A 137,852-nucleotide genomic window follows, 5' to 3' on the forward strand; every position below is an offset into this window, starting at 1 on the left:
CTCTCCCCTCCTCTCCTCTTCTCTCTCCTCTCCCTCCTCTTATTCTCCTCCCCTCCTCTCCTCTATTGTCCTTTCCTTTCCTCTCCTCTCCCCTCCCCTTCCCTCTACTCTCCTTTCCTCTTCTCTCCTCATCACTCTTGTTTAGATCTTTCAGCTCCTCAGTTTTCCCATCTGTGAAGTGGAGGCAGCACTGGTCATAGACTCCATTCTACCTCCCAGGGATGATTTGGGAGAGGGTGAGGTCATGTCTGGGCAGGCTGGGAGAGCTGCAGAGGCGTCCTAAGATAAACAGCAGACAGCCTAACTGCCTGGAAGAGCAAAGGCTGCCACAACCGCAGTTCCATTCCTCCATTATCATGGGGGAAGGGGAAAACACTCGTCTGTTGTGGAGGGCCTAATTGCTTCGTCATAAGCCACACTGAAGCAATAGAACACCGAAAGCCCCTTGTAAACACAGAAGGCATTTGAAAGAGGGTACAGTCCTTCCCAGAGTGCCTGGGGAGGCAACAAGAAAGGTTGGCTTTCTCCAGGCCCTGGGGAAAAGAGCAGTGGTCAGAGACAGGTGAGGGAGTCCTGGATAGAAAGGGGATGGTGAGACAGGGAAGGAAACCTAGACAGACCCGCTCTGAGTATGTCTTCTATCCTCTGGGGGGAAAACACTCCTGGAGCGGGCGGCCGTGGACAAGCCTAGTACGGCTCTCCCAGCACCCATGGGAGCAGGCTGTCTTAGGGTGCATGCATGCGCATGTGTAAATGACCTCGTGAGCAGAGAGATCTGAGGTAGGCAGAGTCAGGTCCCCTGGGACAGGGCTGGGCAGGCAGGATGAGGCAAGGGTGTCTGGGGATGCTAGAGTACTTTACAAGGTGGCAAATCCTGTCTCTTGACAAAGAAGGGATCCAAGAGAAGGGCAGCAGGAGGAGGGCCCTTGGGCTCTACTGCTAGCTCCTTGAAAGACTTTGGAGTCACAGATCAGACAAAGGTATTTCTAAACCCTGGGACACAAAAGGGGTATTAGTGAAAACACTGGGAAATTCCTGTGAAGCCGAGGCTTCCCGGATAGGATTATAGTAATGTTATGGCCTTGGTAATGATAAAAGCACCAAGCTTGTATAAGATATTCCCACTAGGGGACATGAGGTAAAGGAAATGAAAGCTTTTGTTTGGCTTTTCAAGGCAGGGTTTCTCCCTGTAACAGCTCTGCTATCCTGGAAGTTGCTTTGTAGACTAGGTTGGCCTCGAACTCACTGAGATCCATCTGTCTCTGCCGCTCAAGTGCTGGGATTAAAGGCATGCACCACCACCACCCAGCCGGTAACTAAAAGCTTTATGTGCTATATCTGTTTTGGTTTTTGAAAGTTTTATTTTTTTAGAGGCAGGGTCTCACTATTTGACCCTGGTTGGCCTTGAACTCACAGCGCTACCGCTCAAGTGCTGAGATTAAAGGGATGTGCTACCACACCATGCTATGTGCTATATTTGCAACTTGACTGTAAAATTGTAATTATTTCAAGATAAAATGTAGGGAAATTTTATAAGAAAAAGGGACAAACGGCCAATGGATGGAGATACACCCCTGAGCTCACTCCAACTTTTTAGCTGGTGTCACGGTGGGTCTCAGACAAGCACGGGAGCTGAAGGCTGACCAGGAGCCACGGACCCCGACATAAGCAGAGGCCCCAGGACCTCTGTTGGGAGCAGTGCTAACCAAGGGCCCCACCTATGTCTCAGGGTCAGATACTGCTTGGGCTAGCTCTATTCTTGGTTCAATCCTAGACTAAATGAGCGCTGGTCCAGCTGCTGTTTGTGAGGGCAAATCCGTCCTCCAGGGAGCTGTGATGGTGGGGGAAGGGTGCCTCTGCCATTTCACCCCAATTCACAAAGCTCAGGGCTACACCTTTCCCAGGAAATCCTGTAGTTGGGGCTTAGGGTGACATCAGGACAAGGCTAGAGAAGGTAAAGCGTTAAGTAAGAACATGTCACTCGGTGCCACTTGGAACGCGATCAGCACTGGAGTCATGAGGATGGAGGAGCAGAAAAGCCTGTCTTTAAACTCCGTGGAGCACTAAAACTAGAACGTAAGCGAGGTGTCTTGAGTCAGCAAACTTGGTTCAAATCCCATTCTGGCACTAAAATGGCTGGGTAACCTTGGGTGACTTATTTAGCCCCAAACTGCCTGTTTCTTCTGTAAGATGGAAATAGACTGTCTGTACCTCAAAATAGCATCAGGGATTAAATGAGATGGTCTAAATGAAATAAAAAGGGCACAGTAAAATATGGCTGTTCTCTAGACTTCCCCACTCCTTTGAATCAAAAAAAAAAAAAAAAAAAAAAAAAGAAAAGAAAAGAAAAGAAAATGGAAAAAGCCTAACTTTTTTTTTTTCTTAGATGGGATCTCATGAAATCTCAAGTTGGTCTCAGAATCACAATGTAGCCAAGGCTGGCCTTGAACTTCTGATCCTCTTGCATCTCCATCTCCCCTAGTACTGGATTTACAGGTGTGTTCCATCACACCCAGCTCTAACACAGCTTAAAAGAAAAAGGCAAGATTCCCTGAAGAAAATGCTAGAAGGAAATACAGCAAAATCTAGCATCGCTTGCGTCAGGCAAGAGAGGATTGTGGGTGACTTGTTGTTTTCTAAATTCTCCGAACAGATGTTATATTTATAATAAAAATGTTTATTTAATTAAAAAAAATCCCCAAACCACAGCAGGAACAGTTAAGTATAACAAGAGCTGGCGCATTTGTGCGGTTGAGATACACAGGGGAAAGAGGTAGAGAGCAAAGCGTTACCAAAAGGGCCATGGGGTTGGGGGTCAGCTGTCTGAGGCAGTGAAGCTCTGTCTCGGGGGGGGGGGGGCCCTGGATACCAAAAGTAGTTGGGCTGAGCAAGGGCTCTTCTGTCTCTCCAGGTCAGAGCACACAGGATAGATGGGACAGAGGCAGGGGGATATGAATTCTCCACAGGCTGATGCCACCCAGGGAGGCCTTCTCAGTGCTGCACCCTAGAACTCTGATTTTCCCGGTGTCGGTCAGGAACATCTTCGGTCCCCAGAGAGCTCCAGGGGTCCAGACCTCCCAAAGATCTGGCAGTGGTAATTGAGGTCTCTATCACTAGGTCCCCTGTCCCTATTCACTCTGCCCACTGGCCTCTGCTCCAGAGCAGATTTCTGGGTTTGCCTTCTCTCCCCAGCCCTTGTGACTGGCAGAGTCAGGTCAGTCTACGCTGGCAGCAGTCACCAAAGGATGGATTTTAATACAGACTGGGAAGCCGAGAGGTAGAAGCAGGGCCACAGTGGCCCTGCTCATGTCATGGCCTCCAGCCAGCCTGGGCCGTTAAAGGAGGCCATCTCCTTACCAGCTCCACAGCTCTTCCGTAAGGGGAAGAAGAGTTCTTTGGCCCCCCCCATCTAGCAGACCTACGGTCGGAAGGGCTGTCCAGGAGCTTCATGTGGATGAAGGGGAGCTCTAGCGTAGCTGGGGGCCCAGGGACAACACAGGACGAGGCAACAGAAGGAAGTGTTGATTAAGCCGAAACAATTCCGGAGATTCCCCAAGGAAGGGTGTTCATCCCCAGGGGTGGAGTCAGGGGTTGGAAGGAGTCATTTGCCCCCAGTATGAACTTAATACCAAGGAGAGGGAGGCCATGCTGGAGCAGGTGCACACTTCAATGGCACTCCAGCTGATCCCTTTAGGGCCAGGGCCAAGGTGAGGAACAAGGTTCCCTGTTTCTGACTAAAGTGATATCGGTGGAATGGACCACACCCTCTAAGTTCCCCCATACCATTCCTTGTTGAAATTATGCATAGCCTGAGCACTCAGTTACGTGCCCACCACCCTTCCAGGTACCAGGATCCCCTATTTAGCTTCCTGTAATGTCCCCACAGCCACCTTCACTGCTTGGAACACAGCCCGATCCATCTAGAAAAGAAGAAAAAATGGCACAGAATTTTCAATCATGTTCCAGCTCCCACTCTCCTGTTCCACTCCCTGCCCTTCCCAAGGACACCTTTATCCCACACTGACAGGCTAGCAGCCCCCTCAGTTCAGATAGATCTGTCCTGCTTACTGAGGCCATGCCTCAAGGAGACTAGGACAGCGGCACACTCACCTGAGCATAAAGCATACGGTGATCAGGGGGCAGGCTGGTCCCCTGGTGGCAGAGCTGAGCAGAGAGGGCAGAGGTCTCAGGAGACAGAAAATGCTGGGTGACGCTAATTGTGCTCACCAGGCCTTGCACCTGTACCATGGGGGACAAGGGCAAGAGGGTAAACCAAGGCTCAAGCCATACTTCCCCTATTCCTCTAATCACAGAAGTCTACTTCACCCTTCACCACCCAACTTTCAGGAAGCAGTAGCCATGGTTACAGGACAAGGCATCCCCAACAGCTTGGCCAGAATAAGACCTGAGGGATGCTGGAGTACCGTGTGAGTTGGCTTAGATCAGATCTTTAGAAAGAGTTCCACATAGCTTTCAAGATCCTCAGCTTTGCCATCTCCGTGGCTTCCTGTCCTGCCTAGCTTTCTGTCAGGTAGAGAATTCTGTGTGATCATGTCTCTGATATGGTGCTCTCTCTACTTCTGGTCTTCTGCTAAGTCCAGCCCACCAGGGTGTAGTAGCACCAGGGAAGCACCTGATGGGGTGCCCCAGCAGGCACAAGCACCGCTTCTCCAGGGGCTTGCAGCAGAGTCCAGCAGCTCACACCCCACTCCTCTCTTAGGCGACGACGCAACCCTGCATCCAAGTAGCAGCTGCCTGGGGCCCCGGGTTCCAAGGTCCCTGCTCCAGCTGGGCACACCTTAAAGAAGAGGAACGACATGAATACCCATGAGAATGAAGGCAGGGATTCAAGAGAGGAAGGGGTGTGGTTTCTCTGGGGGAACCAAGTGCAATAGGATGCTGAAGCTGTCTTAAAGGGCAAGCAGGAGAGGAAAGAGGAGGGAGGGAGTGAGGTTGGTAGTAAAGGATGGGGTAGGTCCAGGTTAGGCTGGAAGGAGCTTAAGACAAAAGACACTCAAGCTGGGGAGGAGGGATCCAAATCCCTGCTCTTCCTAGGGTGTGTCTTTCATAGACTTTGTGACCCTGGCCTGACCACTCGTCCTCTCAGTGGTCCCCTTTCTCCAAAACCCAGGAAGATGACCTATACAAGCCTCATTCATAACTGTACCTACAAGGAATTCTTAAGTTTTTGTAAACAGCCTGCATTAGAAACCGAATTGTGAAGAAAATGTAGCTTCCCCGGGAAGACGGTCCAGGATCCAGGAAAGGCAGGGCCACACTGAAGTCCTGACTCGCAGTGGGTGGACAGGCTGAGGCCCCTGCAGCAGGCACAGCTATGGGAACCATCATCAGCCCAGGCAGAGTCAGAGCTCCATGGGCAGGCAGGGACAAGCGGAGGCCAGAAGAGCTGCCCAGAGAACACTTGCAGAGGTGAGCACTGACATCAAGCTCCAACTGGCCACCGGCTAAACCCACCCTCTCCAGCTAGGACCTCAGCCATTGTCCCTGGATTGAGAGGGTGCTGGCAGGGGTGGGATGGGGTTGCGAGGCTTGTGAACCACATCCCCTAGAGGAGTCCCCGGAGGATGCCAAGGTTCCTTGGTTCCAAAGACTCAAGTCCATCCTGGGGTTATGGTAGTAACAGGCTACCCAGTGAGAAAGTGCCCCTCAGACCTCCCCATGAGTCACCCCACTGGGACATACGGGACTGCCAACTGCCAGCCACACCCAGAGCAGACAAAGTCATCTGTTCATGATGGTGCTTTTGTCAGCTCCCCTCTGTGTGTCACAATATCTGGGTGTGCATCTGCAGATGTGTGTGTGTGTGCCTGTGGACAGACAGCGCATGGTGGACAACACCAAATCGACCCCTGCATGTTTGTGGGTATCTTAGCAGGGTGGCACTTGGCCTTTTCGCTAGGACAGTTGGGACTCAGCTAGACTTCAAAACCACCAGGTTCGCCTTAATCATTTACTTATTTTACTAAATATTATTATTTTTGGTGGTGGTTAGTCAGGGGAAGTTTCAGTCAAGGGTCTCACGCAGCCCAGGCTGGCTTCAGACTAACCTTGTGGACTGAGGGTAACTCTGAACTTCTAATCCTCCTGTTTCTACCTCTCAAGTATTGGGATTATAAACATACACCACCATGCTTGGCTCATTTATTTTTAAGATAGGGTCTCATTATATAGATTAGGTCGTACTCAAACTTATGATCCTCTCTCTCAAAACTACCATATCCTACCTGCTGTACCTTTATTAACCCTGGCCTCCCACCTCCCCTGTTCTTCTGGAGTTTTCTGCCCTTTTCTCTCCCTACCTCTACCACTAGGTACCTATCCTGGTAGGCATGTGTGCCCACCTTCCTCCCTCAGCCCTCTTCATGGCTAGTGCTTCCCCTAGAGGTCTCAGTATGAACTATAGGAAAGGGAGAAGCTGCTTGCCAGTCTCTTAGCCCTGGAGCCCAGGTAGGGGAGAGGGACTTCCCGTTCCCAGGAGGAAAACAGGGTAGTAACCTAGAGTTGGAATAAATGCAAATTCAGACCCCAGGGTTACCACCAAGTCTCAGTTTTCCCATTCATAAAAATAGGAAAGTAGCTGTTCCTGCCAAGCTCAGGAGTGTGGAAAAGAAGGGTACCCATTAATCAAGACAATGTCCCAAAGCCCTTAACGTAATGACCATCCTACAGTTACTGTCTCATCTCCCCCATGAGATTCTGACTCCCCTGCTAGATCCTCTCCTTTCTCTGAGCCCCACCAGAAAATCAGACTTCTGACCTGCTCTCTCTGTGCCTGGCTACCTAACTCACTTTCAGGACTAGGGTAAGTTGCGAGATCACAGGAGATGAGAGTAAACCTATCAGTTATGCAGGGACAAGGGGGAGGCCCTGGGGTCCCCTCCCTCCTCACCATCTGGAGAAAGCGACGGATGCGCTGGGCATCCTGGGCCCGGAACACGTGCCACACAGTGCTGGTCTGGCTACCTGGAGACCAGACTCCCTCCCCTTCCAGGCCTGAGAGGAAATCTGTAGGAGAAAGAAGGCTCGGGTGAGCCCAGGGCCGGCAGAGGCACACATTACAGCTGACAGTTTGACTCGCTGGTGTCTCCAGCCCAAACACTTACCTTTCTGTGCTCGGTGCCAGGCAGGCAGCTGTGCTTCGGCATGTACCAGGATACTGATTAGGTCAGACACCTCTACACATAGGTTCTTGGTTCCCAGGTGTCCACGGTGTGGGCTCACACCTGCGTGAAGGCAGAGTGAGGACAGCAGGGAATTAAATAAGAGACATTTTTCAGCCCCCAAACCTAGGCACAGGTTTCCACGTGCCCTAAGATGTTGTTAGGTAAGGCAGAGGTAAGGAGTGGAAGGGCACTCACCATAGGCTGCCCAGAGCTGGGGCTCCAGGGGATGCAGGGTGAGGCCCAAGGGGAGGTAGGAAGCTAGGTTGAGTTTCCCTTGGTGTGCACAGTACTCTGGGAGAGGAAGGCTGGATGCAAGGTTCTCCACCCTGGGGATAGGAGTTGGGAGGGGCAATCATGCATAGTAAGTCCAATTTAGATACCTGAGACCCATAATACCTTTCCACAGCTGGGGTAACATCCAGAGAGCAAAATCCATCTTTCCAGGAATGTTTATCACTCCCCCAAAGAGAGTCCCTCCATCCCCTGCTCTCTCTAGACTTCCATTCAGAGGGCCTAGACATGAAGGGTGGGGTTAGGTAGGGAGACAGGGCTAATCTTTGGTACTGTACATACCTGCTAGCGTCCTTGTCTCCCAGGGTTCGGTGTAACAGGAGGACAGAGCCCTCGTCTAACTTTGGACGTGCTAAGAGAAGAGATGTGTGTCAGGCACCCAAGGTGGAAACTTTTGGCCCAGAGTCTTTTAACTGTCCCCAATGGCAGCCATACCTAGGTTCAATTTCCACCTCTAACCCAGCTTCCAGCTGCCTCCAGAGCCACTCTAGGGCTCTCTTGGTACCTGACCCCTCCACCCGAAGGACATGCTCCCAGATCCCTCCATCCCATGTCAGGATTACTTACTTTCAGGGTGAGAAAATCCCTCCCAGAATGCTGTGCTGTCCAGGCTTGTGGGCTGTGGAGGCCCTAGGGCAGTCAGTGTCTGCACCTGGCCACCGAGTGTCCCAAGAGCTTCCATTCCCCACAGGCTACCTCTCAGTGTCTTCTGGATGCCTGACACTAACACAGGCTGCAGGGAAGAAAAAAGAAAAACACAAGATTGGTGGGGAAGCCCATGGCAACCGGGCCGGGGTGCGTTGTGACAACACCAGAACCGTGGGGGAAGGGCTGGGGAGAGACCAACCTTGCTGCTCCCTCTGAACACCAGGACACCCTGAGCCTGAGAACCAGAACCCTGCGAAGCAGGTGAGGCCATAGCACTGGGAAGGGAGAGGCAGGCCAGCTTACCTGGCCCTGCCGCCAGTGTTCCTGGAAGAGGTGAAAGCCATGCCGAGGCCTGGGCTCCTGTAGCCACAGCAAAGCCCCAGGAGGGGACAGCCGGGTTCGGACCGGTGACAGGGGCAGGCTCAGGCCCTTGCGTAAGCCTGGTCCCGCTCGAAGGCCCGGCCCTAGGGCTTTCTCTTGGATCTTCCGTTCTACTACCTGTGCAATAATGCTGTCCAGGATGTTGGTGATGCGGTCATCCTGTGGGGAGGCGGGGATGGAGGGGTAGGAAGGCTCAGGACCTATTCCGTCACATAGGGACGGCCACCCAGCCTCTGGTCCTCGGGCCCTTAGACCTCCCTCTGAGCCCTTGCTCACACTGGGCAGAGCTGGGGTGACGGGGGCAAAGGCCATGTGAATCCGCTCATGCCCCAGACACAGTTTGACAGCTGTAGATGCCAGCAGTTCACAGAGAGAGGGACAAGGAAGGGGTGATCGGCTAGCACGATCCTCTGCTGGGGTCTCAGTGGAGTCTGGGGTCTCTGTGGAAGAAGAAAATGGTGAGTGACTTTCTGCTTGGCCTTTAGTCTTTGCCTCAAAAAGATTCCTCTCACCCCCGGGCCAAGCCTGCTCTCTCCTCAGTAGCACCCTAACTTTGCTCTGTTTGGGTATCATCCCACCTCTGCCTTCCTAAAAGAAGTTACAGAGCGGCCGGGCGGTGGTGGCACACGCCTTTAATCCCAGCACTCGGGAGGCAGAGGCAGGCAGATCTCTGTGAGTTCGAGACCAGCCTGGTCTACAAGAGCTAGCTCCAGGACAGGCTCTAAAGCTGCAGAGAAACCCTGTCTCGAAAAACCAAAAAAAAAAAAAAGAAGTTACAGAGCCTCTAAGAGAGTGCTATAGAATGGAAGACTTGTCTTGGGAGACAGCTCAGCAGGTAAGCACACAGCATTTGTGTGTAAGCACAAGAATCTCAGTTCAAGGGCTGGAGAAATGGCTCAGAGGTTAAGAGCAGTGGCTGTTCTTCCAGAGGTCCTGGAAGTTCCCAGAAAACATGTGGCGGTTCACACCCATCTGTAATGGGATCTGATTCCTCCTTCTAGTGTGCCTGAAGACAGGTCACTTATAAACATAAAATAAATAAATATTTGAAAAAAAAAAGAATCTAAGTTCAACTCCCCAACACCCATGGCAAAACAAACAAAAAACCAAAAATGGGTGTGGTCATGCCTGCCTCCGCAGTTCTTGGGTTGGAGAGGGGTTGGCTCAGAGACAGGGGAGCACGGCTGAGGTTTGTTGGCCACCAACCTAGCTTCAGGTTCAGAGAGAGACCCTGTCTCAAGGGAGTAAGAGAGAAAGTGACAGAGCAGGACACCTGACATCGTCACACACATACAATAAATGAATCAGTGTGTAAATAAATAATAGGAGGTCTTGCGGAAGGAGTCGGGGCACCCGTCTTGAGGTGAGAGATGGAGATTCTTGATCACGAGGAGAGGAGCTTACTGTCAAAGTATTGCCAAGTTTCTTCTTTCCCAGACTACCCTCTTGCATTCCCCACCCAAAGGGTATGTGTACCCAGCCACTCACCCTCTTTGATGTCCTTGGTCCTATTGGAATCTCCATTGCAGGAAGGTTGTGGAGCTGGGGGAGTTTTCTCTGTTGGTTCTTTCTGTTGAACCCATCAACCACCACCCCAAACCCAAAAAGAGATTTTAAAACTGGCAGAGACAACTGAATTCAATGTCCAAGAATTAACAATGCGTTCTGACAAGTCCTAAAGTTGTTTGCAACTACATGTTACAGTATGTAGCACTAATAGAAATGTTACAGTATGTAGCGCTAATAGAAATGTTACAGTATGTAGCACCAGTAGAGAAAAGAAAACTGCCATGTACTTCTCCATGGGGTATGGTCAAAACAGTGTGATAAAACAGGCACAAATAAATACAAAGAAATAACTGGGAAAAGTCAAAATAGTAATGGCAACTTAAGAAGTCAGCATTATTTTCTTACTTACACTGGTTTATATTTTCTGACTTTTATATAGTAGATATATGGCAGTGTCTGGCATATAAAATGTACTTCTCAGCCAGATGTAGTGGCATACATTTGTAATCTTTGTACTCTGGAGGTCAAGGCAAAGCTCAGCTAACCTGGGATGAAAGACCTTACCTTTGAAAAAATAAACTCTACACAACAATAAAATGTACCTTTTGCTTTCCCATGCTCAGGATGCAATCCAGGGCTTTAAGCGTGCCAGGGAAGCCCTCTGGCACCTGGCTACATCCAACTTTTGGTTTTTATGAGACAGTCTCCCTGTGTTAACTAGGCTAGTCTCACGCTCCTGTTTCTTCTGCTTCTACCTTCTAAGACACGCACAACCGTGCCCAGTTCATAAAATACTCTTATAGGGTCAGCAAGATGGCTCAGCAGGGCACCTGCCAAGCCTGAGTTCAATCACCAAAACCCACACAGGAGAAAGAAAAGAACCAGCTCTCACAACTTGTCCTCTGACCTCCATATGTGCGCCTTGGCATACACTGTGCCCCCCCCCAATAAATAAATACGTTAAAAGCGTAAATGCCCGTAATTAACTCTTTCTCAAGTGAATAACTTTTATCACAGAATCACAAAGTTCAAAAAAATTCTTTTTCTCAGTGCACATAATGTGGCTGCCCCGAGTGGGGTGCCAGGGCTACTCAGAAGGTGAGCTGACACTGAACCTGAAAGCACCCATGGCTAGGGTGGTGATGATAAGGTAAAGTAACAAGGGTTGACCGAGAAGGCAGGACTCTAGGAAGCAGGGAGAGAAGACTTGCGGTAGGGGATGGAGGGAAAAGGTGCAGGCTAAAGTCAACATCAGGATCCTGCTTCCTTGAAAGGCAGGAAATAGCTTATTCCACCAGCTTCTATGTCCTTCTTCATCCCCACCAACAGAGGAAAGTCAACCCCCCACCCCAAGGTCAGGCATGTACACGTACACTGCTCAGTACTGCTTGGCAGATGGCACTTGGACCATGCCCTGCTTCTTACCTGCTGACCCCCATCCCCTGGGGCCCATACACGGGCATCAACTTGGCAGAAGCAGTGCCCCCGGATGTCAAACTTGGCCCAGACTTGGTGCATCACAGTGCTCAGTTCTGCCAGCGCTGAGTGTGTAGAAGAAGGATAGAGATGGAGCGGCCTGGTCTCACCAACCAGGAGGCCATGTCACCAGGGTCAGGAACAAGGAGACAGTATGACTGTCTCCCTCGGGACCCACCCACTGCATGCCCCACCCCTCCACAATGGCTCACCCTGGCTGGAGACGAACTGGGTCAGAATCAGGGAACAGGCAGCATGCCCAGCCTCCTGGGCACACTCCTGTATGTGCTGCTCCTGAGAGCCTGTGGGGTAGGAAGAGAGGAGCTGCAGGTCCAGAAAGCAAGGTAACCACAGGTTAAGGTCAAGGAAGAAGGCCAAGAACATGATATTTAAATCAGGAGTTCAGCAAGCCAAACAAGTGCTTGCTGGGAAGCTTGGGCATATGGAACAACATAGGATTCTTTGCTTTTGGAATGCACAGGTTTTGGAATGCCTATGCTGGGCTGCTTTGCAGGATCCTAAGGTGGGGGCCTGCAAGATGGCTCAGCAGGTAGAGGTATGTGCAGCCAAGTCTAAGGACCTGAATTTGAGTCCCAAACTCACATGGTGGAAGGACAGAACAGATTCCCAAAAGATGTCCTCTGATTGTCACACACATGCTGTGCATACACGTGCCACAGCATGTGTGTGTGCATCACCCATACACAAATAAATAAATAGGTCAATAAATAAATATTTTAAAATGAAAATCCCAGGATAGTCATATAAGAATGTATCCAATTCTAGAACTCTCTTCGCCATGTCTACTGGAGCACTGGGAAACTCCAAGACCAGAGGTGGTCAAGTTGAGCCAACGGAGTGAAAACTGAAAGTCTGGAACAGAATCAAAAGACCCGAGTCTAAAATCCTGGCTATAACACTGACTTGCTCTGGGACCTCAGACAGGTCATTGATCCTCTCTGAGTCAGCTTTGGGACCTCAGACGGGTCATTGATCCTTTCTGAGTCATTCTTATGTGGAAAATGAAGAAAATCACACCCATGTCACTGTGTTAACATGGCGGCTGGTCCAAGAGAAACGCATCGAGTAGGTGCCTGACTTCTGTTTGTATGTGCATGTGTGTGCATGCATGCACACGCATGCACGTATGCGTCCACTTTATCCTTTGAGGCCAGATCTCTTACTGAACCTGGAGTTCATTAATTCAGCCAGGCTGGCTGGCCAATGAGCTCCAGGAATCTGCCTTCCTCCGATCCCCCAGTGCTAGGCCACCATGCTCAGACTTAATGCAGGATCTGAACTTAGGTCTTCGTGTTTGCTTGGTCAGAACTGACTGAATTCACCCCCTAGGTGCCCAGGTACTCGACTTCTTTAAAGAGTGGGTAAGAAAGGGGCTGGAGGCCAGGCAGTGGTGGCGCATGCCTTTAATCCCAGCACTTGGGAGGCAGAGGCAGGTGAATGTCTGTGAGTTCGAGGCCAGCCTGGTCTACAAAGCAAGATCCAAGACAGCCAGGGCTGTTACAGAGAAATACTGTCTCAAAAAATAAAAATATAAAAGGGGGAGGCATTCAGTGGTTAGGAGCACTGAACTGACCCAGGTCCATATCCTATCATGTCATGTACGTGGCTCTTCACAACTGTCTTATGACTCTGGTTTCAGGGGCTCTGACCGTCTGACCGCCCCCTTTTCTGACCTCCACAGGCAGCAGACACACACGTGGTACATACCCAAACATGCAGAAAAAACACTCATACGTATACGTATAAAATAAATCTAAAAGAGCCAACCTGTTTTTTCTCACCTGCTTTCTCCTTGGTTTTCCCAGCTCCGGCTATGCGACCACAGGCTACACACAGCCGGTGGCTGCAGCGGGGACATCTCCAGTGGGTGTTGAAGAGCCCATGGTTGCAACGGCTGCAGCAGTGTGGAATGCCAGGGCTGTCCTCTGTCATGGCTGGCCCCTGGCCTGTTGACCACAGAACAGGGTCAGAGGGCTCAAGTACACTGTCCTCTTGGGACGACCACATACATCAGCGTGTGTCAACCTGCGTGTCTGTCACCCCTCTGGGGGCCAAACGACCCTTTCACGGGGGGGGGTCACCTGAGACCATCCACATATCAGATATTTACATTATTATTCATAACAATAGCAAAATCACAGTTATGATGTAGCTACCAAAATAAGTGTATGGTTGGGGGGGGGGGGTCTCCACAACGTGAAGAACTGCATCACAGGGTCTCAGCATTAGGAAGGTTGAGCTGTGGCCCTGGCATACAGGAAGTAACACAGGGGAGGCACTGAGCAATTCCTACCGGAGCCAGTAGAAGAAGAAAGCTGGGCTGTGGCCATTCCTCATACTTTACTCGACATACTTGTCTGGCAGTAGCCATTTTCTCCAGCACACTCCCAGGACAGTCGTGGCCTTAGCTTCCCAGGCCAGCCCCACCTCCAGTCTTGCCCCAGGGATTTCCCCCAGTGTGCCTGTATTACTAATCCACACCACTTCCAGCGCATTTTCCATCCACCTCCCCCCCCCCCAAGCCCCACTGCTATCAGAAATGAAAAGCCGTAACTGCTACTCGGGTGGTCTTTCCTCCAGGCAATTTAGTGGATTAAAAGAAGAAACCTTGAGAAGCCATGCCTACCCTCACCCAAAGGAATGGATATATTTTTTTTAAGAGCCGAGGCTCAGACTTGGTAGGTAGAAAAGGCCCCAGAGAGCACACATTCAAGGTGTCCCAAGTGGGCCCAGGAGACTCAGACTTTCTCAGGAATAGGTCAGAGTTTCTCAGGAATAGGTCTTGCCCTCCCAGAGTGCACATCCCACTCAGGGAGACAACCCACAGGCACCGATGACTACGAGGCTCCAGGCTGAAAAGACCATGGAAAGATGGGGGTGACGTGGCAGGGGAACTTCACAAGTGGCCCCAAAGGGTGAGTAAGTCCTTATCCACCACGTTGGAAGGGATGATCAGGACATTCCAGATTGAGGGAACAGCTAGTGCCAAGGCCCCAGGGGACAGACAAGCTTGGTGATGCGGGAAGGGAAGGATGGGTGGCATGAATGCCAGGAATCCAGGTTGGGAGTGGCAGGATCCTAGAGGAGCTAGCCTATGACTGAACAAACTAGGGGCTGCCCTCTCTGGAGTAAGACGGGGACACTGGAGAACTCCAAGCAAGGAGTAACTTGTGGGTCCAGGGCTGTGGTTTACAAAGATCATACTATTGCTAGAAAGAGCTACAGAGGGGTGCCCTGGATCTGAGGACCCAGCTGAATGCTGAGTCTCTACCCTCAGCCTGAATCCCATCAGCTCTCTAGGCCCATGAGCCTCACCCCTCTGGAGGCTTTCCCTGCCATGCACCTCTCTGGAGTGCCATCACTTTCCAGGCTCTTTAAGACACTTGTACTGGCTGTTTCCCTCCAAGCCCATTGTTCTCAGAGAACTGGACTGAACCAAGTTTCCAGACTTCCCAGGAGGCTCCCCACCCAGGCCCAGAAACCTCAGAGTTGACTAAGAGTCCAAGTTAGGAATAAGGAGAAAGAAGGACGGAGCTCTCCTGAGTAGGCCTGGGAACCCCGAAGCCCTGGTAAACACGGGTTGGGAGGGACATGCAGGAGCAGACCCACAAGGGAGGTCAGCTCACCTTCACGCTGTGCCCAGGCAAGGGCCTCCCGCTCCCTCCGCAGCAGGCGGCAGAGTCGGTCACCCAAACCACTCAGCAGATGCTTGGCCAGGCCCTTGTTGAGGGGAGCTTCTGGGTCCGACCCTCCTCCATCCTCGGAGCTGGCAGAGGAGCCCTCCTCCTTCAACTGCTTCTCTTCCAGAGGCAGCCTGGAGAGGAGATGAGGGAAAAGGGCTTGAGGGGGGAGCCCATGGGGCGGGAGTAAGAGGAGAGTGTAGCTGGATGTGACAGTCAGGAGCACCACTCACCTCTGTGATTTCTGGGAGTGACTGGTCAGAACTCCTGCCTCTCCTGTTGCCTGGGCACAGCTTCGGCACTGAGTGATACCTGGTAAGTGAGCCTGGCAAGATGTATCGCGAAGCCTGGATTCCTGGAGGCTAATCCTGCCATCTTGGGGTCCTGAGGGGACAATACAGCTGTTTTAGGGAGTCTGGTTTCTGAGGCTTGTGTTAGCCAAAGCCCTGAATTAGCACCCACCCTGCCCACATGCAGCCAGTTCAGCCCCTGCTCTCCAGATTTGTGAGGACTAATTCAGAGTCCGAAAGAGAACACAGGGCTGAACAGTAGCTGGAGAGAGCGCTGGCAGGAACGGAGGCCGAGAGGTTGCTGGGCATGTTCAACTCAAAGCTCTGGGCAGCCTGAGCAATGGTCCTGGTACATGTGCAGAATCCAGTCAGTAGAGACTCTGGATAGGTTGCCTAAAGGCTCAGTGGCCATGAGACACCCTGAGAAGATGATTCCAACGCAGACGAATGGGCAGATGGAGGGCACCGGAAAATGAGAAGGCCAGAGTTTCAACACAGAACACAGGTGCTGTAACCCAAGACGGCAAAGGGGCCAACAACATTCCAGCCCAGACTGAAGCCTGCGAGGGTACAGACAGACCCACACCAGGTACAGGGGCCTTAGGCTCAGGCCACAGAGACAGTTCTCTGGGTCCAGCAGTCCAGGAGGCCAAGAATGAGGAGAGCCTGCAGAAACCAATCTGGCTCAAGGATTGCTGGAACCCTCTGTGAAGGGCACAGTGCAGCAGGAGTCCATGATGCACCCAGATGGTTGTCATGCTGGAAAGTCCAAACTGAGTCTCCAAGAGCAACTGGCCAAGAGAGGCTGACAGTGGTCCTTCAGGAGAGGTAATGCCCAAACTAGGATTGTGGCAAGAATAACCATGGTATTGACGAGGTATTGTTTACGAGATGCCATGAGATCTTCAGTGTCCTGATGAGAGCCGTTTAATCCTTTCTGTAGACCTGACAAGGTGGGGGGGCCGTCTTTACTCCAACTATGGATGAGGGAACTAAGGCTTTCAGGTGAAGTAACTTTCTTCAGGTCACAGGTACTGATCGGCATATCAGGAAGTAGATCTTGTTTTGAAATCTTTGCTCCCGACCATGCCATTGAATTGCCAACAACAACGACTCACCAAGAGGCAGGGATGGAAACCACCGGCTAGAAAGCTGTGGTGGCCCACACTAGGAAGTAGGAGGCTCAGGAAGGCACCTTGACATCTTAATATGACCCATCACAAAGACTTATGGACTCCAGTCCCTTGCAGGACCCCTGCAGCCGGTCACCCTCTTACCTCTCTGCGCCTCTTGTTGTTCTGCCTCCGCCTTGCTTCCTGAGGATGTGTCTGGTAACTCCTGCCAAGCCCTGGCCCCCTGCCCCCGAGTGCCTGGGAAAGGGTAGGATGGGCGTTTGGGAGCTGGGCCCCTTGCTGCTCCCTGAACTTCTGGACTGCCTGCCCTCTTGAGTGCCCGGATCCTAGTAGCTGGACTCTCTTCCTTCCCCGGACAGCCACCTGGGCACTCAAACTGCTCTGAGTGACGTGTGAGCCAGGTCTTCTTTAGCTTGGTGTGATGGCTTGGGGGACAGGCCCTGGAGTCAGCCTTGTCCCTTTCTTCACTAGATTCACCTGGCCCACTGGTACCTCCCTCTGGGCTATCCTGGCATTTCCTACATGGGCCAAGATCCCCTTCTCTGGCAGGTAGGTGGGATGAGCAACAGTCCCCCAGAGGAGTGGGAGCTCCAGGAGATGGGCATCTTGGTGTGACTGGTGGTTCCAGCTGATACCCAAGGCTATTGCTCCCTGGACCAGACCAGATGTTGCCGAGAGTGTGAACTAGGCCCGGGGGACAAGAGGGCCAGGGGGTTCGAGGAACACTATCTGGGTACCCCAAGAAAAGTGGGCAAAGGTTCTGCTGCCTGCCAATGCTCGTCTCCCCATCCCTCTGGTGAAGCGAGGGACCTTCTGCCTCACAGGCTCGCTGGAGATGCCCACCAGGGGCCAAGCCCAACAACCCAGGCTCTGAGGCTGCCAAGGGCTCCTTTGCTGGCCTGAGGATGTTCGGATCCTTGTGGTAAAAGCCCTGAAAAAGGCGAAAGGGTTAAGTTAATGCTACCGTGGGTCCTCAGCACTGAATAGGGCAAGCAGGACTGGCAGCAGCCATTATTAAAGAGAAACTACAGCTACGGGGAGTTAATGGAGAACTTAGGGGCTGGCGGGTAAGTGGCACCTCCCCACGTTGCTCCCCTACTACCCTGGGATCTCCCTTGATCTTCCCCCAAGCTTTCTTAGATTCCTCCAGTAGCCAGAGGCTGAAGGGTAAACACTTGGCATGGCAAAAGGACATCAGGATCTACTAGAGAATTCTGTTTTGGTCCTTATGGGCTTTTGTTTGTTCTGGTTTTGGAGACAGGATCTTTCTCTGTAGTCCAGACTAGCCTGGAACTCACAATCTTTCTGCCTCATAAGTGTGCACTATGATGCCCATCTTTGACCTCCAAACATTTAAAAATCTCATTCTAGGCATGCGGGGTAGCCTGTCAGGAAGAAACCCCAGAAACAGGCCACGAGGACTGCACATCTCACCCACTCTTTGCCCTCAGGATAAGGGCACGCATTCCATGGGCAGTTTCTGCAGCCTGATCCTGGGTGAACTATAGGTGAGTCAATGGCTACGGAGGCCCAAGGGCAGGGCAGGGAAGGGCCGAGGAGCTGGAGCTGCCTAGTGTTTGGGTTTGTCTTCACAGCTAGGGACAACTGAACTCCATGCACCCACTCAAGTCTGTCACTCACCTTGCTGCCTAAGCTGAAGGCAGAGGGTACTTTTGGCTGGCCCCCAGAGTACACCCAGGGGTGAGAGGCCAAAGGCCAGTCATACGGACGCTCTGGGGGCAGGCTGGACATTAGGTAGGGCGGCAAGCAGGTGGGAACCCAGAAAGGAGCTCTCTCTAGAATCTTGGTCTCCAGTAAGAAAGGGCAGTGCAAGGGCCGGAAGGCCACAGGGTCACTCTTGGGATGGCCACCACTATGCTCAGGTACCAGGGGGCCATAGCGAGGTGGGCACGCTGGTCCACAGAACGCCAGTGGATGGGCCAGCATCGCTTCCTTCCAGAGCAGTCCTTCCTTGCTGCCCAGCCAGCTGGCCTTCCTTTCCCCATTCCGAGGACCCTCGCCCTCCACCAGTGAGAGCGTGTCCTTGGGGCCTCGGGGGAAGCCGGGAGGGAGCCAGGAGTCCGAAGTGCTCAGGACACCCCTCCAGAAGGGAGCAGGTTCTCCTAGACACAGTGCCCCATGGCGCAAGCCATCCTGTGGTGGGGTACCGGGCTCCTGTCCCACAATGCCGTTCTCAGGGGCTGTCTTCTCCCAGGCTGGGGAGTCCTTCAGGAAGCTGGGCATACTCTCCATCACTCTCCTGCCCTCATGGGGCTTTCCCAGGGGGGATCCTGGAGTACAAGGACAAAACATGAACTCTTTAGGCACATGCCCCACGTACCTTACCATGGGCACCACCCTGGGAATACCAAAGTGGCTCAAACCAGTAAAGCAAGTGCCAGGCCACAGCAGGCCACAGTGCAGTCTTCCACATGTGGCCAAAAGGATTCTGCTTCATGGCAGGCAATTGAGACCTTTTCCTAAGTTCTGACTCCTATCTGAATTTGGGGGTACAAATTCAACAGAAGGTTGTCACTTCTGGGGTGAAAGGTTCTACTCTATGGAGCTATGAATCTGGTTGCTTTATGAATCCGTAGATTCCTATGGAGCTAGGAATCTGGTTACAAGTCTTGGAAATGGACAGGAAGTCTGACTGCAAAAGGTTAGCTTAGTAGGACTCAAGTGGAGGCCAGTAAGGCTGAATCCTGGCTCTGACCCTGCGTCACCTGCTATGTGGACGTTCAGTGGACCATTTTCTCCTCCGGACTTCAGTGTACCCGTGTGTAAAAGTGGGACTTGGGGCACAGAAGACTCTTTCTAAACTTCAGTCTGTGGTTTTGGGGGTGCTGCTTTCCCACCCCCATATCCAGCTCCACCAGGCTTGCAAGACGAGGATGTTCAAGCCTGGCAGGCTGGAGTCACTTGGCAGGGCAGCTAGCCAGGGCTGCTGGCTGGTGTCTCTCCCTACACCTGGGCTGCCTGACTCTGCCCCTTCGTGGGCTCTAGTTTCTTGGCATCTCCAACAGAGGACCAGGACAACTGCTGGGGGCTAGGATTTCGGCTCCCAAGAGGAGAAATAAACTAGCATGTGAGAAGGTTTCAGACTAGGGTGGGTCGAGCTGCCCAATCCCAATGATAGTGCAGGGCACTGCTGCTAACTGCAGTCCGGAGGGGGGAGGGAAGGAGGCGGGGAAAGCAGGCTGGGCCCCAGAGATACGCAAGCGAGGGAAAATTGAACACGCATGCGAGGGACCGGGATGACAGGTGGCACCAGATCGGCTGCACTCTCCAGGAGCGGTTCCCTTGGCCGGCCCGAGAAAGCCCCAAGAAGGATGGATATACGGGAGCCGTGGCGGAAGCTCCAGAAAATTTTGGAACTGTAGCCCGTGTACAGTCCAGCCCCCTTAGTTGGGCATCATAACTTTTTGATGTTAAGAAGTGAGGTCCAGCCCAGAGTGGCACCGGCACTTCACCCCCGCCTGCATCTTGGGATGGGCTCATAAATCCCCCATTTAAGTACCCTAGAAGGCGCCTCCTCTCGGCGCTTACCTGGGCTTCACAGGCCGGGCGCGGTGTGGGCGGCGGTCGTGCTGGCCGGCGCTGGGCACTCGCTCCCCATGGGCCAGCTTCGGGGCGTTCTCCCTCTTTCTGCTCAGCGCGCTCGCGCTCTCTTTTCCCCCGGGCGTCGGGGGCGCTCTAGGGCCGCAGGTTGGAGGGGTCGGACTCCGGGATTTGCAGGATGCGGCACACGGCACGGATGGGCCGCACCAGCTTCTGGGCCAAGGCTGTGGGTTGCGCCATGGGACGCCGAGACTCCGTGCTGCGCTTTGGGGAGGGTCGAACCGGGGCTAGAGAGCGGGTGTCCCCGGAGGGAGAGAAGGAACCGGGCCGGGGGGAACGCGCGCCCCGGGTCGGAGATGGCTGAGTGGGGGGAAAGGCCGAGGGGCCGGGGAAGGGGGTCGTGCCTGGAAGTGGGGGGCCGATCCCGTGAGCCAGGAGCGAGGCACCAGCGAGGGCGCAGCACCGCACAGAGCGGCTAATGGAGGGAGAGCGCAGCGGAGAGCGCAGCAGGACCTCTGATCGCCATCGCCAGACGCGCAACTGAGAGTGGGGAAGCTGCTCCGCCGGTTTCCTCCTCCAGCACCCTGCGGGAAACAGGAGCCCGTGATTCGGCGGCCCCGCCTGGGCCTGCCCCCTTCTAGCCCCGGGGGCTTCCGCCAACGCCCCGGCGATGCCACCGGCTGCGCACGGGGAGAATGAGCCCTTTGTTCCCCCCTCCCCCCCGCGGCACCCGGGCGCCTGCCGAGAGAGGCTCCCCTGGGGCAGTGTGCCAGCTTCCCAGCCGCCCCACCCTCCCGTGGGCCCGGCCCGGAGCCTGGCAGGCGGGCAGCACCCCCACTATAGGTGCCAAGCCCGGGAACTGGAGCAAAGGGCGGGAGGGGCCGGACCAGGCCACTGTGAGGCGGGGTGCCCCCCGGGGTGCTAGGGCGGGGCGGCAGGGAGGGGTCAGTGCCAGAGCTGGCAGGGGCAGTCGGGTTCTCACGGGTCAGTGATGGGTGCTGCGACCCACGCCAGCAGGCCCGTGCCTGCTGGACCACTCTCTCCCTGTCCTTTTCAGCTCTGGGCACACCCCAGTGGCTGGTGTCTTCCTTACCTCATTCTTCATCTTCACCTGCCCAAGCCCCTCTTCCTAGCATCCCTCTCCGGGCACAAGGTTACACCAAGCTTTGGAATCTGGGAGGGCCTGTCGTCTGTCTGGTCTGTTCCTTGGTCTAAGGGCCTTGATTTCTACCAAGTGTCTAGAGAGATGATGGGGCCAGAAGCGCACAACCACTGAAGCTCCAGTCGGGGTTGCCTGCTGGGCTGCCCCATCCTCAATGTTCCTGGTGCTCCCAGGCCCAGCCTGGAGAGGAGCCCATGGGAGTGGCTGTTGGGAGGGAACAGCGAGTAGGAGAGGAAATGGGCAAGCAGGGCACCCTCCACCCGAGGAAGCATCCCTGCTCTTCTGCGGGGGTGGTTCCAGAGCACACACACAAACAGACAGATTCAGACAGACATACACAGAAACCCACACGCCCAACGGGTGCTTCCCTTCCCTAAAGGCACCCACCTCCTGCCCCTCTACTCCCCTGCCTCTCCGAGCCCAGTCGCAGTCCAAAACAGAAGCAATACTGCCTACTTCCCCATCTTTGCAGAAGGGATAAATTTTGGTGGCCACAACCAGGCCCCAAGTTACACCACCATCTCTGAAAGGAGGGGGTGGTACCATGAAGAGCCCAAGGTCTTTCTCTCAACAGACAAGAGTGAAGGCAAGGAGCTTTTCATCAACTGTTGAGGACAGGAGGGTACTTGGGGGAGAGGAGGCCTGAACAGCCGAAACCGAACAAGACTTGGTCCTTGTTGACATAGGTCTTTCTAACTCCTCACCTTCACAGAAGCCAAGTCTGGTCGGGCAGGCTGGCAGGGATTGTTTACTTGACTGAGTTTTTCATACCCCTTTTCTTATTCACTTTCTTGGGGGGGGGGTTCCCTGACCTAAGTGTGCTATGGGAGATGAATGAGGAGGGTCTAAAAGGGACTGGAGCCCAAGGCTCCAGCCTGGCCTCTAGCTCCCAGCCAGGCTCCTGGGCAAGGTGGTGGGCTGGGACATGCCTGTGGTCCCAGTCTAAGCCCTCTGGCCTACCTTAACGGAGGCCTGTGGGAGAGTCGTTGTTTTGGGGAAAAGTCCTGTGGCTTGAGGCCTGGAAGAGGCCAGAGTAGAAGCTTGGGTTGTCCTGAGTCCCAAGGGCCTGTGGCTGTCTTCCCCTAAGGTAGTCGGGACTGTCTCAGGGCAACTGAATAGATACCCACCCCTACACCTCCAGCTGCCATATCTGCCTGTCAGATTATATTGCCTGGACTAGACCAGAGCTCTCAGGGCTGTCTTTTGGAATGTTTAGGGGTAACTGGAGATAGAGGTGGGGAGAAGTATCACCCGTACCCCACCACATTCCCCGTCTTTGCATTAGAGCCTATGCCACAGGCCAGAGTCCTTGTAGCTGACTATGCTGTGCCTGAGGATGGAGCAGAGCTGAGGACACACATAAAAGACACAAACACGGGGGGTGGGGGAAGCCACCCACTCAGTGGTCACAAAACCAGACCATGGACCTAGCAAGCTGACTAGCACCCCCAGACTCACGTGGGTCCAGCCCTAGCCCGCCACGACCCCTCAAGCACTGACACACACGCTGACACACACACTCGTGCTGACAGGCATGGCCTCTCTCATAGCCAGCTGCCCTTTCTCCACCCCAGAGCCCCTTACCTGGGCAAGCACAGTGCCCCTCAGGCAGAGTAGCCCCCTGCCCAGGGGTGGGCAGCAGGCAGGGCGGGGGAAGGAGCCCCGGAGAGTCAGGCCAAGCTGCCACTAATCCGGGCGGGGAGAGGGGGGGCACACACGTCAGAGCGGGGACTGCCGGGTGGAGGGCATCTGAGGACATCCCCTCCCACACACGCGGCCGTCTGGGCACCTAGCCCTGCTTCCCCAGCCCCTCCATCCTTCAGACAGCTGAGGCTGGCCTCCCCCCATCCCACCCCCACCCCTGTGGCCATGCCTGAGGTGGGGGACACAGGGGGGGGTTTGATACCGGGCGAAATCTCCCAGGACCAAGGGGAGGGGACAGGGAAGGGAAGTGTGGAGATGCTGCTGGAGCCAGGAGGAAGCTCGGTGGTAGTTGCTATCCTCTCCTCTGGCCCACCCACCCACATCATTGACCTAATTCCTCTTCTGGAGCCCTCCTCTCTAGCCCTCCCCCACTGCCATCTAGCTTCCATTGTGTTCCAGGCTGAGCTCAGGACTTGTGTACCCAGCAATGTCAGCTCTGCCCCCAGGATCACCCAGCCCTAGGCACTAGCCTTCTGCGATGAAGATCACCTGTCAGTGCGGCCCAATCCCAGATGCTGGGTGAAAAATGGGAGCGAGGACCTGAGTCCCCTCCAGTGGAGGACCGTGTCTGCCAGGATCCCTAACTCAGCCTGGGCTAGGGGTTATGTGGGCTCTAGAGGCTTAGTGTCCTGAGAGTGGCGGCTAAAAATACAGCCGTGGGTTCCTGCATGTCGTGACCTAGAAGCCAGAGAAGGGGAAAGTGACTAGGACAATGAGAGGTCACAGGTCAGAGGGACAGTGATGGAGCCAGAGGCAGAGGGCTAAAAGGATGGTAGGAGGTGAGGCAGAGGGAGAAAGGAAGATGAGAGAGAAGCAGGTAACAGGCCAGGAAGGGGGAGGGAGACTGAGGAAAGGAAGGGGACCAGGGACCACAGAAAGTATGCTCTAGGGACTGGCCTTCACGGGGTCAGGTCCTTTCCAGCCTTGACCCTACCTGAGACCAGGCACCCTGGTATCAACTTGGTGGCCCTTGGACGGCAAGAACATGGCTTAACCCCCACACAGTGGCCCGGCCAGAGGATCAGTGGTGGGCCAGGGACCCTGCTGAGGTGGATAGTGCTGGGTGGGGGGTATGCCTGGGTGGTTCTCAGAGAGGCGGAGCTGCTCTGAGGGATGTCCAGGTGATACCCAGTGCCCCGAGTCGTGGGCTCACATTTACGCTTGCTCAGAAATGCCTACACTTAGACATCTATTCATTTCTTCCTGTGTGGCCTCAGGATGCCTTGGTAGCCGTAGATTTTAGCCAGCCATTCATCACCAGAGACGCTGGTGGTTTGAGAGCTGTGTGATGGAACTGAGGTGACACAGGTCAGAGACACCAAAGCACAAGTTCCCTCCCACCCTGGAGAGGGTTAAGACATTGATGTATGTGTTGCTTTAGAAGCGACCTTCCTTCAGGCCTCTTAGGTGTCAGGCCTTGGGCTGAGGCTAGGAGCCAGTCTTGGAGATATGAACATGATGACAAACAACTCCATGATTTCTAATTCTGTGCTGGGAAGTTCGAGAGGCTTCCCAGAGGAAGGGGTGACGCGTGAGCTCAGAAGTCAGACAACTACTACCAGATCCCACAGTTATAAAAATACCTCAGCCACTTGTTCTGGGCTGAGATACAACAGTAAAATAAGGCTGGTTCTGAAGTCACGACTGAGGAGGGACAAAAACATGTGACGTACTCAAGATGAAGACAGAATCCCTCCACGAACAACGATCCAATCGTAGGAACAGCAGATGAGAAGGCAAGGCAGAGGCACGCCTGCAGACGGTTCAGGTATCTGAGTTGGGGTGGGAATATAAAGGTGAACAGGACAAGGCAGGGTGGGGAAGAAAGGGCAGAAATGATGGCATGCTGGCATGGGCTTTGCAGAGCCTGCAGACACTGGCTTCAGTTCTGTCAAGGGGGGACCAACCGCTTTTGCCCACCTCCCAGGCAGTACCGTTGGAGAGGAGAAAGCTCTTTCGCCTGTAAAATAGGCATGGGCCTGTTTGAGAGAATCCAAAGAAACCATCTCTGTGAAATGCCCAGCACAAGGTCAGGCATGTAACAAATATTCCATACATGCCAGGCTCCTTCTCCCTGCCTCCCAGGCAAGGAACAGCTCATTGACTGAACGGTGATTAAGTACATCAGCTCTGGAGCCAGACTGCCTGGTCCAAAGCCCAATCCTGCCACTTACTAGCTAGGCCACCTTGGGCAAATCATTTGCCCTTTATGTGCCTATTTGGGAAATGGGGATTATAATAATAGTGCCTACTTCCTTGTTTCCTCACCCCTCTAGTATCTAGCGATACATCTTTTGAGTAAATTAATGAGGTGGTAAATCAGCATCACAATGAGAGGGAATGCCATAGAGGAAGCCACTGAATCCCCAATCCCAGAGAGGCTAAATCAGCCACGCAGATTAGGTGCCTTCCCTCCAATAAGACCCAGATAATCCCCACACCAAGAGTTAATCCTCACAGGCTACTCCAGTTTAGCAGCTCATGTCTGCCCTCCGTCCAGCACTCTCTGCCACCTCTTTAGCCTCAATAGGGAACAAAGGGCAGATGGGAACAAAGTGTGGGGAGGGAGCACCCGGGGGCACTATGCCACCCCAACATCAGGGGCAGATGACCCAGGAATCAGAGGAAATGGATTAGAGTTAGTCCAGGGCAAAAGCCTGGGTCTCCGTGGATGGAGCAGGCCACAGATCAGCAACTAGCAGCATTGAAGGGCTATCATTGGCCCCGTTGAGCTCCGCATCATTCCTTTGGCCTGCCCCATCTTCAGCCAGGCCCCAGCAGGGCGAGGCTTTGGCTAGTCTCCGAGCTCCGCCCACCTTGACCTGGAAGGTGGGGGCAGCTTGGCCCCGGGCAGCTGCTGCCCCCTCGTGGCTTCGAGTGCAAATTCACCCTGATTATACCTGAATGTTCACAGGAAGGTTTACAGAACTGAGACCCTCCAGTTCCCAGTAGACCTAGCCTGCCTCCCCAGGTTTACTCTGTGCGGTTTCCATACCCTCTCCATCCCTTTGCCTCTTCCTGTAAGGGCAAATACTGACTCCTTACTCTGTCTGAGTCCTCTTCAAGAGTCTGATTCTTTTTTTGGATTCTTGAGACACCAGGCTGGCCTCGAACTCACAGAGATCCTGCCTCTGCCTCCTGAGTGCTGGGATTAAAAGCATATGCCACTACCCCCCTGTGAGAGTCTGACTTTTGGTTTTGGGTTTTTTTGTTTGTTTGTTTGTTTTTGAGACATGATCCCCCAGTCCTGGAACTTGTTATGTTGACCATGCTGAACCTGAACTCACAGAAATCCTCCTGCCTCCCCTAGAACTATGCTGGGATCAAAGGCTTGTGCCCGAGGAGCTCAACCAGGACACTTGCCATTGTGACTGTTGGTGGCCTCCCCTTTTAGGCACAGATCTTCCGGCAGTCTTCCCACCCTTTTGCAGGAGCCTGCAGAGGGCTGCCAGTTACAGTAGGAATTGTGAGGAGCCAAGAGACAACCAGGGAAGGCAGACACCATAGGTGTTTATTTATAAAAACATTCACAAGCCTGACTTCACTCACCAACATGAGCCACACAGCTAGGACACACGCACACCAGGCCTTGGGAAAGGCTGTCAAGTACTTTGAAGGACAAGAAGGAATGAACACAACTGGTCGGACTTGTGATTTCATAGGGACTAGTGGGGCTCTGGTCCCATGTCTGGAAAGGGAAAAGGTTGAGGAAGGCAATAAATAGGCCCCTGGGTCTGGCCTGCTTTGGTATACTGTAGGTGCATCCCCATGCCAGGGAACCACACCATGTGCCCCTTAGGCAGCGGCAGAAGTCAGAAGGGGCGGAGCCCAGGCAGCTGGTGTAGCAGCAAAAGGTCCCCTGCTGGCTGGAGAGGTAAGATGGCCTGACTCTGCAGAATCTAGCTGTCCATGTCCGAGGGCATCGTCTTTTTCCGGGTTCTGACCTTCATGGAGCGCGAGGTTCCCTTGGGGGAGAGAAAGCCAACATACCATGAGTGGTGTGGGCATGGTAGCTCAACTGCCATCCGTCACACTGTCCTTCCAGCGCACTGACCTCTCGCACCAACGGCTTCCTCCTGACCACCCGGAGGCTCTGGCTGCGGCTCAGAGGTTTCTCTCGGGGCCGGACAGGTGGCTGGGGGGCTACCTCATTGTCCGACCAACACTCTTCCTCTGTGTCACTATCTTGCAGGCCGCCCGCCCGGTACCCTGTGGAAAAGAGGCCAGGGAGGGCAAAGCTGAACATTTCTGCAAGTCTGGAGCCCCTCCCTGCTTCCCTCTAGCCCTCAGAGAGGCAGACTTCCCAGGTCAGCCCTGGGTTCCTTCTCCGCTTACCAATCGGGGGTCTGCGTCGGGGTACCTGGTCTTCCAGGTAGAGGGGATCTTGGTAGGTGGGGGCAGCGGTGTCAGGGATAGAGCGGAGGTCTTGCATGGAGAAGCTCCGCAACCTTCCAGCTAGAGCACCCTGACCCTGGGAGGTGAGGGACGGGAGGCACTGTATTAATGGCAGAGGAGGGCTACTGGGGGAAAGGCTTTAGCGGGGAAGCTGGCCTTCGGCTCATCACTGGGGCTCCAGATTCAGAACTGAACTGGCTCAAAGCTACGGGGAGTGGGGCTGACACTGCGAGCACTGGGGCCCAGAGCACCTTGGTAGCAGCCTGCACAGCAGCTGAGGCAGCGATGTTGAGGCCCCGCTTCCCGAAACTCAGCATGGTCTCGTAGCTGCGCTCCCTTGCCTGCACAATGCACGCATCAATCTCCTGCAGACCCAGAGTGGAGAGCTCAGATCAACAAAGGAGCCATTTCTCTGCGGACCCCGAGAAGTCACTGGTTGTCATTGTCCCTAGCCCACTCCTACCTAGAACCCAGGAGTCAGAACAAAAACTAAGAGCGGGGTTCCCCGTTCACACACCCACTCCACACCTCAATGAGTGTCCCTTCCATTTTTCCATGCCCACATCAACTTCCTGCTGGCATGTCACACCCCTAAAGTCCATTCATGTGTATCACCCAGGTAGAGGAGGAGAGCCAACCCCTTTCACAGTCCCACAGCAAATCTGAAGTGGGCAGGAAATTAGACCCAGGCATCTCCAGTTCTCTGAACCTGAGATACAGGGCTCTCTCTGACACACCCTCTCCCTGAAACAACCTTCTGTGTTCTTCCTCTACTCCCCCTGGGGTACCTTCTCATGGCGGGATAGGGATGGGTGAACAAACTTTCGGTAAAGCAGGCTGGCCCCCTTGGTGTAAGGCGAGAGCAGCCACAGCACGAAGGCCATCTTGATCTCATAGTAAAAAGGGAACCTGTGGGAGCAAGGGGAGGAGTGTGTGAGCCAGGTGCCAGGTGGTGGGTAGGCCTTCCTAACCCATGGCCTGCCAATTCTTGTGCCAGACCAGGAAATGAAGACGTCCGTGAAGGTCTCTGCTGCCATGAAGATTGCAAAGACGATCCAGTACATCATCCACCGGACCTGTGGGTCAGAGTGCACAGAGCTCAGCTTGGGAGCCTGAGGTGCCAACGCCCGCCCCCAGCTGCCCAACCCAGAGATTCCTGAGAGCCAGTCCCACTGCATTGCTGCATTTCCCCACATCTGCTTAGACGGAAGCCCCTGAGAAACCGCCTTTCTCAGTGTGCACCCCAGCATGCTTCACCCACAAGATCTTCCATGGGCCTGCTAATGGCTGGCCCTCCTTCCACGCTCGCTTGACCGCTCTACCCAAGATCTGCCACACCATCAAGCCCCTGGAGTTTGAGAGGCCAGCTCAGGCCTTCCATATCACCAAGTCCTACCACCCCCTCCCTGACTACTCCTCAAAAGTAACCACATTAGTTAAGCTTTCCCGCCAACCCTTTGCACTCACGTATTCTCGAATGTTCTTGCTCTTCACAGCCTTGTAGGAAGCATATGCAGGATACAACATCCCAAATATGAGCCTGGAACAGCAGCCATAGGAAGTGTGAGGGGCACCATGCCCCACCCTCTCCCAGCCAGGTGGCTGATTCCCCCAACTTGGATTCGAGGTGGCAGTGCCTGCCCTGTTTTTCCCGCTTGGCTTGCACAACCCAAGGTGCCTGAGTCAGTGCCCTGGAGGCTGCCTCCCCACCCGGCTGTTTACAAACATCCCAAGCCTGCTCAGGCCTGCACTGGTGGCCCATGGGTACAGGATAGCCTGAGAACACACAACAAGGTGGGTGAGGGCACCAGGCTGTCCCCTCCCACCACACGCAATCAGGCTCAGGGCCACCAGGATGCAGAGAGAGACATCTGGGCCAGGTGTTGGAATATCCAAAAGTGAGGGGTAGACTTGGGAGGCCCAAACTAGGGTGGTGGGTCATGTGGCTGCTCAGAGGGGAAGGAGGCACCTGGGTACTCCGCCCACTGCCGAGCCTATTGCCGTCTCACGGGGCTGTGGGTGGCAAAGCCTGACCCTGCCTGCACCTGCCTGCAGTGTGTGCGCGCGTGTAAGAAGAGTCCCAATCGGTGTACAAGGATGAGGGTTGGGAACAAGGCACTCAGTGACCAAGGTCCCACTTCAGACCTCGAGGACCGTTAAGCGTGCGTTCGGGAAAGGCTGACGGAGTTCAGAAAACTCTCTTCTTTACCAAACGTTCCCAGTTTCCACCCCAAAGGCAGGCTGACACTGGGGATCAGAGGGGGGTCTCACAGGGGTCATACTCACACCACCAGGCGACAGATCATCCAGGACACCATCCTGACAGTCTTGGGGAGGGCCCCCAAGAGACAACCGGAGGGACGCTCACTCAGGAACTGGGGGAAGGAGCCGAGTGGTGCTGCAGTACACCTGTCCCTCGGTGTAGGCAGAGACCACCAACCCTGACCCCGACCCCGCAGTGCGAGGAATCTGTAGAACCCGGAACCAGTGGACTTAGGGCCTTAAAGAGGAAGCCGACTTGGGAGCTGGGAGGGCGGACGCGTTCCTCCGCCCCGCGCCGCGGAATCCTGGCGGCTCAGTCCAACGATTTCTGCCGCGGAGAACCGCGAGTTCGCCCGTTGAGGGCGCCGCTGCTAGTCCCGGGTCGGGATGGCAGGTCCCGATCTCCGCTCTCCCGGGCCGCCGGGGTCCCGGGGTGGCCGACCACCTGCACCAGTGTCCGGGGCGGAGTTTGTAACTCACTTGAAAGTTGCACGGAACCTGGTTCTGCCCAACCCCAGTGCTCAAGCTCGAGGCGCAGGCGCAACGGAGCCTTCAGAGAGAGAGGCGGGGCGAGGTCATGGAAACAAAAGGCCGGTCTCTTAAAGCGGCGACGCCACGCGCATCTCCGAGATGGGGCCACAGGTCGAATAGTGTTCCAGATCTGAAAGGTCAGCAGGTGGAAAGTCACAACGGAAAGACGGAGAGGAACAAAACAACCCGGACCCCTAGTGGCGCACACATGAACCCCTGAGGCCGAGGCAGGAGAATTACCAGTTCAGGCTGGGATACAGATATCTCAAGACACTGCCGCAGATAAACAAAAGGAAAAAAGTTCAGAATGAAAGAAAAAAGTAATTGCATTGGCGTCTCCCAGTGTCCTTTTCTTGGCATTTCTCCCTCTCTGTAAAATGAGATAGAGCACGAAATGAGTGCGTCCAGCTGGGGATTTAGGCACTAGTTGGAAGCAGGTTTGGCTGATTCCACCGTCCTAGTGGTCAAGAGTGGGTCCGGGGTCATCCTTCCAACAGTGGGCTTCAGGGGTCCACTTCTCTCTAAAGCGGTTTTTCAAGATCCATACATCTGGGCAGTCTGACCCCAGTGTCCTGAGAGGCTGATCTGGGTTCATCCAGGTCTTTTCCAGAGGTATGAAATTCTGTTTCCGAATCAAGTAAAAAGATATCCTAAAAATCCCCAAACCCTACAAGGCTCCAAAGCCACAGAGAAACCCGGTCTCTAAAAATAAAATAAAATAAAAATTCCCAAACCAACCCTTGCCGTTTTGTGCAGTGCTTTTGTGCTCATGTATTTACTGCTGTGTGTATGATGGGGTTATTAAAGATTCTTCTTATGAGGTCGGCCACACTGGAGAGGTATAACATTTGATGAAACTTGGGTAATTTATCATTAGTGTCATTATTAGTTTGGTTTTCAAGATAGTTTTTTTTTTTTCCTAGACAGGTTTTCTCTGGGTAACAGAACAGCTCTGGCTGTCCTGGAACTCACTCTGTAGACCAGGCTGGCCTCAAACTCAGAGATCCGCCTGCCTCTGTCTCCCGAGTGCTGGGATTAAAGGCGTGCACCACCACCGCCCAGCTTTAAAATGTTTTTATTTATTCTTTGAGAATATATTTTGATCTTTTTTTTTTTTTTTTGGTTTTTTTAAGACAGGGTTTTTCTGTAGCTTTGGAGTCTGTCCTGGAACTAGCTCTTGTAGACCAGGCTGCCCTTGAACTCACAGAGATCAACCTGTTTCTGCCTCCCAAATGCTGGGGTTAAAGGCATGTGCCACCGCTGCCAGCTTTTTTATTTATTGTTTGAGAATTTCATATAATATATTTTTGATTATATTCTTTGCTATTCCCCACCCAGATGTCATCTGTATGCTTCTTGTTCCTTTTCTCTCTCTGAAAACACACACACATGACTCCGGGGAGAAGCTTCCTCCTGCAGCAGATGGGAACAAATACAGAGACCCACAGTCAGACATATGCAGAGAATGTGAGACTTTGGAACTCTCAGCCCTAAAGGAAAGGTCTCCACCAAATCTCTCCCCTCGGGTCAGGGAGCCCCAAGGAAGAGGAGGCAGAAAGAGCATAAGAGTTCGAGGGGATAGATGATACCAAGAAAAGCAAGGCCCTCTAAATCAACATGGTCGATGCTCATATATGAGCCTACGGAGACGGCCGCAGCTTGCACGGGGCCTGCAGGCACCATGAATCTGCACCAGGTCCTCTGCATACATATCGTGGCTTCCAATTTAGTGTTTTTATGGAATTCCTGAGTGTGTGCACCAGTGGGTCTCTGTTTCTTGTGCCCTCTCTTTTCCTGTTTCCCTTCTGTTTGTTTTGTCCAATTCCAGTGGTAAGTTTTTGCTTTATCTTATTGCATTACATTTTTATTAGCAATTTGAAGCAAAATTATCTGTTTTCAGATGGGAGATGGATCTGGATGGGAGTGGAGGTGAAGAGAGACTGAGAGAAGTAGAGGGATCTATTATGTAATCAGGATATATTATGTGAGAAAAAAGATCCCCTCCCCCGCTGCCGCCACCGGGGTTTCTCTGTGTAACAACAGCCCTGGCTGTCCTGGAACTCACTTTGTAGATCAGTCTAGCCTTGAAGTCACAGAGATCCACCTGCCTCTGCCTCCTGAATACTGGAATTAAAGGTGTGCATCACCACCGCCTGGCCAAACATAAACAACAAAAAAAAATATTGAAAGTAAATTTTCTATTTTCAATAGAATCTACACACACACACACACACACACACACACCCATGGCATCTGGTTTGTGTTGGCCAACTGCTCCGAGCACAGAACCTGCCCTGGAGTGGTTGATTTACCCAGCTGCACTCCATTGGAGAAAATGGTTTCCCTCTCCCAGCAGGCATCAATTTCCAATAGCTTTCTTGGCTAGGGGAAGGACTTGGTACCCGTGTCTCCTTCTCTGTGCTGATATTTTGTCTGGCTCAAGCTTGTGTAGGTCTTATGCATGCTGCCACAGTCTTTGTGAGTTCGTACATGCATCTGCCCCATCGTGTCTGAAGAACACTGTTTCCTTGAAGGCTTCCACCACCTCCTGACCTTACACCCTTCCTGTGTCTGCTTTTGCAGAGATCCCGGAGCCTTGACGGGAGGGCTGTGACATTGACATCCTATTTAGGACTGATTACTTCGGAGTTCCTCACCTTCTGCATGTTGTCCAACTGTGGGTCTCTGTCAACTGTTTACTGCAAGAAGAAGCTTTTCTCATTTTGCTCATGGTCTTAATCTTTGCAAAGATTTTTTTTTTCTACATTTCACTTCTCAGTGAAGTAAATGGCCCAATGTTACCCAGTGGTATTTAGTGCTGGCTAAATGTGTGGTACAGCCAATTTTCTTAGGACTCGGCAGCAGCCGGTGACGAGGGGCTCTGGGAGGGGACATGGGCCAGAAGAAGTTACCCTGATGGGGTGAGTACTCCTGCAAGAAGGGACAAAGCTACGCAGAAGAGAGACTGTGGGTTTTTTACACGGGGGTTTTCTTCCTTTGTGACACCTGCCTCCTGTGCCAGCTGTTCTACAAACAGGGAGATCAGTGTCGCTGACCCTCCCCCCCCACCTCTGCTGCCTTGAGGTAAGGGTGCAAGCCAAGCTACCACAGGGCGTGGGGGTGGAGACACAAGCAGTTACTGCTTTTTATTAGAGCACAGTTAACACCCACCAACTATGAGGATGGAATTGGTAATGACGGGAGTCAGGGAAAGGAGGCTTCTTGGGAATAAACAAACACATGGTGATTATACAGTCTTAATTATTATCATCAATTTTATTGGTATTGCTGGATGTGGGAGCCAGTAATGAAACCTGCCCACAGGAGAAACTCCTCCATGCCTTCAATCTCCCTTGTTCTGTTATGGAGAAACAAAAACACCAAGGCCAGAGACTATTCCAGACACCATCCATCTTGTGAGCCTTTTTTTTTTTTCCAGACAGGGTCCTGTGTAGTGTAGGTATGGCCTTGAACTTCTGATCTTCCTACTTCTTCTTCCCAAGTGCTGATATTGCAGGCGTGTGTCACCATGTGTGTTCATACAGTGCTGGGGCTCAAACCCAGGGCTTCATGTATGCTAGGAAAGCATGAGCTGTATGCCAAATCAGATATATATTTTAATGTGTATGATTGTTTGCTTGCATGTATTTTTGTAAACATGTATGCAGTGCCTGCGGATGTCAGAAGAGGGTGTTGGATCCCCCTGGAACTGGAGTTGCAGGCGACTGTGAGCCTCCATGTGGGTGCTGGAAGGGCAACCAGCGCCCTTAACTGCCGAGCCATTTCTCTGGCCCTTTAGAGCTGATTATTTAGGCAGAAGGTATCCTGTAAGGTCAGCTGTGGTGGCACACTTCTTTAATCCCAGCACTCAGGAGGCAGAGACAGTGAGATCTTTGTGAGTTTGAAGCCAGCCTGGTCTACATATCAGTCAGGGCTACCTAATGAGACCCCGTCTCAAAAACATCAAACAAACAAACACAAAAAGTATTGCCTATCTCCTTGAAGGCAGAAAGATACAGCTGACAGAACTGACTTAGGAAGTGTACAGAGCTATAAAAGAAGGAAGAGACACCCACCCATCACGTGAGAAACCCATGTGAATCCAAATCCTTTGGTACATTCATCCACTGGGTGACTCTAGAACATCCTCCCTGACTCTGGCATCACAGCCTCTTTGTGTGGTATAGACATAGGTGGGCATGTGTGTGTGTGCATGCAGAGGCATGGGTGGGCATGTGTGTGCAGAAGGATAGGAGTGGGTGTGTGTGTGGAGGCAGTGGTAGGCATGTGTGTGTGTGTGTGCGTGTGTGTGTGTGTGCAGAAGCATGGTTGGGTATGTGTGTGTGTACAGAAGGATAGGTGTGGGTGTGGGTGTGGAAGTAGTGGTGGGCATGTGTGTGTGCAGAGGCATGGGTGGGCGTGTGTGTGTGTGTATGTGTGTGTGCGCGCGCGCGCGCGCACAGAGGTATGGTTAGTCATGTGTGTGTGCAAACAGGGGCCTTGCAGAGGGCAGCAGGACGTCTTTCCCAATTATTTCTCTCCAAATTTTTTGTTTACGATAGGGCCTTAATATGTAGGCCTGTCTGGCCTAAAACTTAGAGAGATCCCCTTAACTCTGCCTCATGAATGCGGGATTAACCCAGCTTCCACTCTTTTTTGTTTGTTTTTTTAAGACAGGGTTTCTCTATGTAGTCTTGGCTGTCCTGGAGCTTGTTCTGTAGACCAGGATGGCCTGGAACTCAGACATCTGCCCGTTTCTGCCTCCAGAGTGTGCCTCAACACTACCTGCCATATTTTTTGAGGTAAGGCCTCTCGTTGTTCCTGGAGCCCACTATTTCAGCCAGACTGGTTGGCCCATAAGTCCCGGAGAACATGGACACCCCAGGACCTGTCTCCACTCCTCCAGTGCTGGGATTGCCCTGATGTGCCTCCATGCCTGGCTTTTTGCATAGGTTTTAGGGACCTGGACTCAGATCTCCGCGTCTGTGTGACAGGCACTTTACCCACTCACTAAGCCGTCTCCCCAGGCCAACCGAAGCCGTGTTTTGTGCTAGGCATGGTGGCATCCGCCTGTAAATCCATGCACTTAGGGGACTGAGACTAATTTCAAGGGTTCTCTGGACTACCTAGTAAAAGCCTATCTTAGAAGAAAGAAAAGAAAACCAGCTTCCCCCGCTTGCATTGGCTGGAAAGAGCTGGCCTGGGCCCACTCTGAGCGCTCCCAGCTGGGACGGCCTCTCTCCCACGGAGACTCCTGGCCATGATGCCCGTGCTTGGGAGAGCTAAAGGGCAAGGAGTCAGAGGTCTGATGCTGGGACTGGAGCTTCTCACAGAGGAGGGCGAGGCTGGCAGCCAACTGTCACCCTCCTTGGCTTTGACACAGTTAAGTGGCCTCTAGCTCTTATAGCCTTTGGTCCTGAGTTGTTGACACAGCCACCTAGTTACCCTGAGTTGCTAAGCAGCTCCATGGACCCATGGCTGACCCCCCAGGCAGGTGACCAGACAGCCACGCCACAGAAAGCTGGGCATTCAAGGTTTGCTGGAGAGAATGTCTCTCTCCACTGGAGGGAGTGGCTTGTTAGGAACGGTGTTTATCTTGCAGCTGGGCAACAGAAGGCCAAGGTGTCTGGGAGACTAAAACCATTTCCCTTGGCAACCTCAGTGGGCATGGGTAAGGGTGCATTTGTTTCCCGTTTGAAAAAGGAGGACAGCGGCTGGGGAGGTAGCTGAGTTGGTATAGTGCTTGCCTGGGTATACATAGAGTCCTGGGTTCAATATCCAGCACTATATAAAAATGCCAGGATCATATACAGCTGTAATCCCAGCATTTGGGAAGTGAAGGCAAGAGTCAGAATTCAGTTATCCTTGGCTACACAGTGAGTTTAGGGCCAGCCTTGGCTGCATGAGACCATCTAAGGAAGTAAGGGAGGGAGGGAGGGAGGGAGGCAATCCCAGGATTGGGTAGAGAGGATTCAAGGGTCCCCACTCTGCTAAGAGCACAGGAATGTGAACTTAATTCACATTAAGATGGAAACTTAAACCTGTCCCGTCAAGCTGTGGCCAAGGATAGTGGGGAGGGCTTGGTGCCTGAAGCCACAGATGGGGGTAGTGGGCAGGGGTTCTGAGGGTGCAGCTAGTGGAGGAACCCCCACTCTTTTTTTGTTTTTGTTTTTGTTTTTGTTTTTGTTTTTGTTTTGAGACAGAGTTTCCCTGTAGTTTTTAGAGGCTGTCCTGGAACTAGCTCTTGTAGACCAGGCTGGCCTCTAACTCAGAGATCCGCCTGCCTTTGCCTCCCGAGTGCTGGGATTAAAGGCGTGTGCCACCACTGCCCGGCTGGAACCCCCACTCTTAGAGAGCACCTGTCACCAAGGATTGCCTTTCTTTCACTCCCATGAACCCCATTTCCTGGAGCCACCCCATCACAAATACAATCCTACGGATCAAATAGCTCATAATTATGTTCCAGGCACATTCTTCAAAGGGACCGACAAGCATCCATCTGTGTTTAATACATGTAAATCTCACGAGAGGTAAGCTGGGCTTCGCAGGCACTCGTCTATCCCATGGTAGTTGACCCTGTTGGCTAGGCATCATCAGACCCACTCTGAAGATGAGGAAACTGAGGCACACAGAGGCAAAGTAAAGTGACCAAACGCCATTTGCCCCATTTGCCACTTTTCCTCAGGAAGTGAATGGAAACAGGGCTCTACAAAGTAGGCTTGCCAGATTTGAGGTTCAGGGAAATAGCTGACACCAAGCAAAATAATAGAGCCCATGTCTGTGCATGTGTGATCCAGACTGTGGCGTTCAGAGCATGCTGATGATGCGTGCTCTAGAGCTCTCAGACCTAGGCCCTTGGAACAGATCAGTGATATGTGGTACTCATGGGCATTGTGCGGTTTGAACAGGAATGGCCCCCAGGGGCTCATACATTTGAAGGTTTAATCATCAGGGAATGGCACTGCTTGAGAAGGACTGGGGGTGTGGCCTTGTCAGAGGAAATGTGTCATTAGGAGTGGGCTTTGAGGTTTCAGGAGCCGAAGCCAGACTCAGTGTCTCTTCCTCCCCCACTGCCTGCAGATCTAGATGTAGAACTCTCAGCTCCTTCTCCAGCATCACGTCTGCCTGCATGGTGCCACACTTCCCTGATGGGGAACTTCAGCCAATCAAATGCTGTTTAAGGTGTGTCCCCCTGGGGCCACACAAAACAAATAAAAAGATCCAGGTGTGCATGCTGGTAATGTACTAAACCTCTGAACTGCAGGCCAGCGCCAGTTAAGTGGGTTTTTTGTTTGTTTGTTTTGTCTTTTTTTTAATACTGTTTTTTAAATATTTATTTATTTATTATGTATACAACATTCTGTCTGTGTGTATGCCTGCAGGCCAGAAGAGGGCACCAGACCCCATTACAGATAGTTGTGAGCCACCATGTGGTTGCTGGGAATTGAACTCAGGACCTTTGGAAGAGCAGGCAATGCTCTTAACCTCTGAGCCATCTCTCCAGCCCCTTGTCTTGTTTTTTTAATTAGATTTGCCATGGTGTCCTGGCTCACACCTTTAATCCCAGCACTCAGGAGGCAGAGCATGAGGATCTCTGAGTTTGAGGCTAGCCTGGTCTACAGAGTGAGTTCCAGGAAAGACTCCAAAGCTACACAAAGAAACTCTCTGTGTCTCAAAAAACAAAACAAAAAAACAACACCCCAAACAAACAAACAAACAAACAAACAAAAGGATTTGCCATGGTGCCTCTTCACAGAAACAGACACCCTAAGAGAGACATATATGTGACATGTGAGAGCTGAAAGGGGCCATGGAAAAACAGGTGAGAAGCAGGAGAAGGGAAGGGGTATGTGTGTGTGTGTGTGTGTGTGTGTGTGTGTGTGTGTTTGTGTTTGGGGAGGGGTCACACACTCCAGCACTCCACTGCTGGAGTTATTGTCATATCTACCCTTTCTGTCTCTTTCCCTGTTTCTTTTCACATAAGATCCAAGGCTGGGTGGTGAGGAATGACAAAGAGGGAAGTCCCGCAATGGAGCACAGCAGTTTTGCAGCACAGAGCTATGTGCCTGCCCCAAGATGCTCCACATTCCCCAGTGAGCCTGGTCATCGCTTTCGCCCTGGTCCCTGCCTAATGCTCTCTTCCCCCTCTCCCTTCGCGAGAGGTTCTTACTGTAGTCTCAGGAATAGACAGATTGGCAGCAGGCAGGAAAGGGACGGATGCCGCTGCATCTGCTGGCACCAAGGCCGGAGGAGCTCGATGTCAGGCGCAAAGCCACGGGTTTGTTTTCAGAAGAGCAGGGAGCCAAAGGAGGCTCCTGGGTAGCAGATGACATAATGGAGAGATGTTTCAGGAAGGCCAGACTAGAAGGATCTAAGAAACAGGCTGGCAGGAGGGACCTGGAGACTCTAGTAATGAGGACAGAGCTGGATAAAGGTTGTAGCGGGGTAAGGGGAAAACAAAGAATGCTCATTTGGAAACCCTCAGAGATGGAGAATTGATAGCTGGTTAAAAGTGGGAAGAAGGACCAAGATGTTACCTAGGACTCCAGGGTGCCTCGGCTTGGTGGGGGGCCATGACAATGGCAGATATTTGCCCAGTGGGGAGTTCAGGGAGGAGATGGTAGAAGACAGGGTTGCTGAGGGCTGACCACGTCTTTGCCTTGTTGCTTAACGTCATCCTGACAAAGGGATGACATTATGTCTTAGCAGGTGGCAGGCCTGTACTACACTGGGCTGTGAGTCAGACCCAGGTGGAGGAGACTCATCACACAGCCCAACACCTGAATGGCATCACCGTGAACTCCTGACCCTAGTGCCAGCTGACCTTGTCAATGCCCATTGCTCTGAGGGAAAGGAGCCAAGAGGAAGAGGATCTGGAAGTTGGTGTGGTCCCTGCGTGTAGCAGGAACAGGTACACAACCCTGGCTCTGCTCCTAATAACACACCCTGAGGACACCTGAGAGCTAGCGGTAGGGTGGAACTTTTTATTTGAAGCGAGCGAATAGCATTGCACCCCTCCCCCTGCCTTAAGGCATCAGGCCCCAAGAAAATCCTCTCAATCCGGCCATTTCCTGCTTCTGGGCCGCTGTTTCCAGTGGACAGCAGAGGGCAGCAGAAGCCTGATTCCCAGGTGCCCTTCTTGCCACCCTCATCCTGCCTCCACCGAGTCACACTTCCAGGGGCACCTCTATGGGATGGAGAGGTGCCAGGGGCCCTAACATGTGCCTGGCACTCACCCAAGTGGCTCAGGCATTCTCAGGTGTTGCCTTGGCCAGGCATTCTATCCACCCAAGGTGCAGTCTCCACATCTCCAAGGTGGGGCCCTAGAGGAGATGGCCCGATCTTGAAAAAGCAATCGCTACCCAGGGAAAGCCTTCCCACCTCTGTCCAGGCGAGCTGGGATTGAGTCAGGGAAGAAAGCTCTAGTGAGAAGCAAGGTATCCTGCACCACGAAGAACCCAGTTGCTGTTGCCTCTGTTGCTGTTATTGCTTCAGGATGAAGGCGCTTTGTCCCCAGGAGGCCACAGCCACGCTTACTGTTATTATCCTCATTAGCCACATGGGGGGCACACTGGAGTGAGCGGAGGAGGTGTCAGTGCTGTAAGGCACCCTCCAAGAAGAGCAGCTAGGTGACAGCAGGGAAGCCTGTTTGCTTAGCACCCAGTCTGCACGTGTGCACACTCCCAGACATGTGCATATATGGAAAGAGGGGTGTGGCCGGGTATGCACAGGTACGTAACCGAGGATGTCCAACAGTGTCCACGGGTGCATGCGGAAGGAGCATGGCGTGGGCACACCTGGAGAGAGGCTGCAACTGCGGATGCCAAACAGGCACACCGACACCTCGAGCATCCACAGGAAAGGCCAGGGGGCAGAAGGCTAAGCCGAGAAGAAAAGGCGGTGGCTCACCCTCTCCTGCACCCGTTGCGTCGCTCAGACACACTTAGCGAGGGAGCAGAGCATGGGGGCGCTGTAGATAAGGGTGTACACATAGAGGAGAACCTGAACTCTGGGTGCCTGGTGCATACATAGGTGCTGATTACAGTAATAGGGATGGCTTCCCGGGTCTGAGCCCAGGCCCACTTCTGTGTGTATGTGGGGGGGGGGGCACAGATATAGGTCAGCCACATGTGACTTCGCTTGGAGCCACAAGTTGCTCACAGAGGTTTCCACCCATCTTACAGCACCACCCTGAGGAACCCAAAGGACTTAACTTCCTTCTAGGCACTGAGATCCACCACAACATGTCGGTACACCAGGGTTTGTCCCTTGAAGCTGGGGGCTAGGAGCAGCTGGGCATCTCCAGCAGGCATATAGCAGAAGGCCCGAGGGGCCTGTACAGCCAGCTCCTGGAACCGTACAAACTTCTGTCGCCCCTCGTCCCACTGGTAAATCTGCGTGAAGGAGAAGTCACTGCCCAGTGCCAAGTAGCGGTGGCCACCCACCAGGAAGGGCTGGAGGGCCAGCGAACCCCGGGAGGGGAGGGCCTGCACCTCAGAGAAACGGGTACCCTCCCAGCGCAGGATCTTGGAGTCACCGATGTAGCGACTAAGACACAGGTAGCTGTCGCGGCCAGCACGGAAGTGTTTCACGGCCTGGGCGTCAGGCACCTGAGTCACCTCTCCCTGGGCCACAAACTGCTTCTGAGAACGACTCCACTGATAGATGACGGGGGCCTGAGAGCTGCTAGACACAATCAGCCGCGGCTTGCCCTCACCGTCAACAAACTCCAGGTCAGTGTCGCGGTGCCAGGCGTGCAGGGCCTGGTGGGAATAGAAGCCATTCTGGTGCCAGCGGTAGAGGCTAGTGGCGCCTGCCTTGGAGCTATCGGCCACGGCAAAGTACCAGTCACCATCAATGCGGAAGGCTTCCAGGTCATTGGGCTTACGCACGCGCTGGGGGTCGATGTCCTGCAGCTTGGTGAAACGTGTGGTGTTGGGGTCCCAGTGGTAAATGTACGAGCCACCAAACAGCTGGGCCACGATGACATAGAGCTGGCCATCCACCACCATCGGCTTGCAGTGCACAGCTGAGGGGGCTGCCGGGACAGAGGCAGGTGGAATCAGGCAGCTTCACGTAGCGCCCCCCTTTCTCACCCAAATGAAAGATCAACATGCAAACGTGCCCCACAACTGAGATCTGCTACAGAATCCCATTCCCAGCACAGTGCCACCCAGAACTCAGGGTCCATAATTGGTTTTGTTTATTCATGGAGACAGGGAAGCCCTGGCTGACCCGGACCTTATGATATAGACCAGGCTGGTCTTGAACTTGCAGTGATTTTCTTTCTCTACCTCCCAAGTGCTGGGATTACAAGTGTGAGCCACCATACCCAGCAAGCTTTGCTTTGTTTTGTTTTGTATTTTCCCTCTGAGACAGGGTCTCGCTATATAGTCAAGTCTGGTTTTGAATTCTTCATATTTCCCCTTCACCTCTCAAATGCTGGGATTATAGGTGTGAACATTCATTAATCCAGGATTTTGTATGTGTTAGGTAAGCACTTTACCCAGTGAGCTTCATCCTTAGTTCTCAGTATTGAATTTACCTATTTTTTTGACATGGAGTCTTTCTACTATGTTGCCCTGGCTGACCTTGAACTCACAGAGACACATCTTCTTTGCTTCCCAAGTACTGGAATTAAAGGCATGCATTCTATAATACTATTCTGTAGCTACTGGCCTTTCTCAAACCCAGTAAAATATTTAGGGGCAGAAAAAATTTTCACCCATCCTTATTCCTTTGAGAATTGACTGGAGCTGGACAATAGAGCCTTCTGCCACCTTCCCCTGGATAGGCCCAGCACAGGCAGGTCACAGGCAGCTACCTGGAATTCTGTCATAGTCTCGAAGCTGGCGTTCCACGTAGTCCCACTTTAGGATGGTGCAGGCACTGGCACCCGGCTGGGCCAGTGCCAGATAGAGGTCGCTGGAGTAAAGGAAGGGTTCCGCTGACACTGCGGGGAAGGACAGAGTCTGGTAGAGGACGAAATCTGCAGGGACAAGAGGCACAGGTGGGTGGGATCCACACAAAGGAAAAAGGCACTAGCCCGCTGGGCGGCAGCTGGGACCTGGCTACAGAAGCTGGGCACGCCCAGCTGGGTGGCCTTCAGTCAGAGGCCAGGTCCATCCTACCGGTGGTGATGCAGTCGAACTCCCGAAGGGGCAAGTCTTGCACCTTGTGCTCCTGGAAGCGGGGCGGGCTGGCACAGTAGATGGGGGCCACCGTGGTGTTGGTGTGTGCCAGCCACTCCACCAGCCACTTCACCTTGCAGTCACAGTTAAGGGCATTGCCCCGGAGGTCTCTGGATTGGGAGGGAGGGACACAGAGGGGGAGAGCCTCAGCGGCTCTGCCCAGCAGCCTCCCTGGCCTTCAGAGGCTGCTGGGAAAGGCTCACAGTCCCCACAACACAGGCGTGGTCAAAGGCGTGCTGGCTGAACTTAGGTCCTGTTTGCTTACCACCTGACCAGGTGCCTTTTTTTGTTTGTTTGTTTTTTAACTTGTAATTTAAATTTTTGTGACTCTGGGGATTGGAGCCAGGGCCTAGCACTCTCTAGGCAAGTGCTCCAAATCACCAGTACTACTTTTACTTTTTAATCATAAGACAAAATTTTACTGCTTGTGATCCTCCTGCTCGGCCTCCTGAGTGTCTGAGATTACAGGCCTATAAAGTTGGCCCTGATAGCCAGGCACCTTTTGCAGTGGCCAACCTATCCCATTTCATGTTGCTTCCCTATTCCTCCAACATTGACAGAATTCAGGAATCTCTCTCTCTCTCTCTCTCTCTCTCTCTCTCTCTCTCTATATATATATATATATATATATATATATGGCAAATGACTGCAGATATACTAGAGTTCTTTACTGTTAATTCAAATCAACCATACATTAAAAACATGACGAGTTTTCTGTACATATCTAATATACATTTGAGGAGGATTATGGAGACTTCAAGAGCCCCAATTTGGAAGGCTCTCAGCTATACCTAACTACCTCATCTTCTCAAAGTCCCCAAACCTAACCCCTTCCCAGTCTCTGATCACTCTAATTCTGGCTTCCACTCTACTCCCTCCAGGGGTATGCCCCTCTGTTGCATTGTGGGAAGAGGCAGAATTCAGGCCTTACAAGTCACTCAGGATATCCAGGGGACGAAAGATGTCTCTGGGCAGTGTCTGCAGGTTATTATTGGCCAGTGAGCTGCAAGAAAGATCCCAGGGTCACCTAAAAACCATGACCAAGATCCAGGGAAATCCAGGAGACACACGGGTCCTAGTCCCACGAAGGCACAGGTATCAGGTACTCACAGGTGTGTCAAGGACTTGAGTCCTCGAAAGGTAAACTTGGAAAGTGCCCAGATGTCATTGTTCTCGATGAAGCTGGAGAAAATAAGAATCTGCTTCAGTTGCCATTCAGAATCAAAGACCCCCGGCACTGATTTCCTTACATCTGAGGCCAGAACCAAGCCCAGGAGCTGGAGACAGGCTTCTATAGCATGCAGTAACATCACAGCAGTAGTGACTGGGTGTTAGGCAAGATAACAGGGGCATGGGTGAAATGGCCTTCTGCTCCATCCTACTGTCGGGAGCCTGAGGGCTCTTCCCTCCCATCCCACTCCTAGCTAGCCTTCTCATTCACTGCACTTCCCTTCAGCCCGTTCAGGCGAGGGCTCCCTCCTTCTACCCTGCCGTTGACCCTTCCCTCCCACACACAGGTACTGCAGGTGCGACAGTCCTATGAAGGCATTGTCTCCAATGAGCGTGAACTTGTTGGAGTTGAGTAACCTGGGGAGACAAAGGTGGAATTAGAACTTGCAAGGATGTGCCTGCTGCCCATGCTGCCCATGCCCCACCCTTGAGCTTCCTCAAGATCTGCCTGCCCTTCCTCCAAACCTCAGGATCCCCTGGACAGCAAGACCAGGTGTGAACTTGTTTTCCATATCACAAGCTCCCCTTTTGCTCCTAAATATGATGGGAGGCTGTTGCCCTGGCAACTTGGCTCCTGGTCCACCTCCATAGCATCTCCTCTTCCTGTCTTCTCACCCTCCCTGCAACCCACTCTATCCCTGCGCAGACAGCTGTCCACCATGCCTCCCAAACACTGATCCCTGTAGTTATCTGTATCAAAGAGGACCCCCTTCCTTGAAGCGCCCAGTCTTTGGCACTGGCCCACGCCCTTACACCCAATTCCCTGGGGTCTCCAGAGCAGCCAAATCTGTCTTCTACATCCCACATTCTTGGCTTCTGTGTGCAGTTTCTTTGCTGCCTGGCCTCCTGACCCCAGGCCACTCCACCTTTTGCAGCATTTTCTAGCAGGGCATCTGCATTTTCTAACACTACTTGCACCTACTCTCCCACAAGCTCAGCATCTATCTGACTCTAGCAAGTTCCCACCCGCCCTTCCACAAGGCCATCCATACAAGAACTGTAACAGTGGCAGGTGGGAGAAGGCTCCGTCTTGGATCTCTGAGAACGCAGCATTCACCAGGGTCCTGCAAAGGAACATAGGAATCAATATTAGGTAAACATCTGAAGGACCTGTACTGGGCACAGGTAGACAGAGCAGCCCCACCTGCATCTGTCCTTTACTTCCCAAACTCAATGCCCTCCTTTACCCTTTTTCTCCCCTGCTGCTTCCAGGAGTACCAGAGGCCCCGAGGCTCCCCTTTGCTCCCAGTCAACAGCAGGTTCCATTACCATCACCATTGTCATTATCCAAAACCCACAATGTGTTGGTGCTGCTGAGGGATGGGGCAGCAAGATGTGGGACCTGGCAGCCTCTCCAGTCCCACAGGCAAGGGACAGGGTCATGGGCCAGTTGCTGCAAGTGAGGCTGGTCCAGCTGTGTGCACAACAGCAGACCCAGGGGCAGGAGTCTGGCCCGTGCCAAGATACCACGAGGGCCATCTCACTTGTCACCCCTCCCCCTGATTCCATCAGTCCTCCTGCTTTCTGCCCTTGGTGTGACCTCACAGGGAGGGGCCAGCATGCTCCAACCCACACTTAGTAGGTCTCATTACGCTACTGGTGATGATTCATTCTTGGCCATGAACTCTGGCTTTCCCGAGCTATGGCTGCTGTAGGATTGCAGAACTCTCTGCAGACTGGGGCCTGAAAGTCCCCAGTTCTGAGGAACCCCGGGGAGTGCTCCAGGTCTGCATCCTCTGAAAAGAGGAACAGGGTTTCTCTCTTCCAGACCCCTCGGTGCCCTCCTTCCCCGCCCCCCCCCTCCTCAAGGCTATGTACACACTCACAGGGAGATGACCTCTGAAGGCAGGTTCTTGGGCACTGCCTTAGAGTCCACGCAGAAGGCGGTGTCCCTGGTGCAGGAGCAGCTGGGTGGGCAGGGGGGCGTCTTAGGAGGCTTCTTGGCACTGGCTTGCAGCATTAGGCAAAAACCCAGCGTAGACAGCACCAGTAGTCTGCGCCCAGGGCCCAGCCTGGCTCGTAGCCCGGCCATGCCTCCTACAGGGTCTCCCCTAACACCACCGGCCTGCCTGCGCCCCGCTGCTCCCTGCAGGCTGCTCTGCTCCTCTCGGGAGCTTCCACCTCCGGCTGCCGCAGCTCTGGGCGACCTGCACTCTAGGCGCCACCTATTCCTCCTGACCTCAGGCGCTGTCTGCAGTCCTTTCAGCTCGGAAGCGCTGCGCGGAACTGGGACCGCAACTACCGGCTGCCGGGGCTGGTGGACGCGGACTGCGGCGCGGGCGGCGGGGGCGCGCGCGGGGGCGGAGCGGGGAGGCCCAGGCCGGGCGCCCGCGGGAGAGCAGCCAAAGGATGGAGTGGTTGCACCCGTCCGCAGCGTGCCCTACCAAGCCACCAGCCTGTGTCTGATCTCCAGGGCCGTGTGTGTAGCGAGTGCATTTGTATGAGAATGTGCATGTGCACCGGTGCACATGAATCTGTAGACCTACATGCACCTGTGTGTATGTCTTGGCTATGAGGGGGCGTAGAATTCAGGGGTATGTCGCAAGTGACTCACATACATCCAAGTTGGCATGAGAGATTGGGAGCTTGAGGGTGCGAGCGTATTTGCATCAGCTGAGGAACAGAGTGTGCCCTTGTGCCTGTGAGCTGGAAAGGGAAAGGTAACCACTGACGCTGGAGTGGGAAGTGTGGAATCCGGGAACGTTTCACACGGCACGACCGCAGTCCGATGGAGCTGGTAGCACCTTGGATGTGCTCCAGCTCAGGTCTTTGTTTTATCAGCAAGGAAGCTGAGGCCACAAGAAAGGGAAAAGAAGCCAAACTCTGTATCTCTACAGTGTACTTGACATGGTTAATTGGCTGGTCCTTTGATGGGAAGGGACATTAATTCCCTTCTACAGATAAGGAAAGTGTAGCCTTAGGTCCAGAACTCCAACTTCAAGTTCACAGCAACCCTTCTCTACCAGTGCCCTTCAAAGGGAAACTTAAGAAGTCCAAAGCTCCTTGAGAACCTTCCGCAGAGTCTTGAGGTCAACACACTCTACCTAAGAAGGACATTATTTGCCTTTTTCACTTCCATGCTGTCATAAAAACACTCTGGAATTTTCCAGAGCTGTATGGCAAGTCTTTTATGAAACCTCAGACTAAAGAGATTTGCAAAAAATATAACAGCAACACTTCTTTCTACAGCTATTTTTGTTTAAAAAGGCAAAGGCATATGGGTTGGCAAGACAGCCCAGCAAGTTGTCACCAAGCCCAATGACCTGAGTTCAATTCCAAGGGCCCCCGCAGGGGAAGGAGAAACTAAATTGTGAAAGTTGTCCTCTGATCGCCACATGCATGCCAAGGCATGATAATAATATATAAGTAATAAATGCAGTAAGTAAATCCCTAAATAAATAACAAATGCAATAAATTTTGTTAAGCATGTAGATGTCTGGGAATATGATTCAGTGGGAGCATGTACAAGGCTCTGGGTTCGAGCCCCAAGCATGGGGTTGCGGCTGTAGTTCAGTTGTTAGTGTTTGGCATTAATGGGGTTCAATCTCCAGCCCCACATTTATTAAAGGTATAAAGATGTATGGCTATAATCCCAGCACTTGGCAGGTAGGAAAAACAGAAGTTTAAGGTTATCCTCAGCTGTATATCATGTTTGAGCCTAGCCTGGGATACTCGGAACTTTGTCTCAAAAACAAAACAAAGGGGTATGTGAGCCAATCAGGTATAGTAGTGCATGCCTGTATTCAAACACGCTAGAGCAGTGGTTCTCAATCTTCCTAACGATGCGACCCTTTAATACAGTTCCTCATGTTGTAGTGACCCCCAACCATAAAATTATTTTTGTTGCTACCTCATAACTATAATTTTGCTACTGTTTTTGAATGGTAATGCAAATATCTGATATGTAGGATATCTGATATGTGACCCCTGTGAAACTGTCCCTTAATCCCCAAGGGAGTCTCAACCCATAGGTTGAGAACAGCTGCTCTAGAGGGAGGCTAAGGCAAAAAGATCAAGAGTTCAAGGCCAGGGGGAGGAGGAGGGGAGGAGATGGCAATTTTTAATAAAAAATAAATAAACTGGAAAAAAAAAGAGTTCAAGGCCGGCATGGCCATACAGTGACACTTCATCTAAGAAAAAAAGGCATCTTCTCAAGTTGGCCCGCTTCCACCATCAGGGGAAATCCCTGCTCTGAGTGAAAGTCCCCCAGGCTGTTCCTCCAGACTGAGATAGTCCTGCCTTTTGACTCCCACTGGCCTCTGCTGGTCCAGTTGCCCATCTGCCTTGGGCATGCCAGCTTGAGGGAAAGGAGCAAGGAGGGGTAGGGAGGATGCCTGGGGCAGCTGGACAGCCATCCCCACTCGTCCCTGGCACAGCTTTGCCCAGCACACAAAGGCCAGAGTGAATCTTGTCCTGGACCGTGCAGCTGAGGGGCTGGGAGCGGGAAAGGGATAGTGGCCACTGTGAGGCTTTCCACTACCAGCAGTTGTTACCGAGGGCAACCCAGAGACAAGGGGGAGGAGTCTGGATCATAGGCACCCTGTGGATGAAGTAGATGATAGTGATGACGACTGGCCTTTTATATCCATGAAGTCATTGGAATGTCAGGACAGCTTAGTGGGGGGGACGAGACAGGTGGCAGCAGTCCCGTTTTAGAGATGAACACAGTAAAGTCTAGAAAAGCAGTACTTTCTGTGGGTTCCAGAGCTTCTAGGGGGAACACAGACCTCATGTACCTAAGGACTTACAGAAGAAACCTGCTTGTGTTGGCTAACAGTCTTTTGTTTTGTTTTTGTTTTTGTTTTTGTTTTTCGAGACAGGGTTTCTCTGTAGCTTTGGAGCCTGTCCTGGAACTAGCTCTTGTAGACCAGGCTGGCCTCGAACTCACAGAGATCCGCCTGCCTCTGCCTCCCAAGTGCTGGAATTAAAGGTGTGCACCACCACTGCCTGGCACTGGCTAACAGTCTTATGGTTGCATATGATCACATATGGGCTGTGTGCTTGTTCCTTGCCCTGTAACAGGTTCACAGAAACACAAAGAAAACATATTCATTTCCCTCCGTTTGGGAAGAAAGGGTGACAGTCTTCCTCCCAGCTTTTATAGCTGATTCCAGTTAACATTGTGTGTGCTGAATGGCCGTAAGTTGTGTGTGTGTGTGTGTGTGTCGGGGGGGGGGGTGGTGACAATGAAAGGATTTCAGAGTCTGGGGTGAGGATGGAGGGGTCACAGAGCAGGTGCCGTTGACTTTTTGGCCTTTTAGGAAGAGTGGTATCCTCCACTGTGGGGACTAGCATCAGTGAACTCAAATAAAGAAGGCTGTACAGGCTGTACTCTAGGGCTGGTCTGGGGAGCAAGGTTGAGGGCTGTGTCTGCCTCGCTGAAGAGACAGCTTCCCGCCTTCCCCAGTCCCTCTCTCTCCATCGTCCTCCCTTCTTTCCAAGGAACCCAAGACCCCTACTAGGAGCTGAGAAACATCTGCAGTTCACTCAGGGAAGTTGTCCGCCAGCCGCTCTCCCAGACCCCAAACTGACAAAACCATGTTGTTACTCTTGTTTTCAAGTCAAAATGCTGTGAGAACCCAGCCTAAGGGCAGCCTGCAGGGGAGACTGAGGACCTGGGAGAGAACAGAACTGTTCTCTCCACACTTAGTGTTGATAGCAAGCCCCAACTGTAGTTCCTGTTCAGAATAAGTACTACAACTAGACACTGTGCCCCCTCCATGCCCACAGGGACCCCAAGATGCCCGCAGTTCTTCATGGCTCTCCTGCTGCCCTGCTGCCCACTTGGCTCAGGCCCAGTGTATGTGAGTCAGACATCAATCTCAAGGTTTCCAGGACAACCCAGGTAGGAGTGGGAGCCTGGGGGATGGGCAGGGAGGTTGGTAGTGAAGGCAGGCGTTGTGTTTTACATCTGTCACCTGCACACAACCAAGGGGAGAGGACACTGGCTTTCCCTCCTTTTCCTTCCCTCAGCCCTCCCCTTCTACTCACTCTACGACACTTTGCTGGGCCCTGGGAGGCTTAGGCAAATATTTAGGGAGGTAGTTAGAGGGGCTTGGAGGATGGTGGGAGCAAATATTTCCTTCCTTTTCCTCTCCACTAAATGTCTCAGGAGCTCTCATTTCAGATGCCATGCGGTTGTACAGCCTTGAGAGGAGGTCCTCCAGCTGGAGAGGGAATCCTTGAGGGACAGGGGAGGTTGCCAGGGCTGGAGAGAAGGGGACCAGCTCATGATCAAAGGGAAGGGCAAGGTGCTAAGGAGCCTGGGGCCTGGGCTAGGAAGCTGGCTGACCTTTCAAAGTCCAGTATGACTGGCTCTCTGCATCTCTAGGTTTGGTCTTCACCAATTTGACGGTAGATGGAGCCGATCACGGTGGCACATGGCTGTAATCTTGCCCTCAGGAAGTGAAGCCGAGAGGATCGCCACAAGTTCCCAGCCAACCTGAGCAGAAAATAAGGCTGTCTCAAAATAATAACAGGGGACTGGAGAGATGGCTCTTGCAGAGGATCAGAGTTCAATCCCCCACACCCAAGTAAGGTAGTTTACAAAGGTGATCCACCTCCAGGGAATCTGACTCTTTCTATGGCCTCCACAGGCCCTGCATGCACTTGGTGCACAGATACACATGCAAGCCAAACATAAATCTCAAAAAACAATGTCTTTGGAAAGATCTAATTTTTTTTCCATATTTGTAGTTTTGATACTGTATGTATGTTTTCAAGGCTGACCATTTGGCACTGGAAAACAAATTGGTGTGTCGTTCTCTGGAGAAGGCCATCTCTGGAGAAGGCCATCTCTCTGACCCCCACCCCCAGCTTTCCTAGGTTGCCTGTAGCTCTTGGTGTAGGATTTAGGCCTTGTGGGCTTTCCCCATCCCGTTTCGTACATTGTTGGTGTCATCCTTGTTTAACTCAGGACTCACGTTCGGGTGGTGATGTTGGTGAGACTTGATGTGTGTAGCTTTTGGTATTCCTGGGAAACAAAGTCAAAGCCTCACAGCAAACTCCCAGCTCGCGATTCTCCGGTTCTTTTTTTTTTTTTCGAGACAGGGTTTCCCTGTAGTTTCTAGAGCCTGTCCTGGAACTAGCTCTTGTAGACCAGGCTGGCCTTGAACTCAGAGATCCGCCTGCCTCTGCCTCCTCCCGAGTGCTGGGATTAAAGGCGTGCGCCACCACCGCCCTGCGATTCTCCGGTTCTTACAGTCTTTCTGTCCCCTCTTCTGCAATAGTCCCTGAGTCTTATGTGTGCAGTGTTTTTGTAGATGTATCCATTGAGACCAGGCTCCAGAACTCTGCACTTTGATTGGGATGTGGTTTTCCGTAATGGTCTCTGTCTGTTGCAGAGAGAAGTTTCCTTGATGAGGGGTGGAGGCTACAGCTATCTATGGGTGTAAAGAACAAATGTTTATAAATTGTTGTTGGGGAACATAGTAAGTTAGTGATTGTAGATTCTCCGCCAATAACCATGGCTTCACTAGCACTGAGTAGTTAACTAGGCTTCCAGCACCAGGTATGATTCTTTCTTGTTGGGGGGGGTCTAAAGTCAAATTAGAGAGTTGTTGGTTACTCAAAGGCATTTTTAAAAAGCATACACGAGAGTATGCAAGTGTGTGTAACTTCTTTAATCTATTTTTTTTTTTTACTTCTGATCATGGCATATTCTCTTTTTTAATTTTTTTTTATTTTTCCATTCAAAAAATTTACACTTCCTCCCCTACCCCCATCCCCCTCCCGCTCCCCCAGTCAACCTCCTCCCTCCCCTTCCCTCCTTAAGAGAGGGCTGGGAACCCTGCCCTGTGGGACGTCTAAGCCTTGCCCCCCACAATCCTAGGAAACTTTGCATCCAAAAAGATAAATAGACTAGTACCTGCAGTAGAAACAAGTCCCAGTGCCTTTATCAATGGCTTCTCAGTCAGCCCCCATTTCCAGCCACATTCAGAGAGTCCGGTTTGATCGCATGCTCATTCAGTCTCAGTCCGGCTGGATTTAGTGAGCTCCCATTAGAACAGGCACACTGTCGCGGTGGATGGACCACTTTAGTCTATTTTGTACAAGGGACTTGGACACCTGTGGGTTTGCCGTGTCCATGAGGAGTCCTGCAAGCAATCTGGTAGATAGAAGGAGCAGCTGTGCAGGGAGAACAAGGGTGTCAGGTCACAATACAGGGAAGCGCTGGGCTCTGGCTTACACACTGATAAAAGCTAAGAGGTGCAATGGTATTTCAAGACCACCTGACCAACAACTGAAAGGGAATTCAAGGGTTAGAGAGAAAGCTCAGTAGTTATGAGCATTGGCTATTCTTTCAGAGCATTTGGGTTGATACCCAGCACCCACATGGAGGCTCACAACTGGCTGTGACTCCAATTCCAATGGATCCAATGTCCTTTTCTGGCCTCTGGGACACCAGGCTTGCAGGTAGTGCATAGGCAAACATGCAGGCAAAAATAAAATAAAAATGAACAAATCTTTAAAAGGGAATTGGAGGCATATAGCCAAGGCCAAGTTGAAAGGGTACAGCCAATCCTAAGTCACTGGTTGGTATGACTTAGTACCCTAGGAACAGGGGAGAATTTGGGGAAAGAGAGAAGGCAAGGAGAGGGGAGAAGGAGGAAGTCATGAAAGTGAATGAGATTTGGTTAAATCACATCGGGCACATTTAGATATAAAAAGGAGATCGGAAGGGCAGATAGAGTGGTAGAAGGGCAGAGGTGGCTGATTGTGATCACACTCAGCCTCGTGCAAGGTCATCTTGGCTTAAGAAAATGTTTGGTAAAGGGCTTCCCAAACATACTCATGACCCCAAGTTTGATCCTCAGCAATGGAAGGCAAAGAGTAAGGCCTGGAATAAGCTCTCAGAGTGTTCAACTTACAGACAAGCCCAGAGCAAAAACAGGACTCATCACCCATGAGGAAGAATTTCCCAGCAGTCGGGTCGGGGTTACCAGAATGAGGAAAATGACTGGAGCAAATCCAACGTGAGGGAAAGCCTGCATGGGAGTTTGGGTAAAGAGGAATCCAACCCTGTCTAAGAAAGCACACTAATAGACCCCCCAGCTGCTGTCCTAGATTCTGTTCCCTTGGTAGGCACCTCTCCACCCCCATCAATAATCACCACTTTCTCAGCCCCTAAATGGAGCTAGAGTCTGAGCCTGGGGAGATTATCCAGTGGAAAGGGATGGCCAGATTCTTGGCTATGACGGGAAAGGTTTGGCTTGTCAGAAGAAGAGAAGCCACAGGGCTGCAGGGGCAGGTGCCAGCAAGAGAGGCAGACATGCCAGAAAGACACCCACGGTGAGAGGAGCAGGTGGCCTGAGGGTGAGTTTGCTCACCTCACCCAGGTTTGCTCTTGTTAGGGCCAAGAGGATTCATGTGCCTAGGCCAAGGGCCCTTGGGGGCTCTTGCAGCTGGCTTATCAGGGCCTAGGCTCTGAAAAGCCAGGAACAAACAAGCTTCAAAGCCAAGGACTTGGCTGGCAGACAGGAGACCCAGTCCTTCACCTCTGTCCTCTCTCTCTCTCTCTCTCTCTCTCTCTCTCTCTCTCTCTCTCTCTCTCTCTCTCTCTCTCTGATGATATATATATAGGACACTGGTCACACCAGAGAGATGAGAAGAGGAGAGAGCCTACAAAAATGGACGTGGATAGCAAAGAGGTCTTGATGGAGAGTCCACCGGTGAGTGTGTGTGTGTGTGTGTGTGTGTGTGTGTGTGTGTGTGTGTATACAGAGTATACTGGGCTTGCCTGTTCCATCCTTGATAGGCTTTTTTCATCTTCTAGACTCATATAGTCAATTAGTTTGGGATTGGCTATTAGGATGGAGACACCATGATCATTAAAATTCCCTGGCAGAGACAGGCATGGCAGCCATGAATTCCTGTATAGAGGGGTTGAGAGTCACCAGAGGGCTCGATAGAAAGGCCTGAGAAGAACAGTGATAGTCACCAAGTAATCAGGAGATCACAGAGAAAACGGCACGTGAGGCTGGGATGTAGACCAGTGGGGTAGAGGGCCTTGCCAACATGGGTCCTGGGTTCAGTCCCCAGGACCACATAAGCCAGGCATGGGATGCATGCCATTTGGGAGTGTAAGCAAGATAATCATTCAGGGTCATCTTTAGATATGTAAGGAGCTGGAAGGCAGCCTGGGTCAAAGATATGATCTCAATAAGTAAATAATTAAAATAGAAAGAAAGGAAGGAAGGAAGGAAGGAAGGAAGGAAGAAAGAAAGAAAGAAAGAAAGAAAGAAAGAAAGAAAGAAAGAAAGAAAGAGAAAAGAAGAGAAATGGTTCCGTAGATAGATGCGAGGGCTTGGTACCAAATGTGATAGCCTGGGTTTAATCTCTGGACCTTATATGATGGAAGGAGAGACATAGTCTCTGAGTTTCACACACACACACACACACACACACACCACACACACACACCACATACACACACACACCACATCACACACACACCACATCACACACACACACCACACACACACACGTAAATGTAAGAATATAAAGATGACACACTGACTAGGAAGAATATACAGGCACTCACCAGGCAGAGGAGGAAGGAACAGAAGGAAAAAAGGGAGGCTACATAAAGGTGTGGAGATGGTGCTCCCTGGATCCTTGGAGGGAACAAAAACGGTGGCTAGGTCTAAGGTGCCAGGAGCCTTGGGAAAACAGAAAACAGAACTGCCAACTGGTTCTCTTGGCTCCTTCCAAACTTAGATTTTACTTCTAACTTTCTAAGTATCTATGGGTTTGTTAGAATCTAACCACCTTCCCAAAAGCCTTCTCTGATCTCCCTAGCCCTTCTCTGCATATTCATAGCCTAAAGGGGCATGAGAGGGTGTTTGGTTTGTACAGGGAGAGGAGTGAGCATCCTCTCAACTGCCTGCTTGTCTCTCTGCTTTTCCCCACTCCCTCAGGATTACTCAGCAGGTCCCAGGAGCCAGTTCCGCATCCCCTGTTGCCCGGTGCATCTCAAACGCCTTCTCATAGTGGTTGTGGTGGTGGTCCTTGTTGTCGTGGTGATTGTAGGGGCCCTGCTTATGGGCCTTCACATGAGTCAGAAACATACCGAAATGGTGAGCAGGCCTGGGCTGGGCAAAGGTCAGACAGCGGGTTGGGTGAGATGGGCAGAGAGATCGGCAGCTGCTGGAGAGGAGGAGAAGGGAGTGAGCAAACAAGGGCATAGCTTCGGCGACACAAGCAGAGATGGGGTAGCAGTCCAGCATAGATGGTTTTCCTCTAGGACCTGGCCTGCAGTGTGATAACCACCAGTCTCTGCAACACATGCTATGTTTAGCCTACCCGAGATCTCAGGAAAGGAGGAGTTGTATTTGAATAGAGGGCTCACTCTGGATAGATATGGGTACCAAGAGGCTGAGCTCTGGGCAGATATGGGTACCAAGAGGCTGAGAGAAGGAAGAGGAATGCCAGGTGGCACTCTGACACATCTCCCTAGGTCCTTGAAATGAGCATTGGAGCACCGGAAGTGCAGAAGCGTCTAGCCCTGAATGAGCACATGGACACCATTGCCACCTTCTCCGTTGGTCCCTCTGGCATTGTCGTGTATGACTACCAGCGGGTGAGTGTGCCTGAGGGACCAGTATGACTTTACTGCAACTGCCCAGTCATCCCACCTCTTCCCAGAGGTCTCTCCCCATTCTGTGCCTGGCTGCCTCCCCTCGGATGCTCAAATTGTTGACTCAGATGTGTCTCTTATGGCCAGTCGGGGTTGGGGAGTGAGCAGGGCAAGGGACCTTCGCGAATGACCTCCAGTGTTACATGCCTAGCTCGTGACTGCCTATAAGCCAGCTCCAGGAACCTACTGCTACATCATGAAGATGGCTCCAGAGAGCATCCCCAGTCTCGAGGCTTTTACTCGAAAATTCCAGAACTTCCAGGTGGGTATGTGAGTGAATGGAGTGAGCTGTCTCCCTCCAAGGGCTGGGGAGAGGGATTTTTAAAATGTGAGTGCTATCTGTACAGCGGCATTGATTCCCCTGAGCCAGATATGTTCTTGCTACGGTCACCTGCATCACACCTTCCCCAGCTGTCAGCTGGCCTGCCGCTAACTTGGTGGCCATGGCTGAGCTCAGACACCACCTATGGGACCTTTGGTTCCAGCCCAGTCCCTTTGTATTGGTGAGGAAACTGAGCCTCAGAGAGTTGGCCTGGCTAGCCTAGTATCCCACAATAAGGACCGCAGGTGAGATTAAACATAGGTGCTCTTCCCAGGCCAAGCCCTCAGCAACCACCTCTAAGCTGGACAGGGAGGAAGGACATGATCCGGGTTCTGAGACTTCCGGGAGAGACCTGACTTTCCTAGGCCTTGCTGTGAGCACCTTGTGTGGAGAGCTACCACTGTACTATATCTAGGACTCCTCAGGTGAGCAGGGGTTTCTTTCAGGATGCCGGAGCAACACAGGGAGGGCTTGGGCTGCCTGCTTTGTCAGCAGAATAGGGATCTCTTGAAGTCAGTGGTCAGGGAAGCTCAGAAGATAGCAGGCTCACAGACAGCCCACATTGGAACCAAACGGATGGCTCCTCAGCCCTCCTCCTTCACGTAACATCAGTTCTTTGCTTCACAGGGTCGGTGGCCGCATCGGGATAGGAAAGACCGGCAGCAAAGGGTCTTTTGCAGCCAAGCAGGAAGCTGCTCCCGTTCATGCCCAACAGGAGAGGGTAAAAGCCGGTAGAGGAAAGGTGTCTCCTACCGGCCAGGGGACTCCTACCGCAAAACAATAAAGCAACCTGACTGAAAAACAAAGGGTGGCATTTCTTTTCTTTCCCATTTTTTCAGCTCCGTTCCCGACGGGAGCCGTTCTGAGAAGGAGAGGGTTTGGGGGAGTTGGGGCGCTTTGCCACATTCTTTCTAAGAGTGATGGGGATTTGTTCCTACCCTAGGTAGTGTAGAAGGGGGCAAAAGGCGGGGATAGGGGGACGGGACCTAGGTGCCATACACGGGTGTTAGGCGCCCTCCAGCGGTATGTCCATAGGGAAGGACAGCGACAGAGACAGGCAGAGAGACAGCAAGACAGAGAGACAGCAAGAAGCGAGAGAGCAGGTCTGACACAGACAGACTGGAGTCTCAGGCTGAGGGAACGATCGCTGATCCAAGGACCGAGAGGCAGGAACGGACCTGACAGCTTGTCCCGTGCCCCCAGGCACTCGGCCCGGCGCGGGACAGCGGCCACTAGGGGGCCCCTCGCGGGAGCCGTGCCTCCGGGCATCCCGGGCCCGCGCCCCCTCCCCGGCCCCGGCCCCAGGCAGCCGATCCCCCTCCGGGGCGGGCGGCGCTACTCTCGCCCTCCCCGCCCGGCTGGCGCGCCTCCCGGCCCGGCCGAGCACGGTCACGGCCCCGAGGGGGGCCGAGCTGGGCGAAAACCCGCCCTCCAGCGAGCTCATTTCCCTAAAAGGGGGGGGGGAGTGGGAAGGCGGCGGAAAAAAAAAAAAAAAGGAAAGGCAGCGACCGAGCCGAGGGCGAGGGGACGCCGGAGCCCAGGGCTGGAGCGAGCCGAGCCGAGCGGGGGGCGGGAGACAGGAAACGGGACGGGAAGAGGTGGCCGCGGGGGGAGAGCACCTCCCCTTCGCCTCCAGCGCTCCCTTCCCCGTCGCCCCGCTCCCGCGTCCGGGCGCGACCGCCACCGCTGCCCGCCAGCATGCCCGGCGTGGCCCGCCCGCCGCTGCCGCTGCTGTCGCTGCCGGTGCTACTGCTGCTGCTGCTGCTCCCGCGCGCCGGGCGGCCGCTGGACTTGGTCGACTACACCTACGACCTGGGCGAGGAGGACGCCCCGGAGCTCCTCAACTACAAAGACCCCTGCAAGGCGGGTGAGCGACCTCCGGTTCCCCCAGGGACGCACGGGAGCCGGGCGTGAGCAGGCCGGGATCGAGGCTGCGAGCCGGGCAGGGATAGGGGTTGGGGTTGGGGGAGGACAGTCCAGTGTGGGAAGCTGGGAGCTGCTTGGTTGGCAATGCAGTGGGGGAACAAAAGACCGAGGGAGAAAGGGAGGGGGAAGTTTGGGGGACTTTTAGGACTGAAGTTTTGCTGCTGTTTGTGGAAACTGCTGCGGCTGCTGCTTGACTTCGAAGAGGATTCCTGGGGAAATATCTCCCTGGGTCTCAGCGAATCCCGCTGGCAAGGCGGCTTTTTTCTCCACAGGGAAACTTTACTGGCCAAACTCCGAGAGTGAGAGAGTGAGTGAGTGTGTGTGTGTGTGTGTTCTTTTCCCTTCTCTCTCCCCTATCCCTCCTGCTTTGTGGAATATTGGTGTTTGCCCGCTTGTCTGTTTGCCATAGTGCTACACATCTGTTTGGTTTGATGCCCAGGAGGCCTGCAGCTCCAAAGGAATACACTTCCCGGATACTCAGCCCAGTGAAGGAGAAAGTTTTTCAGAGGGTTTTGTGAGATCTTCTTTCGTGGACAATTCTGTGCTTCTAACTTAGCTGCAGCAGCCCTCTGGGCACCCAGGAGACAGCTGTCAAAGTCAGAGAAATCAGGCTGGGGAAGGACTTACCTGTGCTGTGCTCCTGGGTGCCAGGAGAGCTCTGACAGAACCAAGTTGAGATCGCAAAGGAGGCACACACACAAAGAGAACTCGGATATTCTCCATCAGCTCTCTCGCCCTACAGACACCTGAGATTGATTAGTCAAGGTCAGGGCTGTGTGTGTGTGTGTGTGTGTGTGTGTGTGTGTGTGTGTGATCTTTGTCCATGAGGACAACCGTGGTCCCCCTGGAGTGGCCAAAACCAGGCACTCAGGCCCAGGCCATTAGCCTGATTGATATCCCTGAGCAAGCTGCCTGGAACATACTGGGGACAAGATGTCACAACTTTTCCTCAACTTCCTGCTTCTGACTTCAGCCTGTCTGTGAAGAGCTAGAGCCAGGGACAGGGACACCAGGAAAGGAAGTGAACACAGAGTCTTGGGACAAGCGCCTATAGTTCTGACCACAGGGGGCTTGATCTATCCCCTCTCCTTGCTCCAACCACCCTTGAGTGGATTTTAGTGTGGGCAGGACAAGCCAAACCCTCAGTGCTTGCTCCTCCATGTCTGATGGGCTGTGGGTAAACCAGGACATTAGCTGTCTCCATCTCATTGTGTGCGGTGGATGGGCAGGGGGAAGAATGAGCAGGACATGGACTCTGAGGGACTCATTAGGTCCCGGGAGCCAAGCATAGTCTCTGAACTTCGGTTTTCTCATTAGTAAAACAGGAGCTGGCACTATATCCCTTCATAGAGCTGGTGGTAAGGTCTGCATCTGAGAACACATACAAATCTTTATTACTAGCATACAGTAAGCACTAAATAAATGTTTAGCCTTTGTGCTCTGTGCCTCCGACTCTAGACTCATTTCTTTGGAGAGAGCCTAGCCTTGGATTTTAGGCAAAGCTAACATCTCTCCCTCCCTGCTCTGTGTCTTTTATTCATTCAGAGATGCACATTCCCTGACACATCTCTGGCCTGGGTTTGATGTGGGAGGTGCAGAGAGGTGCCAGACAGAACTCTGTCCTTAAGGAGATCACCATCTAAGCCAGGAACTGAGAGCATGCTACAGTTACCCGGCATAAGCCGGGAAGAATAGGGTTCCCTTGGCATCTCAGAGCAAAGTGATCACAGGGGTCTGGGAAGGTTTGCAGAGTGGAGGCTTTGTGGAGGATGTGGGACAGAAACACAGCCTCAGAGAATGAGTAGGAAGCCATGCTGATGTTGAAAACGGGAGTGATTTTGGGGAATGGCAAGAGGCTCAGGACTCCATCCCCAGTCTCAGATTTCATGCTTGGGTGGGGCCAGCTGAGTTGGAGCTTCAAACAAGGGCTGTGGAGAGAGCTCTCCACCAGGGTGAAGTGAGGCTGGTGGGGAGCTCAGCCAGGCCTGAGGTGATGGAGAGAGCCTAGAGCCTGAAGAGGCCCAGCTTCAGGGTCAGGTCAGGCCTTCTCCTTGTGGCCCACCCCTGGAGGGAACTGGGCTAGAGTACATACACATGCACTTGGGCTGAAGCACGGTTGCTCCCCCTCTGCAGATCCACCAACTCTCTTCTCTGTGCTGCTCCTCCCTGCCTGCCTTTGCTTCTTGGTCCCTCCATAGCCCTGACTACCAGATGCCAGGGTACCCATGGCAGGTGCCTATCTCTACTTTCTTTGGAAGTGCCTGATAGACCTCTCCTTGTTCCTCTTTTTTCCTCTTCCTTCTTTCTCCTTCCTCCTCCTTCCTCCTTCTCTACCTCTTCATCCTCCTCTTCCCTTTTATTCCCACACAGAGGACTAGCAGTGAAAGCCCTTTGATTCTCCCAGCTTAAATGGGATCTCTCTGTTTATCCTAGACATAGCCGGGCCTCATCATTTGAAAATATCTCTGTAGTTACTGTTTGAGTTAGATTTTTTATTTATCTTTCTCTGTTAATGGTGTCTCACCAAATTGGCCTTGAACTCATCATCCTCTGCCCTTAGCCTCCCACACGTTGAGATTACAGGGGTGAGCCACCATATCCATCTATGGCTGCTGTTAAAGACAAAAATTAAGACCCCTGATGTCCTGGGGGAAGGTTCTGAATTTTTGGGCCAGAAGCCAACCTGGGCTGTTGGTATGCTTAAGGCTGATCCTACCAAGTCTGCTGGCAGGGGATTTACTGGAAATCCTGGTTTCTTATATGTTGAATGCCCAGCCATGTAAGAGGATTTCAGATATTCCCAGTGTAGCATCTCCGCCCCAGATGTCTTGCCGCTGACACATATGGCTTCCACTGATACCTCAGCTGGCAGCCAGGGGGTCTGAAGGAGGAGAGGTGGACGGTCCCTCTCCCCACCCTTACCCCAGAGTCCTTGTGGCCCAGGTGTGGAGTCCAGAGGAAGCACATGATGTTATCTCTCACCAGACAACATTCCCTCTTCCAGACACCCTGAGTGAGTCACTCCACCCACTTAAGACCCTGCTCCTGGCCTGAGTCACCCTCACTTTTAGGTGCCCCAGGCACAAAGGAAAACACATTTCCGTGGGCCCTCATGCAGGGAGACCAGTTATATACCGCAGGAAGAGGGGACCCTTCCCTTGTTTTGAAACAGGATCTCACTATGTGACTGGCCTGGAGCTCTCTCTGTGGACCATTCCGGCCTGGAACTTACAGAGATCCACCTGCCTCTACTTCCTGAGTGCTGGGATTAAAGGTGTGCGCTGCCACAGCTGGCAGGAAGAAGGGACCCATGAACTGTGTGTCTCCAGTGATTTGGGTGGTGGTGAAGGAGTGGAGCAGGCCTCTCCTGAGGAGGTGTGTGGGGGCTCAGTGGGTCCCTCCCTCCCTGCACGTGTGCACACCTCGGTCCATTCCTGGAAGCCCTTCTCCTTTGAGGGGCGTGGTTTGTGAAGCGCAGCTTCCTGCTTTTGTTTTCTTTTTTTGCATATGTCAGAACACCCTGGAACTGGCACAGGGAATTGATTGCTGTTTGCATTTGCAGATGTGTCTTGCTTTACAGCAGGTCAGTTCACCTGTGTGTGTTGGGTGAGCACAGGTACAAGTGTGCACCAGCATGTAAGCGGACGGGAGAATAAGCCCATTTGCATGTTCTGGGGCCAGAAGTACATCCTCCCTCTGCTTCAGTTCTGCATCCATTGGGGTGGATATATGCCCGTCCTTCATACATGGCCTTGTGCTCAATCACACCAACTAGGCTCCAACGGGAGGGGAGGCCTGGCCATGCCAAGGGGGAGGGGACTTGGGAGTCCACAGGCTGACCTAGGGGACAAAGATTGCTCTCTAGGTCCACATGCACATTGATGTGTCTCTGTGATCTTTCCCCTCCGGCACTGGGCCTGGTGACAGAGCACCCTCAAATGCTTCCTGGCTGCTTTACAGCCAGAGAACAAAACAAAAACTTTTGATCCTGTGTGTGTTGAAAACAGCTGCTACTTTGACCCTGACCTTGACCCCGGGGCTTCCTTTGGGCCAGAAAAGCATCCTGAACCCTCCTGTATCTAGATTGTCCAACTTCCTAAGGTTAGGATCCCAGATGAACCAGCTGTCAGCCCAGCTCCTGGCCATAGGCTCCTCTCCAACCCCACCCTGCCCCCATTCTGTTCCCATGCATTCTTCAGTCATGACATCTCCACCACAGGGCATCCAGCTGAGCTCTGTAGCTAGCCCTGCTCCTTCTACTTGCCCTGCCCTGGTCCCACACAGCCCTGGTCTCACAGGCCAACGTGGTTCTAGAGTCTCTTTCCATAGATTTGTTCAGTTGGGGAGTGAATGCAAGGGACTGAGTGTGCCCGGGTAAGGCTTGGCGCTGATGTTGAGTCTTTGGGGTTGGGGTTGGTGTGGTGAGCATAGTGAACAGTTTAACAGTTTCTTTTTTACGTTACAGGCTTGGTCTAGATACCTCATATACACACCCGATTGCTTGTAGTCATTTTAGGAGATGCATTCTATCGTATTACTTCTTTTAAATAGAGGAGAAAACTGATGTTTCTAAGAGTTTACATGAATGTCAGCTCGTGGGAGCCAAACCGAGATGCAAAGATCAGCCACTGCCTCCAAAGACTGCTCTTTGTTGTTAGTCTAGTCCGTGGGTACAGCTGCCTTCTGTATCTGTGGGCTCTGCACCCACCGGTCCCACCAACCATGAATCAAGATTATTCAAGGAAGGGGCTGGAGAGATGGCTCAGTGGTTAAGAGCATTGCTTGCTCTTCCAAAGGTCCTGAGTTCAATTCCCAGCAACCACATGGTGGCTCACAACCATCTGTAATGAGGTCTGGTGCCCTCTTCTGGCCTGCAGACATACACACAGACAGAGTATTGTATACATAATAAATAAATAAATAAATATTAAAAAAAAAAAAGATTATTCAAGGAAAAAATTGGTCTGGATGGAACAGACTTTTCCATTTTTCCCTAAGAAATGTGGTATAATAACTACTTAACATTTACGTTGTATAAGGTAATTTAAATCATCTAGAGATGATTTGAAGTATAGGAGGGATGAAGTATATAGGTAGAAGGCTTGCCTAGCATGCACAAAGCCCTGAGTTCAAACCCAAGTACTGTTATTCAGGTAGGGTGGTTCCTGCCTGTAATCCTCGCATTTGGGAAGCAGAGGCAGGAGGATCAGAATTTCACGGTCATCTTTGGCTATCTACGGAGTTTGAAGCCAGAGTCGGCTACATAGACCCTGTCTCAAAAAAGAAAAAGAAGAAGAAAAGACAAAAAAAAAAAAGAGTGAACATTTGAAGATATGTTAGGTTCTGTGCAAACACAATGCCATTTTATATATGAACGTGAGCATCTGAAGATTTCATATCTCTAGGGGTCCTGGATTCGATACCTTAGGGAGACTGAGGGACAGTTGTGTCTGGTGATGCCCACAGGTGTGGGTGTAGAAGCATGGAGGTGCCGTGTTTGTGCAAAAGTACAAAGTGTACAGTGGTGTGAGGGGTTCCTGCATTGTCATATAGGAACCTACCAACTCCTCTATAGAGTCTCTCCTGTCTCATGCCCTTTCAGTAAGCTCCAAAAGAGACTCTTGCCAAGTTACAGGCTGGTGACCTTGGACATGCCATCTCCCTCTTTGGCCCCAGGGTCCTGATCTCTGTATTCTAGGGAGGGGGCTAGCATCCAGCTATGAGGTTATCTCTCCAAATGTTTGTAATTGGACACTCCTAGGGGTGTCATATGGCTTACTGGGCATGTTGTGGGTGGGCCAGGATTAAATGGACTCATTAATGAGTGAACACTTTGTGAACTGGAAAGCGCTGGGTAAATTTCAACAGACATTTACATAAGGTGTCATTATTGCTACCATTACTGGCTTAATGAGTTTTCAAAGCCGGTAACTGGCTTGTGTGTATTGGAGCTTGAATCTGTGTTTTTTTTTTTTTTTTTAAACTCTGTGACTGTGTGTATATTTTTTTTGTGTGTGGATGTGTGTGTGTCAGTGTCTATTTTTGTGTATCCGTATTTACAGCATGGGTTCCTGAGAGCTAATGAACTTGAGTAAATCCACTGGACTAGGAATGGTGAAGCCTGAGTATAAAGCAAGTCTTCCAGAGGCCTGAAAGTACAGTCTATGGGAGACAGAGGCAGGCGGATCTCTGTGAGTTCGAGGCCAGCCTGGTCTACAGAGTGAGTTCCAGGACAGCCAGAGAGACACAGAGAGACCCTGTGTCGAAAAAAAAAAAAACTATAGTCTAAAGTCAGTTTCCTTCTGGGCTTCAGTTTCCTAACCTGATAAATAAAAGATTGGCATGATGACTGCTAAGGTACATTCAGGTGATGGTGTCTGAGTGAGCTTATGTCTCTGTGCATGCATTTGCAGACCAAAAGAAAACTGGCATGATCGGTCATTCATTCATTCATTCATTCATTCATTCATATGTTCCATCTGCCCGAAAGCCAGTGCTGGGTGTTCCTTGCATGCGCAGGGGTGTAGTCCCTGACCTCAGTGGCTCTGCACAGACAGCATGGGTTTGGATGTCACCATATGCCCATAGGGACGTTAGCCATCTGTGACTAAGTGTGTGATAAAGTAAATGTATATGTATCCACCCAGTGGGGCCAACTGGGGAGGCGGAACCCGTGCGTAAGGCCTCAAGGTTAAAACAATTTGTGTAATGCTGACTGCCAGGATGAGAAGCAGATGTCACGGCTGCAGGGAAGCTCCTCCGGTTCCAGCTTGGCCTCCCACCTCCCCTCGGCCAGCCCAGCCCAGTGTGAATCTCACATCTGGGCTCCTTCCAAGGCAGACAGCACTATGCCTCTGCTTCCTCTTACCCGAGACGTCTCAGAGAGGAGACGGGCTGCTCATCCCACCTCTGCAGACGCTTCTCTTCCCAGGCCCAGTCGTGGAAATGACCTCTTGGGGGGCGTTGGAGAGATGAGGGTGTCCTACCTCTGGGAGGTTTTGTTTGAGAACTGTTACACCTTGCCCTGTTAGCTGGGAGTCTCCTGGTATAAGTCTTGGCCTCTCAGATTTGCTTACCCATGGCAAGTCTTTTCAGGCCAGGTAAGCATGGTAGACATCTCATAATACTTCCTGCCCTCCCCGGTTTGGTTTAAATGGCATTTTCTATGTGACATGGTATACTCAATACAGAATGTGGGCTCAAAAATAGACTGCTAGTTAGTCCTCTTTCCAATACTGTAACCAAGAGGACTGACTCAGAGAAAAGGTTGATTCTGCCTCATGGCTCCAGAGTTTCCAGTCCAAGATAGTGGAGAACTTGGTTCTGGCGTCTCTTAGAGACAGCGGCTTGTGGTGGGAACACTTGGCAGAATAAAATGGCTCATCCAGTCCATCGGGAGGCAGAGAGAGGCTGAGTAAAGGGCCAGGCCCCACGATCCCCTTCAAGGGACACAGTGACATAAGCATCTCTCAGGCCCCACTTCCTAAGGGTGCTCAGAACCGCCCAGTAGCACCACCTGGGGACCAAATCCTTTAACTCATGGCCTCTTAGACACCAGAGCATCCTTTCTTCAGCATGCCCCACTGTCAGAGCACTTGTCTCTCTGTGGACTTCAGTATTTGTGTGAACTTTGTGTTGTCAAGGTTAGCTCCGTGGGGCCAGGGGCCTCTTCTGCCTTGCTACTGTCTGACTTAATGTCTGGCCCATCGTGGGGACTAATTATTTGCTGAAGATAATGGGAAGAGTGACCAAATTGTGTCTTCATGGGACTATTTATTTATTAGCAGTTTTATTTACTCTCTGTCTGCCTGTCTGTCTCTCTGTATGTGTGTGTGTGTGTGTGTGTGTGTAGATCAGAGAACAACTTGCAGGAGTTGATTCTCTCCTTCCTCAGGTCGTCGGGTTTGGAGACAAGCCCTTCTACTCACTGGGCCATTTGACTCTTGGATCTGCAAAGCCCAGGGGCACGTGATCCTTCTGCCTCAGCGGCCTGAATAGCTGTGGCTATAAGCCTGTGTTATCACTATTCGTTCTTGTTGGGATTTAAAGTAAAAAGCAAGTATAATCCCTAGAGAGATTCTAGAAGCTGACCTGTTGTTGTCCTTCTCTGTCTTTCTCACGTGGCATCTGAGGATCCGAGTGGCTAGAGGGGTCAGGGGCTGTGTACCACTGTGTCAGAGCTATAAGCACAATGAACACAGCTGTGGGTGAGAGGATTAATTCAACCTCTGACCGATTTCTTTTTCTCCAGCTGCCTTTCTTGGGGACATTGCTCTGGATGAAGAGGACTTGAAGGCCTTCCGGGTGCAGCAGGCTACAGCTCTCAGACAACAAACAGCCCGAAGGTTGTCCATTAAAGCCGCAGGTACACTGGGGACAGGCTGGCTCTCTGTGTCCTCGACATGTGTTTCAGAATTGGGAAACAAGGATTTCTGTCCCCCACTCCCATCCCCGTTTCCAGCCCGGTCTTCCCAGGACAGAGGCCATGAACTTGAACCCAATACAGGAGCATATCTTTATCCTTTTCTGTCAATAAATCCTGTCAATCAATGTTGACACCCGTGGGAACCAAAAGTTTCTAGCATACAGCTTACAAAGTGCTTTCAAAAGCATTATCGTGCTTGACTGTCTCCAGCCACCTTCAAGAGTGTCTTAGTTAGCGTGTATATTGCCATGGTAGACCATCACGAGGGAACAGCACTCAGGTCACAATCCACCACTGAGGGAAATCAGGGCAGGGACTCAAGGCAGGAACCTGGAGACAGGAACTGAAGCAGAGACCACACAGGAATGCTGATCACTGTCCTGCTCCTGCTCCCCCTGACTTGCTCAGGTTTTTTTTTTTTTTTTTTGACAAGTTTTCTCTGTGTGGTTTTAGAGCCTGTCCTGGAACTCGCTCTGTAGACCAGGCTGGCCTCGAACTCACAGAGATTTGCCTGCCTCTGCCTCCCGAGTGCTGGAAAGGCTTGCACCACCACCACCCACCTCAGTTTGCTTTCTTTTGTTATATACCCCCAGACCGCTTGCCCAGGAGTGGCACTACCCACGGTAAGCGGGGTCTTCCCACATCAATAATTAATCAAGACAGTACCCCACAGAGTTGCCTACAGGCCAATCTTATTGAGATATTTTCTCAATTAAGAGTTCTTCCCAGATGACCCTAGCTTGTGTGAAGTTGACAAAAATATCCAACCAGAATAAGGGGTGTCAGGACCACTCATGTTTCTCAGAAGCTGAGCTTAAGCCTCACAAAGGTAGAGTAATTTGCCCAGTATCACACACACAGTGTATAGGTGGCAGAACTGGAACTAGAATTCAAACCATTGTCTCCCAATCCATCAGCTATGCCCAAACTGTTCTTCCTGGGTCTCCCGGTTCCAGTGTGTGAGCTTCTATGCATTTTTGAGGGGGCCATCCTCAGGAACTTCTTCAGTATCCCTCGCAAACTGCCTCCAAGACCCAACTGTTCACCTTCACGTCCACTGTTCTGCTGTTCTGTGTCTAGTTAGGATCTCTCCATACCTTTCCCACACAGAAAGGATTCATTTACATGCTTTTGGTTTCCTGGTGACCCAAGCACCTACCAACCTATGTAGCACTGGTGACGAGGAAAAAGAATGGCTGGTTTGGCTTTTCCTGGCCTTCTTACTGCGATGCTGAGGGCAGTCTCACATCAGGATGGCGCTGGACCATGGTTCAGAAAATCTGCATGGAGCTTTCCATTGCACAAGTGAGAGATTCGGTTCTGGGCATAGTTGAGTAAGCCAGGCCATCTTCCCTATTCAGCAGGAGGGATGATTCTGGTGTGAGCATTTGGGGGTTATAAACCAACTATCCAAGAGGGCAGTTGTCATCCAAGGGTAATAACCTGGTGTCTCAGGGACAAGAGACGTTTACAGGACCCCAGTGGAGACCAGTGGGACTGGCACAGGAGAATGTCTCACTAGGTTCTGCTGCCAGCTCAACAGGTGATTTGGGGCAAAACTTTGGCCTTCAGATACAGGCAGTGGCACTTGCCCCAATGCCAGAGAACTGCTGTGTCATGTGGAAGGTGGCTCTCCAAGCCCTGAGACAGCACATAACTCCATTCTTCACTGGCATCGAGGCTTCTTAGACAAACGGGGACATTTTCCAAACCTTGGTTCGAGTCCTCCTCGTTCCTGGGAAAGGAGTTCCTTCTTGTCTTTGTCTGGAGTCCTAGCCCAGTCTTGTTCCCTGTGGCAGTTTCAGCTACTTAGAGCACAGCCTCAGCTGTTACAGAACTTCATAGTTATTTTACCTAGTCACTGTGAAGAATGCTGTAGCAAATAATGAGTCATTGCTCCTAGGAGAAATGCAGGCTCCCATCAGCCTTTGGTTACAGTCATCACTATAGGCCACATTTTATGTGTGTTTCTCTTAAAGGCACCCTATTTAATATAAAGTTAGTTCATTAACACTGAACTCATGGCTGGCAGCATTGACTTCAGCCAGAACAAACTTATTGAATGCGGGCATTTCTTAGTAAAATACATTCCAGCTTTGTTTTGTTTTTGTACGCGTGTGTGATAATGTGGGTTGAACCCGAGACTTCATGCATGCCAGGCAAGCATTTTACCACTGAGCTACATGCCTAGCTCCATTGTTTTATTTTGTTTTGTTGTTTTGTTTTTCAAGACAGGGTTTCTCTGCCTGGCCCTGACTGTCCTGGAACTCTCTGTAGACCAGGCTGGCCTTGAACTCATAGATCTGCCTGTCTCTGCCTCCCAGGTGCTGGGATTAAAGGTGTGCCACCACCACCCGGCTGCCTAGCTCCATTTTTACTTCTTAATTTTAGATAGGGTCTCTTTTAGTTGTCCAGGCTGGCATTAAAGTCACTGTAGAACTCAAGCTGGCCTTGAACTCATAACTCTCCTGCCTCAGCTTCCCCAGGAGCTGGATGACAACACAGGTCTGCATCACCAGGCGGGGGTCATAGCCCAGCTTTTTTTTGCCTTGGGAACACAAGAAATCACAGGAACACTTTGCTTAGGAGCGGTATTAAACAGCCAAATTAAAGAAAAAAAATACTTGAAAAGTGTCGCTCGGTTTACCTAAGAAAGGACATTTGTTTACAGTGTGAGGGGTGAAGCAGGCAGGCAGAATTCCTTGGCTGGGAATGTGCACCCGTTGGAGTTTTCGTCTGCCCTGTCCAGGGATGATCATGGAAGCCTGACGGTATTGATCTGAGAATTGCAAATAGGTTTTTAACAAAGCAGGCGAACGCAGATCCAGAATCTACAACTAACAGAATGGGTTCCATCGATTCTGCCTCCCCCACTCTCCCTGGCCTCTCACTTGCTACCACTGACTACACTTTCCCCCTTCCCAGGAAACTCTTCGGCCCTGGGTGGTCAGAACACCAGCGGGCAGCCGCAGAGGGAAACCAGGGGCAGATGGAGAGGCAGGCCTCGGAGCAGGCGGGCAGCGACATCCAGACCAGAGCGAGTGTGGCCCGATGGAGTCATCCCCTTTGTTATTGGAGGGAATTTCACTGGTGAGTGTGCCGCGGTGAGTGAGCCTGCACCTGACCTTGGCCTGGTTACCTTTGGCCTGTCCATAGTCTCCTGAGCCGGGCAGTGTGCCTGCAGAGCGGCTGTGACAGTCTCAGCGGGTAGAAGTGCCTCCCAGCTCACTTGATTGACACCCTGACAGCCGGGCTTCTATCCTTCCGCAGGCAGCCAGAGGGCAGTCTTTCGGCAGGCCATGAGACACTGGGAGAAGCATACCTGTGTCACCTTCTTGGAGCGCACGGATGAGGACAGCTATATTGTATTCACGTATCGACCCTGCGGGTGAGCAGGAACCCCTGGACATTATACCCCCTTGGTGGTGATCCCCAGCCAGGTTCTGCCCTAAGCTCTCCTGCTACCCTCAGCTGGGCCTGCCCAACCCCTCTTCCTGCTATGGGCATCTCCCATTGATCTGGCTCTGACCCTGGCGTACAGCCTGTGCATTGGGTGCTCAGGGCCATCCCCACCCCCTCTGCACCCCTGCATACTCCGCCCTCGGCAGCCTGGCCCGGCCCCTGAGTGGATGCACTCCCCCAGCTCGGGACCGCCCCCCTGAGCTGGCCCCGCCCTCCAGGTGCTGCTCCTACGTGGGTCGCCGAGGTGGGGGCCCCCAGGCCATCTCCATCGGCAAGAACTGTGACAAGTTTGGAATCGTGGTCCATGAGCTGGGTCACGTCATTGGCTTCTGGCACGAGCACACGCGGCCCGACCGGGACCGCCATGTCTCTATTGTACGCGAGAACATACAGCCAGGTACACACGCCCCAGGGGTTGTATCCCATCCTAGGGCTTATGGAGCTGCTTGGGGGTCTGGCACAGGTCCTGGGCAGAGGGGTCAGGCTGAGTAGTCTGAAGCCAGCACTCCTGAGGAGAAGGCTGAGGCAGCCAGCTTGTTCCTGGATATCCCCACAGGCTTATGTCTTTACCTGTCTTGTTAGTTCTGTTCTTCACTCTGTCCTTCCTGCTTCCTGTCTGTGGTCTCCCAGCCCTTCCCCTTCAGCAAGTTCTCCAGTCTCTTCTTCTGGAAAGGACTCCTGTATAGCCTGTCTCCTTTCCCCTCTGCATCCTCTACACCTTCAGATAGACAGCCCCTCACAGGTACAGGGAGGGCACAGGCCACTCCTTCCACCCCACCCCCACTTTTCTCACGTTCTTTGCAGGGCAGGAGTATAACTTCCTGAAGATGGAGGTTCAGGAAGTGGAGTCCCTGGGAGAGACCTATGACTTTGACAGTATCATGCATTATGCCCGGAACACGTTCTCCAGGTGAGAAATGGCCTGAGCCTTGCCCAGGGTAGCCCAAGCCTGCCTTAGTCTCTGTCCTGCCCTGCCCTGTCCTCTGGGTGTCTGCAGCTTGTGTGTAGCCTTTCCCATCAGTGCAGCTGGCAGACCCCAGGCTTTGCCCATTGCTGTGTGAAGTGAGCATTTGTGGCTGAGAAGACAGAAACCCTGAGTTCACAGGTCCTGCTGTGTGGGGTCTCCAAACTGTGCCAACCCAAAGGAGCTAAGCTTGTCTCTCATCTGCCACGAGCATACATTTCTTTCTTCTGTGATTCCCGGGGGTTCGCCTCTTTCTAGTTGTCTGCCTCTCCCCATTTGTTTTTGTTTTGCAGTACTAGGACTCGAACCTAGGGTCTTGTGCATACTAGGCAAGTGGTGTACCCCTGGCTTATATCTCCAGCCATATTATTTATTTATTTATTTATTTATGATTTTGATGTGCATTGGTGTTTTGCCTGCATGTGTGTCTGTCAGATCCCCTGGAACAGGAGTTACAGACAGTTGTGATCTGCAGTGTGGGTGCTGGGAATTGAACCCAGGTCCTCTGGAAGAACAGTCAGTGCTCTTAACCACTGAGTCATCTCTCCAGCCCCTAATTTTTATTTTTGAGAGGAGGGTCTTACTAAGTTACCAAGACTGGTCTTGAATTCACTATGTGACCCAGGCAGAGTTCGAACTTAGAATTCTTTTTCTTTTCCTTACATTTATTGATTTGAGTGCATGTGTGAACACACGTGCCACACAACACCTCATGGAGGTCAGAGGACAACTTGCAGGAGTTCTCCTTCCTCCCACAACGTGGGTTCTGGGGACCAAGCTCCATTTAGCAGGCGTGGTGGCAAGTGCCCACTCACTGAGCTGTCTCACCGTCCTGTGGACAGGCTATCTTGCCTCAGCCTCTCAAGTAGCCTATTACGGACTAGGACTCGCGTTGTCTGCCTTGTGATTGGCTAATTTGAATGAAGCTTGGCCCTTACCTTGCACTGCCCCCACCCCTTGTCAGTTCACAAGAGACCTCCTTCACCAGAGCCTGAAGTGAGAAGACCCTCCTACAGGGTTGGGAGAAACGCCCCACTCCTCCACACCCTTCCCTCGACTGCCCTTCGGCACCCCTATCCCTGTCTGGGCGGTGGCCCTTCTCTCTTCTTCTCTGAGCTCCCCTAGACCCATTCTTCCCGCTCTGGGCCTGGGAATGGAGACCAGGGAAGAAAGTGAACTCATTCACCCCTCCACCCCCACAGACCCTCCTTCCATTTCCCATCATACCCACACCCCTCGCTGGGCCCTGCCCGGCTGGATGTGAGTCAGGGACCCTGGGGATGGGGAGAGCGGCTGTCTCCACTTTGTTCTGCTCCTCTGCTGTGGAAACCCAGAGATGAGCAGGAAGGAGTTGGGAAATAGGAACACTGTTCCCTGAGAGCTGGCCGGCCACTGTGGAAGCTGCCCGTCAGCCTCCGTCCAATCATAGCAATGTTAGAGGGCTAGAGTTGACTCTAGGAAGTCAAGAGAGAGTTGACTGAGATTGAATCATCGTTTGAGGGCTGGAGGTGGGGGCTGGGTGGCGTTGCAGAGATGGCAAACAAGGGCCCAAAGCTCTCTCTGGGCTGCAAGTGGAAGCCAGTTTGAACATCAAGGGCCTAGGTCCTTGGTCCTCAAAGCATTTCTGGGGCTCCCCCCAGATCCTGTGGTATTGCTGCCACGGAAGAGGGTGGCTGCTGGTCAGTGGGCAGCTTAATGACAGGGTGAGACATCTCCACCCTTCCCTGACCCGGCCGAGGAATGTCTGGGCCCTGGCAGTGCCATGCCCTGTGGCTATAGATGAGCATGCTACCCTTCTTCTTCACCCACCTTCCAGAAGACTCAGTCCCTCAGTCTCCTCATGTCCTTCTCAGGGGCATCTTCCTGGACACCATCGTTCCCAAGTACGAGGTGAATGGGGTGAAGCCTTCCATCGGCCAAAGGACCAGACTCAGCAAGGGGGACATCGCTCAGGCCCGGAAGCTCTACAAATGCCCAGGTCAGAGCAGGGAAGGGAGCGACCAGAAGAGATGGAGGGTAGAGTCCAAGGAAGGCAGGGGCCAGGTCCTAGGACCACCTAGAAAGTCATGGCTGTATGTCTTAAGAGAAGAGTGATGGGAAGGACAGACAATAAGGAAGGACAATGTTAAGGACCAAGCTGGAGCTCGGCTAGTAGGTGGTGGGAGGGACCAGAAGAGGGACGACGAGTAGGGGCAGCAACTAGCGTCTCTCCTGGACAGCGAGGAGGAGGTTAGGCCCACCAGAAGAGCTTGACCTGAACTCTGCAATCCATGTTGCCTTGACAACAGGGCATCTGGTTACCCTGGCAGCACTCGACCAGGGAAGTGGGATGGTTTATGCTTGCATGTAAGGAGGAGGGATACATCTTAAAGGGACAGAACCCCTCTCTTCAGCCACTCAAGTCTCCCTTATGGGTTCTAGAGCTGAAGGATGAGCCAGAGACAGGGGTCTGGCGCCTGCAGTCAGCAGCCTTGTTATTTTTTTGATTGACAGCCTGTGGCGAGACCCTCCAAGACAGCACAGGCAACTTCTCCTCCCCCGAGTTCCCCAACGGCTACTCTGCCCACATGCACTGTGTCTGGCGCATCTCGGTCACGCCTGGGGAGAAGGTAACTGTGGTGGACCACCTGCCTGAGTCTTCCTTCCTCTATGGGGACCCCAGAAGTGGGAGAGTATCTCCCTCCAGGAGCCTCAGCGCAGGAACTTCTGACCCAAGGGTGACCTGTCTGGTCACTGGCATGAATGTGTTAAGTATGTAATGAGGAGGACTCCACACCAGTTCTGGCCTCGCTCTGTCCCCCTCCTTCCGACTAGCTGTACCTTTGTGCTAACCTGAATGTAGTGTTGCTATGTACAGTTACCATGTAGTTCTCTCGTGATTGTCCAGCTCTTCGCGAGTGCTTTTTAAAGTGCCTGTCACATGGCTTCTCTTAATTTTCATGGCTACCCTAAGTCTTCGTTTTGCAGAGGAGGAAACAGTTCACAGGAAGATGAATTAAGTAGCTTGTCCAGGTCATATGTCCAGTTAACAAGGATAGGGTAAGATGTGAACCCTTCCTAGAGCTGGGTTCAATCCCAGCCTTTCCTGGGATGCTCTGGGTGGCCCTGGATGAACCACTCAGGCCCAGCCCTGGGCTTTCTCCTTGGTGTCATCAGAGTTGGAGTCAGGGATTTCCAAAGGGCCCTTCTCAATGCTCACAGGCAGTGGTCCTGAGAACGGTTAAGAGGAAGGCAAATGTCTCCAGTCCTGCTTCTGGTCATAGCTGTCCTTTCTGCCCTTACTCTCTGGGACCCTCAGGTCCTGGCTCTGCCTGCTGCTCATGCGTGTGAGCAGCGTAGACCCAAAGGCGCGAGGGGCCTAGTGCACTACCCCACTGCATGATTTGAATACCTGAGGTGACGAGAGCTTGGGACTTTCCTTACTATTCTGTTCTGTTCTCTTGCCAACTCTTTTTCTGTTTGTTTGTTTTTCAAGATAGGATTTCTTTGTGTAACAGCTCTGGCTATCCAGGCACTCAGACTGGCCTTGAACTTAACAGAGACCCACCTGTCTCTGCCTCCCGAGTGCAGGGATTAAAGGCGTGTACCGCCACCGCCCAGCTCTTGCCAGCTCTTAATGCTATAAAGTCTCCTGGAGAAAAGGGGAGCTTCCATCCCTGAAAACCCTCAGGGCTTCTCAAGAGCAGTTCATTGTAACTTGCCTCCTGTTTCCCAGACAGCCCTCCAATGCAGGAAGGCCACTCTCCTCCCTTTTTAAAAATAACATTACATGCACGGGTATGTGTGCCTGTGCATGCAGGTGCCCGAGGGGACCAGAGGCGTCAGATTCTCCTGGAACTGAAGTTGGGAGTTGAGAGTTGGGAGCTGTCTGATAAGGGTGCTGGGAACCAAACTTGGGTCCTCTGCAAGAGCAGAGACACAAATCCAGCCCCTCTTTTGACTTCTTAGACACACACGTGGACTTGTCACATGGCATCTTGATTTCTCAGCCAACCCTGGACCTTTTGTGCTCCTCATATTTTTATTGTTCCCAAGAGTGAGCTGGTACATAATTGGAATTTTCCAATAATCCCATAATTGGAACATGGTGTTTGATTTGGTGTTACTGTTTTTTCATGGAGCCTTCCAGCACCTTGTGCAGGAGGGCTTAGAATCCCAGCTGGACACTAGTAGCCTCTCACCTCTGCCCTTGCCCATTGGATAGCTCTGCCATCTGAGACTCTGTCCTGAGCTTTATTCAGAATGTGAATCAGAAAACAGAACAAAGCGGGTCTAAGATCTCCCTCCAAACTGCCGTCAACCCTAAGCTGTAGGTTTCCACCAAGTCCAGCTACAGGCCACTACCTATGGTGATACGCACTCCTCAGGAACCTCTGTCATCTTTCCCTAGCATAGGAACCTATCCGGCAGTGATGGATACAGAGCTGGAATGTGTTACCAAATCACATCCGCTATCCCGACAGTTGGGAACAATTTCTTCAGAAAGAAAGAGAAATGCCCTCAGCAATGGGCCATTTCTGTGCACCGTACCCCGCCCCCACACCCACCCCACCCTACCATGCATCCCTAAGCACTTCTTTCCTAAGTAGCCGCAGACTGTCTCTTTAATTACGGATTGGCGTTCAGCTCTATGGTTTGCAGTTCCCAGAAATCTGCTCCTGACCCCCTCTCCAAAGACACACACGCGCGAATACACACATATGCCCCTGAAACTTGAGAACGCTTTTGCTGTGAGCTGATCACACTCACATCTGCGAGTTATTTGACTGACCTCTGATGTCATCTGGGAAAGCCTAGAGACAAACGTCACCTTAGGAGCGCCTTCCTCTCCCGTCTGTCTGATTGGGCAGCGGCTTTCCTTTGCTTTCCAGATGAGGTGTGATTTTGTTTTTGCAGCTTGAAGATCATGCTTTCGTGTGACAGATTCTTATTGAGAATTTGGTAATTGTGTTATCTCTCTCTTAATTGGCAGACTGCCATCTTCCCTCAAAAGCAATCTCGTCCCTTGTTCTTCTCATTCCAAATCTCAAAATTGCAAGCCTTTCTGCTGTTTTTCAATAGGCTGGGCCCTGGCTGCTTCCCCAAGGGTCTCTGCTACTCCAGTCCTTGGAAATTTGGAAATCTTATCCACAAGTATGAATAATAATAATAGCTAACAGTTATTGAGCTTATGATTAGTCAAGCATGTGTTCAATGATTTCTGTGTGCTATGGTTTTATTTTGGTTTGGTTTTTTGAGACAGGGTTTCTCTTTGTACCTTTGGAACCTGTTCTGAAACTAGCTCTTGTAGACTAGGCTGGCCCCGAACTCACAGAGATCTGCCTGCCTCTGCCTTCCGAGTGCTGGGATTAAAGTCATGCGCCACTACTGCCCAGCATTGTTATATTTTTTTTGTTTTTTTGTTTTGTGTGTGTGTGTGTGTGTGTGTGTGTGTGTGTGTGTGTGTGATGGGAATCAAACCCAGGGTTAGCTAGGTAAAGGCTTTGCTGAACTGTAATCCCCAACCTGGATTGTGCTTTTTAATTAGCATGATGGCATTTTAGTCTTGGTACTAACATGGTCCCCATTTTGCTTATGAGAAAGAGAACTTAGAAAAGTTAACACCTGGTCCAAGGTCACATAGAAGCTGGATTTGGATACACTGGTCTGTATTGTACTGCTGCTCTGTTCTGAGGCCCTGTTGCAGCATTTCAACAATTCTGGTACTCTTCAGCAAACCTGTAAGCCTGCTAAGTACAGGGATGTTTCGATGCACAAAAGAGCCTGGACCTTGAACAGCAGTCAGGGTAGAGCATGGCTTTCTTTCCGGGTCCGGAGTGGGACCAGGGGGCCGGGATCAGCTTTCTCCCCAGCAGTTTCTGGCTGCATGGGCCGGCTCTAGTCTCTCGAGTGGTCACAGGGCCCCTGGTCCTCCCCGAGCTGTAAGCCCTCCATAATTTCCAAGAGACCTTCATCCCCTTTCAGAACCCTGCTCAGAGCTCCAGGGCAAGAAGTGGATCCAACATAGAAGTTATAAATGCACCAGTGCATGCTTGTAGAAATGCATCAATTACAAAATGGTAAATTCAGTCTAGCTCCGTGGCGCTCACCTTTGATCCCAGCATTGGGAGGCAGAGACAGGCGGAACTCTACATCGTGAGATTCAGGACAGCCAGGACTACATTGTAAGACCTTGTGTGAAAGCAAAACAATAACAACAAAAACCAAGATGGCACCCTGGGGACATGACCCAGAGGCTGCTACTTTCATAATAATCACCATTTTCTCTTATACTTGATCTGTATCTCACATTACAGTTGTAATCTTGGGCCCTGGATTTGTTGTTAGAACAATTTTATGCCAAGCAATGAATCAGGCATGTGTCACGTGTAGTCGTCTCTTGATGCCCGTAGACATCTTCAGGCTTGTCACTGTCACCTCTACTGTGTAGACGAGAGAACCGAGGCTCTGCCGTGTAAATGTGACCCGGGAGTTCTAAACCGTGTGACTCCTAAGTCTGTCCTTTCAACAGAAGCCCTTAAATAAAGCCCTTGCCTGAGCGGGTGGACTTTGATATCAAATCTGGCTGCTGGGAGGTGCTATTCTAGTGCTTAGTTCATGGCCAGAAGTGTGGATGACAGTCCCGTCTTGGCATGTCATGGGTATGTTATCTTCGAGAAAGAGTTGTTTCAGGAGCTGGGAGGTGGTGGCGCACGCCTTTAATCCCAGCACTCGAGAGGCAGAGGCAGGTGGATCTCTGTGAGTCTGAGGTCAGCCTGGTCTACAGAGCAAGTTCCGGGACAGCCAGAGCTGTTACACAGAGAAACCCTGTCTCAAAAAACAAAATGAAACAAAGCCAAAACCACAAAAAAGCCTTCTGGTGGCCCAAGCGTCTGTCAACGCTCAGGTACTTAGCAGCTGGTCTCAGGCAGTGTTTCCCAAGTAATGAAGCAATCTGTGCCTTCGTTTTCCTACCTGCAAAATGGGCCCAGTGATTTGTGGGTTTATATGAGGATTGAAGGAACTCATTCAGAAAGAGCTTAAGCCGTGCAAATGTGTGGAGACATCTCAACAAAGGTTGTGGTTGTCTTCTCTATATTCCCAGTAATTCAGTGGGTAAGTGCTAGTGGATTTCCCCGACGTTCTACTTTTCTCTCTCTACTTCCAGGATTCTGATCTGGACCACTGCATACTTCAGAATGTCTTAAACAGCTTAGAATGGCTGCACAGGACTAGAATCCCACCTACTTGGAAGTCAAAGGCGTGAAGCTTTTAAGTTCACGGCGTGTCTGAGTAACTTGATGAGACCTCGTCTCAAGATTTAAAGAAAAAAAAAAACCTGCAAGAAGGGCTAGCAATGTGCAGTTAAGTGATAGGGTGCTTGCTTAGCGTGTGCGAGGCATGGGATTGAGTCAGTCCCCGGTACTGTGAAGACTCAAGTAAGCTGATTCTAAAAGTGAAGTCCAGGCTTGCTGTCTGCCTTCCTTGCACCAGATGGTGATGTAAACTTTCCTCATCTCATTTCCCCTAAGCCCCGGGTGGCAGGTCCTATGACCCACTCACAGATAAGGAAAATAGTACCAAGGAATTCAGTAACGTGTCTAAGAATGTGGGGTGAGGCCACCTTGAAGCGGCCAGTGAGTGGTCTTAGGGGTGACGTGGTTAATGGCCTCCCCAAGAGAGTTCTTCCCTGAGATCACTGCCATGTGTGAGGGGACCTCTTCACAGATGGCTACACTGTACCTTAGCCCCAAATGTCTCCAGTGCAGCCACTGAGACCCTGTCCGATCTGTAGACAGATATCCAGAGGCTTAAGGAGCTAAAGGCCCCAGGTCCTCAGCCAGGAAACAGCAGAGCTGGCCAGATTTCCTTTGGCAAAGGGCAGTGCCCCTGCCACCAGGGCACAGCTGTGTCCACATGACAGAAGTTAGTACAACTCTTAATTAGGCACCTCTGCTCTCAATATAGCCACTGCTGTGCCTCCCTCGAGGATGCTACTGACCACCAACATAGGTCTATCCGCCCTGCCTCCAAAATCAGGTGACCTCTGTCTGTCCAGCCCCTTGGGAGGTCTTGGGTGGACCGTCTGGGGTTCTGCCCTCTGGGTGTGGTGACCTTGGAGCCTGAGGGAAAGTAGATGTTTGTTCTTATTCCAGCTGCTGAGCAGAAAGAAAGACTGGCAGCCCAGGGGGCTGACTGCATGAGGGGCAGAGGGTGGGAGTGTGGGAGTCGGGGCGCTGCGCCTCAGCTTTCCTCATCCCTTCCTCCATCTGGCATTCCGCAAGGGATATTTTTGTCATTCGTTAGATATATAAAAATAACATGTGCATGATATAAAATGCCTGAACAGTCCATAAACACAATGTAAAAAAATGAATATTCTCCTCCTTAATCTTTTATATCCCACTTTTCAGCAGGGACTGAGCACGAGGAATGCTTTGATGTGTGTGTCTATGTGACACACATAAAGCCAAAGGGACTCACGTTCGCATAATGGGTTTCTGCAGCTTGCCTTGCGCTTCGCAGTGAACCCTGTCCTTGCTCTGGGTCAGCTTGTATAGATTTACCCCATCTGTTTTTACGGCTACTTTACCTCAGTCCGCTTCTGTCTGTCTGTCTGTCTGTCTGTCTGTCTGTCTCTCTCTCTCTCTCTCTCCCTCTCTCTCTCTCTCTTTCTCTCTCTCATTCTTGGAGATAAGGTTTCTCTGTGTTGCCCTGGCTGTCCTGGAAGTTGCTCTGTCGACCAAGCAGACCTCTAATTCAGAGATCCACCTGCCTCTGCCTCCCAAGTGCTGGGACTAAAGACCTGAGACACCCCTCCCCCTGGGCTGTCTTCATTTCTCTTGACATAATTTTTCAACTACCACTTGTAGGACTCTAGTGAAGGACAGTTAATGTTAAGTTTTCATTATTACCCAAAGTGCTTCAGCAGGCATCTTTATACATTTAGGCAAGTCTGCCTGAAGAATCCTAAGAACAAAACCGTATTTGAGAGATAGTTTTTAAGTACCCAGTAAGTGCCACCTGTGCAGATTTTGTACCACAAATAATGCCTGAAGAATTCTAAGAACAAAACCGTATTTGAGAGATAGTTTTTAAGTACCCAGTTAGTGCCACCTGTGCAGATTTTGTACCACAAATAAGATTTCTGCCTGTATGGGTTTGCGTTTCCATGTTGGAGGAGAAACAGAAACAGTGGATCAAAAAGTCCCCAGGAGCAGGAGATGGTGATGCATGCCGGGGAGCGATCAGCAAGAAGAGTGACTCACGTGGGGTTTTCAGACTTTATTCCTGGCAGGCATTTGGGGCAAAAACCAACAGGAAGTGAGGGAGCTCCTGCAGGCTTCTGGCGAGAGCTTCCAGCTGTACGTACAAAGGTCCTGAGGTAGGCGTGGTGTGTTTGAGGATAAGTGTGGTCCACGTGGCTGGAGCCTCGTAAGGAGGAACGGTGGGAGACAGGGTCAGAGGTAGCCGATGAGATGGAGAAAGGCCTTTCAAAGTGAGGACGGCAGAGTTTATTCTGAGTTATGCATCTGTGATGTGTATTAAAGGATTCTGAGCAGAGGTGGTATGACCAGATTTACATCATAAAAACGGTACTCGGTGCTGTGCTTCAGGCAGGGCAAAACCAAGAGCAAGGACCTTGGAACTAACCCAGATAAAGAGCTGATGATGGGACTAGGATGGGCAGATAGTCAGAAGTGGCGGAAGACACAGGAGAGGTAAGAGCTTGGGGATGATAGGCAGACTTAGCCTAGCAGTGCCAAGGCCCCAGTGGGTAGGTAGCATGGCATCCCAAGTGACACAGTCACACGCACAGGCAGGTGTGGCTGTCCATATAGACAGAAGACAGTGATCTGGATGTGACCAGCTTGTAGTTTTTAGGTAAGAACAGTGAGCTGGAAGAGGCGTGTGAGTGGGGAGTTTACACCATGGCGGTTGAGTGTGAGGAGGTGTCGGTTTGGGCTGGCTGTGGATTTGCTTTGAAGGCTACCCTGCCAGCCCTTAGCTGCTTCCTCTGTGGGTGGATTTGGTCATTTTTCTAAAAGGGGTGAGTTGGGTGGAGGGGCTTGTGCTTTCAAAACAGAGCCAGGCGAATGGATCTCTGTGAGCCTTGTCTACACAGGGAGTTCCAGATGAACCTGCGGTGGGGGGGACGTGACACTTGGCTCCATGGGAAGAGTTAGAATGCATTTGCAGCTTCACCCTTGGAAAGTGCTGACATGCCGTTAGTAATGATGACAGCAACAGCTTTCCATAATAATCACAAGTAAATGAGCTCAACATAGAATTCACTTTTTAAAAATACAGTCTCATTCAGATACATCTCTGGTCACTATGATTGATGAAACTCGCATGAATTCAGTAAGAAAGAAAAGTGGGGACTGTGGACGAAGGAGTGGGGCAAGGAGGAGTTCTTAGAAATGCCTCGAGTCCCAAGATGTTGAAGGTCACAGTGAGGACGTTGCAGGTCGCAGAGAGAACCACTGGCAGCAGTGTGAGCTTGGAAAGATGGACTATGGAGTTGGGGCCCTAGGAGCGGAGATTGTGAAAGGGGCACGTGTTTATTAGTGAGCCTAGGGCATTATGTACTGGGGTGTGGCTCAGAGGGATAAAGAGAACCAGACAGACGGTGTCCTGGAACTGAGAGGTCAGAAAAAAGGACTCACGAGGTGGTGGCTACAAATCACCCGGAAGGTCTGGCAAGATGACTTGCCTCCCCCCCCCACCCCAAGTCTGTCAACTTGAGTCTGATGCTTGGAACCCACATGATGACGTGAGAGAGGTGGTTTTCTGAAAGTTGTCCTCTGACCTTCATGTGACTGTACATACACACACTAAGTAAATAAACAAAAAGTATTCACACCCTGCACTGATAAAGCTGGCTTGGGAGAATGCCCAGGAAGCAGACACCTGTTGACAGCAATACAGACATTAGGTGCTGGTGCCTGCTGTGGAATCTGTCTCATTCTAACCTTGAATAAGCATCTAGCTCCCCACCAGCGCCTTGTCCCTTCTTTAGCGCAAAAACTCACTAGCTGAGTGTCCACCATACATACCCCACAGGTTGTATCAAACCTAACCCTGGAACCTTGACAGCACAGCGGACTTGGGGATCCTTCTAAACTTTTCCAAGCAAGTAGATTCCCTTAAGCCTCTGCCTATTCTTTTCTTTCTTTTTTCTTCAAAACAGGATTTGAAGTAGCCATGGAGCCTGTCCTGAACTCGCTCTGCAGACCAGGCTGGCCTTGAACTTACAGAGCTCTGCCTGCCTCTGCCTCTGCCTCTGCCTCCCGAGTGCTGGGATTAAAGGAGTGTGCCACCACCACCCTGCAAGCCTCTGCTTTTGAAAAGCCACTGATCTGGGAGGCTGGAGAGATATAGCTCAGTGGTTAAGAGCATATGCTGCTTTTGCAGAGGATCCAAGTTGATTCCCATCACCTACATGGGTGGCTTCCAGCCACCTGTAACTCTGGTTCCAGAGACTCACGCTTTCTTCTGGCCTCTGGTTCGCGTACATATATTCAGTCACAAAATGATATACATATACTAAGCTAAATGAAAAGGAAAAAAAAGCATTTTAAGACAGTGTCTAACTGGGTGGTGGTGGTGTGCATCTATAATCCCAGCACTTGGGAAGCAAAGGCAGACAGAGCTCTGTGAATTCAAGGCCAGCCTGGTCTACAGAGTGAATTCCAGGACAGTCAGAGAAAGAGCAGCCCTGTCTCAATCCCCACTTCCCCACAAAAGAAGACAGTATCTCTCTATGTAGTTAGACCTGGCTGTCCTAGAACTCGTTCTGTAGACCAGACTGGTCTCAGGCTCACAGGGATCCTTCTGCTTCTCTTCCAGTTCTGGAACTAAAGGCATATGCCAATACGCTGCCTCTAAAGTAAAATCTATTTTTTTAAATTCTGGATCATGGCTATGGAGTATTGAGACTTACCAAGGGACTGTGGCAGGTGTCAAGTCAGTACAGCAGTGTGATCCTTTCTGCCTCCAGAGAATACTGTGGTGTCAGATGCTGTCGCGTGAGCTGGGTGACATCAGGGAGACTGTATGGTTGGCCTTAGGACTTAGCAGGAAATATAGGCTGATTCAAACCCAGGTCCTTGGGCTGGAGTTTACACTTTTTTTCATACATCTGCCATCTCATTCATAAACTCCCTGAGGGCAGAGACAAAACATTAAATGCTTTCACGAGACGGACCTGTAACCTGATAATTACTCCCTGCAGATACCGTGCCCCTTCCCAGAATCAGGACCTAGGGAGTTTGTATGATTAGTGTCTCAACCTTCTTCTTGGCCCCTTCTTTCCCCATCTTAGATCGCCCTCCCCGATTCTGGGCCGTTCTTAGCCCTGCCCTCTTCCATTGTAAGGACATCATGATTTATACTGATGGTGAGGGGGAACCTGATTGGTTATTTAACCCAGGGCAGTAGCCCTGTACTGGGGTGGAGAGTGCAAGGCCCTGAAAGCCATGCCCTCTCCTGGGTGTTTGCTATGGGACCAGTAGACAGATGTTTTCAGTTAGACTGATGAGGGCTGCGTAGGAACAATGCTGACTGTGGCCGGTGACCGTTAACTCTCACTCCCGCTAGGGGCAGGTCCAGAGTGGGAGCAGTGTACCCTTCTCTCCTCACCCCTTCTCGCTTTCCCTAGATCATCCTGAACTTCACGTCCATGGACCTGTACCGTAGCCGCCTGTGCTGGTATGACTATGTGGAGGTACGCGACGGCTTCTGGAGGAAGGCGCCCCTCCGAGGTAAAGGGCACTGACCACTCAGCATCCTCAGCACCCTGGTTCCTTGTGGGAACCTTCTGTGGCCCAGTACCCTAAGGGGGTGACATCCTGATAGGAGACAAACTACAGGCTCTGGTGTGGTTTGTCCTGGCTTGTTCCGTCACTAACTAGAGCTGTGACGACAGTGGGTGACCTCTGTATGTGGTCCAGACTTCCAGTTCTTACCACAGACATTTGAGCTACCCGCCGAAAATGCTATTAAAGGCTGGGGAGTCCCAGGAGCACACAGAGATGTCTGTTTTGCACATCCCATAGCTCCAGGCTCACGCCCTCACTGGGATTTCCTTGATCTACAGGGCTTTAAACCTAGTAGGGCAGGCCCTTGACTCACCTTGATAACTATAGGCTTGGAACAGTTGCCTGACTCTCTTTGGACAAGATACTTTGTCGATAATAGCATGTGTGCATGAAGTGAGATAAAGGGGGTCAAGGCCACAGGACAAATCTAGGCATAGTAGTGCCATACTTCCAACTTTGGGGAGGCTAAGGCAGAAGTATCCTGAGTTTTGAGGATAGCCTGGGCTACATAGTAAGACTCTATCTTAACAACAACCACAAAAAAATAAAGAAAAAAAAAGCACCCCTGGACAAAGAAGCAGCTTGGTGGGCATAGAATTAAAGCAAAAAGGACATCTGCACTGAGCCGGAGTTGTTGTGTGACGCTGTTCATTGCTCATCTGCACACAGTCTGACATGATTCAGGGCTCCTCATCCTCGGCATCTTTGCTCCATAGTCTGTGGGGAAGCAGCCAGCTGCTGCCAGACAGTCATCTCTTCACTTCCATTGCTGTTCTTCCAGTAGACCTGTCAGTTACCCAAAGCAGCTGACATTACAGCACTCCCTCTATAGTGTATTAAGTCTCCAAGGGTACACTCTCGTTCTCGGAACTGACATTCCTAGGCAATCACCCACCTCTTGGCCCTTGCTGAAAGTTGAAAACCACTCAGTCTTCTTCGGAGCACACAAATCGTCCCCAGTCAACTCTTGACTCGAAGGATCTCTCAGATGGTCAGCCCCACCGCTTGTGTTGATTTCTTCGTGAGTTTCATTCCAACAGGATTGCTTTCTGCCCCTGTGCCCAGATTTTGGGGTTTGGGGTTCTGTAGGCATCCCCTGAATTTGACCCCGTGGCGGATGCAGGGGAGAGCATTCAGTTACATTATATGCAGAGAAAGCTGTACCTATTGTTGGTTTGCATGGAGATCTCATGAAGACCAGTCATGATGGGAACGTGCTTTTAAAAAGGGTCAATAAAACTTTGCTCCCAGGACTTTGAAGGCTGAGACCAAAAGTTCAAGGCTTGGGCCTGGAGTGTAACTCATGTGATAGGGTGCTTGCCTAAAGTGCACAAAACCATGGGTTCAGTCTCTTGTGTTTAGAATATTAGCACTGGGGAGACGGAGACCTTGAACCAAAAGTTCAAGGCCAGCCTGGGCTATATTGTTTGTTTTTAGAAAACAACAACAACAACAAACCCTCCCCAAAACAGTGCCCCCCTCCAAAATCAGTAAAACACATATATTATTCAATCTTGTCCTGTCCCTTAAAGGGTTTCTGGCTCTCCTGGTGGTCTTAGGAATATGCACAGTAAGGTGGCTGCAGACTGGAGCCCTAGGCATCCTGGGAAGTTGGGGCTTCTATGGAGAGACCTGGGACTCAGGAGTCATCTGTCTCTACCGTCTGCAGGCCGGTTCTGTGGGGGCAAACTCCCTGAGCCCATTGTGTCCACTGACAGCCGCCTCTGGGTAGAATTCCGAAGCAGCAGCAACTGGGTTGGAAAAGGCTTCTTTGCTGTCTACGAAGGTACTGAGGGAGGGGAGGAGGGCTGTGCATGGGGGGGGGGGCTTGGATATTCTACTGCCACTCCCTCCTGTTGCCTCCAGGGTCCCTGCTGTGGGTCCTCCAGCAGGGTCAGCAGGGTGGGCAATGGGGAACACGATACGTGGGAAGAGCGGGGAAGGGGCACTTAGGCAGGGCCGAGCATACTGACCGCCATTATCCCGTGTTCCCAAAGCCATCTGCGGTGGGGATGTGAAAAAGGATAATGGCCATATCCAGTCGCCTAACTATCCAGACGATTACCGGCCCAGCAAAGTCTGCATCTGGCGGATCCAGGTGTCTGAGGGCTTCCACGTGGGCCTCACGTTCCAGTCCTTTGAGGTAGCCGCAGACCCTTCAATGGCTACGTTGGTCTCTAGGACAGTCAACCTTTCTGGGGGTAGGGATCCTGGAAACCTGCTCCTTACCCTGACAGAGCCCCTGCCTCCTAGATTGAGCGTCATGACAGCTGTGCCTATGACTACCTGGAAGTACGCGACGGGCACAGTGAGAGCAGCAACCTCATCGGGCGCTACTGCGGCTACGAGAAGCCCGAGGACATCAAAAGCACGTCTAGCCGGCTCTGGCTCAAGTTCGTCTCCGACGGGTCCATTAACAAAGCTGGCTTCGCAGTCAACTTTTTCAAAGGTGCTCTCCCTGCTGTCCTGCCTCCCTTCTGTGGCTTCTCAGTCCCTCTCTATTCGTCATTCATTTAATGTGAAGACCCCACGAGAGACGCAAGCACAGGGACACTAAGGTCGTGATATTAAAGCATTGTGGGTAAATAGTAGCAAAGGTCAATCCTGTGTGGCGCAGAGCTGCGGAGGCTTGGGGAGAGAGCAAGAGAGAGAAGGGTTTTTTTCTTTCACCAATGTGATGTACGGCAGACTGCTTCCACAAGGCTCAGTACTTTACCTATACGGTAAAGTATATTTATATTATATTATATATATTATAATTATATATTATATTATAATATATTATATTATGTGGTAAAACCACAGCTGCCTCCATATTAGGTATCGCATAGTGAATGAAGGAGAAACGAGAGGACAGTGCTTGGATGGGCACTGGTACTTAGGAGCTGATGGTAGCCGCCAGCCAACCTGAACGATTGGAAGCTGTTGTAGAATATATCCTGTGGGTTCTCAGCCGCTGTGGGGACTTGGGGATAGCTCAGGGCTGAACGGACAAGCGAGGTTTTCAGGGGACTTTCCCCTGCAGTATGGTGTAGGTTCACAGGAATCCCGAGACTCTGGCTTGAAGAAGGAGGCGCGAAGTCGGGCCTGTGGTTTGTGACATCGCTTTCTTCTCCATAGAGGTGGATGAGTGCTCACGGCCCAACCGCGGGGGCTGTGAGCAGAGGTGCCTGAACACCCTGGGCAGCTACAAGTGCAGCTGTGACCCCGGGTATGAGCTGGCTCCAGATAAGCGTCGATGTGAGGGTGAGTGCCCCACTCTGTCCCTGGGCTACTGATTTCTTTCCCATGCCTTCCGGTCGATCTCATTCCGGACAAGATGGAGACGTTCCCTAGTCTCATTTCCAGCCATGGATGACAAAGCCATCCTGCATGTCAGCCTGGGCAGAACAGACTGGCGGAATGTGATACACACTGGCATTAAGGGGGGTTTATTCTGACTCCTTTGTTAATACTGATCTTGACCTGGTGATGGATGTCACCACCCTCCCTAGGGTCATGATCCACAGTTTGGAAGCCACTGTTTTTCAGAGTCTCAGCCTGCATGTTAGTGACAGTCCTTCAGGGCAACAGCTTCAGATCAGGCTGGACTTACTGCCTTTGAACAGCCCCTCTCTGTGTCTCCCAGGACTGCCACATATACACGTTCCCCAGGCCCATCCGTGTCCCCTCCCAGCAGATTCCTTGCCCATTTTCCAGAAGAGATGGTAGAAATGGTCATATATGCAGCTAGCCAGCTCTTAAACTTTGGGCTCACCTCCAAAGATTTTCATCTACTGTCCCATGACCCCAGGTTGTGGGACCCACAAACCCTCATCTCCCCTGACTAGTGTCCAGCCTAGGACTCAGACCCCTCCCTAGAGTGGGGACTCCTTCCTGGTGGGTGATGCCACCTTCCTTGTCTCTCCAGCTGCCTGTGGTGGATTCCTCACCAAGCTCAATGGCTCCATCACCAGCCCCGGTTGGCCCAAAGAGTACCCTCCCAACAAAAATTGCATCTGGCAATTGGTGGCCCCCACCCAGTACCGTATCTCCCTACAGTTTGACTTCTTCGAGACTGAGGGCAATGACGTAAGTGTCTCTGGAGTCAAGGTGGGTAGGAAGGTTGGGGCATTGACTCAGTGCCTATCTTTCACCATTGGGAGGGAATCGGAGAGAATCGGGCTCTGAGAACAGAGAGGAGACTACCCAATACGTGGAAGCTCGGTGGGTTAATAGGCCTGGCGGCGCTGGAAGCTTGTGGAATGCGGAAGGGCTTGGGGCCAACTGCCCTGGGGCTCCACAATGCCTGGAGCAGCATTTGATGGGGGACCAGCTGCTTAGTCTGACAGTTTCCCTGGAAGGGAGTCATCAGGAGAGAGGCTTCCTGAAGGAGGCAGCCAGAGCTGGACTTTCCGGCAGGTTTGCAAGTATGACTTTGTGGAGGTGCGCAGTGGACTCACAGCGGACTCTAAGCTGCACGGCAAGTTCTGTGGCTCCGAGAAGCCGGAGGTCATCACTTCCCAATACAACAACATGCGTGTGGAGTTCAAGTCTGACAATACTGTGTCCAAAAAGGGCTTCAAGGCCCATTTCTTCTCAGGTAACCCTGGATTCCTTGGTCTCTAGCCCCATCTCCCACCCAAAGAGGGGGCTCCCCTGCCCTCCCTGGTCTCCTAGCCCTGCCCCCTGCCTCCCCAACTTATCAACCTCCATCAGGTCAGCCCCTGGTGCATCTAGATATCTTTACTGGGAAGCCCTTAAAACGTAGTTGTGCCAGGCCTAGGGAGGGGTGGAGCATTTTAGTGCAGAAATGAAGAAGCCTGAGAGCCAAGGCCTGAAAAGGGAGGTCCTAGGACAGGGAGTTCAGTTGCTTAAGAACAGAGTTGCCTGGGAATAGAGAAGAGGAGGGTGTTTGCCTTGGACTGTGTGGGGCAGTTCATCTGGCAGCAGCTGGACTTCTAATCAGACCCCGCCTGGCCCACTGCGTTCATGCCAGGCCTTCTCAAATGTGGAATTTTGCCTCCACCCTCCAGTACCAAAGCTGCCCACTCCCCTGCCATGGAAGGCTTGGCTTGGTCCGTTCCTTAGCTTCATCTGACCCTTTTGAAGTCCCTCTCTGGGTGGTCCATCCCCAGCTTTTCCAGGCTGGACCTCTGGGGTCTGGAGAGACCTCTCCCCTGCTTTAGGAATCCCCAAGTCTTTGACCCCGGGGTTAGTGTGAGGCCAGGAGCAAGGGCCAGACCCAGCAGTGAATGTGAGAATTCGCTGCAGAGTGTGGAGAGAGCAGGATGTTGGTGCGCTGGCTGGAGCAGGTGGCTTGTGGAGGGGTGACTTAGGGACCTTCACCCCGACTTCTCCTGGTGGGGTGGCCGTAGGGTGGGCAGGAAGCAGGAAACCCATGATTTTGTCCATGCTGCCTCCCTTCTCCCCTCCTTACCCAGGGTCCTGCATCCTTCAGCCCTCTATGCGGCTGCCCCGCACCCTTGCCTGTCCCACCTGGATGCCATGCACCTGTCCCTGTGCACTGGTTCCCTGCTTGGCACTGCCAGCTGCCCCGCTCTGCTTAACGTACTCTGTTGAGCTATCGCCCCCAACCCCTGACTCCCTGCTTGCTGGGCCCCTCTCTGTGTAACACTGAGCCCCTCCTTCCCTAGGCCCCCCTAGAACAAAGGCGCTTTCCCGAGGCTGAGGGGCTATAATATCTGCCAGGGTGGGCTTCTCAGAGAAACCATTACCTGCTTACTCTTGTCTGTCTCTGCCCTTCTGTTGCTCCAGTCTTGGAGAGGATGGGGGCAATATTCATGTCTGTCTAGAGTTATTGCCTTGTCTCCCCATCCCCAACATAAGACTCAGCACTGTACAAGATACGTATATGCCTGTACACATGCTCACACCATGTGCAGACACACGTGCACATACACACATGCACACACATGCATTGCCCCTTGCACAAGAAACCTGCAGAGGACCCTCATGGATGGGCATCAGAGTTCAGCCTCAGGGCCTGGGGCATGTGACTCTGGCCCCCAGGAGGGGGCTGTGTGGACTTTTGAGACACCCATCGAGGAGACCCTAAGACAAGAAGGAGAAGCAAGAGCCTGAAGACCTTCGGTCTGACCCCCAGCACCTCCGGGGCATTTGGGCACTGTAGGGTGAGTGCCATCTCCTTGTTGGGGTCTGTGCCATCTCCCCTGCCCTGACCCCCTGTCTACTCTTCAGTGTGCCAGAGTCCCCTCCCAGGTATTAAGGCAGCCATCTACAGAACCGACATTCCCTCACTCGTTTCTTTAGTTACTCACTTACCCATCCACCCGTTGACTTAATGGTTTTTTTTTCCTTTCTTTTTTTTTTTTCCCCACCTGTGTTCCAGGCACTGGACTAGGCAATTGGGGGAGCACATATGAAGAAGGCATGGGGGTCCAAACATACTAGGGAAGCTGTGGCTTCCTTTGTGATTTGTGCCGCCAGGAGCTCCTAGCAGAGCCCCAAGAGAGGCGCCCCCTACACCTGCACTCACGGCATTTCTCCCAGGCACATGGCAGCTTCCTTGGTCAGGCTCTGCTCTCCAGAGGAGGCTCTGGGGAGGGGCTCGTCAGCTCTACCTCTTAGCCCTATGCTCCTGTGGACTCTCGATGAGTCTAGCTCATCTGAGCATGGGTGGGAGGAGCAGGGCCTTCTGGGAGTCAGTGCGGCAGCCCTCAGGCTCCTCCCCTCGGGCTAGATTAGGAACAGTGTTCACTTGTCACAGACCTGCCTGGTCAGTGACGTGCCAGCAGCCATCTTTCCCACATCATGATTCATCTCTGACATTCCTGGTGTAACTGGGATCCGCACATCTGTCCTGACTGCCTGCTTCTATGACAGACACACCACCTTAGAAAAACGGTGTGGCCTACATAAGCCTGTGACTGTGTGCATCTTTGTAAGTGTGTGTGTGTGTGTGTGTGTGTGTGTGTTGCATACCTGTCAGCGTGTGAGCAACTCTATGTGTAAATACCCATACGATGGGCATGAGCACCTCGGCATGGATGTATATATTAGGTCTCATGACTCTCATGCACGTTTGTCTGTCTCCTGCCTATGTGTTTCTGTCTGCATATGCTTACACACACACACACACACACACACGGAAGGAGGTCATGTGGGACTTTTGAGTGCACCCATCCCCAGAAGGGCGAGCAGGTTGTATGTGTGTAACTATAACTCTGTGTCTGAGTCTTCATGCTGTACTGTAGGTGTTTGCCTGTGTGTATGAGATGCAGGACATGTACCCCTGTTTATCTGTGGTTCCGTGTTTGTACAGCAGTTCTTCCACGCGCAGGGTTGCGTGGAGAGCCTGTGTTTACGTGTGTGCCCATGTCTCACACACTGTCTGCAGCTGTCAAAATGAGGGTGAGCAGAGCTCTCACGCAGCCCTTTCCCCAGCTCCCCTCTACCCACAGCTCCCAGTGTCTCTTCCCCAGTATGCACACCTTAGAGTTGTGTGATCCCTGCAGCCCTTCCCCTTGCCACAGGCTCAGCTTGTCCCCTGTTGCTGTGCCTCTTGCTAACTCAGCTGTAGTGACATGGCCGTCCTGCATGCGGGTCTGCCTGCCCCCCTGCCCAACTCTGCCCTGCCCACCTGTCTGGAGACCCTGGGTCTAGTTGTCATTGATCTCCCTCCCTGGTTCCCGCCCGCCACCCCCACTCCTCGGCCCCCTTTCTCCTTCTCTCTCTCTCATTTCAGAAAAGAGGCCAGCTCTGCAGCCCCCTCGGGGACGCCCCCACCAGCTCAAATACCGAGTGCAGAAAAGAAACCGGACCCCCCAATGAGGCCTGCCAGGCCCCCAGACCCTTCATTACTCAGGAAGCTCACCTCGGACGGAGTGGGCTGGGGGCTTTGGAGCCCACCCACTCCCTGCCTCCACTCTGCCATTCCAGCCGCCTCCTTTGGCTGGACAGAACTGGTGCTCTCCTCTTCCCCTGCCCCCTTCAGCAGACAGGGGAATCTTCCCCGCCCCCTCCCATTTTGATGGTGTCTGTGACATTTCCTGTTGTGAAGTAAAAGAGGGACCCCTGCGTCCTGCTCCTTTCTCTTGCAGTCTGCTTGTCCCTGTGTCTGTTTTTCCACTTGTCCGTCTGTCCAGTAAGCAGGTAATGGTAGAGGTTCCCATGCTGGTTAGTTCCAGACCCCAGCCCTCCCGCCACCTACTTCTGCCCACTTCTGCCTTCTCTGCCCAAAGCAGAGGCCCACGCAGCTGCCTCCACTGACGCAGCGGCAAGAACTTTATCATCACCCTGACCTCCCACGCCACGCCCGCCCCTCCTGCGCACTCCCTCCCACAGGAGGAAGCCCCTGCCAGGCCTCCCACGTCCCCTGGGGTGACCAGACCTTAGCCCACACAGACCCATTGCTCTTCTCTGCATCCTTACAGACAAGGACGAGTGCTCCAAGGACAACGGTGGCTGCCAGCAAGACTGTGTGAACACGTTCGGCAGCTACGAGTGTCAGTGTCGAAGTGGCTTTGTCCTTCATGACAACAAACATGACTGCAAGGAAGGTAAGGCCCATGCAGAGGGGGAGGAAGATGGAGAGGGTGACCAGCGCATGTCAGGTACCTCACACTGCCCAGAGACCTCCACGTGCAGACAGCTCCATCCCGAGGAATAGAAGGCCAGCACCTCCCACCTGGTGCGTGGACCACCCTCCCTTACTGTGGTAGCCAGGTCATCCGCACAGGTGCTCTCCCCTTGCCCACACCAGGAGAGGAGTCCACAGATGCCGAAGGTTCATTTCTGGGCTCTTAGGACCTGCATCCAAGCCTTTCTGTTTGTTACGGCCTCCTCAGGCAGAAAACAGAAAGGAGGGGGCTGGAGAGATGGCTCAGAGGTTAAGAGCACTGCTTGCTCTTCCAAAGGTCCTGAGTTCAATTCCCAGCAACCACATGATGTCTCACAACCATCTGTAATGGGGTCTGGTGCCCTCTTCTGGCCTGCAGGCACACACACAGACAGAATATTGTATACATAATAAATAAACAAATAAATATTTTTTTTTTCAAAAAAGAGAACAGAAAGGAGAGCAGCTAAGCACAAAGACTCTGAAGCTAGATTGCCTGGCTTGAATCTGTCACTTGGTTGTGTGCCCTTGAATGACGCTTACTCTCTCTGTGCCTAGATTGTTCCCGTGTTAAATGAAAATCCTGGGTGCTGGGAAGTGATGAAGTAGTCCCAGTGACTACAGTTGAGTGCATTGCCATTGTGGGCCATACCTCACTCTGGAGACTCCCAGAGCAGGGCTGCTACTGTTTCTGACACTAGAGCCCCACAAAGACATGAGAAGCACCCCTAAACCGAACACTCAAAAACCAGGCTGTTCTAAAAATCTGAAACTTTTTGAATACCATCATGATATTGCAGTAGGAAACTCTACCTCGACCTCATGGGATTGGTTGTAGTCAAAACACAGGCATGCTAAAAATATTATGAAAGATTACCTTAAGGGACTGGTAAGATGGCTCAGCCTGAGTCCCTTCCTATAGCTTGTGTAAAGGTGGAAGGAGAACTCCAACTCTACAGATGATCCACACGCATCCGCACATATCATAATATTCCAATATGTATATATCTATATCTATATATAACAAATTTAAATTTTTTAAAAGATTTACTTTATTTTTAATTGTGTGTGTGGTGTTTGCACATGAGTGCAGTTACCAGTGGAGGCCAGAAGAGGGTATTGGATTCCCCTGAAGCTGGAAACTTAATGTGGGTGCTGGGCACTTATATTTAGTCCTTTGAAAGGGTGGTATGTGTTTTGAACCACTAAGCCAACTCTCCAGCCCCAAATTTTACAAATTTAGAAAATACTCCCAGGCTTTGTTCATAGGGCATATATGAAACATGAATGAATTTAGCTGACACTTGAGTTCCATCCCTACAGCTCATTCCCTACATTCCTATATTGCAAACACTTCTGGTCCCAAGTGTTTTGGATGAGGGATGCTCAGTTCTCCCAGCACTCATAGCTTCCAGTGCCTCTGTGACATGTCACAGCACTGTTCCAGCTCATTCATTCTGTGTCCTGTGCCTGCCTGAGCACTACAGTCCCCACAGCCAGACAGGCCTGCCTCTGCCACTGCATGTTTGTGTGACTTGCGGGAATTACTTAACCCCTCTAAACTTGTTTCTTCATTCATTACACAATAAACAAAACCCTGCTCTTTAGAGCACTAAGCTTTATTGCTATTATTCTGTGCCCTGAGAGTGTCCCTCACAAATGACTCCTCGCGATCATTAAGTGAACAACCCAACTATAAATAAATAAGCAGAATTAGAACTGAAGCACCCGACAGTGAGCTGCGTGGCATCGGGAGCTTCTGTCAGCCACCGAGGGTGCCCCCGTCGGGAGCATCTGACTCACTGAGCACCCACTGCCTTTAATTTGCAGAAGCCAATCCTGTGGTTTTCTAAACCACATGCCATTTCTATAGTTTAAGTGGAAAGGGATGGTGGTGTGTTCATCAGCTCCCTTCTGGTGTGCACTTAGAAACACTCCATGCCCCTCGCTTGGAGGTGGGCTGATGGCAAATAAATCCACACCCCTGATCCCCATGGAGGATCTAATTCTGTTCCTTGAGGAAATGTACACAGCAATGGCACCCAGCCTGAGAAGAGATGTGGGGTACATGAAAGGCAGAGCTGGGAACCAGTGCGGAGGTTGGGCGGGCAGAGTGGCCTTCAGAAGCTGCAGGTGAGGGAAGATAACAGCCCACACCTTAGCAGCAGAGAAGCAGGTGAGACATCTGCTTAGTTTAGAGGACTCAAGAGCTAGGTGAACCTTAGCTCTAGTCTCGGGGTATGGCCTGTGTCTGCCTGTCTTTTTACCCTCGACAACCCCACCACACACTGAACAACCGCTTTCTGTATTAGCTTTGTAACACCCAAAAAAACTATCTGAAGAAAACAATTTAAAGAGGGGGTATTTTTGCCCAGTGGTGGTAGTGCATACCTTTAAGCACTCCGGAGGCAAAGGCAGGTGGATTTCTGTGAGTTCGAAGCCTGCCTGGTCTACAGAGCGAGTTCCAGGAACTGCCAGGACTACACAAAGAAACCCTGTCTCAAAAACAAAAGAAAACAAAAAAGGGGGTGGTGAATTTTATCTTGGCTCATGCAGGGTTTGGTCTATGGTCACTGGACTCCTTCACTTTGAACGTAAGGCAAGACCAACCTCATGTCAAAGTTCATGATGGAGTAACAAACAAAGCTGCCCAACTTATGATGACAGGAGGGGGTGGGGGCAGAGAGGCAGAGAAAGGCAGCCATGGTCAGGGACAAGAAATACCCTTCAAGGGCTAGTGAGGTGCTCTTCCTCCAACTTGACTTCACCTCCAAGAGTTTGTTGGCACCCATTAGTCTGTTCAAGTATGAATGTATCAGTGGATTCATCTATTGAGATCCAGTGACATTCCAAAAGCCATATTGTTTCACTGGGGACATCTCTTGAGTGTCTAAGGGACATTTTAGATCTATATCATACATATCTGTTACTGTCTGATCATGCATAGTGGCCATTGGTTTTTGTTTAGTTTTGAGACGGTGTCTCACACCATAGTCCAGGCTAGCCTCGTCCTGACCTTGTGGCAGTAATCATCAGCTTTTACATGTGTGTTTGGGAGGCCTTGCTCGGTGTGGGAGTCGGGTTACTGTAGGTAGAGGAGGAATGGGTGATGAGAATGTGGTGGTAGCCAGATATGTGGGAGATCATCTGGGGAAAAAAAGCAAGAGAAAGAACCAAGGCTGCAGGGCCTCCTGAGATGGGGAGGGTGACTTCAGGAGCTCATGGGCTCCAGAGCTGGGGGGAGTAGCCATGAGTCCTTGGTGGAAGTGTCCCCTGGCTATTGGCAGCAGTGAACACCAGCTTTCACAGGGAGGCAGGGCAACTTCTCAGAGGCCCCAGGATAGGAGGGAAGGAGAGGCAAAGAGGGTTCACATCTGAGGGCCCCATTTCTTTAGGACTCAGGAGGGAGACGGGTCTGCTGCCAGGAGGGAAGGCTGTTGAGACAGAAGCTTGAGGAGGAGGTTGAAAGTCTGGAACGGTTGCCAATAGGGGGAGGTGGTGAGCGGCAAAGAAACGAGGGTCTAATGATCCCTGTCCTGGTGAAGCAGGACCCCGCAAATGGACTTTCTGTTTATTTATTTTGTGTGTGTATGTGTACAAGTGTGTGTGTGTGTCGGGGAGGGCCCATGTGGAAACCACAGGTTGACATCAGGTGTCTTCCCTCAGCCATTCTTCAGCATAGTTTTTGAGACAGGGTCTTTCACTGGACCTGGGGCCCATGACTTGGCTGGACTAGATGACCAGCAGGCTCCAGGGATCCTCTTGTCCCTGCCTTGCCAGTGCTGGGATTTTAGGTGTGTGGTATCACACCTGGAGTTCATGTGGGTGCTGGGGATTGGACTCTCACATTTGTGTGGCACTTTATTTATTTATTTTTGTTGTTTCAAGTCAGGGTTTCTCTGTGTAGACTTGGCTGTCCTGGAACTCTGTAGACCAGGCTGGCCTCAACCTCAGAGATCTGCCTGCCTCTGTCACCTGAATTCTGGGATTAAAGGTGCCACCACTGCCTGGCTGGCAAGCATTTTATTGGTTGAGCCATCCTTCTAGAATCTTCTTGTTTGTTTGTTGTTTGCTTGCTTGCTTTGTATTGGGGATTGAATTTAGGACCTTACACACCCCAGGCAAGTGTTCAGCTACAGAGCTACGTCCCAGATCTCTTTTTACTTTTTATTTTGAGGGGAGGTTTTCACTAAATTGCTAGCCGCACTTTGATTCTCCTGCCTAGGCCTCCCTTGTAGCTGGAATTACAGCAAATGCTCCCAGGCCCAGATGAATGGGGTTTCTAAGGTAGAAGGGTCAGTAATGTGGCGACCGGCCATGTCACCCAGCTGCAGAGGGGAGCCAACTGATCTACTCTGGAATAAGACAGACTTCTAGGTGGTGGGTCCATTATTTGAATTCTACCAACATCCTTCTGAAAATACAGTTAATCCTATGGGCAAACATTGTACCATTTTATATGAGATTTGAGCATTGTGGATCTTGAAAGTTGTAAAGGGTTCTAGATCAAATCCCTTGAAGATTTAGGGATTTCTAAGCATGCTGGGAAAAATGCAAGAAGGTGATGCATGTTGGGAAAACCCAGCATGAGGTTGTGGGGAGAGATGGGAACCAGAAAAACCAAGAAGGTCAGAAGTCACAGAGGCCGTGATGGGTGAGCTGGCCCCTTGTCTGTTTCTGTCACCTGTGATGGTAGCAGGAGTGGAGCTTGGGGATGATTGCGTCAGGTGCCAAAGTCTCCAGTGACATAGCCTCACAGTGCACAGACGCTCCCGGGTGGCAAAGGAGGGGGGAGAGTGTGTGACAGCTGGACAGAAGTGGTGTGGCCATGTGGTCACAAAAGGGTAGACGACCTCATCTGATGCACCTAGGGGTCTTAACCAAGGTGTCATCAGAAACCAAGTCAGCAAATTCTCCCCCAGCCTGGGTAACTGAATGAGGAGGACATGTGTGTGGGCAGGAGGGAGACGCCTTCTTCCCAGGAGACATCGGGGTGGGAGGTCCCTGGTGATCCCCTTCTGTCACTCATCCCACAGCCGGCTGCGAGCACAAGCTGACATCCAGCAGTGGCACCATCACCAGTCCTAACTGGCCCGACAAGTACCCCAGCAAGAAGGAGTGTACGTGGGCTATCTCCAGCACCCCTGGGCACCGGGTAAAGCTGGTAAGATACCACTTGGCACCCTGTATGGACACCCCGCTCTTCGCTATCAAGTGACCATTTGCTTCTGCCATCTGCAAAGACTTGTGTGAGTCCAAGGTGTTGACTGTAGACAGGGTGGCCTGATTGAGCCTCAGGGCCTACCCATCCCTGTGGAAACAAGTCTCCCTAAACAGGAGCCCTCTTTCTGAATATATTTTGGGGATGTCTCCGCCACTGCCCATTCCTGAGTCCTCCCTCACCATCATCCCACAGCCCCGATTGCTACCATAGTTGTATATGAGCTGGAGTCTAGAGGTATAGAGGTTTAGGAACTCCTCTCAGCTGCCCTAGCCATGCCTCTAATCTGGACTCCTCTCTTGTATCCCCCAGACCTTTGTGGAGATGGATATTGAATCTCAGCCTGAGTGTGCTTATGATCACCTAGAGGTGTTCGATGGGCGTGATGCCAAGGCGCCAGTCCTTGGCCGATTCTGTGGCAGTAAGAAGCCCGAGCCCGTCCTGGCTACAGGCAGCCGCATGTTCTTGCGCTTCTACTCCGACAACTCGGTACAGAGGAAAGGCTTCCAGGCATCCCACTCTACAGGTGAGGCTGGCCTCGGCCTAGGTGATGCCCTTAAGCTGATGTTGACTCCCAGTACCGTGGCTGACTCTGGTTGCCAATCCTGGCCTTGCATTTACACAGGATCTTTGAAAGCCCGTAGAACAGAGCCCTGTAGCCCCAGGGCCAACAGTGTTCTGAGACACAGATCGTTGGAGAGAGCGCTGAGGCATGGGGGAGAAGTCAGGGATTATAAAGGTCAGAAAACCGGTTATAGCGACAGTGGTCAGAGGAAGGCGTGGTTAAGGAACCTACGAATGGGGAGAGCATCTCTGACTGTCCCAACTGTAGCATGTGCCATAGCAGCCTTGGCCACACTCCATCCCTGCAACGTGCTGTCTCTTTCCTTCTAAAGCTGTCTATTTCCAGGCAGCCTGCGTAAGCCATCATTCTGAGTGCAGGTCCAAAAATGAGCCTAGCAGGAAATCCAGATCCCAGCCCTCAAGGAGCTTGCTCTGCTTGTTTATTTGACCAGGGGGCACGTGGCAGTGAATCAGCCCTTACCCTGCCTGCCCCAGGAACTCAGAGTTCAGCTGAGAGATAAGCCCTAGGCATGGATGATTACAGCCTAAGCCAAAACATGACTCGGAGGAGTTGCTGGAGTAGTTCCAGGTGGGGAGGGGGGCAGAGCTCCGGCTCATGGTTCACACAGGTGGACCTCTGTGTCACCTGGTCTGACTAGAGCAGGCAGGGGTGAGGGGGTTGTGAGGACGGCAGTGGGAGCCATGTAGCTACAGAGAGACGCTAAGCTAGAGGCCAGTCCTGAGAGACCCTGATGCGGACCAAGGATGTCAGTATCAAGTTTCCTTGTCTACTGGTGAGTCCTGGGCATCCCAGAATTGGTAGGCCCACAGCCCTCCACCTTCCCATTTACCTCCATCCTAACACAGCCCTTGCTTAGCTTACCTCTTCCTCAGAAACTGAGCCTAGGTATAAGAGGAAGGCCAGGGACGTGCAGACGAGGGCGGTTGCTCCCATGGTGCTTTGCATGTCATTTCCCTTGCCTAGCACGTACACCACAAACCAGCGGCTGGAACTCCATCAGTGTTTGACCCACAGTGGGCTGCTGGGCTTTATTTGTTGGTGGTGGTTGGTTGGTTTTTATTTGTTTGTTTTTAAAAAAACTTGAGTCAACGCTTTAAAAAAATCAGCTCACGTACAAACGTATAACTTCTCTCTGTAAGTGTACAGTCTGACAGTGCTGGGCCATGTTCTTCCATGACAGTCCTCAGCTAGGACACAGGAATAATTCCTTCTCAGGCAAAGCTAACCTTTCCCAATACCACTGTTCAATGCAACCTCTTCCCCGGGGTCTCACCCTGGAGTGTCTCCTAGCCTCCTCCTTGGGTCTCTATCCAGAGGTGGCCTAACAGGGCATTCATTTGCTTGAGGCTCGGCCAAATGCCGCCTCTCACTGGCCACATGGCATTGGTACCAGAGTTCGTCTCTGTGGTTCTGGGTGGTTCTGTAAATATTGTCTTCTCATCAGTGACGGTCAGTGCTGTCATTCCTCCCCTGCAGAGTGTGGGGGCCAAGTGCGGGCAGATGTGAAGACCAAAGACCTTTATTCCCACGCCCAGTTTGGCGATAACAACTACCCTGGAGGGGTGGACTGCGAGTGGGTCATCGTGGCCGAGGAGGGCTACGGTGTGGAGCTGGTGTTCCAGACCTTCGAGGTGGAAGAGGAGACCGACTGTGGCTATGACTACATGGAACTCTTCGACGGCTACGACAGCACAGCTCCCCGACTGGGGCGCTACTGCGGCTCTGGGGTGAGCACCCCCCTGGTTCCTGACCTCACATTGTCTTCCAGCTCTCACCCTAATCCCCTGCCTGGCCCTCTGCAGACGCTAATATGCTAGGCCTAATATGCTAATATGCTAAACCTGGGGGCTCTTACAGAGACCATCACGCCTTGGGCTGTCCTGACCCAGAGAACGGGGTGGAGGGGGGGTGCTTTCTAAGTGGTGTAAAAGTTTCCACAAGTCCTGGCCTGGGCCCCACCCTGACCTCTGCTCCCTTAGGACCAGTTTGGTCTGGCCTGCGGAGTCGCACGTATCTGGCAGTGGGAAGTGATAGGGTTCTCCCTCAACCACGCAACCCTTGACCCCACCACCACCAGTTTCCAGGGCTTAATTGGGGTGTGGAGGTGGGGCAGAAGTTAGAGCCTGAAACAGAAACAGGGACTGTGAGCAGTCGCTCTAACCAGACTGTCTGTCCCCTGGTGAGAGGGCTGAGTCCTAAAGCCATTGCTGCTGGGGTTGCTTCAGATTCTGTCTAGAGGGTAATCTGCAGAAGCTGTGGGCACAATCACTTTGACTGGTTTGTAAGAAAAGTCAGGCCTAGCCCGTAGATGCACTTATTTTCCTCCCAGTAACAGATTAGGGTCTCTCTCTCTCTCTCTCTCTCTCTCTCTCTCTCTCTCTCTCTCTCTCTCTCTGTCTCTCTCCCTTCCCCTCCCCCTCTCCCTCCTCTGTCTTCATCCTCTCTTTCTTCCCCATTTCCCTCACACACACACCACACACACACATGTCCATTCTGATGCAGGCCCTGGCTCCTGCCCCTCCCTCCTCTTTAGCAAAAGAAGGTTAAACTTCCCTGGAGCTGTCTCAGCTGTCAGGCCCAGCATCAGCTGATCCTCCCCTTTAGGGCAGTGGTTCTCAATCTGTGGGTCAGGACCTCTTCGGGGATTGAACAACCTTTCACAGGGGTCACCTGAGATCATCAGAAAACACAGATATTTATATTAAGATTTATAATAATAAGGAAAGTTACAGTTATGAGGTAACAACAAAAATAATTTTGCAGTTGGGGGGGTCACCACAACATGAGGAACTGTATGAAAGGGTTGCAGCATTAGGAAGGGAAGAACCACTGCCTTAGAGACTGAGCTTCAGCTTAACATGAGCAGCAGGGGCTGGGCCAAGGGGGAACAGGCTGTGGGAGGAGAGGCTATGTGTAGCCCCAGCCTGGCTACCTAGCCTCTCTGGCATCCCTGGCTGGCAGGTGAGTGCCTCTTCCCTGCCTTGCCCCTTCCTTTTAGTCATAGAGCAAATGAAATGTCATCGGGAGGCTCTTCCAGGAATGTCCCCAGGTTGGGGCCTGCAGAGGGGATGTGGGAGAGGAACCCAGACAGGCTTCTTGGCACAGTTACTGGAAATATCTTCAAGGCTGTCGGGAATGATTCCTTCTAGGATTGGGGGGCCAGGGCATAAAGCCACCTCAGAAGAACGTTGCCTCTCTTCCTCAGTCCCTGGTCCCCCACTTGAGGCAGCTCTTCAGGTTCTGGAGTCAGAGCAAGAAGTTGGATCTAGAAGGAACCAGGGCAAGAGCAGAAATAGGTGGAGGGCAGCAGTGCCCATGTCTGGGCTCCCTGCCTAGCCAGGTGGGCAGAGAAGAGCACTCCTATCTTCTCTAAGTGGTGTACACTTATGATCCCGGCGCCAGAGAAACAGACAGGCAGACGCCTGGGGCTCACTGGACAGTCACTCCTTGGCAAGTTCCAGGCCAGTGGGATCCTATCTCATCAATCAATTAATTAATTAGTTAATTGATAATAAATGGTATCTGATGAATGACACCCAAGGCTGTTCTCTGACCACACACACACGAGTAAGTAAATAAATGAATAAATAAATCAATATAGGAATGGCTGACTCTGAGCTGAGTGTGGTGAGTTTGTTTCGTTTGGAGGCAGAGTGTCACTACGTAGCCCTAGCTGGCCTTGAACTCACAGAGATCCGCCTGCCTCTGCCTCCCAAGTGCTGGGATTAGAGGCCGCTCTATACCTGCCCAGCTCTGATTTTACACCAAGCTGCCCTTTCCAGACTTCACTTTAAATTCCTAGTAGCATGAAACTCGGCTTCATTTTTTAAGAAAATATTTTATTTTTAACTGTGTGTAATGGCGGGGAGTGGGGGCTTGTGCAATACCTAAAGAGGCTAGAGACAAAGGCATCAGATTCTCTGGAACTGGAGTCATACATGGTTGCGAGTCACCCCTTGTAGGAACTGAACTCAGGTCTCCTAGAGAACAGGAAGTGCTCTTAACTGCTGAGCCATCTCTCCAGACCCTCATCTAGCTATAAAGAGATTATATATATATTATATTTATATATATACATGTATGTATGTATATAAAATATATTCTCACTAGAGAGCCCAGACTGCTCTCCTTCTGGTTCTCCTTCTTAAGTGCCAGGATTACAGGCATACACCGTCCTGCTTCATGGGGAATCTTGTGATACTAAGGACCTCTGGCAGGGAAGACAGCAGCCCCATCCCAGCTCCTCATTCCCATCTTTCTCCCTGGCAGCCTCCTGAGGAAGTGTACTCGGCTGGAGATTCTGTCCTGGTGAAGTTCCATTCTGATGATACCATCTCCAAGAAAGGCTTCCACCTGCGGTACACAAGCACCAAGTTCCAGGACACACTCCATAGCAGGAAGTGACTGCCCCTGCATGGTAGCAGGAACTGGGGTCCTGCTTCCCTTGGTCACCCAGACTGGACAATGGGGGTGACAGGCAGATGGTGACACACTGTCCCTCACCCCCAGGCACCAGGACCTACAGGGCCAATGGGCCAGGTGTCATTGGGAGATAGGGGAATCGGACTCCTGACAAGCCAGTTCCCCCACAGTCTCCCACCAGAGGGGCCAGGGAACCAGAGCTTTCACCAAGACACTTGAAGTGACCATTCCTCCTTGGGGCCCTGCCTGGGGCAAGACAGTCCCTGTGCAGGACCCTGCTGCCTCCCTGCCGACTCTTCACACCGTATTGTGTATAGCCGGTAGCCCTAATCTTCATTGTACCGTACATTTCCTGCCCCTTCTCCAGCCTCAATTTGGTTTTATTTTGAACCCCCATTTCCATGTTCCCAGGGGCACAGATATCTGTGGGGATCCCCTTGGAGCTATACGGTGGGGAGTTGGAGAGGAGGGAGTGGATAAATAAGACAGGGCTTCTCTTGGGCCCACAGGCTCAGCCACACCAGGGCACCCCAGCCAATAAACAGAAGTGTTACAGCCAATACCCTGTGCCAGATGTTGTCTGCGATGTGGGGACTTGTGGATTCTTCCAGATGTGTCAGTTTGCTGGGTGTCTGGAGCCAGTATGGAGCCAAAACACCTGGTTTTACTGGCTGGCTTTCTCTCTCAAAATTCCAGCACTCCTAAGGGTGTGATTTCACACTGAAGTGAACACACACACACACACACACACTACTTATAGCCCTCCCACACAACAGGAGTAGAACATTCTATAAAGAGGCTGTCTGGGGGAGGGAGGAGGCATATAAAAGAGGTTCAGGGTATGTTTGTCCATCTGGCTTTTCTGTCTCTTGGTCTGGGGAGGGAGGGTCTGTGAGACTGTCTAGCTGGCATGCCCACTAGAAGTGGGAAGACCCACATTGACTAAGTTAGGTCCATTCCTGACCCGCAGAGGCTGGGTGCCAGCGTCAGGAATCCTCTCTCTTTGGAGAGGAAAGTCAGGATAGTTCAGTAGTCACTGAGTAAACATTCCAGCTTGGGCCCCTCTCCCCAGGCGACAAAGGCTGCTGTCTTGTCCAGTCTCCTCCTCCCTGCTGTTGCCAACAGTGAGGCCCAGACCGGAGCCTGGAGAAGCCCGAAAAGAGCCCTACCCCCTACAATTTCTGACTTTCTTTCTGAGACTTCCCTACAATTTCTGACTGTATCTCACAGAAAGCAGGACAAGGCTTTTCTCCCTGTTCTGGCTATACCCTGATACTGGAGCAAGCCAGTAGCTTGCCCTGAGGCAGAACTCCCTGAGATGCTAGGATTCTTCCATCAGTCCCAAGCTCCTCCCTGTGGCAGATGCAGACACTCTACCAGGCCACCTGGACCCACCCCTAGGGAGCAGCATGGCATGGTGGATCTCATATAGGCCTTTTATGCAGAAAGCCGTGATAGAATGTAGACAAGCACCCAGGGCCTTCCAGAACACCAAATACTCCCCTGCCAGCCTGAAGCATCCCACCCCCTCAGACAAGGCTACAGACGAGGCTCTGGAGACCTTCATGCATATAGGAGAAGCCCAGAGGTACTATCACTTATCCCTAATCCCCCTCCTGTGGTGAATTAAGCCTGTAGGGCCATGAGCAGAACTCAAGAGCTTCTGAATGATGGGAGTCACATGGCATCTCCCGTACCCTCTGGTCACCTACCAACTTAGCAATGGCTCCTCCATGACAGTATGTAGTCATTGGTCACAGTTGCCTCTACCAGCCTTCCAGGTTCTTGTGAAATCCAAAGGAAGGCAATTCCAGTTCCTAAGGCATATGCCCAAAGGAGCCAAGAAGGTCACAACCTTGTCTAAACTCAGACTTCCAGCCGCTGAGACTCATCAGTGCTCCACTTTGGTGGTGGGGGCAGCTGTGTGTGTGGTGTCTGGTGAACAACCACAGCATGACTAAAGACAGATGACCTACCCATGCAGCTGCCCCAGGCACATGTCCCAAGACTCCATCACCCAAGAAGACTCGTATTCCTCTGAGGACTCCAGGGTAAGCCTTCAGATCTTCTCTGGGTCCATCAGAGATGACCAGTGGAGCAATGGCATTTCAGTTCCAGGGAGTGAGAAACGGGACATTGTGCCAATAGCAGAAGGTGCGGAGCATCATAGCTTACGTAGATGTAAGCATCACACACTTAGCTTTCGTGTAGGACCAGAGCCACAGTCTTGGCTCCTAAACAAGTGTGTGAAGTAGGTGCAACATGAAGACCACAGAGCAGGTCCTTGGAACGGTTTCGGGGCTCTCTGTCACTGTGGAGCTGAGAACTCAGGGGACAAGTCTGGATGCCCAGATGTTCACCTCCAAATGCTTGGGATCAGGCAATGGCAGCTGAAGCGTGAATGATTAGAGGTGAGTGAGGAAGGAGGGGTTTTGAGGACAGAATGCCAAAGTGAGGTGGTGGGAGAGGGCGAGGATGGAGAACAAGGCTCTCCTCCTTATGGTGTTGGAAGCTATTCCAGGAAGTGGAAACATTTTGGGGATGGTCTTTTGTTTGTTTTGTTTTGTTGTTGTTGTTGTTGATGATGATGTTTTTCACTTTTCCAGACAGGGTTTCTCTGTGTGGCCCTGGTTGTCCTGGAACTTGCTCTGTAGACCAGGCTGGCCTTAAATTCAGAGATCTGCCTGCCTCTGCCTCCTGGGTGCCACCACACCTGGCTCATGGAAGTGTTTTTTAAGAGTTGATAAAATCACAATGCTCCCCAGTACCAGCCCACCCTCCCGCCTAAATACCTAGCAGTCTGAACTAGGTCAACTCCAGACGCGATGCTGTGGCTGAGGAAGGCCAGTGGTTCCTCCACTGTCCCCCAGCTCTGCGTGTCCCCAGCACCCAGATACCGGATGATGGAAACATCAGGGAGAAGGCCCATCTCACCTCCAGTCCTAGAGTCAGGAGGAGAGACGCGAGCTGCAGAGTCTCAACAGAGCGGAAGCCTGTGTTGTCTGGGAGCACATCTTAAATCTTGGCAGAGAGGCCAGCACAGCCGCGGGACAGTCATCTCTGTGACACTGACCAGGTGCTCCGTGCTGGTTGTCTGCTCCCTAAACCTGCCCACCCACTGAGAGCTCCCTTGCTGCTACAGAGACAGTCAAGAAACCCCAGCATCCAGGCTCTAAAGCCACCAAGATGCAGGCTAGGATGTAGAGGCCCCTGGGATCCTTCCAAGGACCCGAGAACCCACTGTTGCCTCGACTGTCAAACCAGGAAGGTTGGGCGCCCAACTGTGCCCCTCACTTTCATTTTTACCTCCCTCCTCTCCTCTCATGCGTTTCAGAAGCAGAAAGGTTCCGAGCTTCAACACCAACAACTCATTTTTGGACCCTGGTTCTATCACTGGGTGCCTGTGCAGCCCAGGATGACTCAGTCACCCCCTCTGAGTCCCAGCTGTGTCATACTGCCATGCTAATGATAGAACACCTGCCATGGTTATGACGAAGGAAGTGACCTCTGAGCACAGCCTGTCACTGCGCCTAGCAAAGAGTAGGTTCTTAATGATCAGGCTTTCTCTGCCAAAGAGCTCCCCATCCCGGACAGTTCTGAAAACAAACTTCTGGGTACACCGGTTTCCAGTTAGACGCTCTGAGCTCAAGGCAGCTCTTCCTCTGACAGAAGGGGAGCAAGCATGCTTAGCCCGCAGCAAAGAGGTGCCTGTAGGGCAGCAAGGACATATTTCTGGCCAGCTGGTGGCCTTTCTGGGTACCTCCCAAGTTCCGCCCTGTACTTGATTGTCCCTACGCACAAGGCGGATTCTGGAATCTGTGAGAAGTTTGGCTGCTCCAGTTTGCAAACATAGTGATGCCTGCCTTGGAGAATTGAGGGGAGAGGGCAGCCAGGTGTTCTCCCCAGAGTGCCACGAGCCACCCCACTGCCCGCCCCCCCAACCCAACCCAACCTCCTGACCAGAGCTGCTGCTCCTGCCTGACGCCCTCCCTGCCCCCATCCCGGAACATCTGGTTCCAATTTTGTCCAGATGCTGCGGCCACACTTTTATGGGCAATCACCTCAGCTCGGCTTCCTAAATCAGGCCATTCTCCATTTCAGGGTACAGTCCCTCTTTGTCCCTTTCCTTGGGACCTCAGCTACCTCTTTTCCTAGCTGAGAGAAGTCACAAACAGAAGACAGAGGAAATTCCGGAGCCCGTCAAACTGGCCTTCTGCTCACTCCGCTCTGGCAGGCGGACTCTTTTTCCATCGAGGACTAAAAGTACGGATACTGGCCTGGGAGCAAAGAGGAAGCAGGGAAGTTGGGTGCACAGTAGTGCAGAGGAGAATATGGGGGTCATGTGTGCCTTGGAGGGAAATGGGTACAACCATGTGTTTGTGCCTGTGTTATGTACATGGGAGCGCCTACCTATATATAACCCTGAGCCTAGCCTTCAGTTCCCTTTACACCCAGCCCTGGAGACAAACTAAGGTCCTTTAGCCACAATCCACCTTGGACCTCCTTTGCTTCCTCCTCCAAAGCCAGTGCCAGGGAAGGGGTGTGCATCCATCCCTATGTGGATGGTGTGTATGTCTGTATGCATCCCCTTTTCCTGGGTCAGATGGACCCTAAGCGAGAAAGAATCCCAGCACAGCCTGGAGTGGGTGGTCTGCCCATCCTCTCTCTGCCGGGTACTTACAGTCCAGGGTTGCTCATGTGCTGGGAGTGCCTATCCAGACAGAGAAGGAAGCAGGCTTACTTCTGTTCTCTACCCTTGACCCCCAGTATGAGGACTGTGAGTCAGTCCCTCTTTCCAAGAGACCCAGGTCTCTCAAAAGGACAGCTGAGGCCCACCCTTGAACGACTCTGAGAATCCGCACTGCCCAGAGGCAAAAGAGCCACTCTTCATCCTTCAACTCTGGGCTCGCTGCTACCCACTCCTTTAAAATAAGCCTCCGTGTGACATTTGTGACTCTACAGCCCCCCCTGGCGTCACTCTGAAGCTAGGCACGTGGTTGGCTAGTTGGAAGAACAGTGGGAAGGGTCACTAAGTGGAAGAGAGCCCCTGCCTGAATCTTTCTAACTGTCCCACTCATAAACTGATATACTCTCAAGAAGGCAGCCATGGGGGGCTCCGAGTGGAATGTTCCCGTTTCTGAATTGCCGTAGACACGTGCAAGCCTCTAAACTTCTTTGCGCCTCAGTTTCCCATACTTGAGGTAGGAATACCACGCCATGTAGACCAACCCAGCTGCTGTGTGGAAGTCCTCAGTCAGTGCCCGCACAGGAGGCTCTCGGCGGTGGTAAACTGCCCTTGGGTTTTCCTTTCTCCCAGAGTGGCCAGGCCCCATGACACATGTAAACCTCGCCCTGACTCAGGCAGTGCTAGTGCTGGTAAGGTGCCTCTGACAGTTCTGGAACATTTCCACTGCAGCCGAGAACCATTTTAATAAGCCTATAATAATAGGCACAGAGGTGACTCAGATCTGCAGCCGCGGAGTCCTGCCAGGGAGGAGGGGATACAGGGCTCTTGGGAGAGGGGAATCTAGTGGCACCTGGGTCTGAGCCATGGCAGGCTATGGCAGTAGGGAGGACGCCATCAGGGGCACAGGGATTTCAGGCATACATTCCCTAGACACCCCAGTGCCACATCTGGAAAGCACGGGGAGGGGGTGAGACGAGATGATCTCCGAAGTCGTTTCCACGGTGAAGCTGTGCCTCTGTCTTCTGAGCCCTGTCACCCACTGTAGGATTCGGGCTCACTACTGGGGCAGCTCCAGGTAGCCTCATGTGAGGTCCCTGGTGGCTACAGCAACTCAACCACTCCATTCATCTCTCTTCTGTCTTGAAGAGAGGCACTACCATATTGCCCTGCATATACCCCAAACCCAAAGTTCATATCGAAATTCAACTCCCAGTGTTGGGTTGAGGTAGCATTGCCTTTCACGAGGATGGAGTCTTAGGAATGGAATCAGTGCCCTTATAAAGGAGGCTGGAAGGTGGACTGAGCTGTGGTTCAGTAGAGTGCTGGTCTAGCGTGCAAAGAGCCCCGCATCCAGTCTCCATGTCCTTATAGATCCTAGCACCCTGGAGGCAGAAATAGGAGGATCAGAAGTTCAAGTTCAGCTCACATAGGGAGCAGGAGGCTGGACTGGACTAGAAACCCTAGCTTTTGAAAAGGGGGGTCTGCTGGAGATATGGGTCAGTAGTTAGCACCCAGGTTCGAGTCCCAGCACCTGCATGGTGGTTTCACAGCCTTTAGTGTTTTCTTTTGGACAGGGACTAGGCAGGTACATGGTGTACTGACATACACATAACATTTTTTAAAAAACTTAAAGGCTAAGGAAACTTATTCACCCCTTCCGTCATGGCGGGAGTGTGGGGTGCTCAGAAAGAAGACAGAGATGGTAGTCTCTGAATCAGAAAGCAGGCCCTCCCCAGACATCGAGTCTCGGTTTCAAGAACGGTGAGAGAGAAGGTCCTGCTATTTGTAAATCTGTGGTATTTCACTGTAGTTGCCTGAATGGACCGAGACGGATGGAGCCCTTGGGCCATGGTGGTTTATTGATGCACATGGCAAGCACAGCACAGGAGGGTGTGCCCCACCCAGGGACAGAGGACAAGGCAGCAGGCCACGCCCACAGCAGCGCTGTCAGCAGAGGGGGAGGGGCTTAGGGGTCAGATCCTCTTGTACACACATTTCCCAGGATTCCAGACCTCCTGTGCCATCTGAATGAGGTGCTTGCTGTCCACCAGCACCACCTCTGGAGACCAGCCATTCACCTGTCCCTCAGAGGGATAGCCCTGTGGGCCTGCCAGCTCCTCTGTCCTTCACAGAAATCCAGCGGCCTGCGTGTCATCTGTCACCTCTGAAAATGTGACTGTGACTTTTCCCTCCCTCTACTCTACCTCCCCACCTGCCTGCCCACTCTCACCGCCCTCCTGACCCAGACAACAGCAGGAACAAGATGAACACATGGGAAACCGTGTGTGTGGGGGGGGGGGACTCATCAAGAACTCCCCAGGGGAGCAGCCCAGATAGGGCAGGAGGTGGCATGACGGAGAAGCCCACAGTCGGGCTCCAGCACAGCACAGAACAGTCATGACTCGAAGGCAGAGCGGGCGAGGGAGCGAGCAAAATGCACAGCTGGGCAGGGTGCCAGGGCTCTGCGGGCCACACTTGGCTCTCTAGCTCTGTCAGACTCATCAAGACACGAGGTGGCCCACTTCTGGCTGAGGACTAGGTCTCGGGGTCTCCTTCCCCCTCCTCGACCCCAGCAGATTTTTTTTTTCCTTTTAGGCCCTTGTGCTCTCTGAGTGAGGGAGAAGGTTTGCCAAGGAATATATCATCCCCAGACAGAAGAAAGTAAAATCTCAGAGCCCTCCAAACTAGGAAACAAGAAAGGGTACTTTTCCAGAGAGTGGGAGGGTATCTTAAGCGGGCTGGTGACAGTGACAGAAAGGATGGACAGTTCTCCCATGCGGGAAGAGGGCTGCGGGTCAGGGGGGAGAAGAGGAGCAGCCAGGGTGAGACAGCAATGCAGGAGCTTATTTATAGAGGGAGGGTCCTGGCCTGGAGGAGTCAAAGACCTGGGGCCCAGCTGAGTAGGGAGGGGCTGTCTGGGGTGGCCCTGAGTGGGGTGGGAGGGGCTAAGAAGGAGGTGCCCCACAACTTTCTGCATCTATGTGGAGGCCTGGTTACACATGGGCTTTGGCCCAGGAGGCAGGGAGGACTCTGGGAGATAGAGGCCTGCTTGAGGCCCAAAAACAGAAGAGGAAAACAGAAAAGGAAGTCATCTCCTGCCGAGAATCGTCCCCACCCCAAGTCCACCAGGCCTGAAATGGGCCATGCTAACAAGAGGACTACTTTCTGTTGTTGCCAACATCGGGGTGGGGGAAGGGTAGATGGACAGAGTGGAGGGAGCAGGGGGAGGAAGAGAAAGCCAGCTCCCCAAACCTAAGCCACACATCCCCGCTCTCTTGCCATCTCTCCCCAGGCTGCCAGCTCCCCAGGAGTCCCTAGCGGCCCACGCTGATGTTGCAGGTCTTGCAGCTGGGATCTTTCTTGGCATCGGCAGTGGACAGGCTCATGAGCTGGTGCCCGCTGATCTCTCCCAGCGTGCCCAGGGACAGGTCGACGGGCTCGGTGTAGATAATCTCCAGGATGAGGTCCTGAGCGTGGCGGAAGATCAGCTCTCCATCTTCCACACTGCAGGTCAGGAACTTGTTACAGGCAATGTCCAGGAGGGGCAGCCGGTCGCGACAGAAGCGGTCCCCCAGGGAGCCCTTGGGTGCCAGTACCAGGATGGCATAGTGGTAGGCTGTGTACATACAGTAGAAGTCCGCAAAGTAGAGGTTGGTGCTGGGGTTGAAGAGGCGCTGGGCAGGGATCTGGAAGCGCCAGCGGCCATAAGGGGAGTCCTGTGGGGGCTGGCCTGTGTTGAACTCCGTGTTGCAGCTGAAGAAGACGCCATGCAGCATGCCACTGGTTGGGGAGCCGTGGCTGCCACTGTTGTCCTTCAGGTAAGGCTGCAGCACGTTCCCGCAGTGGGTCCTGCCCACCAGGGAGGACAGCCAAAGAGAAGGGGAAATGTCATGGGTTAGCCCTGCTGGAACCTGGCTGCATTATGTAGCTGAGCAGAGAACGAGCCAGCCCGACTCCAGCAGGTCTGTTAGCCTGCAGCCTCCACTAATCACAGACATGAAGTCCTTTCATGCCGTCTCCCTCGCCAGTCTCTGAGGATGAGAATCCTCTGCCTAAGTCTATGTGCCCTGGCCCCCAATAAGCAGCCTGGTGCAGGTGGGTATCCCTTGTCTCTTTCATTCTGAACAAAAGGAGCCTAAATAGGACCACTGCCTCTTCTTTAAGAGAAGTCCCAAAGACTCCGGTTCTTTACTGTTTTCTTAGGGCAAGGGTGGGGAACGCCCACCACAGCTGCCAGTAATGATAAAGACAGTAACTGTGGCAGACTGCCCTGACCTAGCTTAGAAGGACATAGACTTGAAGCAGCGTCATCAGATGTGGGGGAGGGTGGACAAGACCTCGTCCTGGCTGTCCTGAGAGACAAGTGACTTGCCAGCCCTTGGTACCTTGGGCTCAACATCAGTAGGCTGAAAGTACTAGATCTGGTCTGTCTGTCTCTTTCTCCCCCTCTTCCCTGCTCCCTCTCTCCTCAAAAGAAAGCAATGTACGCGTGAGCCACTAACAAGTAAGTTCGAGGCTACGCTGGTGGGTCACGTGGGTGGGATCCTCCAAGCCCTGGCTTTTGGCTTCCTACCAGCCTCTCATCAGTATCCTGTAAGATTCCCCCAAAATCCTTCTCTGAAACCTCTGGACTCCTTAGCATTCAACTTGAGAGCTAGCCGGCTAAGATTCCCCAGAGCTTTCTGTGCTCAGGCGCCTTTCATTTGGACTTCTTGCCTGTGTTCCTGGGTCCTGAAATGGAGAGAGCTAATGTGCATGATAGACTCCAATGACTGTCCTAGAAGGTGGGGTCATACCTAGAACTTATTACCCGACTCTGCCAGCAGGGTTCTCTGCCAGGAAGCCCTACTTTAACGTCCTTGATCCTTCCTTAGCTCCAACCTTAAAGTAGTAGTTTTGTTTTTGTTTGTTTTGTTTTTGTTTTTGTTTTTTTTTAGATAAGGTCTTGCTGTGTGGCCCAGGCTGGTCCTAAACTTGCAATTATACTTCTGCCTCGGCATTCTGCGATAGAGGAAGAGCCGGGAAGGGAGAAGCCCTTGCCGGTCTGTCTTGCCCTACCTGGCATGCTGGAAGTACTCCTTGTGATGGTTGCGGTAGAACACGGAGAAGCGGAGCATGCGGCCAGCGATCTGCTCAGCCTTCTCCTGCAGCTGGGCCAGGTGCTCCTTGGCATAATCTGTAAAGAGTCCGAGCAGGGTGAGGCGAGCAAAAGATCTGCTGCAGGATGGCAACTTCTTCCTCTTTACACCACCCACCAAGCCTGCAGGCAGCCTCATCCTCTGGACCAACAGGGGAGCTTCTGCAATAGCCGGGACTCAGATGAGACAGGCCAGCTGGCCTTGACTGGGAACATGAAGAACTGCTTGTTGTCTGTTCTCACTTCTGTGGCAGCATTGCCAGAGGCTCAGGGTCCTTTGAGTCCAGAAAGGACAGAGGAATGCCTGTCATTATACCAGGGGCTCCAAGACTGCCATCCCGGTGAAAAGAGGGCCAATAGGAAAAATGAAGACTTGAGAGAGAAAATACAAGGTCCTTTGGGGAAGGCCCTTCAAACCCAGGGTGAGAGCCTACTCCACAATTAGTGTGGTGGCTAACTGTAATTCTAAGTGGGGGCTGAGGATGAATTAAAGCCTAGGCCTCAGGTGAGCGTTCACTGGCTGTCTACTTGAGCCTCTCTATTTGGGAGAATTAAAAAGGGCTGATACCAGGACAGGAAAACTGCCCCGAGACTGGACGAGGGGCTTTGGGACCTGCACAGAGTGGTTGGCTACACAGTGCCTTGGAACACATTAGAGGAAGATGTTTTTTCCTTATGGTAGTTCTGTGTGCTTAGTCTCTGGAAAAGGCAGGGTAGACCCAACTACACCAATTCCAGATCTTCAATTTAAATTAAATACCCACCACATATGCAGTTCGGGGGCAAGGGCAAACCTAGATGCCACCCCAACGAGGAGCAGGAGTGCCGCTCTAGTACAGGTACCGCAACTCAAGGAGACCGGGGGCACAGAATTTGGCAGAGGATGGAGCCAGCAGCCTTGGAGGCCCCAGGGCAGGGAATGTTCTCTGCCCCTTCCTTGTGACAGAGAGCAATCTGGAGCAGATCACACATGGACACCAAAGGGATAGAATATTCTGGGGCAGCTCCTTGGCTATTGGTGACAAGCATACACAAGGTAGTGTTTGTCCAGGCTAGCATCTGTGAGTTAGGCTCTGCCTAAGAGACCTTACAAGACCGCCAGATGGGAACCATTTTTCCAGGCTAAGGAGATACTCAGGATAAGCAAAATGTTATTGAACTATCGAATGACAAGCAGTAGACTATTGATGACCAAAGCATGATCTAGTCAATACAATGGAATAACTTATGAAGGAATGAAATTCTGGGAAATCATATAGCACCTGGGTGTCTTACCGACATTCAGGTTAAAGAAATAAGCCAGTCCCCAAAGGACAAATACTTTGATCTTATTCATACAAGCCACCTTGCAGAGTCAAAGGTCGGAAAGACAGAACAAACAGGGGTAAGCATGGCCCAGAGGAGAGGAAATGGGAAGTGAGGGCTCCTAGGGTATAGTGTTCTAGCTTTGCAAGATGGAAAAGTTCTAGACATCAGATGCACAATCACAATATAAAACCACTTAACGCTTCTGCACTTAGAAACGGTTCAGATGGCCAGTTTTATGTTACATCTATTTACCACGATGACAGATATATATATTCTTGGGACTGAAGGGATGGCTTAGCCGTGAAGAGCATTTGCTACTCCTGCAGAGGACAGGAGTCTAAGTCCCAGCATCGGCATAGGGCGGCTCACAACCACCTGTAACTCTAGTTCCAGGGGATCCAACACTCTCTTCTCATCTCTGTGGGTACTCAAATGTATGTGTGCACACACAAGCACACATGTACACATAAAAAAGATATGTGTGTGTATATATATATATATATATATATATATATATATATATATATATATAATATTTTCCTTGAAAAAAGCCAGAAAGTAGTTCCATTCCTCATGCAGGTGGCATTGCCAATATGTAGAGTGTGCATCTGTCTAGGCAGACTCTATGTCACCCCTCTGGCTTAAGCATAGCACCCAGGGTGCAGCAGATGTTTCTGTGTATGCCAGGCTAAGATGAAGAGTCCCCCCGACAGATGTGTTACAGAGGCAGGGTATTCATGCACCATCAGGGTCTCACCTCCAGTGCAGAACTCCACCGTCTCGCTCCAGCCAGACACCAGGTACTCCCCATCGCTCTGCTTCACCGCTGTCTGCACAGCCACACTGTACTCTGTACGGGGACTCAGGAACCAGTGGCCTCTCACTGTCATGGGCAGAGGCACTGCCTTGGCCACTAGCTTGGTGGGGACATCCTGAGGAGAGGGGTGCAGATGGAGAACCAAAGATCAGTCTTGAAGTCATATCCCATCTTGCCATTATCCTGGAATCCCCACTCCCCCAAAGCATCTCTTCTCTTCCTCCCAAGGGGGATTGGAGTTTCAAAGACTCCACGGTTCTGTGGCCCAGCCACCATCTCACTGAAGAGGCAAGCAGTGGCTTGAAGCTACCTCCTTCAAGCCCCATGATGCCCCATTCTCTTGAGAAAGAACTAAGGAGAAAGGTCACTAGGGAGGAGGGCCCCAAAGTTGAAGGTGGCAAGACCTTCATTTCTAAGGGAGACTTTGAGAAATCTGCACACGGCAGTGCTGTCTCCACGGCAACGGCAAATGCTGGGAAGCCAGAGAGGAAGAGAAAAATATGCCTTATTCTTTGGGGGGAGGGCCAAGGGGATGGTGTGGAACATTCACGTCACCGTGGCAACTGGCCTGCCAAAAGACACCCAGATCTGGGGAGCCAGATTCAGAGAGAGAGAGAGAGAGAGAGAGAGAGAGAGAGAGAGAGAGAGAGAGAGAGAGAGAAGTGCTAGCGCCCACACCAAGGCTGTCACCCTGGGAGTCAGCTCCTTCACGCTGAACTCTCCCTGGCCTATGCACGCAGCTGGAGAAGATATGAGGTTCCCTCCCACCTGCTCCTATGCTGGCTTTTAACCTGGGGAAGGGACACACTGAAGAGCATCCTCCTACGTGTCTTTCTACACCTAGGAAATAGACTAGCAGGCAGGGACGCAGCAGAGAACACCTAGGACTGTGTACAGTATCACATACCCAGATGAAAGGCGCCTACATAGCTCACCCAACCACAAGTATGACCCTTGAGTCCTGGGCTGAAGTTCCAGCCATGGGGAATAACAGCGTTGGAGCTGTGGTATGCCTGGGACCAAACAGCACGAAAACATCTCTCACCGAGTCTTTTCAACAGCTCTACGGGGGTAGTGTGGTCATCCCATTATTACCAAGAAAGGCACTAAGGTCCAGAAAGGTGAGATCATTTTGGCAAGATGACCCCGTGAGAAGAGTCTGGATTTTGGCCAGGCATCTACCGCGTCCCTATTTGTCTGCTTGCTTCCACATAAAATAGGATCGGGGAGGGTATCAGGACATCTTTTACTCACCCGGTGTTTGAACTTGTTGGAATTCTTGTTTTCCTTCTTGTTGAGGTCAATGAAATAATGGGTGACCCTCTCCAGGTCACTGTCTTCCATGGCCCAGGAGATACGGAAAGAGTCACAAGTGATATTGTTGATCTCGATGCTGTGGGGGGTGGACAGCAGTTCCATGGTCCCCTCTGGTGTGGATCCTGTGGGGATTGAGAGCCAGAGGAAAGATTAGCATCTTCCTCCCATCACAGGGCTTTCTGGAATGTGCTGCTCCCATCATGCTTTGAGAGGTGGAGTCTCTTGCATACCCATAGAACGCCCCCCTGCCTCATCGAGGTGATTGAAAAGATTGCGGCGGGGGGGGGGGGGGCTAGCCTGGATAGGAGGGGCCGGAGGTGAGACGGGATACCCTCTGGAAGGGGCTCTTGGCTCTCCTTAGAGGGTCCACAGAGCAGACGGCACCTGACAGGTGGCAGAGGCAGTGGGAACGCTGCAAACACTGGGCAGGGACAGATTTGCAGCAGATGGAGCTGAGGAGGGAGGAGCCCTTAGCCAGCAGGCGTGAAAAGAGAAAGGGTGGGAGTGGAGAGGCTTGGGAGGAGGAGGTACACAGGAAGCACCTGCTGAGGGGCCCAGGCCTGAGGGTTGAGGCAGGTGGCAGGTCAGGGGCAGTGAGAGTCCACAGGTGCCAAGACCCTGTGGCTCTGGCCTCACTCCTCCCTAGAGTGACTGGAGCAGCTAGGGGCCCTGCTGTGGAGGGATGGAGGGAAAAACACTCTGGATAATTCTCTGGTGGGTGGGGGCGGTATGGGCCACAGCCTGCTTTAAGCTCTTTTTGGTCCGTTACTTTGACGTGCAGTTTCTATTTTCACAGATTCACTTGACTTTTTTGCTTTCCTTTATTTCTTTCTCTCTTCTCTCTTTTTTTTTTTCTTCTGAGAAAAGATCTTCCTATGCAGACCAGAGTTTGAACTCACTATCCTCCTGCCTCAGCCTCCCAAGCGCTGAGATTGGGAGTGTGTGCTTACTTTGCTCTTTTAAAAAATTCCTTTTGGTCTTTTTGAGGCAGGTTTTCTCTGTGTAGCCCTGACTGTCCTGGGACTCTGTAGACCAGGCTGGCCTCCAACTAAGAGATCTGCCTGCCTCTGCCTCCTGAGTGCTAGGATCAAAGATGTGTGCCACCCCCCCTCCAAAGAATTACTTTCAGGGCTGGAGAGATGGCACAGAGGTTAAGAGCATTGCCTGCTCTTTCAAAGGTCCTGAGTTCAATTCCCAGCAACCACATAGTGTCTCACAACCATCTGTAATGGGGTCTGGTGCCCTCTTCTAGCCTGCAGGCATACACACAGACAGAGTATTGTATACATAATAAATAAATAAATATTTTTTAAAAAGAATTACTTTCAACACTGACATCTATTGGGGGCCAACACTGCTAACATCTCACACAGTCTGGGGGATATATAAGTACTGTTATCCTCCTTATTCATCACCAAAGTTGAGGATGTCACTATGTCCACACAACCAGCAAATTACTTATACTGTGGAGGCTGAGTTCTTTCTTACGGACTAAGGCTGTGTGTGTGCACGTATAGTGTGTACATGCGATAAAACTGTGTTCTCACTATTTATTCTCTTTTCCTTTTGTATTCTTCAAATGATTGAATTTTCCTTTGCCTCTTAACTCCCATTCCTTCAGGTCTACCCCGACTTTGTGCCCTTTGGGCATGGAAAAGACTACATCATTATCTTTCTTGACTGTGCTTAACCGGGCTAGAGTTATTTGGGCTTGTCTATAGCCTGGTTCTCCCAGGAATGGGGCACTTGGGGGAGACACAGAACTGCGGGTGGACTCGCTCAGGGCCTTTCCTAGCTTCTCTTCTGCAGCTGGTCACCCAGCAGCTTCTCTGCTCTCATCTTTCTTCCCCTTCCCTTGCCCAGGAGCTAGGGTGAGGGCACCTTGTGCCTGCAAAATCAGGTACTTTTATTTATAGCTCCCAGAAAAATCCAACCCACATTTTCCTGTCAATTAAGCCTGCTCCAGAGCCTGGCACCACTAAATTAATCTGTGGACTGCCTGGAAGGCAGGTACAGGGAGGCGTGCGGGTGAGGTTGATGGCCTCACCTGCCCAGGTGTTCCTCAAGTCCAGTATTGTCTTAGCTTCCCTCCCTGCAGCCAAATGTTCCTGGCTTCATGCATAGGAAAACGATGGTCAATGAACACGGGGGTGCTACCAGGTCTCCTCCAAAACGAGACAAAATGGGACGGGGTATCGGAAACAACCCTACAATAATACTTCTGTACGTAATTTTGGAAAGAGGTGTGGAACAGCAAGGGATTAGCAATGCCTTGGATCCTGACAAGGAGCTTCTGAGGGAGCTTTCTGTGCCCATGAACATGAGCACACACTCCCATCTGAGCGCTTGAGTGGCTCCCACCTACGTGGGATCCAGCCTACACCTGCCCTAAGCAGACACCTGTCCCCGCCTTGATCCTTCCTCACTTTCGAGTCTTCCCAGAGGCAAGGGCAGCTTTGGTGGTGGGTGGAGATTCCAGGCCAGGTGCTTGCTCATCCCTTCTCCTCTCCACCTCTGGGAGAGCTGCACCCCACCCTAGCCTTAGGTCTGGGAGAGTAGGAACAACCGACCCTGCAAGGGCAGCAAGCCAGCATGGACTAAGGGCGGATGTCAATCCCGCTTCTGTACACCCAGATGCCTAGGGAAGGGCAGCCTGTGAGGGACGGGTTGCGGCAACACCCTAGGAACACCCACACTCCCATGTGAATCCACCCTAAGCAAGCATGTACACACCCCCACGCAGGCAGGCACATACACATGCGCAAGGGGAGCCCACACTCCTCAGCACACGCCTCCTTAGACATCCTCAAACCTCCATGCTCACCTACTCATGGATGTACCCTCCTCCACCTGGCACATTCTAAGAATGTCCCAGTATTTCCCCTTCAAAAAGCTGCTGCCTTCATGTCCACACACACACGTTCATGTCCGCAGGCTCACATATACCCACATGCATGTGCCCCTCAGCATCACAAATCATATCTGGGGGAAAGAGGAAGCCACAGGCACCAACACATATGCAATGCTGCCTCCCCCAAGAAGGCAAGCAACCCACAAGACTGCCTGTTCACACGTGTACATTCAAACACACGTCAAGCCTTGCCTGGATCCTGATATCCTCCATGGAGGTTCCAAGACACAGACTTTGAAAACATGTTTGCCTCTGGTCACGTTGGTCAGCCTGCTTCTTCACAGGCCAACAGGTTTGCACACCTACTCAAGTTTGCCCACAAACAGAGGTTTGTGCCCACACTTCCCACCTACCCACCTCGGCTTGCCCCAAGTTGCCCCTCCCGCGTAGAAACAGCCTGGTTGCTACAGTACTCCCTCAGCATGTACTCCCACCCACATGACAAGTGACATGTCCACCCCCTAAGAATACTGCCTCTTGGGGCCCCTGCCCACATATGCCTACAGGCTACTCAGATAAACGATGCCCCCGCACACATGTACCCCACGAGCAAAAATGTTCTGAAACATGTCATAAGCCGGTCAGAAACCCCAAAGGAACCTAACTGCGTGGAGACGGACCTACCTACGCAAGCTAGCCTACAGCCTCCTCCCAACCATGCAGACACGTTGTACACACTGGGGCCCCTTCCCCAAGCTCATTCCAAAAAGCCACTGGCATGTCATACATAGGGAAAGCTCCCCCACCCAGCTGAACCTTTTGGCATCGCCGGCTGCGCAGAATGGTCACGGGGTAACTAACTGTGTCGCCCCGGAGACCAGATCCAGCTGTTAAGCTCTTTGCCAAGGACTTAGGGGAAAGGGGACAAGGTCGCCAGGCCTGGCAACCCAGAGGGACAGCCAGGACAGCTGTGGGACCCTGGTGGCTACAGCTCTCAGCCTTTCAGGGTACGCAGGATGGTTTGGGGGAAGAAGCGCACTTACCTGGCTTTAGCCGGCCCTGCAGAGGGAGACTTGGAAGAGAAGGAAAGGCGAGACCTCTCTGTGGATGATGAGCTCCCCACGCAGGGGACAGCAGCCTGACGCCTAGGTCACAGGCAGCGGGGCTTGCTCGCTTCTCTCTGGGCTACCAGGGAGGCTGCTTCCATGCCCCACAGGCAGCCACTCCTGTCTGGCTCTGCAGCTACCGCTTCTGCCCCCGGGCAAGAAGACCAAGAAGACGACGTTTCTCGTTGCTCGCAGACAGCCCAGCGAGTGAGTGCACGAGAGAGGCAAGAGCCAAATCAAAGCAGCGTGGAGGAGAGAGAGGCAGAGAAATCGAGAAGGAACGGGAGAGCCAGACCGAATCTGGCTCCACCAATGGGATCAGAGGCTGCTCAGCGTCAGGTGATAACAAGCAAGCTTGGTCCCTGCTCGCCCAGGCTTGTGGGAGGGGGAAAGGGCAGAGGGTCCCCGGGGAGCTATGCAGACGTCCTTGGAGGCAGCAGCTGTGGCTTCTGCCACATTTCCCCCATTCTTCCAGGACAAGATGCCTCCCGAAGTCAGTCAACACACCCCCTCCTTGGAAATCTGGGGCTTAAATGCAGCCCCCAAACTTTAAGGTGCTGGGATAGGGGTGGAGCTTAACCCAAGGGCTCCGGAGGCTGGGTAGGGGAAGGGTCCCAAAGAGGTAGGTGAGCTGGCTTGGAGGGACCTTATCTTCAGTCTAGGTGATCTCCTAGGGCATCTTCACCGATGCCACGGCTCCATTTTCTTACCAACTCTTAACAAGAGAAACCAGTCCCATAGCTTCCGAGACTCTGGAGTGTCCAGGGAGAATCTTCTAGCTGCTTAAATGTCTCCAAGAAAAGGAGTGGGAGAAAGGCGTTGTAAAAAAAGGGGGGGGGGAGGGATGCACAGAGGCAAGAATGTGGGGGGTGGAAGGAGACACAGAGCTTTGAGTGTTATCCTTTGTCACCCTCCAGACTCGAGGTCACCAAAGAAAGCCCCGAGACTGCAGCCAGAGGGCTGTCTGTCTGCAGGAGGCTCGTCTATCACCAAGACCTGAGGACGGCTGGCAGTTCCCAAAAGAGCAGTCAAGGAAATTTGATGGAAGCAGCAGTGACCAAGAGTTGATAGTGTGAGGAAAAGCCCAGGTTTTGTAGTCTGATGGCAATGGAAACAGCTCCGTGGTTTTCTTGTTGGGTGACCTCGGACAAGTGACTCTGAGCTTCAGTTTCTTCATTTGTGAAGTGGGATGATAATACAGGTTTATTGTTATTGCGGAATGAGATCATTATGTAAATCATTTCACTCCGGGCTTGGCACCTGAGAAGTGTCTGTCAACCAGTCAGAGTTGCTATCTTTCTCATCGTTGGTGGCAGTCTCTGCCCTGCAAAGTGCCCAGGTTTCTAGGGGAGGTAGGAAGGATGTTTAGAGGGTACGCTTCGATAATAAGGAGCCTCTAGTTGGCCCTTCTGCATCTGCTGACACAAGCAAGGATCAAAAAGATGTTTTTAGGCTCTGGAGAGATGGCTGAGAAGTTAGAGCACTTGCAGAGGACCCAAGTTCTAATCCCAACTCACAATTATCTTTCCGACTCCAGCTCTCAGAGAATCCCATGCCCACTTCTGGCCTCTGCTGACACTGTACACAGGTGGTGCTGCTGTAACTGCAGTTTCCTAGGAGATCAAAGCATTCTGTGCTACAGGGGAGCTCCTTCAGCAGGAAGGTAAACAACTCAAAACAGCTTCAGAAGTCCCTGAAACTGACCAGATTCACTAGGGCCCCTCCCTGCCAGAGTAAACAGTAAAAACTGAGAGCCTCTCGGAGGAATGAAGCTGAGCTGCGGAGAAGACTCTCAGACAAACCAAGAAGCTGCTGAGACCGGAGCAGCTGCGTGGAAGAAAAAGCAGAAACCAGCTGAGCTTCTGGAAGAGGTGTAGACCAACAAGGGACCTGGAAAGGACACTCACTCTCCAGCCTGCTAAGCGGCCTGCAGGCTTTGTAAGTTGTGTTGCGCGTTGGGGTGGGTTTTGGTGGTGCAGCTGTCTTTGAGTCATTTTTGCCCCTGTAAGTAACCCTTCACCCATATTACCAATAAAACTCATTGGTTCACCAAGTTGGACTTTGGTGGTATTTGTACTTTGGTCACTCATGAGTTCCCTATCTGGATGTATGTGTTTTGTCTTCCCATGAAAAATTTTGTCACACACAACAGGTGCAACAGACATACATGCAAGCAAAACACCCATCCACGTATAAAAAGATAAAATTTCAAACTTTTTTCCCATATTGATTTGTGGTGATGAGGCTTTTGCTCAATTGGTAGAGTACTTGAGTATTTGCCCAGAATGCACAAAGCTCTCCCCAGGAGTGGCAATGCATGTTTGTAATCTAGTCCTTAGTGGGTAGAGAGGCAGAGGAAGATCAGAATTCAAGATCATCCTTAGTGAGTCTGAAGCCAGCCTGAGCTACGTAAAATTTGGTTTAACTGTATTTGTGTTGAACATGTGCAGAGTTTTATTTCTTAAACCTCACGTAATATTTAGATTACATTAGATAGTAGAAGTAAATTGTTGGGATGCACTTAAGTTGCATGTAAACTCCATGACGTTTTTATGCAAAGTACTTGAATATCCTCTGGTTTGGGTATCTGCGGAGATGTTGGAACCAACCCCATCGATGCATAGAGATGATATCCAGCTGGGTACAGATCAGTGTTCAGAGCAGGAAGAGAGGCTGACTCCTGAGCACAGAGGAGATGGCAGCTGAGAAAGGGTGATGGTGTGGAGAGGGGGTGACCTGGGGACAGCCAATGCCACTTGACCTCAGAAAGCAGGAGACCTGAGCTGAGCATCAAGGGACATGCATGGAGAGGGACTTGGGGTCTGTATTTATTGGTGGTATGGGTCAGAGAGGGTGCCAGACAGAATGAAGTATCCACAGGGTGTAGAGCCAAGCAGAAGCCAGGCCTGCCTTCAATGGGCGTGAGAACCTGAGCGAGTCTGGTCAGATCATGTACCACAGAATGTGGAGTGGTGTGTCACCCAGGCGGGATTAAGCACCCCTTTGGCCAAACATAAGGCCCTGCCCCTCACACACCCACACTAAGATGTTGAAACTCAGAAGAGATCTGAGACATCGCCACCCAGTTAGGGACAGTTTCAGTTGTCTAGCCTAAAACCAAGAGCAACCTGAAGAGCAGCAAGGGAGGAAAAGGCAGGTTTTCTGTGACTCAGTTTCCCTTCCTTGAAATGGACGAATCCTGAACCATTTATGCTTCTCACCTTCTCAAGATGGCACTTGAAGTAGGCCTGAGGTCATGAGCCTTGGTGGTGGTGAATAGCAGCAGCATGAATGACCCTTTGTGCAACCGTGTGCCCGTGAGCCAGATGAGCAGGTGAAGACACAATGCTTTATGGCTCATGCCTCTTCATGCCTCACAAGGACTCCTCTCAGAGCAGGAGGGAAACTCATGGTCAGAACAAAGCACAGCCAAAAATAACTAGCTGCACATAGGAAATCTACCGAACAGCCAGGAGGATGATGCGCTTCTGCTATCTTAGTTTGGTTTGCCTTGTTTCTTTAAGACAGGGTTTCACTATAACACAGTAGCTGGCCTGAAACCCGTTACAAAGGCCTTGACCTCACAGAGATCAGCCTGCCTCTGCCTCCCAAGTACTAGGATTAAAGACGTGCCACCATGCCTAGCCACCAGCTATGTTAGTACAGTAACTTTTTCTTACACAAGTCACACATGGTCACTGTAGAAATATGTGAGTACTTTGTTGTAAAAATTAAGAGCGGGGCTGAAGGGATGGCTCAGCCGTTAAGAGCTTTGGCTGCACTTCCAGAGGTCCTGAGTTCAGTTCCCAATAGCTACACGGTGACTCACTGATGTGGGAGAGTCTTCTGTTTGAGTTGATTTCATTGGCTAATAAAGAAACTGCCTGGCCCATTTGATAGACCGCCCCTTAGGTGGGTGGAGTAGACAGAACAGGAAGAGGAAGTGAGGTAGAAGGATCAGTCAGATGCTACACCTCTCCTAAGTTAGACAAACCGCTGTGCCTCTCCTCAGAGAGAGAAGCTAGACGCGATGAAGCTCCAGCCCAAGACGGACGTACGCTAGAATCTACCTGGTAAGGCACCACTTTGTGGTGCTATACAGATTATTAGATATGGGTTAGTCAAGATGTGAGTAAGAGGCTGGAAGTAATGGGCCAGGCAGTATTTAAAAGAATACAATTTGTGAGTTGTGATTTCGGGGCATAAGCTAGCTGGTGGCTGGGAGCCTGGCGGCGGGAAGCCGGCCCGCAGCCCCTCCACTACAACTCACAAACAGCTATAATGAGATCTGGTGTCTTCTTCTAGTCCGCAGGTTACATGCAGGCAAAACACTATATACACAATAAATAAATATAAATCCTTTTTAAAAATTAGGAGAGGATTAAAATGATTGGTTTTTCATCTTTCAAAAATAGATATGATATATGCACATGGTTTACTCCAAAAGTGGGAGGAAGAATTGGAATGTGCTTTTCTGATTTAGCAATATCCTTTTCTTTACGATATGGTCTAAATTGCTGTGTTTTGTTCTATTGTTGGGTCTCTTTTGGAATCCTCTACTCATCTGATTCTCTGTCTCCTAAACAGTGAACACACTTATAGCAAAATTTCTTTTCATGCCTTAATTATGCTTTTAATAATTACAAACACTTAAGTAAGCTATTAAAATACAGATTTAACAAACTATTCTTTTAATTTTATTTGTTTTTAATTGGGTTATACTTTTTCCCCCACTACCCTTCCTTCCTCCCCTCTCCCTTTCCACCTCCTCCCACCCATCACCCTCCCAATTTACTCATTAGATCTTGTCTCTTTCTCTTTTCTAGGCAGATCTATGTATGTCTCTCTTAGGGTCTTCTTTGTTGTCTAGGTTCTCTGGGTCTGTGGACTGCAGGTTGGTCATTCTTTGCTTTATGTCTAAAAGCCACTTATGAGTGAGTACATATTATATTTGTCTTTCTGGGTATGGGCTACCTCACTCAATATGTTTTTTCTAGTTTTGTCCGTTTGCCTGAAAATTTTAAGATGTCATTATTTTTTACTGCTGAGTAGTATTCTATTGTGCAAATGTACCATATTTTCCTTATCCATTCTTCAGTTGAGGAGCATCTAGGTTGTTTCCAGGTTCTGGCTATTATGCATAATGCTACTATGAACATAGTTGAGCAAATGTCTTTGTGGTATGATTGAGCATCTTTTGGGTATATACCCAAGAATGGTATTGCTGGGTCTTGAGGTAGGTTGAGTCCCAATTTTCTGAGAAATTGCCATACTGATTTCCAAAGCAGCTGTACAAATTTGCACTCCCACCAGCAATGGGGAAATGTTCCCCTTCCTCCACATCCTCTCCAGAATAAACTGTCATCAGTGTTTTTGATCTTGGCTATTCTGACAGTTGTAAGATGGTATCTCAGAGTTGTTTTGATTTGCATTTCTCTAATGGCTAATCATGTTGAGCCTTTCCTTAAGTGTCTTTTGTCCATTTGAGGTTTGTCTATTGAGAGTTCTCTGTTTAGGTCTGTGTTGGATTATTTGTTCGTTTGATGTCTAGTTTCTTGAGTACCTTGTATATTGAATATCAGTCCTCTGTCAGATGTGGAGTTGGTGAAGATCTTTTCCCATTCTGTAGGCTGCTGTTTTGTCTTGTTGACTGTGTCCTTTGCTTTACAGAAGCTTCCCAATTTCAGGAGGTCCCACTTATTAATTGTTGTTTTAAGTGTCTACTACTGGAGTTATATTTAGGAAGTGGTCTCCTGTGTCAATGTGTTCAAGGCTACTTCCTACTTTCTTTTCTGTGAGGTTCAGTGTGGTTGATTTTTATGTTGAGGTCTTTGATCCATTTGGACTTGAGTTTTAACAAACTATTTTAAAAAGAACAGCCAGAGGGGCCTAGCCTGTTTGGATGCTCACCTTCCTAGACCTGGATTGAGGGGGGAGGACTGTGGACTTCCTACAGGGCAGGGAACCCTTACTGCTCTTCAGACTGGAGAGAGAGGGGGAGGGGAGTGGGGGGAGAGGGAGGGAAATGGGAGGCGGGGAGGAGTCAGAAATTTTTAATAAAAAAAAGATCAACCAGAGCAGGGCAGTGGTGGCGCATACCTTTAATCCCAGCACTCGGGAGGCAGAGGCAGGAGGATCTCTGAGTTTGAGGCCAGCCTGGTCTACAACAGCTAGTTCGAAAGCTACAGCGAAACCCTGTCTTGAAAAACCATAAAAATATCAGCCAGATGTGATGGCTCATACCTCTAGCACTTAGACTGAGACAAAACAATTGTCTTGAGTTCCAGGGCTACCTGAGAACATGTCATTGTAACCCCCCCCTCCCCCGAAAAGAACCAAACCAAAGCATACAAAGCAAAACCACTAACTCCCCAAGGGACTGGAGAGATGGCTCAGCAGGTAGGAAAACTGGCTGTTCTTCGAGAGGACTCAGCACCCATGTGGCAGCTCACAACTCTCTGTCGTTCTGGTTCCAGGGGATCTGACGCTCTCACACATACATATATGCAGGCAAAACACCAATGCACATTAAATCTTAAAAAAATTTAAAAATCATTACCCAAACAAAACAACCCACTTATGTGACAGTTGGAGAGACAGACATTGTTTAGTTTTGTTTCTTCGAGACAAGGTTTCTCTGTGTAGCTCTGGCTGTCCTGGAACTCTTTCTATAGATCAGACTGGACTCCACCTGCCTCTGCCTCCGTAGTTCTGGGATTAAAGGTGTGTGCCATTGCCTTTAATGTTCCTAAAGAATAAGGACTTTACATTTCTTTGGCTGAGAAAATTAATTTTTTTGTTTGTTTGGTTTGGTTTTTTTGAGACAGGGTTTCTCTGTATAGCTTTGCCTGTCCTAAAACTCACTCTGTTGACCAGCTTGGCCTCAAAATCAGAGATCCACCTGCCTCTGGCTCTTGAGTGCTGGGATTAAAGGCATGTGCTGCCACTTCTTATCTGGACATTTGCTAATATTTAGGAATCACTGGTTTGATGATAACATTTCATTTATTTTTTTCTAAAGATTTTTATTTTCTGTACTTGTTTTCCTGCATGCATGTCTGTGCACTGTGTGTCTGCAGTACTATTGACTGTCAAGGAGGGCATTCGATCCCCTGGAACTGGAGTTCCTGGTGGTTCTGAGCAGCCAGGTGGACGCTGGGAACCAAAGCCAGGTCCTCCCAAGAGCAACAAATGCTCCTAACCTCTGAGCCATTTCTCCAGCTCTGCAGTTTGTAGTTATTTTTTAAAGCCCTTATTCTTCAGAAATGTATATTGTGATATTTATAAATGAATAACATACTATAAATGGTTTATTTCAAAGTAATCTTAGTGGGTGGTGATTGAGATAAAACAAGGGTGAATAATTAAAGCTGGGCTCGTGGAGATCTAATGAGCTATTTTCTTCTACTTTGTGCCTTGTTGGAAGTTTCCACATTAAACATTATACCTAAGCCAAGACTGCAACAATAACAAAGACACTTATTAAGCACCAAGACACAGTGCCAGACATGTGATTTGGAAGGCAGACTTGAGAGGTTGATTCATCAGTCTCAAAATCGAAAGGGAAATGGAAAGGAGGCCCAGCCCCAGAGTTAGAAAAGTTGTATTCAATTTCAGATCTGAATGCAAAGTCTATATTCTACCTCATAGAGATGGGTAGCAGATACAGAATCTGACATACTCCAGAAAGAGCCTGTCTTAAAAACAAATTAGATGTACTTATTTTATGAGTGTTTTGTTTGCATGTATGTATGTGCTCCACATGCACACCTACAAGTGGTTGGGAGCCACCATGTATGTGTTGGGAACTGAACCTGGGTTCTCTGCAAGAACAGAAAGTGGTCTTAACTGCTGAGCCATGTAGCCAGCCTCAAGCTTACAGTCTCAATACTGCCTGTGCGCTTCCTAAAATCAAAATGTATAGATTTTCTTTCTAGGTAAGCTGAGTGTGGAGAGCACAAAGCACACACATCCACGGAGCCCCTTGTTCCTTCAGTTGTGCTTTTACAGTGAGACAGAAGTAAGGGGAAGGGATGTCGGTGAGCACTGCGCGGGTTTCCGGCCTACTTGCTTTCACTGTTTGAGACTGCATTTAGATATCCTGCTACTCTCAGCAGATACTAAGTATTTCATACTTAATAAAGAACTAGAGCTGGGCCTAGTGGAACAGCTACTCAGAAGGCTGAGGCTGGAAGATCACATTTGTTGCTCATCAGGACAACTTACAAAAACAACTTCTGCCTCTGTAATGGTTTGCATAAGAATGGCCCCCATAGGCTCACATATTTGAATGGTTAGTCAGTCGTCAGAGAGTGGCACTGCTTCAAAAGGCGTGGCCTTGGTGGAGGAAGTGTGTCACTGAGGGTTGGGCTTTGAGCTTTTAAAAGCCTAACTGAGGCCTGGTGTCTCTCTCTCTTGCTGTTGTCCTTGTTCTGAATGTAGAACTCTCGGCTCCTTCTCCAGCACCACGTCTGCCACCATGCTGATAATGGACTAAACTTGAGAAACTGTAAGCCAGCCCCAAATAAACATTTTCCTTTATAAGAGTTGCAGGGGTCATGGTGAATCTTCACAGCAGTAGAACATTGACTAAGACATTCTGGAAAGATAAATCCCTACCACTGATGACATCATGCAGTTTGGATGCAGGACCCAGATGACCTAGGCTGGATCTGTCCTGAAAGTCTCCTCCCTGAGAACTGGCCTTCATGGTACCAGAAGGCCATACAAGCTTTCAAAGGAGGGAAGCAGCCAATACTCCCTCTCAGCTATGAAGAACAATGATCAGTTTGGCACAATAACCCTAAGGGTGCAATAGTTGACACCATTTTTTGGAGGTGAGCAAAAGCTCACTAATTGGATCTAAGACCTGCTCGGTAAGAGGGAAATAATGCCTGGTACTGGAAACAATTTGGAGTTAGTGATTATGAACTCTTGTCATGGATCTCGGAGGAAATCTATAACTACCAATTTACTAAACCAGCTTAATCCCTAACTAAATTCTAATTACTTATTCTAGCATCTACAGATAAGCGTGGTGCTCATTCCTCATCAAGGTAATTTCTCTTTGCAATAGATGGGGACCACTCAGAAGCCCACAACTGATTAAAATACAGTTGCGGAGCTCAATACCAGTGGATACATCCACAACATAACTCCTGTGCCTGAGATTTAGATGCAGGGACTGTTGCAGAAGATTGGGCAGGAAGACTGCAAGAGCCAGAGGAACAGGGAGTTGTCTGTGAGGTTGTGCCTCCTAGGAAAGTCAAAGAAGCTACATTCATGCAGTCTCACCAGCATGGCTGCCTAAACATGATCTGAACAAGGGTGACACCAGTAGACATGCTAACACGGAAAAGGGAAAGTCCACGAGGCTCCAACTGCAGACAAAGAACTAGAGCCAAGTAAGGAACAGACCCAGGAAAGAGCACACCAATCTGTTATTCAATACCAAGAGGCCAAGTTCAGATATGGTGCTGCACACCTTTAGTCCCAGCACTTGGGAAGCAGAGGCAGATTGAGTTTGAGGCCAGCCTGGTCTACATAAAGAGTTCCAGGACAGGGAGGGTTACATAGAAAGACTCAGCCTCAAAACAAACAGTAACAACAACAACTAAATAGCCTGGAAAACATATACATAAAGTAACGTACAGCAAGTTGTAGTTATATTTTAGGAACAAACACCACCACTACCAATCAAATGCCAAGCCCTTGCCTACTGGCATCACATATGAGGGCCTAGGTTTGGTCCTAGTATTTCAAGTCAGAGAGAGAAAAAATGAAAATCTAACTCAAAAATAGCATTTATGTATTTATGTGTTTATTTCTGTGATTCCGGAGACTCAAACCAGGGGCTTATATAGGCCAGGCAAGGACTCTACTCACCTGCACCTGCCCTAGACCCGAAATGGCCTTTATGTGAATGGTGTCAGAGATAAATTTACCTCCTAGAAATAATTCACCTTTATGTTTCTACCTGCAGCCAGGCTTACTCCATGGCCTCAGCACAAACTGGAAGTCGTTCGTTCCGTTTAAAAGGTCTAATGGGCACTCATTATAGATCAGGCACTGTTGTTGAGGCAGGAGGAATAGACAATGGACACCCACCTAACCCCCAAGAAATTCTTCTCATAGGGCTTGTTTCCTGGTAGGAAGGCGGCAGACACATTAACAAGCAGACACTACAGTCTATTGGGTGGTGACAGAGAAAAATAAGTCAGGAAATAGGAGTCAGGGGAAGGCTTTTTTGTTTTGTTTTGTTTGGCAGTTTTAAATAAGGCCACCAGAGAAGGCATCTATGTGAAAGTAACTGGGAAAGCTGACTGGAGGGAGGGAGGGGCCCATACAGCCTTCTAAGGGGAAGGAGATGCAGGAACCCTGAAGCAGAAGCCGGCTAGGTATGTCCCAGCTGGGCCTGGAGTAGCAGGAACAGTCAGTGAGAAACTTGGGAGTGGAGGCCAGAAAGTGTGTGGGTGGATAACCAGATTATCCCGGGCTAGGGAGGCCACCCTAAAGCTGCTCTCCTGAAAAAGAGATTCACTGGGAAGTTTAGGCACAGATGTGACCTGATGGGACTGTGTCACTTGTGCTGTTGAGACTAGACCAGGAGGCCCATCTGGAAGGGAGTCCAGGCAGGGAGTTATTTTTTGTCATAAAAAGAGCCACCAAAAGCATCCTGCACCAGAAAGTGGTAAAATTCTGAAAAAATCTAGAAAAGCTGACATAGTAAGGGAGTCCATGAGAGAAGAGAGTCAAGGGGACTGCAGAGATACACCCTGCCTAGCATGCCTGGGGCCCTGGTTTTAATCCTCACTGTGCGGTTGGGAGCAGATTTTTGATGTAACAACTAGAGGGACATCATTGCCACTTAGTAAAATGGGGCTTTGTAACAGTTCGGATGTGGACCTGGGCTTGAGATGCTGTCTTAGGGTTTCTGTTGCTATGAAAAGACACCATGACCATGGCAACTCTTTTTCTTTTTTCTTCAACATTTATAAAGGAAATCATGTAATTGGGGCTGGCTTACAATTCAGAGGTGTAGTCCGTTATAATCATGGTGGTGTGCAGGCAGACATAATGTTGGAAAAGGAGCTAAGAGTTCTAAATCTTGATCCACATGAAGCCAGAAGAGACTGCTACACTGGGCGTGGCTTGAGTATCTGAGACTTCAAAGCGTGACCTCAGTGACACACCTCCAAAAATGCCTCACCTACTCTAGCGAGGCCCCACCTCCTAATAGTGCCACTCCCTATGGATCTAGCATTCAGAGTCTATGGGGGCCCCACCTATTCAAACCACCACAGACACCTAGCAGACATCCAAGTGGCAGTGTGGACAGACAGATACACATATGTGGGGCTAAGGGACTCTCTGCTGGAACCCTGAGAAATGCACACAGTGTCTTTCTGGAAAGAGATCAGCGTAGGGGAGATGGCTCAGTGGAGGAAAGTATGCTTGCCTGACCCGAGTTCCCTAAAACAGACAGCAGGAGAGAACTGCCTCCTGAAAGTTGGTCTCTGACCCCCACACTCATGCCATGGAACCCACGTGCCCACGCTCACACGTAATGATCAATATAAATATGAAGTCGATCAACTAGACAATGGTAATGGAGAAAGTACAGGGAGAAGGGTGGTTGGGGGAGGGAGCAGGATGGGGCAGGACCCTGAGAACTAAATGTCTAGAAGTCAAGGCAAATGAGGAGAAACCAGCAAATAACCACCTGCAAGGGATAAATAACACATAGAAAACAAGTCACAGCTTGAACTTGGGTGGTGTTCTCATACTACACATCCCTTTTATTCTGAGGATGTGTATTTAAAAATTTCTTACTCACTCTGTGTTTCTGATACCCATTAAGAATTCGCGTACATTTTTTTAAAAACAGAATCTGGTTATAGCTTCCCAAACCAACCTTGGACTCCCAAGTGTTTGTTAGTTTCATTGCTTATCAGTAAGAATGACGATTATCTTGACTATGACATTCATGAGCATATCATGCAAGAAGAGATTACTAATAAAAAAAACTAGGTCTCAGCCAGGTAGTGGTGGTGCACACCTTTAATCCCAGCACTTGGGAGGCAGAGGTAGGTGGATCTCAATGAGTTTGGGGCCAGCCTGGTCTACAAAGCAAGTTCCAGGACAGTTGGAACTGCTACACTGAGAAACCTTGTCTCGGAAAACAAAAACAAACAAACAAACAAAAAACAAAAACAAATCCCAAAACCATAAAAAGAAAAATCTAGGTTTCCTAGGATCATATTCATTATGCAGGATTCAGCTAAAAATAGCTTAAAGGTTCCACTGAGGCTAGATGAAAGACTCTAACCCTCGATCTTTGGGAGAAAATGCAGAGGCGTAGGAACAAAGAGCTCGGAGTCTATTAGCTTAGTTAAGGGAAGGCCGGAGAAAGGCCCTAGACAGATTATAATGAGCACTGTTAGGAAGTGATCTCTAAAATGTAAAAGGTACGGCTGGGGATGTTGTTGAGATGGTACGATAACCTGCTTAGTATGCACAACGCCCTGGATTCCATTTCCATAAGCCAGGCATGATGGCTGTCCTGGATAATTTTACGTTAACTTCAGACAAGCTAAAGTCATCTGAGGAGGGAACCTCAGTTGAAAAAAAGCCTCCATAAGATCAAGCTGTAGGCATGCAAGCCTTTAGGACATTTTTAACCAGTGATTAATGAAAGAGGGCCCAGTCCATTGTGGGTAGGGACACCCCTGGGCTGGTGGTCCTGGGTTCTCTAAGAAAGCAGGCTGAGCAAGTTATGAGGAGCAAACCAGTAAGCAGCATCCCTCCACAGCCTCTGCATCAGCTCCCGCCTCCAGGTTCCTGCCCCTTTTGAGTTCCTGCTTTGGCTCCCTCAATGGATTGTGATTCAAGATAGCGAGCCAAATAAATCATTTCCTCTCCAAGTTGCTTTTGGTCATGGTGTTTCATCGCAGCCATAGAAAAATAACTGTGGCACACACTTGTAATCTCAGTATTTAGGAGGTAGAGTCAGCAGGACCAGAAATTCAAGGTGGTGAATAGCTACTTAACAAATTAGAGATCAGGAAATAGAAGACCCTGTATAAACAAATAAGCAGTATGTTAAGTATCTGATTTAAGTCTTCTGTCTAGAAATTCCATAAACATTGCAAGAGAATTGACCATACATTTTGATCGTATTCATTTGTCCCTTATCCTCTCGTGTCACCCCGTTTGTCTTAACTATTGCTGTGGTAAAAACACATGACCAAAGAAACAGGGAGGAAGGGGTTTATTCAGCTTACACTTCTACATCACAGTTCACCATCAAAGGAAGTCAGGACAGCAACTAAGGCAGGGCAGGGACCTGGAGGCAGGAGCTGATGCTGAAGCCCTGGAGGGATGCTGCTTACTGGCTTGTTCTCCATGGCTTACTCAGCCTCCTTTCTTATAGAATCCAGGACCACCAGCCCAGGGATGGCACCACCCACACTGGGTTGGGCTCTCCTCCATCAATCACTAATTAAGAAGAAGATCTACAGGCTTGCCTTTAGCCCAACCTTAGAGAGGCATTTTCTCAATTGAGGCTCACTCCTGATGACTCTAGTTTTGTCAAGTTAATAGAAAACTAACCAGTACACTATCCCACTAATCCCCTTCCGAGCTAGTTGCCTCTCTACTTTTCTGTATTTCTGTCCATGAGTCTATGAGCTTCATTAGGGCTGTTGAAGGGAACATGAGCATCTTACCAATGACTCCACCACATCTTTCTATGAGCTTCATTAGGGCTGTTGAAGGGAACATAAGCATCTTACCAATGACTCCACCACATCTTTCCTTTCTTTTTTTTTTTTTTTTTTTTTTTTGGTTTTTCAAGACAGGGTTTCTCTGTGGCTTTGGAGCCTGTCCTAGCTCTTGTAGACCAGGCTGGTCTCGAACTCACAGAGATCCGCCTGCCTCTGCCTCCCGAGTGCTGGGATTAAAGGCGTGCGCCACCACCGCCCGGCACATCTTTCCTTTCTTCCCATCAACTTTTAACTACCTGGAAAGTCCTCAGAGAGGAGGGGAATCCATGAGACCCTCCCCTATGTTATTCTTAACATTTTTAATAGTGACACATCTTAGCACAGTACTTTTTTTGTTTTTCAAGCCAGGGTTTCTCCATGTAACAGTCCTGGCTGTCCTGGAACTCAACTCTGTAGACTTGGCCTCAGACTCACAGAGATCCACCTGCCGTTGCCTCTTGAATGCTGGGATTAAAGGTGTGCACCGTGACCACCACCCAGGTAGTACAGTACTTTTTTCTTTTTTTTTTTTTTTTTTTGTTTTTCGGGAAAGGGTTTCTCTGCGGCTTTAGAGCCAGACCTGGAGCTAGCTCTTGTAGACCAGGCTGGTCTCAAACTCACAGAGATCCGCCTGCCTCTGCCTCCCGAGTGCTGGGATTAAAGGCGTGCGCCACCACCACCCGGCTTTAGTACAGTACTTTTAAAAACTGACTTATTTGTTCTCATTCTATGTGTATGAGTATTTTTGCTCACATGTATGCATGTATACTGTGAGCTTGCCTGGTAGCCCCAGTAGTCAAAAGAGAGCACCAAATCGCCTGAAACTGGAGTTATGGACAGCTGTGAGCCTTTGTGTAGGAGCTGGGAACAAAAACAAGTGCTTTTAGTCACAGAGGCATCTCTCCAGCCCTCTAGTGCAAATACTTCTGGAAAGCAATTTAGTAGTATCGATTGATGAGCCACAAAATACTCACCGAAGAGTCTAGCCACTGTGGAAGCCAGTTTTTGTTTTTCCTCCCAAATTAATCATACAGTCATACAAACCAATAGGTGAACTTCCAGAGAAATGAAAATTCGTACTTACACAAAATGTTGCTCTTTGTTCACAGGAATTTTATTCATAATATCCACAAAGTAAACAATCCAGATGTTTTTTCAAAGGACAGGCTAAATAAACCATAGATATTCAACAGAAAAGAGAATAAGCCAATGATACATACCACTTGGATAATAGCCACAGAATTATGGGAATAAAAAAAGTAGCCACAAAAGCTAAGCTAAGAGCCGGGCGGTGGTGGCGCACGCCTTTAATCCCAGCACTCGGGAGGCAGAGGCAGGCGGATCTCTGTGAGTTCGAGACCAGCCTGGTTTACAAGAGCTAGCTCCAGGACAGGCTCTAAAACTTCAGAGAAACCCTGTCTCGAAAAACCAAAAAAAAAAAAAAAAAAAAAAAAAAAAAAAAAGTGGCACAGCCTGCCTCTGCCTCCTGAGTCCTGGGATTAAAGGCGTGCTCCACCACCTGTAAATCTCAGCACTGAGGGGGCAAAGAGACAGGATTTCTATAAATTCGACCCGCCTGCCTCTGCTTCCTGAGTCCTGGGATTAAAGGCGTGCTCCACCACCTGTAAATCTCAGCACTGCTGAGGGGGCAACGAGACAGGATTTCTATAAGTTTGAGACCAGCCTGGTCTACTTAAAATCCAGATTAGACAGGGTTACACAGTAGGGTCATTTTAAAATGAGCGAACAACCAATCCCCCTCCCCCAAAAGTAGCACCACCTCCCACTTGAGAAGCAAACTACGGCTCCAGACTTCCCAGACTTTGACCAAGCAGTCATGAGCCCAGGCAAGTGAGAAGAGCTACTGGCTGCTCTGCCCAGCTGCGTTAAGGGTGACACACCCCAGGACCCACGGGACGACAAGGGAAGGCGCTGGCGAGCAAAGGACAAGGCCCGGAGGTACAGTGACAACTCCAAGGTCAACGCAGAGAAGCTGCAGGCAGTCTTGGCCTGAGGTTACTCCCTGTGTCCCCATCCCGACCTGCGACCCCATTGCTCCTAGAGGCTAAGCAGTGGGGACTCCACACCCAGCAGGTAGGCGATCTTGGAGCACCACCACCGACCCTGAGGACCACGCCCCCACTCCTTGCCAGGGGGTCGAGACACGCCCCCACGAGTCCCTTCCCGGCGAAGCTCACATTCCATCTCTTTATCCTTTTTTCGCCCTCTCAACCCAGCTTTTCCCGACTCCGGGAAGAACCGGGAAGAGAAGGCGGAGGGCAGCAAGGCTCCGTCGGATAAATACTATGGTCCGATCCCGCCCCTTTGATGTCACTTCCGCCTCAGGGCAAGATGGCGGCGCCCGGTCCCTGCCACGCAGACTTCCGCCTGGCAGGGAGAGCAGGTGCCAGTGGCGGGTCGTGTCGGAGGTGAGGTCGTGACACTCGGCGTGGAGTCTCAGCGCAGGTGTGTCAGACGGTCCGGGGAAGAGGGCATGTGACGAGTCCAAAGCTAGAGGTGGGGCGCTCCGGGGAGCCTCGCCACGTGGGACCGGGAGGAGCTGAGGCGCAGCGAGAGCGACGCACGGACGGGGGGCGGGAGGCCACGTGGGTGGGGTTCCGCCCAGGGTCCGCGGGTCCCTCCCTTGGAGTCACTTGGTTGCCTGTTTTCCTCCAGGCACCATGTCGGAAGGAAACGCCGCTGGTGAGCCCAGCAATCCTGGAGGGCCGCGACCCCTTCTCTCTGGGGGTCGGGGGCTGATCGGCCGGCGACCCGCACCCCCGCTTACGCCTGGCCGCCTTCCCTCCATTCGCTCCCGGGACCTCACCCTTGGCGGAGTCAAGAAGGTACCTGCGAGCTTGTTTGCACAGAAACCCAAATACCTTCCAGGCAGTAGGGATGCAACTCCTGTTGTTCTTGTAGGGCCTACAGTGCCCCTGATGGCATGTCATTCTCTAGGGAGACCTTTAAGTCTAGATGCTGGTACAAGATACTGAGACGGCTTCACAAACAAAAGACAGAGAGCCTAGTTAATCCAGGATGTTAAAAGTGTTTCTTATATTCTGGACACCTTTAGAATTACTGTGAAAGTCAGGCAGCCGTGAGCTTTACTTGAAGTTTTGAGTGTTCAGAACTCTGGATGCCAATACCGAAACTAATAATCTAGTATGTGATGACTTGAAGGCATGACCTTAGCTGCTCTGTGTCCTCCTCTTCCAGTATGTATATAGGTGAGATGTGATGCGTAGCTCTGAAAGGAAAGAGCAGAATGACCCAAGAATAAAGCTACTGAGTTTTGCCCTGGGTACTTCTGCTAATAATCTACCCATGACATCTGTCTGTGAGTGCTGACTGAACTGTCTTGCTAAGCCTTCCCAGAATTGTTTCCCGGTGAAACTGACTGGTCCGTATAGCACTTTGAAATGTTGTTGTATTCTCCTTTCCAGAAAACCTTCACCCCCAATATCATCAGTCGGAAGATCAAAGAAGAGTAAGTAGCCAGAACTGATGAATGCTTACCCTGTGTTGCTGTGGACTGGGGGAAGTAATTAGGTGTGTGGCTCAGAAATTTTAATTTACACCATTAGCTTATTCACTAATGGAGACAGGGTCTCTGTGCATTTCCTGGAAATCACTCTGCAGACCAGGCTGGCCTAGAACTCACAGAGATCCACTTGCCTCTGCCTCCTGTGTGCTGGGATTAAGGTGTGCACCACCATGCCTGGCTCTAAGGCACTTTGTTTTAGAGGTTTTTATTTTCCTTTTTTTAATTGTAATAAGTAGTTGAGATAATCAACTTATAGAGAGAGAAATTTTATTTTGGACCTCCAAGTTTTGGGGATTTTAGTCCATGGTCAGGTGGTTCTTTCACTTTTGTGCCTATGGTGTGGCAGTGAACACGTGACAGTACCTGAGGGAAGAAAGAAGTGGAGGAAAGGAAAGGGGAACTTCAGGGGCTGGCCAGCCCTCCAGGAGGTTCCAGCTCTTCTGGTACTGCTAAGGTGGGGCTAGACTCTTTGCTCTTGTCCTTCCGTTCCTCTCTGTCCCAGCCTTTCTGCGTCCAGGCAATGAAAAACAACAAAATCCCCATATTTTTAACAAGGTAAAGTAAAGGGAATGAAAGGCTCTGCCTTGTGAACGAAGTCAAAGCTCCAGCAAAGGCTTGGCTTCCGCTTCTCGTGATGTTGTGGAAAATGGGGTAGTTTTCTGAGACAGACCCTTCTATCTGTTCTCCTTTCCAGGCCAAAGGAAGAAGTAGCCATGAAGAAGGAAAAGCGTGAACGGGATAGAGACCGCCAACGGGAGGGTCATGGACGGGGACGTGGCCGCCCAGAAGTGATCCAGTCCCATTCTATCTTTGAGCAGGGCCCTGCAGAGATGATGAAGAAAAAAGGTACCCAGAAGGCATCCATTCTAGATTTCAGTTCAGACTGCCTGAGAAGGCAGAGCAGTGGAATTCTCCATCCCAATTTGGTTTTCCTTGCTGTCTCTGTCTTCCTTATATATCCCTAATGAACAGAATGGTTTTCCACAGGGAACTGGGATAAGACAGTGGATATGTCAGACATGGGCCCTTCCCATATCATCAACATCAAAAAAGAGAAGAGAGAAACAGACGAAGAGACCAAGCAGATCCTGCGCATGCTGGAGAAGGATGATGTAGGTACCAGGAGCCTGGGGAACAGGTGTGACGGACTTTCCTGGACCACCAGCCCCTAAATCATAACATGGATGGATCATTATTATTACTATTATTATTATTATTATTAAGGTTCTACCTTAGTTTAGGCTTGTCTCATTAGCTCTTATAACCTCATCTACCCCCACATGGTTTCTCTGTGTAACAGATCTATCTGGCTGTCCTGGG

The 137,852-nt window shown here is 51.3% G+C and overlaps 8 protein-coding genes across 13 annotated transcripts in view; 3 read left to right on the plus strand and 5 right to left on the minus strand.

Annotated features, from left to right (window-relative positions):
- Nucleotides 1-3,104: 3,104 nt before the first annotated feature.
- Nucleotides 3,105-18,881, minus strand: Hr (HR lysine demethylase and nuclear receptor corepressor). 2 transcript variants are annotated; one of them, XM_038310329.1, is made up of 18 exons: nt 18,255-18,881; nt 16,758-17,544; nt 15,424-15,574; nt 15,137-15,324; nt 13,292-13,456; nt 11,702-11,791; nt 11,439-11,554; nt 9,993-10,074; nt 8,781-8,944; nt 8,427-8,663; nt 8,043-8,208; nt 7,758-7,827; nt 7,380-7,510; nt 7,125-7,244; nt 6,911-7,026; nt 4,634-4,798; nt 4,111-4,239; nt 3,105-3,920 (listed from the first exon to the last, which is right to left on the minus strand). In XM_038310329.1, exons 1-18 carry the CDS (start codon nt 18,864-18,866, stop codon nt 3,858-3,860), a joined length of 3,552 nt encoding a protein of 1,183 aa, XP_038166257.1. In that variant the 5' UTR covers nt 18,867-18,881; the 3' UTR covers nt 3,105-3,857. The 2 variants fall into 2 exon arrangements, with proteins under 2 accessions (XP_038166257.1, XP_038166258.1); XM_038310330.1 differs by lacking the exon at nt 4,634-4,798 and having other exon boundaries at nt 18,255-18,866.
- Nucleotides 18,882-20,309: 1,428 nt separating this feature from the next.
- Hrurf (HR upstream open reading frame) lies at nt 20,310-20,414 on the minus strand. The gene has a single exon (XM_042054098.1). It carries the CDS (start codon nt 20,412-20,414, stop codon nt 20,310-20,312), a length of 105 nt encoding a protein of 34 aa, XP_041910032.1.
- A 6,116-nt stretch (nt 20,415-26,530) lies between these two features.
- On the minus strand, nt 26,531-30,221 carry Reep4 (receptor accessory protein 4). Its single transcript, XM_038310129.1, has 8 exons — nt 29,722-30,221; nt 28,903-28,975; nt 28,435-28,511; nt 28,224-28,344; nt 27,687-27,800; nt 27,376-27,511; nt 27,095-27,249; nt 26,531-27,005 (listed from the first exon to the last, which is right to left on the minus strand). Exons 1-8 carry the CDS (start codon nt 29,751-29,753, stop codon nt 26,940-26,942), a joined length of 774 nt encoding a protein of 257 aa, XP_038166057.1. The 5' UTR covers nt 29,754-30,221; the 3' UTR covers nt 26,531-26,939.
- Nucleotides 30,222-40,448: 10,227 nt separating this feature from the next.
- Lgi3 (leucine rich repeat LGI family member 3) lies at nt 40,449-45,681 on the minus strand. Its single transcript, XM_038310564.1, has 8 exons — nt 45,476-45,681; nt 44,642-44,713; nt 43,935-44,006; nt 43,530-43,601; nt 43,351-43,422; nt 42,360-42,529; nt 42,053-42,217; nt 40,449-41,266 (listed from the first exon to the last, which is right to left on the minus strand). Exons 1-8 carry the CDS (start codon nt 45,679-45,681, stop codon nt 40,449-40,451), a joined length of 1,647 nt encoding a protein of 548 aa, XP_038166492.1.
- A 7,597-nt stretch (nt 45,682-53,278) lies between these two features.
- Nucleotides 53,279-56,024, plus strand: Sftpc (surfactant protein C). Of its 3 annotated transcripts, none has more exons than XM_038310446.1 (5): nt 53,279-53,320; nt 54,569-54,727; nt 55,108-55,230; nt 55,439-55,549; nt 55,860-56,024. In XM_038310446.1, the coding sequence occupies exons 1-5, from the start codon at nt 53,279-53,281 to the stop codon at nt 56,022-56,024; spliced, it is 600 nt and encodes a 199-aa protein (XP_038166374.1). The 3 variants fall into 3 exon arrangements, with proteins under 3 accessions (XP_038166374.1, XP_038166375.1, XP_038166376.1); XM_038310447.1 differs by having other exon boundaries at nt 55,884-56,024; XM_038310448.1 differs by lacking the exon at nt 54,569-54,727.
- A 1,078-nt stretch (nt 56,025-57,102) lies between these two features.
- On the plus strand, nt 57,103-102,559 carry Bmp1 (bone morphogenetic protein 1). Of its 3 annotated transcripts, XM_038310442.1 has the most exons (20): nt 57,103-57,476; nt 65,787-65,900; nt 68,886-69,050; nt 69,231-69,348; nt 69,641-69,819; nt 70,227-70,332; nt 72,240-72,364; nt 72,880-72,995; nt 83,030-83,132; nt 84,859-84,975; nt 85,187-85,332; nt 85,443-85,638; nt 86,310-86,435; nt 87,100-87,260; nt 87,591-87,771; nt 91,586-91,711; nt 96,807-96,934; nt 97,304-97,517; nt 99,054-99,304; nt 101,847-102,559. In XM_038310442.1, the coding sequence occupies exons 1-20, from the start codon at nt 57,308-57,310 to the stop codon at nt 101,979-101,981; spliced, it is 2,976 nt and encodes a 991-aa protein (XP_038166370.1). In that variant the 5' UTR covers nt 57,103-57,307; the 3' UTR covers nt 101,982-102,559. The 3 variants fall into 3 exon arrangements, with proteins under 3 accessions (XP_038166370.1, XP_038166373.1, XP_038166371.1); XM_038310443.1 differs by lacking the exons at nt 57,103-57,476; nt 65,787-65,900 and adding an exon at nt 68,637-68,731 and having other exon boundaries at nt 69,604-69,819; XM_038310445.1 differs by lacking the exons at nt 91,586-91,711; nt 96,807-96,934; nt 97,304-97,517; nt 99,054-99,304; nt 101,847-102,559 and adding an exon at nt 90,898-91,251.
- A 7,441-nt stretch (nt 102,560-110,000) lies between these two features.
- On the minus strand, nt 110,001-115,367 carry LOC119800454 (phytanoyl-CoA 2-hydroxylase interacting protein). The gene is made up of 4 exons (XM_038310631.1): nt 115,203-115,367; nt 113,889-114,063; nt 111,745-111,862; nt 110,001-110,535 (listed from the first exon to the last, which is right to left on the minus strand). The coding sequence occupies exons 1-4, from the start codon at nt 115,365-115,367 to the stop codon at nt 110,001-110,003; spliced, it is 993 nt and encodes a 330-aa protein (XP_038166559.1).
- A 19,961-nt stretch (nt 115,368-135,328) lies between these two features.
- Nucleotides 135,329-137,852, plus strand: part of Polr3d (RNA polymerase III subunit D) — a 5,349-nt gene continuing 2,825 nt past the window's right edge. The window contains exons 1-5 of the mRNA XM_038310211.2: nt 135,329-135,451; nt 135,662-135,831; nt 136,432-136,475; nt 137,227-137,378; nt 137,520-137,644. Coding sequence (XP_038166139.1) covers nt 135,667-135,831; nt 136,432-136,475; nt 137,227-137,378; nt 137,520-137,644 — 486 coding nt within the window. The 5' untranslated portion in view covers nt 135,329-135,451; nt 135,662-135,666. The remainder of the gene's footprint in view (nt 135,452-135,661; nt 135,832-136,431; nt 136,476-137,226; nt 137,379-137,519; nt 137,645-137,852) is intronic.

Source organism: Arvicola amphibius, chromosome 13, assembly GCF_903992535.2.
Source record: "Arvicola amphibius chromosome 13, mArvAmp1.2, whole genome shotgun sequence".
In the NCBI taxonomy this organism is placed as follows: Eukaryota; Metazoa; Chordata; class Mammalia; order Rodentia; family Cricetidae; genus Arvicola; species Arvicola amphibius.

Excerpts from the sequence above, each read along its gene's own strand:
- Hr (XM_038310329.1), bottom strand. The coding sequence starts at position 18,866 with ATGGAGAGTATGCCCAGCTTCCTGAAGGACTCCCCAGCCTGGGAGAAG. Across the intron at positions 7,245-7,379 it reads CCAGCTCTGGGCAGCCTATG|GTGTGAGCCCACACCGTGGA; the intron begins GTGAGTGCCCTT and ends GCCTTCACGCAG. Across the intron at positions 3,921-4,110 it reads ACCGTATGCTTTATGCTCAG|ATGGATCGGGCTGTGTTCCA; the intron begins GTGAGTGTGCCG and ends CTTCTTTTCTAG.
- Hrurf (XM_042054098.1), bottom strand. The coding sequence starts at position 20,414 with ATGGCGCAACCCACAGCCTTGGCCCAGAAGCTGGTGCGGCCCATCCGT.
- Reep4 (XM_038310129.1), bottom strand. The coding sequence starts at position 29,753 with ATGGTGTCCTGGATGATCTGTCGCCTGGTGGT. Across the intron at positions 28,976-29,721 it reads ATGATCTGTCGCCTGGTGGT|GCTCATATTTGGGATGTTGT; the intron begins GTGAGTATGACC and ends CTGCTGTTCCAG. Across the intron at positions 28,345-28,434 it reads ACGGACGTCTTCATTTCCTG|GTTCCCTTTTTACTATGAGA; the intron begins GTCTGGCACAAG and ends TTGCTCCCACAG.
- Lgi3 (XM_038310564.1), bottom strand. The coding sequence starts at position 45,681 with ATGGCCGGGCTACGAGCCAGGCTGGGCCCTGGGCGCAGACTACTGGTG. Across the intron at positions 43,423-43,529 it reads CTCAAGTCCTTGACACACCT|CTCACTGGCCAATAATAACC; the intron begins GTGAGTACCTGA and ends TCTTTCTTGCAG. Across the intron at positions 41,267-42,052 it reads AGACTATGACAGAATTCCAG|CCCCCTCAGCTGTGCACTGC; the intron begins GTAGCTGCCTGT and ends CTGTCCCGGCAG.
- Sftpc (XM_038310446.1), top strand. The coding sequence starts at position 53,279 with ATGGACGTGGATAGCAAAGAGGTCTTGATGGAGAGTCCACCG. Across the intron at positions 54,728-55,107 it reads GTCAGAAACATACCGAAATG|GTCCTTGAAATGAGCATTGG; the intron begins GTGAGCAGGCCT and ends ACATCTCCCTAG. Across the intron at positions 55,231-55,438 it reads TCGTGTATGACTACCAGCGG|CTCGTGACTGCCTATAAGCC; the intron begins GTGAGTGTGCCT and ends TTACATGCCTAG.
- Bmp1 (XM_038310442.1), top strand. The coding sequence starts at position 57,308 with ATGCCCGGCGTGGCCCGCCCGCCGCTGCCGCTGCTGTCGCTGCCGGTG. Across the intron at positions 84,976-85,186 it reads CTTCTTTGCTGTCTACGAAG|CCATCTGCGGTGGGGATGTG; the intron begins GTACTGAGGGAG and ends GTGTTCCCAAAG. Across the intron at positions 87,261-87,590 it reads TCGAGACTGAGGGCAATGAC|GTTTGCAAGTATGACTTTGT; the intron begins GTAAGTGTCTCT and ends ACTTTCCGGCAG.
- LOC119800454 (XM_038310631.1), bottom strand. The coding sequence starts at position 115,367 with ATGGAACTGCTGTCCACCCCCCACAGCATCGAGATCAACAATATCACT. Across the intron at positions 114,064-115,202 it reads CCAACAAGTTCAAACACCGG|GATGTCCCCACCAAGCTAGT; the intron begins GTGAGTAAAAGA and ends CCCTCTCCTCAG. Across the intron at positions 110,536-111,744 it reads GAGTACTTCCAGCATGCCAG|GACCCACTGCGGGAACGTGC; the intron begins GTAGGGCAAGAC and ends CCTGGTGGGCAG.